The following is a 144,179-nucleotide window of genomic DNA, read 5'->3' on the forward strand; positions in this document are numbered from 1 at the left end:
TCTCCTCAACGATACCTTGGTCAAGGAAGAAATAAAGAAATGAAAGACTTTTTAGAGTTTAATGAAAATGAAGAAAAAAATAAAAATAAATAAATAAAAATAAAAAAAGCCGGGCGGTGGTGGCACATGTCTTTAATCCCAGCACTTGGGAGGTAGAGGCAGAGGCAGGTAGATTTCTGAGTTCAAGACCAGCCTGGTCTACAAAGTGAGTTCCAGGAAAGCCAAGGCTATACAGAGAAACCCTGTCTCAAAGAAAAAAAAGAAAGAAAGAGAGAGAGAGAGAGAGAGAGAGAGAGAGAGAGAGAGAGAGAGAGAGGAAGGAAGGAAGGGAAGAAGGAAGGAAGGAAGGAAGGAAGGAAGGAAGGAAGGAAGGAAGGAAGGAAGGAAGGAAGGAAGGAAGGAAGGAAGAAAGGAAGAAAGGAAGAAAGGAAGAAAGATGAATCCACAATATACCCAAATTTATGGGACACAATGAAAGCATTCCTGAGAGGAAAACTCATAGCTCTGAGTGCCTCCAAAAAGAAACTAGAGAGAGCATACACTAGCAGCTTGACAGCACACCTAAAAGCTCTAGAACAAAAGGAAGCAAATTCACCCAAGAGGAGTAGACAGCAGGAAATATTCAAACTCAGGGGCAAAATCAACCAATTGGAAATGAGAAGAACTATTCAAAGAATCAACCAAACCAGCTGGTTCTTTGAGAAAATCAACAAGATAGATAAACCCTTAGCCAGACTCACTAGAGGGCACAGGGACAGCATTCTAATTAACAAAATCAGAAATGAAAAGGGAGACATAACAACAGATCCTGAGGAAATCCAAAACACCATCAGATCCTTCTACAAAAGGCTATACTCAACAAAACTGGAGAACCTGGATGAAATGGACAAATTTCTAGATAGATATCAGGTACCAAAGTTAAATCAGGATCAGATTAATGACCTACACAGTCCTATATCCCCTAAAGAAATAGAAGCATTCATTGATAGTCTCCCAACCAAAAATGCCCAGGACCAGATGGGTTTAGTGCAGAGTTCTATCAGACCTTCAAAGAAAACCTAACTCCAGTTCTTCTCAAACTATTCCACAAAATAGAAACAAAAGGTACTCTACCCAATTCATTCTACGAAGCCACAATTACTCTCATACCTAAACCACATAAAGACCCAACAAAGATAGAGACCTTCAGACCAATTTCCCTTATGAATATCGATGCAAAAATACTCAATAGAATCCTTGAAAACCAAATCCAAGAACACATCAAAACGATCATCCATCCTGACCAAGTAGGCTTCATCCCAGGGATGCAGGGATGGTTTAATATATGGAAATCCATCAACGTAATCCACTACATAAACAAACTCAAAGACAAAAAAAAACCACATGATCATCTCGTTAGAAACTGAGAAAGCATTTGGCAAAATCCAACACCCATTCATGATAAAAGTCTTGGAAAGATCAGGAATTAAAGGCCCATACCTAAACATAATAAAAGCAATCAACAGCAAACGAGTAGCCAACATCAAAGTAAATGAAGAGAAGCTGGAAGCAATCCCACTAAAATCAGGGACTAGACAAGGCTGCCCACTTTCTCCCTACCTATTCAATATAGTACTTGAAGTCCTAGCCAGAGCAATTCTACAACAAAAGGAGGTCAAGGGGGTACAAATTGGAAAGGAAGAAGTCAAAATATCACTTTTTGCAGATGATATGATAGTATATATATGTGACCCTAAAAATTCCACCAGAGAACTCCTAAACCTGATAAACAGCTTTAGTGCAGTAGCTGGATATAAAATTCAACAAGTCAATGGCCTTTCTCTACAAAAAGGATAAACAGGCTGAGAAAGAAATTAGGGAAACAACACCCTTCACAATAGTCACAAATAATATAAAATACCTTGGTGTGACTCTAACTAAGAAAGTGAAAGATCTGTATGCCAAGAACTTCAAGTCTCTGTAGAAAGAAATTGAAAAAGATCTCAGAAGATGGAAAGATCTCCCATGCTCATGGATTGGCAGGATTAATATAGTCAAAATGGCAATCCTGCCAAAAGCAATCGACAGATTCAATGCAATCCCCATCAAAATTCCAACTCAATTGTTCACTGAGTTAGAAAGGGTAATTTGTAAATTCATCTGGAGTAGCAAAAAAACCTAGGATAGCAAAAGCTTTTCTCAATGATAAAAGAATCTTTGGTGGAATCACCATGCCTGACCTAAAGCTGTACTACAGAGCAATTGTGATAAAAAACTGCATGGTACTGGTATAGCGACAGACACGTAGACCAGACCAGTGGAATAGTATTGAAGACCCAGAAATGAACCCATGTACCTATGGTCACTTGATCTTTGACAAGGGAGCTAAAACTATGCAGTGGAAAAAAGACAGCATTTCCAACAAATGGTGCTGGCACAACTGGTGGTTATCATGTAGAAGAATGAGAATTGATCCATTCTTATCTCCTTGTACTAAGGTCAAGTCTAAGTGGATCAAGAAATTCCACATAAAACCAGAGACACTGAAACTTATAGAGGAGAGAGTGGGGAAAAGCCTCGAAGAGATGGGCACAGGGGAAAAATTCCTGAATAGAACAGCAATGGCTTGTGCTGTAAGATCCAGAATTGACAAATGGGACCTCATAGAATTGCAAAGCTTCTGTAAGGCAAAAGACACTGTCAATAAGACAAAAAGGCCACCAACAAATTGGGAAAGGATCTTTACCAATCCTAAATCAGATAGGGGACGAATATCCAATATATATAAAGAACTCAAGAAGATGGACTCCAGAAAACCAAATAATCCCATTAAAAATGGGGCACAAAGCTAAACAAAGAATTCTCAACTGAGGAATATCCAATGGCTGAGAAGCACCTGAAAAAATGTTCAACCTCCTTAATCATCAGAGAAATGCAAATCAAAACAACCCTGAGATTCCACCTCACAAAGTCAGAATGCTAAGATCAAAAATTCATGTGACAGCAGATGCTGGCGAGGATGTGGAGAACTCGGAACACTTCTCCATTGTTGGTGGGATTGCAAGCTTGTACAACCACTCTGGAAATCAGTCTGGCAGTTCCTCAGAAAATTGGACATAGTACTACCGGAGGATCCTGCAATACCTCTCCTGAGCATATATCCAGAAGATGTTCCAAATGGTAAGAAAGACACATGCACCACTATGTTCATAGCAGCATTATTTATAATAACCAGAAGCTGGAAAGAACCCAGATGCCCCTCAACAGAGGAATGGATACAGAAAATGTGGTACATTTACACAACGGAGTACTACTCAGCTATTAAAAAGAATGAATTTATGAAATTCCTATGCAAATGGATGGATCTGGAGGGTATCATCCTGAGTGAGGTAACCCAATCACAAAAGAACTCACTTGATATGCACTCACCGATAAGTGGACATTAGCCCAGAAACTTAGAATACCCAAGATACAATTTGCAAAACACATGAAACTCAAGAAGAACGAAGACCAAAGTGTGGACACTTCGCCCCTTCTTAGAACTGGGAACAAAACACCCATGGAAGGAGTTACAAAGACAAAGTTTGGAGCTGAGATAAAAGGATAGACCATCCCGAGACTGCCCCACCTGGGGGTCCATCCCATAATCAGCCACGAAACACAGACACTATTGCATAAGCCAGCAAGGTTTTGCTGAAAGGACCCTGATATAGCTGTCTCTTGTGAGGCTATGCCAGTGCCTGGCAAACACAGAAGTGGATGCTCACAGTCATCTATTGGATGGAACATAGGGCGCCCAATGGAGGAGCTAGAGAAAGTGCCCAAGAGACTGAAGGGGTCTGCAACCCTATAGATGGAACAACAATATTAACTAACCAGTACCCCCAGAGTTCGTGTCTTTAGCTGCATAGTAGCAAAAGATGGCCTAGTTGGCCATCTTTGGGAAGAGAGGCCCCTTGGTCTTGCAAACTTTATATGCCCCAGTACAGGGGAAACATGGGGCCAAGAAGTGGGAGTGGGTGGGTAGGGGAGCAGGGGAGGGTAGGGCATAGGGGACTTTTGGGATAGAAAATGAAATGTAAATGAATGTAAAAGTAAATACCTAATAAAAATTGGAAAAAAAGGAAAAGTGTCCATTTCATCCAGATTTTCCAATTTTGTTGAGTATAGGCTTTTGAAATAGGATCTGATGATTTTTTAAAAAAATTTCCTTGGTTTCCATTGGTATGTCTCACTTTTTGTTTCTGATTTTGTTAATTTGAATATCGTCTCTGTGCCCTCTGGTTAGTCTGAATATGGGTTTATCTATGTTTTTTATTTTCTCAAAGAACCAGCTCCTGGTTTTGTTGATTCTTTGTATAGTTCTTTTTGTTTGTACTTGGTTGATTTTAGCCCTGAGTTTGATTATTTTCTGCCACCTACTCCTCTTGGGTGTATTTGCTTCTTTTTGTTCTAGAGCTTTTAGGTGTCCTGTCAAAGTGCTAGTGTATGCTCTCTCTAGTGTCTTTTTGGAGGCACTCAGAGCTATGAGTTTTCCCTTAGCACTGCTTTCATTGTGTCCCATAAGTTTTGCTATGTTGTGCTTTCATTTTCATTAAATTCTAAAATACAATAAAAAACAAAGCCTTCACAAAGTTCTTCCTCCACAAAACTGTAATGCTTTGATATTGTTTATAATGTTTTATTTATACTATCAATTGGATATATGTTTTCATGCTTACATTGGAAAACCCTTTTTTTAACTTCAGAGTTTTTTATGATTATTTACAGGTACTTCTAAATACCTTGTTACTTTGCAGAAACATTTTCTTCACATCATAATTAAAATTTTCCTGAATTTTAAAGATCTCAAATCTTAAGTTAAAAGCCTTAAATTTAAATGTTAATGCCCATAGTTTATTGAATGGATTTTTGTGTGCTGTTTATTTTTATACGTGCCCTTAGCCTGACAAATGATGGGCCTCTAGCAAGGGAACTTGTCATAGAAGGCTCACAAGAGCTCTGTAGGCCTAGATTTTTCAAAAACTTACTTTAAATAAGGGTTCTTAAATGCTTTAACCTCCCTTCTAGCCACTAGAGGCAGTGGAAAGGAAAAGTTAATAGAGCAAAGAACGGTGTGGACCTGGTTAGAAAGAGTTCTTTGGAGTAAATCCAATCTGTGTTGTCAGAATATCTGCAGTTCAGCTCACACAAATCAGCAGCGGCAGCTCAATCCACTTGCAAACACCATTCACGAACCAGCAATGGCAGGACTCCTAAACACCGTTCAGGAATCAGTAACAGCAGGTCAATCCAGAAGAAACCACAAGGCTCTGCCAGTCCCACCAAGTCCAGGGAAGTGGCAAGGAGCCTTGGGATCACCACCAGAAGTTTTTTGGTGTGTTTCTTTCTATGAAGTCACAATAAATGATGACAAGCAAAGAGTGGCAAGGCAGTACCATCCAGCATCATCCGCTGTCCATTGGGATATATTTATATCCTTTCCAAATATCACAGGTTCTCTCAAGCATCCACTCTAGCAAAGCATCATATATCCTTTTTTCCTCCAGAAAAATACCATGTGTCTGTTCTTAGCAAAACATCCTCTCATAAAACAGTTTCCAGAAAAGCATCTGAGACAAAATTGAGTCTCCAAAGAAACCAGAAATTTCCACAAGAGAGCCCATCGTCTATTATAGACAAACTTTACACAATATAAAGGCATTATTTCATTCAGGATAATGAAATTATTTTATATGGCATTCCAAGCTTCTAATACAAAATTAGTAATGAGTAGACATCAGCTTGGCATCTGAAACTACAGTTGTCTATGTCTTGGACATTCTCTGCTCTCAGGTATGTAAAGATTGGTGCTAAAATTTACTACAGGTGTGCACACCAATTCTCCCTATCTAGTTGGCCACCTAGGTAATTCACAACCCCTCTACTTCTAACTCCTCCAATAAATGGCTCTACCATTTTTATTTAATGAGAAGTTTTAAATTAAGGAACAAGCTTTGTGCAACGATTGCTGGTAAACTTGAGCATTCACTCAAAAGGCAACTTGACCTTCACATACAGAATTTAGCATTACAATACATAGCAACAGACCAAACCTCAACAGTCTTTTTGTAATTAAATGCATTAAAATAGTTTTATGTGTGTGGGTATTTTGCCCACAGGCATGTCTGTGAGCTAGCAGCAAGCCTTGTACCTACAGAGGCCAGACTAGGGTTTGTATCTTATGGACTGGAGTTAGAACTGGTTGTGAGCAGTGCCCTGAGCATCACACTGACCTGAGACAGGCAGTGATCCTGTGTAAACCACTGAGCCGTGCTCTGAGCATCACACTGGCCTGAGACAGGCAGTGATCCTGTGTAAACCACTGAGCCATGCCCTGAGCATCACACTGGCCTGAGACAGGCAGTGATCCTGTGTAAACCACTGAGCCGTGCTCTGAGCAGCACACTGGCCTGAGGACAGGCAGTGATCCTGTGTAAACCACTGGGCCTGTTTCAGCCACTGCCCTGTTTCAGTCTCTTTGTCTCAGGGCTTTTAGACTCTCTGGAACACAGTGTCCATGGCCAGATGCATATGTATTTAGTATCTGAAAATGGATCAGTGTCAAATCTCAGAGTCCCACCCTCAGACTCAAGATGCCATTGCAAAAGAGGCTGAGCTGTGGGGATGCCCACAAGTGCACATGCCTTTAAGGTAAGGAGGCCTGTGTTTATTCTAGGGGCTGTGACATGATTTGAATCAGAATGGGCAGTAGTGTGACATTCCCTGACCTTACCCAGAGCATAGACTCCAAGGAAGCTTCACAAAAGACCTTGTCACTTTCACTCCTGGCACACATAGAACTTTTACAGATAAATGAATGGCCAGGCTTATTAAAATGTGATTGAGCCTTGGGGTTCACGGACATCTGAGATGTGTCTCCATGCTTTCTGCAACATCATTCAGGTAAGGGCCAGCAGAAGCAGAGGACCTTAATAATTGTTTAAGATATTCTGGGGCTAGGTATGTGACTCATCCTGTAAAGAGTCTTGTTGTTATGCCTAACAACCTTAGTTTGATGCCCAGACACACACGGTGAAAGAAAAGACAGGACTCCCACAATGTGTCTTCCAATAGACAAATGCTGTACAACCCCCACTTACCCAGAAAAACTAAACCTTATGTAACATTAAAAAGATATTCTGATAACCAGCCCTACAATTATTCCTAATTTGTTTGGACTCAGTCTTGGTTTCATGAAGTAAGAATATCTCAGAACATATCAAAGTATTCAGAGGCAACTAATGAAGGGGAGGAATCAAGGAGATACAGCAGGGGAGTTGCTAAGAAGAGACTCTGCCGTGGTTGAAGAACTGCCTGAATCATCAGAGCCAAGCCTTTCTGGGGCTTCCCCAGAGCGTTCTGAGATGACCTGTGGTCAGGGCACTGCAGATGCTTAGCTCAGAGTGTTTACCCGTTTCCTTCTCAGACAATTTCTCTGTCTGTCTGTCTGTCTGTCTGTCTGTCTGTCTGTCTGTCTGTCTGTGTATCTGTATCCCTCTTTCCATCCTTCCTTCTCCCCCTCCCACCTTTCTCCCCTTTTTCCTTTCTTTCTTCCTTTCTGGTAAGACTCTGAGAATGCAGGCAGTTTTCTGATGTATTCTGTAGCCAAGGATGCCTTTGAACCGATCCTATTGGATCGCCCTCCCAAGCACTGGGATTGCACATGAGATCCACCACAAGTCTGCCTGCCACTGAACTCACACTTGTTCCAGGAGGCTGGACCTCGGGTCTCCCAGACTCTTGACTGAGGAAGGAGGAGCCCTGGGTGACAGGTTTTGCTCCCCTCACTTTGTGTGTCTGTGGAGCGGTGATCACTGTGTTCATTCTGCCCTCAGTGACAAGGGCTGCAAGAAAAGCCTCCTGACAACTTTCCCCAGCATTCCAATTGTCCAAACTGACCGAGTTTGCAGAGCCTGTCCCAGGATGCTGTCAGGAGTGACTGGAAGAAAAGTTGTCCTGTCCTCCCTACAGGGTCAGGACCCAGAACACTGACAGTTAAACTGTGAGGGGCCCCACACAAAGCCCCTGACTCTGTCTTTGTTCCAGCGACAGCAACAACAAAGCCCTGGTGGCTCTAAAGTCTAGGAGGAAAGGCTGGATGCCTGCAATTCAGAGTCCTTTGCTTTGAGGATTGAAGCTAGGTGTGGTGACTTTTGCCTGTAATTCCAGAATATGAGAGGCTGAGGCAGGAGAGTTGCCAGATGTTTAAATATCCTTAAGGCAAGCCTGGGCTACAGATAATGAGTTCCAGGCTAGCCTGGGAAACAAAAGCAAAGTTAAAACATAAGAAATCCTGAAGGCTCAGGGATCTACAGAGAAGAAGAGGCAGAAAGACAGTAAGAGCCTGAGCAGATGGGTGCCTCCAAGGAAACCATGTCTTCCAGACGCAACAGGACTGATGCACACATGAACTCTCAGAGTCCATGCAGCACACAGAGCCTGCACAGGTTTACACCAGACAGATTCTCAACACTGATGGGGTCGGAGTGGGGGAGTAGACATGGGCTCTGACCCCTGACAAGTGAAATCTCTGTTGTTAATATGCATTGGCAATGGAAAAATTGGATTTCTCCAATATTGTCTTGCTGGGTATATCAACCACACCTCAGGGCAGACTCCATGCCAGGAGTAGCTAGCCAACACAAATGATCTCAATTGTATTCTTGTGACATTTTCATTTTAGTTTGCATTGTTTGGAATAGTTTCTTATTGATCTTTTGCTTTTGCACATCTGTAAGCACACTGACTCCCACTCATCCATGCAAAAGTGCACACCACACACACATGAACAATGAAAAGAGAAGAGGGTGAGCATCACTCATTCAGTAAATGTTGTAGTCCCAGGCTATCCACGACTGCTTGGGGTTTAAAGATCGTTTAGCATTGATGGGGAGGGAAGGCAGCGACCCAGGCTCACTAATTACAATAGGCATACTTCATATTCAGTAGATTCAGGTCTGACATATTTAAAATATAAATAAATATTCAGCCAACTATGGTGGCACACACATGTAATCCCAGCACTCAGGAGGCAGAGGCAACAGATCTCTGAGTTTGAGGCCAGCCTGGTCTGCAGAGGAACACAAAGGACGGCCAAGGCCACACAGAGAAATCTTCTGTAGAAAAGACTATAACCAAAACCAAACAAAAACAAAATGAACAGCGACAACCAAAACTCCCCACAAGAACATGAAGGAAGTATGGAAATCAATGTTCATTGTGGAGAGGGTTGACTCACTCACCGGATAGATATGGAAGAGGGTGGGGGAAGGAAGGGGGGAGGGAATGCAGGGGTTTCTCAACACGTGCCTACAGTCACCTTCAGAAGCAGGAGAGAAGAATACTTGAAAAGAAACACAGATGCATCTTTGTGTGAGGAGGAGGAGGAGGGGGAAGCTAGGCACACACAGAGCAGGAGACAAAGGCAGAAAGAGCTGAGAGCTGAGACTGGGGATGTGGCCTGCAGAACCCCAGGAGGAATTCAAGTGACTGCAGCTAAGGAAACGCTTATGGTGGACATTAATCTCTAGTTACGTATTCAGCGCCCCACGGCTCCTGTGGAGAAAATGGAGGGCGATTAACTGATTTTATTTCCATGAGGGATAAGGGGTAGCACTAAGTAAAGAACTGTGAACACAAGAAAGATGGAGGAGACCAACCAGAATCACATTGTGGAGAGAAAGGAGGATGGAACACATTGGCATGACAGAAGGCTAAGTATGTTTATAAATGATCCAAAAGCCAGTGAAATAACAAAACAGGAAGCTTTGCAGAAGCAGTCACCTGGGTTTAGCTGGGGACTCCTTGTCTAGTATTAGCCTATGGGCTATCTTAAAAATAGGTGCAGTCTTTAAGTTTCAAAGGTGCAGCAGAAACAAGTGCTGTCACCTGAGTTTTTTGTCTTAGCCATGCTGATTGGTGTAAGGTAGAATCTCGGGTCATTTTGATTTGCATTTCCCTGATCACTAAGGGCTTTGAACATTTCTTTAAGTGCTTCTCCGTCATTTGGGATTCCTCTGTTGTGAATTCTCTGTTTAGCTCTATACCTTATTTTGTGGTTGGGTTGTTTGGTTTTTCGGAGCTTAGCTTCTTGAGTTCTTTATATATTTTGGATATTAACCCTCTATAGGATGTGGGGTTAGTGAAGTTTTGTCCCACTCTATAGGTTGCTGATTTGTCCTGTTGACTCCGTCCTTTGCCTTACAGAAGCTTTCAGTTTTATGAGGTCCCATGTATCAATTCTTGATCTTGGAGCCTGAGCCTTTGGACATTGTTGGTGGGATTGCAAACTGATACAACTACTCTGGAAATCAACCTTGAGGATCCTCAGAAATTTGGAAATAGATCAACCTGAAGACCCAGCTATACCACTCTTGGCATATACCCAAAAGATGCCCCACCATACAACAAATCCACTGTGTTCATCGAGGCCTTATCTGTGAAAGCCAGAAGCTGGAAACAACCCAGATGTCCCCCAATGGAAGAATGGATACAGAAAATGTGGGTCATTTACATAATGGGATAGTATTTAGCTATTAAGAATGAGGACATCATGAGTTTTGCAGGCAAATGGATGCAACTAGAAAATATCCTGAGTGAGGTAACTCAGACACAAAAAGAGTAAAAGGCATGTGCCACTATAATCTGAGTGTATTTTAGTTCTTAGACAGGGTTTCACTGGGTAGTCCTCGGTGGTCTCTTCTCACAGACATGCAGCTGGCTGTGCCTCCCTATTGCTGGGATAAAAGCCATTGCTACCACGCCCAGCCATGTTTACTGTCACTTGATGACTTGGCCTCTTTATTAATCTACCTCCATTTTATAATCGACCCGAGTTTTCTTTTGGTTATGTGAAGATGGTCACTTTGAATCTGCTAGAGTTATCTTTAACATATTTTCTGAAGTTAACAGATAGCTGGGTCGGACTTCTTTTCAAATCTAATGTGACAAACCTATACTTTAGCGTTTAGACCAATTACAGTACTTTCAATGCGACTAGTTTTATTACGAGGATCGTCTAGCCTGTCTAACAGACACAGTACCGTTGTTAAATAGCATGTGGTCTTCAGTCACATTTTCTATCTAGAGCATCCCTGCCTTTTTAAGGGCGAGAAAATCAGTTCCCCGCAGAACCGCAGAACCGGAAGTGCCTCTTGCTCAAAGGAGGGCGCCTCCCCTTTAAGCGCGCACCCCCGTGGGAACTCCCACAAGCCACTGGGCGCCGCTCGCAGATCTGGCATCCTCCCCCCCTCCCCCCAAGAGCCGGGCTTCACGGGGGCTTTGCTGGTGATAACTGCATTTTTTAGGGCCACCGCGCCGAAACTAGCGCGTAGGCTTTTGGTGTTCTGGTGCCGCTAATGCGGAAGGTCCGATCTTTCTGGTCGGCGGAAGAAATTTCAGGTTGGCTTCGGTCTCCATAGAGTAAGGCCTGAGCCAGCGGGCTGGGAGTGGGCGTGTGCGGACGGTCGTATAGGGTGACCTTTGGTGATGTGATAAAGGGTGTGTGTGTGTGTGTGTGTGTGTGTGTGTGTGTGTGTGTGTTTATGTCCACACCTTGAGCTCTCTGCATTATCTGGGTCTCTGTGCATGTCGCTTTATGCTCCTACTTTCCCTCGTGACCACAGGAACCAAAGCAGAGGACCAAGTTTCAGTAAGGAGAGGTCAGGTGTGGAGTCTGAAGTGATGCTTTCCCTGAGGTACAGACGTGAGCTTGGAAGGAGCATTTGAGGCTGAAAGTGCCACTGAGGGTGACCGAGGAGGGTAGTTACTTGTTGAATTCCATGACTTTCTCAGAGCCCTAGCTATGTGAGTGTTGAGGGAACTGAAGGAAAGTGCTCACTGAGGATGCTGCCAGAGCATGATCTGGGATCTCATACTTGCTCAGGCTCCCCGCGAAGGCCATCAGTCAAAAGGAGGGCTTGAGAAGGATGGGAACTTTATTGCTGCCCATCTAAGAGTCAAGAATGAGTTTACTCTTCTTTTCTGTTTGAGAAATGAGTTTTCAATTTTATAATAGGGAATTGTCAGTAAATGAAGGTGAACGTGCACATTCATACCTCCACCGCTGTGGCCCTTACGCTGTCCCTGCCCTTTCCTGGTGTTCACATGACCATTTCAATTACCCTTGACATTTTCTCCCTAAACCACTTCCTTTCCCCACATTATAGACAGTGGTCATCTTGGGTTCATTGTGTGCAGTGTATGGCAGGACAAGGGAGTGTTAGAAATAATGCAAATACTGGTTGTATATTTAAGAAAATGACTCATAAGATCTAGGCTGTACAGTGTACATTTTAATCTCAGCACTTGGGAGGCAGAAGCAGGAGGATCACTGTAAATTAAGGATCAGTTTGATCCACAGAGCAAGTTCCAGGAGGGCTGTGCTACAAAATGAGAACCTGTTTCAAAACAAGGAGGAAACGAATGACGGTAATAATGTAGAGCAGAATTTTAAAAATGTTTTATTGTGTCCTGTGTGATAATTTTTCAGAGCACAGGGTGGCCCTCACAGAGCCCAAGGCAGAACAGTTGTGTCAGCCATGCGGAGGTTGAGAAACTCAATTCTAGGATCAAAAGACCTAGGACACCCAGAACAAACTTAGCATTATTTTGTTCAAAATATCCCATAATATGGAAAGAGGGAAACATATACTCACCTCCTGTGACAGGATGTTTTACAGCTAATTATCTTCATAAAGGATCATGGCTTAATTGAGACGACATAAGTGTTATCATAGATGAGGGAAGGTTCTCAGGAGAGTGGTCCATGGTGCACAGTCCCATTAACTAACAGTGGGCACAGAATGCTGAACCCTGCCTGAGCATTGCAGCTGCAGCCCCTCCAGCCTCGCTGTGTTTCAGCCCTGAGTTTACACAGGAGGGGCCACCTGGATGCTGTGAGCCCCTGTGAGCCTTGATAGGTGGGGTTCCAGTAGGAAGATCTGCTCACAGTAGGAGGAGGGGACCAGGTGCAGGGTGAGCTGGACCTCAGGGTGGAAGATGGGATCCCTTCTGCTGGCCTCTTCTGGAGGAAGTTCAAGGCAGACATGTTTGTGCCCTGCACTCCCACACTGCCCCCTTGGCAGTGGGTTAGGAGGGGATCGGCTTTGTGTAGACTCCTGTGTGCTTCCAATTTGTGTGTGGGAGGCTGTGAGCGGTGGGAGGGGAGAGAGTGAGTGGGGAGGCTTGAGAAATAAGTGTAGTCGATGACATCACAGTGACAGAAGTCAGCCTGGGAACATCAAGTCACAATGCAGTGAATGGCTTTCTTTTTGTCCCCCAGGACAGGAAGCCTGAAGAAGAATGGCCAGCTCTAATTCTCAAGACATGGTCTGTGTAAGTTGTTTTTCTCTCTTTGACATAGGGTGACTTCAGGTTAGGTGACTCCTGCCCTCTTTCCCTCTTGAAGCTTCCCAAGGATCTGGAATCCCCCAGCCCAGTCTGCCCCTTTCCAGTGAGGGCTGGCAGGTCTGAGCACTTCCTGTCTGTGCCTCTTCCCAGCTGGCACTGGGGTTGTCTTTGAATGCATTCCTCCACACGTGCTCTCTGCTTGGTCTGTGCTCAGGGAGGACTGTCCCTGCAGTGGAGGTGTCAGTCCCACAGGGAAACAGGGGCCTTGGGGGCTTCAGAGCTTTGAGGGGATGGTCTCATTGAGTGCCCTGGGAAACCTGACTGACATCTGTGGTGTTGTCAGCCTGGTGACGAATTGTTGGAGAGTGTCCCCTATGCATGGGTGTGAGGAGATGACTTCCCTGAGAAAGCCTTAGGGGAGAGTCCAGGTGTCAGAGGGAAAGGTCATCCAGGCTGTGCTAGGGAGGTGACTGCAGTCTCCAGAGTCAGGGAAGACATGAGACACATTGTTTCTTGGAAGGTTTTGTTTTCATTCATGGAAAGAAAGAAAGAAAGAAAGAAAGAAAGAAAGAAAGAAAGAAAGAAAGAAAGAAAGGAAGAGGTTAAACCTAACATGTACATAATATATACTTATACTTAGTAAGTTTATGGCCTCTCGCATAGTGTATAAGATCATTCTCATGACAACAAATTTTATGACATCATGTGATAGTATGATAAACTCAAGGACTCACCACATTCCTTATGTAATTTACCCTGACCCCAGGTGACATTTCCCTTCTGTGGGTATAGCCTGAGGGATGTGGGTGGAGTGGAGAGGCACAGGTATTGGTTGTGTAGATGGGCACAGTCGTCGTTTGGGGGCAGGGGGGCTCATGCAGTCAGGTGCCTTGAACATTTCCTTATGGCTCCCTTTCCACGCTTGAGTCCTTTCCCTTCTGGTTTCCATCTTGAAAGCTTCCCCAGTTTCACTCTCCTTGTGTTTGCTCTTTCAGGGGTCAGTGACATTTAGGGATGTGGCTGTTGACTTCTCTCAGGAGGAGTGGGCCTGCCTGGATGCTACTCAGAAGGTCTTATACAGGGACATGATGTTGGAGACCTACAGCAACCTGGTCGCAGTGGGTAAGCCTGTGGCCCATGGATGGAGGATGTGTCCTCTACACTGTGGGCTTTCCTCACTCTGAATTAAAGGACAGTGCCATCTTTCCAGTGGTAGCTGAAGCTGGGATGGAGGCTGATTCTTGTCATTGCTTCTCTGAGAAGGCTGAGACAGGAAGATTGCTGTGAGTGCAACGTCACCCTCAGATATGTCCTGAGTTCCAGGCTAGCCTAGTCTGCAGGGTGAGGCCTTGTTTCAAACAAAACAAGGCACACAAATAAATAAAATAAATAAAAAGATAAATTCATAAATAGAATCTTGGGCTAGAGAGGTAGCTTGGTCGTTAAGAGAACCAGCTGTACTTGGGGAGGATCCAGGCTCAGTTCCCAGCACCACAAGGTGGCTCACAACCCTGTGTACTTCCATTTCCAGGGGATAGGATGTCCTCTTCTGGCTTTCACTATTTGTGGTGTTCAGTTATACATGCAGAAATATCCTCACATACACATAAAATACATTTTTATCAATAAAAATTTAAAAGAGGGAGCTGAGTTCCTTCGTTTTAACCATAGAAAGAATGTGAGATTTATTGGATTGAAAATAGGACCTCATGAAGCGCCTGGTTGCCCACCCCTTGTTGGTCCTCTCAGTGAGCTCTGGGTTCAGTGAGAGACCCTGCCTCAGATACAGAAGTGGAGAGAAATGAACGAAAAGACACCCAACACACTTTTCTCTACTATATATGTGCATGCATGCATACCTACACACACCCTCATGGACACATACACACCTGGACATGCACAAGTAAATACGAGAGCTGTTATGGTTTACTTAGTAATGAATCAGTCAAGTTGACTCAGAGCAGAAGTGGACACATTCTGTTTCCTTCAGTACCACCTCCTTTACCTGCTTTGTAGTGGATTTTTAGGTTGTGAAGTTTGTCTCTCTCAGTGAGCAAATCTGTAAGGATGAGGCGTAAATGTGAAGGAAGGCAGCATAAGTAATAATGATAGCAATTTCCATGGCTGAGGAAGTAACTCAGTCATGTTAACCCTTTCCCAGCATGCTTAAAACCCTGGTTCCATCCCTAGCATTACTAAATAAGTAAATAAATGCAAGTTCAAAAATAACAATTTTGTTTTAGTATGAGTCAATCTTTAAAGCATTTGAATATAGTATTTGATCTTAGCAAAGCCCTATCCAGTTAATAGCATTACCTCAATCTATGTTATTCTCCAGTATTATTATTATTACTAAATCTTTTTTCAAGGCACATCTTCTATAGTGCATGCTAGCTATGGACTAGCTATGCAACTAAATCCAGCCTTGAACCTCACATCTCCTTGTCTACATCCCTCAAGAGTGTGACTATGTGTGTGTGTGCCACCATGCCCAGTCATTATTGGGAAATTAAGCATAGAACATTAAATAAGTACCATCATTAGCTGTTAGGGAGGTGCAGAGAAGAGTTCTACACTAGACAGTATAGCTGGGATGGCTTGAATATGCTTGGGCCATAGTGAGTTATACTGTGAGGAGGTGTGACCTAACTGGGGGAAGTATGTCACTGTGGGGGGGGGGTGACCCTCTTCCTAGCCACATGTGAGCCAGTCTTTTCCTGTCTGCCTTTGGATCAAGATATAGAACTCCAGTCAGCTATTGGATGTATCACAGGGCTCCCAATGGAGAAGCTAGAGAAAGTAACCAAGGAGCTAAAGGGATCTGCAACCCTATTGTTGGAACAACATGATGTACTAACCAGAACCCCGGAGCTCTTGTCTCTAGCGGCATATGTATCGAAAGATGGCCTAGTCGGCCATCAATGGAAAGAGAGGCCCATTGGACTTGCAAACTTTATATGCCCCAATATAGGGGAATGCCAGGGCCAAAAGAATGGGAATGGGTGGGTAGGGAAGTGGGGGGCGCTATGGGGGACTTTTGGGATAGCATTGGAAATGTAATTGAGGAAAATATGTAATAAAAATATTAAAAATTTAAAAAAAAAGATATAGAACTCTCAGCTCCTTCAGAGCCATGCCTACCTGGATCCTGCCATGCTTCCTGCCATGATGATAATGGGCTGGACCTTTGAACCTGTAAACCAGCCCCAATTAAATATTGTTAGAAGAGTTGCCTTGGTCATGGCGTCTCTTCACAGCAATGGAAACCTTAACTAAGAAGACAGATGTTGGTACCAGGGACTGGGTTATTGCTGTGATAGACCTGGTCATGTTTTTGTTTGGAGAAATGTGAGTTTGAGGACTTTGGATGAGGGAAGCAGCAGAATGCTTCAAGTGGGGCTTAGTGGACCATCCTAGTAGGAGTGTGGAAGACACTGGGCTGTGGGCGATTTGAACTGTGCAGACCTGGTCAGAGAGGTTTCGGTGGAGAAGAATGTTAGCATGCAGCCTAGAGACTGCTTTTGTGATGTTTTCGTAAAGAAGGTGGCTGCTTTTTGCGATTCGTCGGAAGAATTGGCCTGAGGCTAAGTTGAAAAGATTTAGATTAACTGCTTTGACAAAGGAAGTCTCAAAACAGTCTGTTTTGTTCAAATAAATTCTGTTGTGTTTACTAAAGTTCTCTCTTATGAAGAGCTTTTTAATGAAAAGGATCAAGCTGAGAAAGGAAAAATACAAAATATATGTTCATGGAGTAAAGGAGCACCAGCAAGTGGAGGGGAGCTTAATCCCATGGGCAAGAATGTTTCATGGAAAGAAGCTAATACCTCTCTATCATTTGCTTTAAAAGAAGAAGAAGAAGAAGAAGAAGAAGAAGAAGAAGAAGAAGAAGAAGAAGAAGAAGAAGAAGAAGAAGAAGAAGAAGAAGAAGAAGAAGAAGAAGAAGAAGAAGAAGAAGAAGAAGAAGAAGAAGAAGAAGAAGAAGAAGAAGAAGAAGAAGAAGAAGAAGAAGAAGAAGAAGAAGAAGAAGAAGAAGAAGAAGAAGAAAAGAAAAGAATAATAATAATAATAATAATAATATTGCCAGGCAGTGGTGGCACAAGTCTTTAATCCCAGCACTCGGGAGTCAGAGGAAGGTGGATTTCTGAGTTTGAGGCCAGCCTGGTCTACAGAGCGAGTTCCAGAGGAGAGGAGAGGAGAGGGAAGGAGAGGAGAGGGGAGGGGAGAGGAGAGGAGGGGAGGGGAGAGGAGAGGAGAGGAGAGTTTGCAGTTGAACAGAAAATAGTTATACCATGTTAGGTGTTCTTAGATGGTTATTGTTTTTATTTGGACTTTTTATCTAAAATGAATTATACCATTAAATGGAGGGGAGGGGAGGGGAGAGGGGAGGAGAGAGGGGAGGAGGGGGGAGGGGGAGGGGAGAGGAGAGGAGAGGGGAGGGGAGAGGAGAGGAGGGGAGGGGAACGGAGGGGATGGGAGGGGAGGGGAGAGGAGAGGAGAGGAGAGGAGAGGAGAGGAGAGGAGAGGAGAGGAGAGGAGAGGAGAGGAGAGGGTATTAAATGGAATTAAGGGAGTGCTGACCTCAGGGTAAGCAAGATCCCACCCAGCTAAGCTTATTGTTTATATGTTTGCAGTTGAACAGAAAATAGTTATACCATGTTAGGTGTTCTTAGCTGGTTATTGGTTTCTTTTTTGGACTTTTTATCTAAAATGAATTATACCATTAAATGGAGGGCATACCTGTGATCCAGACCTTGAAGCTGGAAGACAGAAGATCTTCAGGCATAGTGGCCATGAGAAACTTTGGCCCAGGCATGGTGATATACACCTTTAATCCCAGGAGACAGAAGCAAGCAGATCTCTGAGCAGAAGGCCAGCTTAGGACAGAGCGAGTTCTAGGTGAAGAAAAGCCTGAGTTGAGTCGTGTTAGTACATGCCTGAGATCCCAGCATTCAGGAGACAGAGTCGTGGTCTCTTGAGTTCAAGGTCAATCTACAGAGCAAGTTCCAGGACAGCCAAGCTTAGGAAGTGAAGGAGTTGGAAAACAGAAAGCTGGTGATAATGTAATAGAAGAAGAGGGCCATGATCCAGTTCTAGTAAGCAGCTTCAGCCATGTGACTCGGGTTTAAGAGTCAAAAATGGAAGGGACTACTGGGATAATTGATGCTGGCTAGTTGTAGCTAAGAAATTAGTGGTGATTAAGAAGAGACCAGCATCAATGAGGTGAAGTCTTCTGGGAAATGTTTTCTGAGCTCACAAAGAAGCTGTGTTTCAGAGATAGCCAAGGTTGTATCTTGTGCTGCAGCTGGACTTGGTAATGTATAAGAGTCACCTAGGTGGTACTGGTTTTGAAGGCATAAAGGGATCGTGGAGAGCAGCTGAGGCTTCGAGCTGTAAGAGACTCCAGTCTGGAGCCTATGAGAGGCTATTGGGGAAGCCTAGTTGCAGCAGAAGACCCTAGTATATTGAAGATGCCAGTACCTTGGGATGACCACCAGGAACAGCAGCAGCAGTGGAGTTGAGTCAACCAGTCCCTGGAGTGATACAGAGGACAGAGTTGGAGAAGTAACACAAGCCCTTTGGAGGAACCCAGACGATAATGTGTGGATCCCATACATGTGTGCCTCGGAGACCCCAAGATGTTCAAGATGCCAGAGCTGTGGGATATCTGCTGAGAAAAGCTGCTAACAGGGAGTGGAACCAGCCCTAGGAGAAAAAAGTTTGTTGCAGTCAACAAAGAGGAGAAGAAGTTGGAGATCTGCAGAGTGCTTTGACATCCGCTAGGGAGATGCAGTCTGGAGTTAGCCCAGCTGGTTTTTCATCTTGTTTGGTCCAGTATTTCCTCACTATGATCACCAGTCCTAATTCGATGTTGTCTGTTATAAGAGTTGCCTTGGTCCTGGTGTCTCTTCACAGCAAGGGAAACCCTAACTAAGTCAATAGTTTAGGGGTCATGTTCTCACTCATTCAATTATACTGTCCTCTTGGATGACAAGCCCCTTTCTGCTATTAAAGGAGATTAAAATCCCTTTCAGAAGCAGCTGGTTTCTTGCCTAGGTTGCTTTTTTCTTCTCTAAAGTCTTTCCTCAGCGTTATATTGGCTTTTAGGATATTTATCTGTTTTTATGAGACAAGGGCTTTGCCTTGCCGCCCTTTGCCTGACTCATTCCCCCAGCTGATGGCCTAGTAGGTACGAACCACTGTGCCAAGCTTTGAAGGAAGTTTGCCAGATCCAGTGGCAAAGGAATATATATCTTTATAGTAAATAAATCTGTATTTTTAAGATCTGCACAGGCAGGGCATAGTGGCACACACCTTTAATCCCAGCATTTGGGAGACAGAGACAGGCGGGTCAAGTAAAAGTTCAAGTACCACACTCCAGGCCACTCCTGGATTATTAGAGAAGCCAAGTTCCCCCAAATTAAATAAATAAATAAATAAATAAATGTATGTCAATATTATGATTCATTTCTTCCTCTCTTTCTTTTAAGTGGGAAGTTGTATTTCTAAGCCAGATCTGATCGTCTTACTAGAGCAGGAGAAAGAGCCCTGGATGACTGTGAAGGAAGAAACAGACAGGCCGAGCCCAGGTGAGTAAGAGTGAAGTGTTTCATTATTGGTTGTGTGTGCACACACGTGTGCAGGTATCCTAAGAGGCCCTAGAGAGGGTCAGCTCCCTGGGGCTGGAGTTATAGTGGCTGCTGGGTCTCTAACCCAGGGCCTCGGGCAGAGCTCTCAGAGTTCTTGACCACTGAACCAAAGCCAAGACAGTTTCAGCACCAGTGAAAGCTGTAACGCAGAGAGGGGCACCAAATGTTTGAATTCTGTGTCTTCATGGTCACTGTAGTCATGGTGTGATGGTGGCTCCTCCCAGCAGCACTGGGGAGGTGGCAAAGGCAGATCCCTTGGGCTTGCTGGCAAGTCAGCTCCAGGCAGATGAGAGACCCTAACTCACAAAGCACAGATGGACAAGCCAGGGGAACATCTGAGTGCACACAGCACAGCCTGTGATGGCTCCTCTTAGTTGTCAACTTGACCACATCTGGAATTAGCTACAACCCAATGGTTGGGCACACCTGAGAGAGATTTTTGTTAATTAAATAATTTGAGGCGCTGCTTCTGGTTCCCACTGGAAGTGAGGCCATGAGACTCTCTGGTCTTAGGGCAAGCCATTGTCAGGCACTGGACTTCTAGTTTGTCAAAGGCAGAGAAGAAGTGACCCCAAGAAAACCACCCTTGAATAGAACTGCTGGGCCCAGACAGTCTGAACCAGTGTCACAGGGATCCTGAGTAATTAAAATGTCCTCAGACCCCGTTTCGAGAGAAGGAAAGGCTAAGGGTCCTAACCCCAGAGGAAGAGCTCGGCCGAGGGAGGTCCTCGAGTAGTAATCACCCTGCATGCTTCCTGGCTTTTGTTTTATATTTTCTGTAACTCTGACAGGAAATGCAAAGGAACCTAAGAGCTTACCTCTAGGCAGCGTGGACAGACTGTAATAAATCTGTTTCTCTTTGACAGTCCCTGTTCCTATTTTCTTCTGAAATACTTAAGTGCCCCATTCTTGGCTGTTAGGATAAGCCAGCATGGACCTGGGACACTATAAGGAATGAATGGCGGGAGGAGTGCCCCGGCATTCTCTCTAGGAAACAGTTTTATTGTTTTCCTCTCTACTCGTTATTTCTCTGTTGCTGGGAAAGAAGGGAATTGGTAAATATATTTTTTTGATTGTTGTTTTGGTTTGGTTTTTGGTTTTTGGTTTGCTTTTGAAGACAGGGTTTCTCTGTGTGTCCCTGGCTGTCCTGGAACTCACTTTGTAGACCATGCTGGCCTTGAACTCGGAGATATGCCTGCCTCTGCCCCCTGACTAAAGGCATGCAGCACCACTGGCCCACAAGAAGGGGCATATACCGTCTTACGCTTTACACATCTTTCAAATCTCCATGTATTCTGATGCCATCTCTGGTTCCATCAGATGGCCTGTAGGCAAGACTGTGGGGTTATTTGCTCAATTAATGATTGATGTGGGATGGCCCAGCCCACTGTAGGTGGTGCCATACCTACTTAATTGGTCCTGGGTGCTGTAAGAGCACAGGGAGCAAGCCAATAAGCAGCATTCCTCCATGGCTTCTGCTTCAGTTCTTTTTAAAATGCTTGCCTTGGACTGCAATCTCTAAAGCAAATAAATCCTCCCCCCATAAATAAATAAAAAATAATTTAAAGTAGGAAGACCCTCCTTTAACCCACATCTTTTCTTCCCACGTTAAATCTGGGCCACACCTTCTGGTGCAGCCTGGGAAAAGGATGTGGGAGAAGCAAGCTCTTTGTCTGCTTGCTTCAGTCTCTCTGCTGGCAAGGCCAGTCCCTCATGGCATGAGAGCCTGCTCCTTCAAGACTTCAGCATGTACTGAAGAGCAGTTGAGAGATCCAGCCTCAGGGACTGATCCAGCCTCAGGAACTGATCCAGCTGCAGGGACTGAGCAGCTACTGGATTTTTGGACTGTTCCATCCTTTTACCTGTGAATTTCATCATTTCGTTGTTTTTTTTTTTTTTAACAGCCAAGTAATACTCTGTAGTATAACATTCCCCTGTTGAAGGACATCTAGGTTTTTTCCATTTCTTGCTATTATGAATACAACAGCAGTAAACGTGGTTGAGCAAGTGTCTCTGTGAAAGTATGAAGCATCCTTTGGGCATGTGCCCAAGAGTGGTCTATCTGCATCTTGATGTAAATCGATTCTCACCTCACTGTGGAACCAGCACACATATTTCCATGGGAGTGCATGCTTTCGTCCCGATTCATTACGATTAATGGATACGCATCCCCTTGTTCCACTTGGTCACCAGCCTGAGTGCTCACTTGTTCATCTTAGCCATTCTGACAGGTGCAAGATGGAAGCTCAAAATAGTTTGATTTACATTTCTGTGACAGCTAAAGATGTTGAACATTTCTTTAAGTGTGTCACAGCCATTTGAGCTTTCTCTTTTGTGAATTCTCTATTTAGATCTGTACCCCATTTTCTAATTGGGTTATTTGTTTTCTTGATATGTAGTTTTTAAGTTCTTTATATATTTTGGGTATTAGCCCTCTATTAGATGTGTAGTTGGTAAATTTTTTTTCCATTTTCTAAGTTGCCTCTGTCCAAATAACAGTGTCCTTTGCTGTGCAAAAAAGGTCTTCCGTTCCAGAGGTCTTTATGTATTATTTGTTATTCTCCATGCCTGTGCCTATGGTATTCTGTTCAGAAAGTCTTTTCCTGTGCTGATAAATCCAAGTCTATTTCACACGTTTTCTTCTAGTAGGTTCAGTGTATCTGGCTTCATGTTGAGATCTTTGATCCATTTGGAGTAGAGTTTTATGCAAGGTGATAAGCATGGATAAGCATTCTTGTACATGCAGCTGTACTTGTGCCAGTAAACATTCATGAACCCCCAAAAGACCACCAAGAAACCAATTCCAATGCAGTCACATTAAAGTCTCTTTATTCAAGCTTGAGGTTGGGCTCCCTATCAACCCTGACACAGCAGGAAGGTGGAGCCCTGAGCCTGGTTTCAGGCAAACATTTATAGAGGCAAGAAGGGAGTATCTAGCCTGGTGCACATCTGATTGGGGGGCAGTTATGGCCTTTAACATAACTGGCTGGTGCTGGGAGCCAAACCATAAACTTCTGTGCTTCTCCTGATGGTGGTGGTTAGGAAGTGAAGTGGCAGTGGCAGGCTTGTAACCTGGTGGTGCTGATTTGTTGGGGAATAACCTGGAAACTGGTGCTAGGTAACCTGTTAGTTAACTTGAGTTCAGCCTTAGGTCGGGGTTCTCTAAAGCTCTGTAGCACAAATGAAGATTCAGAATAGTGATACTTTCTGCAGTTTTGTTATTATTTAGGGTTTTTGTTTATCTGTTTGGCTTGGTTTGTTTTTTTCTGCTCTCCTAGATTTTTCTGTTTGCATGTAAAGATGAAAGTTTGTCTTTCAGGATATGTGAAGAGTTGTACTCTAGTTTTGATGGCGATTGCATTGACTCTGTAGATGCTCTTGGTAGGGTGGCCAAGTTGACTATAGTAATTATTATGCTTCATGAGCATGGAAGATCTTTCAGCTTCCAGTATCTTCTTCAGTGTCTTACTGTATGATATTGTATATTAGTTGAGGCTATTATGAAAGGTGTTGTTTCCCTGATTTCTTTCTATTTCTCAGTGCATTTGTCATTTGTACATAGGAGGGTTACTGATGGTTGTGAGTTCATTTGTATCCCGCTTCTTTGCTGAATGTGTTTATCAGCTGTAGGAATTCCTCATTGGAATCTTCAGGGTCACATGTATGCTGTCATAGCATCTGCAGACCAAGATACTTTGACCTTTCCAATTTGCATTTCTTTCATCTTCTTCCGTTTTCTGATTGTTCTAGGTAAAACTTCAAGTACTTTGAAGATATGAAGTAGGTATGGAGAGAGTTTGGACAGCCTTGTCTTTTTCTGGATTTTAGTGTAATTGCTTTGAGTTCTCTCCATTTAAGGTGATGCTGTCTTTGGGCTTGCTGTATACTGCCTTTATTATGTTGCAGTGTGTCTGTCCCTTGTATCCCTAATCTCTCCAGGACTCTTATTCTGAAGGAGTGTTGAATGTGGTCAAAGGTCTTTTCTGGATCTAATGAGATGATCCTGTTGCTTTTGTCTTTCATTTTGTTCACATGGTGGTTTACATTTATTGATTTATGTGTGTGAATCCATCTCTGGAACTCTGAGATGGAGCTTACTTGATCATGATGGATCAGATTTTTAAGTGTTCTTGAATTCAGTTTTCAAGTATTTTACTGAGAATTTTTGTATCTACATTCATTGAGGAAATTGGTCTGTAGTTCTCTTTGTTGGATCTTTATGTGGTTTGGGTATCAAGGTGCCTGTGGCCTGCCTCATAAAAAGAATTGAAAAGTGTTCCTTGTGTTTCTATTTGAGCATTGATTTGAGCATGAGCTGTTCTTTGAAAGTTTGGTCGAATTTTGAGCTAAAGCATCTGCCTTTTTGTTTTAGTTGTTGTTGTTTGGGAGACTTTTAATTACTGATTCTATTTCACTATAGACTGCTTAAATTTTTTTTTTTTATGTAGTCTTCCATTAACTTTGTTAAGTGGTATGTATTGGAAACATCACTCATTTCTTTTGGATTTTCCAATTTGGTGGAGTTTAGATTTTTAATTGCATGTCCTAAATGAACCTCTGGTTTTCCTATGTATCTGTTGTTATGTATAGTGAAAACTTTTGAGAATTTTGAACTTTGTTTTCCTTAAAAAATAAAGAAATATTATAAGGCTGTGCTTTCATTTTAATCCCAGTTGTAGGGAAGTGGAGCTGCTTCTGACTGTCCACAGCAGCTGACCATGATTTACCTCATACTGTAGTTTTGCCAGCTGCATTTAATTTCTTTGACTGTGTGATGGTTGGAATATTGGGACCTTTCAGAGGGCACATAAATGCAATGCACTCCGAGATGCAGGATTGTTGGTCTTTTAGGGAGGTCGTTTTCAATTTGCATTTAGCAGTTGCCAAAGAAGAAACAAAAGAAAAGAAATTCGATTCAGGGATTTTTCTAACTCCTCTCTCCCCTCTATGCTTGTTTTTCCTCAATCTAGTGTTAGTGGAGAAAACTGGCAGGGCTGTGGTGGTGGTGGTGGTGGTGTGAAAAGAACAAAGTAGCAAGGACCAGCTACAATTATGTTCTCTTTTTATCTCTTCATTTTGTTAATTTGGCTTTTTTTCTGCCTTTTATTTAATTTGGCTAAGAATTAAGAAATTTATTTAATTTGTCAAGAATTTTCTCAATGAGTCAACTCTTTGTTTCATTGATTCTTTTTTCCTCTGTTTCTATTATATTGATTTCAGCCTTGAGTTTAATTACCCCTTAATGGGCTATTCCTTTTGAGTGGAATTTCATCTTTTTTGCTCTAGAGCTTTTTGTTCTGGTTAAGTTGTCAGAATGAGAGCTGAAAGTCCCAGAAAACATCTTCAACAAAATCATAATTAAAATTTCCCTAACTTAAAAAAAATGCCTCTAAATGTATAAGAAGCTTACAAAAAACATAAAGAAAAATTGGACTAGAAATAAAAATCCTCCTGCCACATAATAATGAAAACACTAAATATGCAGAACAAAGAAAGAATATTAAGAGCTGTAAGGGGAAAAGGACAAGTAATATATAAAGGCAGACCTATCAGTACTATACCTGATTTCTCCACTGAGACTAAAAGCTAGAAGGGCCTGGACAGATGTCTTGCAGACCCTAAAGTGACCACAAATGTCAACTCAGACTACTATACCCAGCAAAACTTTCAATCACTATAGATTGATAAACCAAGATATTCCATGAGAAAACCAAATTTAAACAACATCATTACACTAACCCAGCCCTACAGAGGATACTAGAAGAAAAACTCCAACCCAGTGAGGCTAACTACACTCAAGAAAACACAAATACTTTCACCCCATTACAGCCAATAGAAGAGAAATACACACACAGACACACACACAACCACTACCAACATCAAAATTACAGGAAGTAGCAATCATTGATCAATATCTCTCAATATCAATGGACTCAATTCCCCAATAAAAAGGCACAGGCTAACAGAATGGATGCTTAAACAGAATCCATCATTCTGCTGTATAACAGAAACATATCTCAGAAACAAAGATAGACATTATCTTAGAGTAAAGTATTGCGGGAAAGTATTGCAAGCAAATGAACCTAAGAAACAAACTGGAGTAACCATTCTAATATCTAATAAAATAGACTTTCAACCAAAAGTAATCAAAAGATATTGGGAAGGACACTTCATACTCATCAAAGGAAAAATACACCAAGATGATATTTGAATTCTGAACATCTGTGCCCCAAATGCAAGGGGCACCAACATTTGTAAAAGAAACATTACTAAAAGTTTAAATCATGCATTGAAGCTCCCATAGTGGGAGACTTCACCCCACTTTCATCAATGGAGAGATCCTCGAGACAGAAACTAAACATTAGAAAAATAATGAAACTAACAGAGGTTATGATTCAAATGGACCTAACAGATATCTATAGAACGTTTCACTCAAACACAGAAAAATATACCTTCTCAGCACCTCGGGGAACCTCCTATAAAATTGAACTATATAACTGAACACAAAGCAAGCCTTAACAGATACAAAATTGAAATAACCCCTTGCATCTTATCAGATCACCATGGATTAAAGCTGGAATTCAACAACAGAAACAACAGAAAGCCTATAAGCTCATGGAAATTGAACAACTCTCTACTAAATGATTGCTGGCTAAGGGAAGAAATAAAGAGAGAAATTGAAAACTTTCTAGAATTTAATGAAAATGAGGGCACAACATACTCAAACTTAAGGGACACTATAAAAAAGCAAACACACCCAAGAGGAGTAGACAGCAAGAAATAATCAAACTCGGGTATAGCTTAGAGTTTTCAAAACCTACTTTTAATAAGGGTTCTCAAACGCGTTGACCCCCCCCCCCCCTTCTAGCCCACCTTCTAAAGGTATGGGAGAAAAGATGGTAAATAGGACAAGGGGATGTGGACCTGTTTAGAAGTAGTTCTTTCCGATGGTTTGTCAGGATACCAGCAGTCCAGTTCAGTATGGTCAGGAAACCAAACATGAATTGGCAGTAGTGACATGATCCAACAGAAACAGCCAGGCCTCCGCTGAATTGCTGTAAATCAGTGGGAGTGACCAGAACTAGCTGGGACACCAGGAAAAGTTCACTGTTATGCTTCTCTCAATGAAGTGAAGATGCAATACCAACAGAGCATTGCAAGGCTAGCTATTCAAGGGTGACTACATTGTCCGTTGAGTCCTATTTATACTCTCTCCAAACATCACCTGTCCTCCCACAGGTCTCGCCTCAGCAAAACACAATGTGAGTCTGCCACAGTAAGACACCACCTGCGTCCGTATCACATGACCCAGCCAGAAACTTGCACTTCACTCAGGGCTGAAATCAATTAGAAGCAGAGAACAATATAAAGAACAAACAAAACCAAGAGCTTGTGTTATTAGAGTGAGATCTCTCAATTTTTCGTAAATGTAGGTGCATACCATTATGAATTTGCCTCTTAGAATCACCTTCATAGTTTCTCTAAGTTTAGCTATTTTGTGCCTTCATTTTCATTCTAGGAAGGCTTTAATTTCTCTCTTAATCTCTGTCTTGACCCAATTTTCATTGAGTAGTATGCTTCAATTTCCAAGAGTTTGTAAGCTTTCATTTTTTCTGTTGTTACTAATATCCATGGTGGTTAGATAGCATTCAAGGTGTTATTTGAATTTTCTTGTATTTGTTGAGAATTGTTTTGTGCCCATGTATGTGCTCAATTTTGGAGAAAGTTTGATGACGTGCTAAGAAGAAGGTACAGTTTTTTGTGTAAATACCTATATGGTCAATTTGGTTTATAATATCAGTTAGTGCCAGCATTTCCCTGTTTAATTTTTGTCTGGATGACCTGTCTATTGGTGGGATCTGGGTATTGCAGTCTCTTGCTGCAATATGTGATTTAAGTATGTAATTTAAACTGTAATTTTTTTTGTTTGTTTTTGTTTTTACTAAATTGGATGTTGGATGTTTGGTGCATAGATGTTGCTGGATTGTTCCTTTGATAAGATCCTTTCCTATCTCTTGGGTAGTGTTAGTTTGAACTCTATTTTGTTAGATATTGAAATGGCTATACCAGCTTGGTCCTTAGATCCATTTGTTTGGATTGGACATGTCTTCCCATTTCCAACCTGCTCTACTGTAAAGTGTATTGTCTTACATAAACTTTCCTTACTGCTGCTCTCTTTACTCTTGTTCAGCTTCTCAGATATTACTTTAGAGTCTAGCCATGTATTTAATGGATTTTATGTTACAAGAAAATGTGTGTGTGTGTGTGTGTTTTACTGGAAAATAAAGTATTCTTGGTTTTCCCTTTTCTTTCAGATTTGGAGACAGATTATGATGCTGGAAGTATATCTCCAGAAAATTCTATTAGTAATGGAAAATTTCCCAAACAGAGCATAAAGCAATTACGTAGAATTCTTGATCTCAAGGGCTCTACTTTTAGTAATGGCCACAACCATAGTACATTCAGTGGACTACAGGGTTATAAAGGAGGAGATGCTGATCAAAAGGTTACTAACAAGGAAGAAATGCCTACCTATACCTGCCAGACTCTTGCTCACAATACAGAAAAGGCATATGAGTGTAAAGAGTGTGGGAAGTGCTTTGGTTGTAGGTCAACTCTAACTCAGCATCAAAGTATTCATACTGGAGAGAAGCCCTATGAATGTAAGGAGTGTGGGAAGGCCTTCAGACTCCCCCAACAGCTCACAAGACATCAGAAGTCTCATAGTAGTGAGAAACCTTTTGAGTGTAATGAATGTGGAAAGGCTTTTCATCTTCCTGACCTGCTTAAGTACCATAAAACCATTCATACAGGTGAAAAACCATTTGAATGCAGGGAATGTGGGAAGTCCTTCAACCGAGTCTCCAACCTTGTTGCACATAGGATTATCCATGCTGATGTGAAACCATACAAATGTAGTGAGTGTGGGAAAGCCTTTAAACGGCGCTCAAACCTCGTGCAACATCAGAAAACTCATTCTGATGAAAGACCCTTTCAGTGTAAGGACTGTGGGAAGGGCTTCATTGTTCTGGCTCAGCTCACAAGGCACCAGAACATTCACACTGGAGAGAAGTCATTTGAATGTCATGAATGTGGGAAAGCCTTCAGACTCCCCCAACAGCTCACAAGACATCAGAAGTCTCACAGTGGTGAGAAACCTTTCAAATGCAATGAATGTGGAAAGGCTTTTCATCTTCCTGACCTGCTCAAGTACCATAAAACCATTCATGCAAGTACAAAACCATTTGAATGCAGGGAATGTGGGAAGTCCTTCCATCGAATCTCTAACCTTGTTGAACATAGGCTTATTCATGCTGATGTGAAACCACACAAATGTAATGAGTGTGGGAAAGCCTTTAAACGACACAAAAGCCTCATGCAACATCAGAAAATCCATTCTGGTGAGAGACCCTTTCAGTGCCAGGAGTGTGGGAAGGCCTTCATTGTTCTGGCTCATCTCACTCGGCACCAGACCATTCATACTGGAGAGAAGTCATTCGAGTGCAAGGAATGTGGCAAGAAATTCAGAACTGCCACACACCTTGTTATGCACCAGAGTATTCATACTGGTGAGAAACCCTTTGAATGTAATGTATGTGGGAAGGCTTTTCGGCTTCAGATATACCTTTCTGAGCACCAGAAAACTCACATGGAAGCAAAACACTTTGAATGCAATGTATGTGGGAAGGTCTTTAAGCTTCAGGTATACCTTTCTGAGCATCAGAAAACTCACACCGAAGAGAAACCTTTCAAGTGTAAGCTCTGTGGGTCAGCCTTCAGAAGTAAGTACCAACTTAGTAAACATCACACAATTCATACTGATGAAAAACCCTATCAATGCAAGGAATGTGGGAAATGCTTTCGTCAAAGGTCAAATTTTACTGATCACCAGAGTATTCACACTGGACAAAAACCCTTCCAATGTAAAGAGTGTGGGAAATTTTACAGACTTAATACACTTCTCATTCGTCATCAGAAGTCTCACAGTAGTGAGAGACCTTATGAGTGTAAAGAATGTGGAAAGGCTTTCCATCTTCCCAGTGAACTTAATAACCATCAAATTGTTCATACAAGTAAGAGACCCTTTGAATGCAAGGTATGTGGGAAGTCCTTCAAGCGTGAATCCACTCTCATTCAACATATGGCCATTCATGCTGGTGTGAAATCATATGAATGTAAAGAATGTGGGAAAGCTTTTATTCATCGCTCAAGCCTATTGCACCATCGGAAAATTCATTCCGACGAGAAACCTTTTAAGTGTCAGGAGTGTGGAAAGGCCTTCGTTGTTCTGGCGTACCTCACTCGGCACCAGAGCATCCACACTGGAGAGAAATCATTTGAATGTCAGCAGTGTGGGTCAGCCTTCAGATATAAGTCCCAACTCAGTAAACATCAGAGAATTCATACTGATGTGAAACTCTTTCAGTGCATGGAAGGTAGAAATGATTTTGTTCATGGCCTAGACCTTAGAATTCATCAGGGAATCCATACCAGCGAGACTCCCTTTCAATGTAATGAATATGGGGAACCCTTTCATAATCATAACCAATTTTCTTGGACATATTAGAATTCATACTGATAGGAAACCCTATCACTGTAAGGAATGTGGAAAGAACTTCAATTTGAGCTCAGACCTTTAACATAAAAGAACCCGGGCTGGTGAGATGGCTCAGTGGGTAAGAGCACCCGACTGCTCTTCCGAAGGTCCAGAGTTCAAATCCTAGCAACCACAAGGTGGCTCACAACCATCCGTAATGAGATCTGGCGCCCTCTTCTGGAGTGTCTGAAGACAGCTACAGTGAACTTGCATATAATAAATAAATAAATCTTTAAAAAAAAGAACCCATGCTGGTGTCAAACACTATGAATGCAAGGAATGTGGAACCATTTATAGAATTAGCTCAAGCTCTTCAGAGAGTCCATTGAGGTTTGAAACTGTGTGAATGAGAAGAATCAGGAAAAGTCTTTATTGTAAATGGTGAGTTTAGACATCATCAGAAAATCTGTAATAGCCAGGAGTCCTATTCGTGTAAGGGAGGTGACCAAGCCATCGTATGAAAATGTTACTGAACATCAGGGTCCTCATATTGGGAATACTGTGACTTAAAATAATGTGGGAACTTTAATCTGCCCTGGATATGGTGACCATTGGTGTGTCATATACTGTCAATGCCAGAAGCTCTTTGGAATGAGAATGTGGGAAGTGGTTGTTAAGAGTAAATACTTTGTTGAGATTTTCATGGCAGAAATCCAGGGTAGCAATCATGTTCTTGATTTACTCTCCTCTTGTTAGTTGTATAAATTTTATTCACCAATCCATAGTCATCCAGGATAATCAATTTAGGGATAACAGTTATTGGAACTGAGTATTTTGTTAGTTCCCATGGTCTGTAAAAGAGTTTTTAAAGTTTTCTCCTTTTCTCAGCATTAGTACAGCTGACATGAAAGGTTGATTGCACTATAGACAGTTTAGGAACGTCTCATGTTTTTACTCACTATTGCACTTTAACTGTACTCTGTATACATCTCATGGATGAACATGAAAGGATTTGAATTGTTCCCCATTCCTTAAATATTTGTGTGGACATTTAAAAAAAACAGTCATTTATGAATAAGTACTTTCTAAAGGGGTGAAACCCATAAAAATTTCTGGATGTAAAACCCTATAATTCAATGCCTTCCACCCACATTTTTGATAGGACAAGAAAGTCCACAAGCTTTTCCATCTCTTTTTCTTGCTAAGACCATTTCAGGTTTGACTAAAATTTGACTAGAATTTCCTTGATGGAGAATATTGTGGAAAATTGTCCAACTCTACTTAGAGACTGGAGTTTAAATTGCCTCTGCTAATTTAGCCTATCTTCTCTTGAGTGCCCTGTGTGTTTAAACCTCTCCCTCCAGCTATCTGCTTATTTTTGGCTAATTTTAAACTACCTGCTTGTCCAAAAGCTCATCCTGTAGCTCCTGAACAAGATAGTAATAAGATGTGGGGTTTCCTCTAAATGCCAGGGCTATTCTTGGGTCCCAAATACATGAATGTACTGAGAGCTGGGCTGGAATAAAGACTTTGATTTTGAAGTAAACTGCATGTGAATGGTCTTCTCTTGTGGGCTCCCTATAGTGCATTAACAAAAATAGCCAAATTGAAACCACTTATAAAAATGTTGGAAAATTTTTGTCCATATGAAAAACTTGGAATAGTCAACAACACACATCTGTATCCTCACCTAGATTGAAAATTGTCAACAGTTTACAAGGTTGATCCTGTTTTTCTGTATATATAGATATTTGAGGCTGTACCATTAAGAATACGTTTTAGAGTTTGGAGTGGAAATGCATGATCAAATCCTAAGGAAGTGTAAAGCTAAGACAGGAGGATCAAGAGTTGGATGCAAGTCTAGCTCTATGCTGACTTTAAGTCCAAGTGTGGTAGTATTGAGACTCCTTATCAAATCAATAAGTAAAAGTTGTAGACGTGACATTTTATCCCTTGCTACATCACCCAAGATGGAATGTCATCTATACTACAGAACCATTAATATTAATTCTGAAATTATTCAGAATTTATGACATTTAGAAGTTTGCCATTGGCCTCCAAACTCCTCTCTTTTTTTTTTTCAAATGTATATATCCTGAGGAGAATCTTGTATAGAGATTTGGCCTTGCTCTATTTTATATTAAGTTTTCAGTGTTGATTTAACCCAGGGTGTTGTGCACAGTGTTATTGTATCTTCTATACAAGGACAATTAGATTCAGATGAAAAATTTTGGATGAATATACACTGTAGGTTGTATGTCCTGTCCAATCTGTCTAGAAATATTTATGTGTCAGCTATAATATTACTGATGAAATTATGGTTGGTAATTTGGGTAAAGTGGTGGGTGCCAGAGCTCTATTAAAAGGTCTAGTTTGTTGTGTATAAGTAGTCTATGTAGTTCCAAACAGATATTTACAGTGTAATCTTGGTTAAATATAAGTAAAGATTGAAATCAACTTTAAATTGATAGTATAATAATGTTGTATGGTGTAACTTGAATACCGTGATCTAAGTTTACGGTGTAACTAATGCTGTACTCAGTTCTTGAGTTGTAGACTTAACATTTTATCTTTTCTTGATTTATGTCATCGTTTCATCAAGTGACCTGTGTAATTGGAAAACTCAAAACTCATCATTCTGTGAAAAGAGTAGAGAAATGGCCTCCAGGCTGAGCTGGTTGGGGGTTCTGTTGTGGGGAACACTGATGGAATGCAGCCAGGATAGAATGGATTTTTCCCTTTTGTCCAGTATTGACCAAGGAGGGAATTTTCTCCAAGACTTCTTTAGATGAATTAAAGACAGCTACTTAAAAGGTTGCCTTTTCACCCAGTTTACACTATTAGGAAAAAAAAGTTATAAAACTTAGATGGATTTAAAGGCAGAAATAGGCCCAGTTCCTGGATGTGGTCTAAAAGGAAACAACAAACTGAAAGACAAGATCCTTTGGATAAACTGAAAGCCATCATCCTCTTCTCTATTGATGAGACTCGGTTAGGGTACAGATACCCAGCAAAATGTTGGTGTCTTGCCCTCCTTCAGAAAGGCAAGATATCTCTTAGCTGAAAGTTGTGCTCCCAATCAAAAGATACATCTTTTAGATTGCCAACCAAAAATCCTGAAGGTGAGGGCAAAATTACCCCCCACCCCAGGATTGGTTCAACACCAACGTCAGCTAAACAGTTAAGTCACTCCTGACCAGAATGAACAATACCAAGTAGCCCTGGAAAGATGATTGGGAAATTGCAGTCTGTCTTGCCTGGCTTATCAAGACAGACACACAACACAATTCTCCTGTCTGTGATGAAACCTGGGACCTCTGGTCATCGACTCCAGAATCTGAAAAAAAAAAAAAAAAATAGAGTCATGACTCTACCCTGTGGTCTCAACCCCATACATTCTCATGAGTCTGATTCACCCAGAGAAGTAGGCATATATTGTCTTGAACCTGAAAGATGTGTTCTCCAGCCTCTCATTGTTAGAGCTAACTCAATTCATCTTTGGTTTGGAGTGGACGGACCAAGAAGGAGGTTATAGAGGGTAACTTAGGTGGACCAAGTTGCCTCGGGGATTTGACAATTTTTCCAACCCTCTTTGATGAGAATGTTGGAAACTTGTGTTTCCAAACTTAGATCAACTAAGTATTAACCCCTTGCTCTTCCATCAGGGGTTTGCAGGGACCATACTCTTATAATACATAAAGACCTCCTAGCCTCTAAAACTAACATAAATTAAAAGGGCCACAGAGGGACTCCTGCAACAGTTATAGAACTTGGGGTACACCATGTCAGCTCAAAAAGCCCTACTTTGTACACCTCATGCTACTTGAAGAGGGGAGGCAAAAGGATGCTGTCTCAAAATAGGATTGCTGCCAGTTCTTCAGATCCCAACACCAAAGACCAAGAGACATATTTGAGAGTTCTCAGATTCATCTATGTATTTCTGACCCAGGATACCAGAGTTTGTGGAAATAGCAACACTTTTATATACTGGAGAAAATCAGGCCCTGAGTGCCTAATCTGGATAGACTAAACAAAAGGCATTTGAGGCTTTAAATGACTTAGGCTCCAGCCTTTGAAATTCCAGATACCTCAAAACCTTTTCATCTGATTATGGAATAAAATACAAAAGAGTTTTATCCCAAGCTTTGGGGCCATTGAAAAGCCTTGTGTGACATAGCTGTTCAAACATTTGGATCCTTTAGCCATAGGATGACCCACTTGTCTAAGAGCAATGCTAGGAAGAGAGAGAGAGAGAGAGAGAGAGAGAGAGAGAGAGAGAGAGAGAGAGAGAGGGAGGGAGGGAGGGACGGAGGGAGGGAGGGAGGGAGGGAGGGAGGGAGGGGAGGGGGGAGAGGGAGAGGGAGAGGAGAGGAGAGGAGAGGAGAGGAGAGGAGAGGAGAGGAGAGGAGAGGAGAGGAGAGGAGAGGAGAGGAGAGGAGAGGAGAGGAGAGGAGAGGAGAGGAGAGGAGAGGAGAAAAGAGAAGAAAAGAGGGGAGAGGAGGGGAGAGGGAAGAGGGGAGAGGGGAGGAGAGGAGAGGAGAGGAGAGGAGAGGAGAGGAGAGGAGAGGAGAGGAGAGGAGAGGAGAGGAGAGGAGAGGAGAGGAGAAAAGAGAAAAGAGAAGAAAAGAGGGGAGAGGGGAGAGGAGGGGAGAGGGGAGAGGGGAGGAGAGGAGAGGAGAGGAGAAAAGAGAAAAGAGAAGAAAAGAGGGGAGAGGGGAGAGGAGGGGAGAGAGATCAGTATCTTATACTCACAGCACCACAACTGGTTGTGACCTTCCTCTGAGGAACCCCAGGATGCTGGCTGCCTGATGCCTGTGTACCAGGCTCTACTCATGAACCACCCTCATGTGCAATTTGAGAAACCCATGCCTATCAATCCTGCTCCCCTCTTTTCTATATGAGTATGTACAGGTGCTCATCTGTGGCTTACTCGAGATGACATCCCCCTGAAAGAGTTTGATGCAGTGCTCTACTCAGGTAGGAACAGCTTCATTAATGATGAAACCAGTTTGTGGGGTGTAACCTTCAGCCTAGGCAGGCTGGTTCAGACCGTAGCCACTGAGGCTGGGCCACCTGCAGTGCTGCTTCTCCAACTCAACTAATTTCCTTTGATGTGACACTGCCTGCCACTTGCCATGAGGCCTAACCATTCTCCAAGATTTCCCGGAGTTAACTACAACCTGTGAATCTGGTGAATTACTGCTAAAAGGCTGTGCTGAAAACATCAAGAAACTTGGCGTGATAGGGGATGGGTTTCCCTCTTTATGAGCGCAGACTTTTTTATTAAACATTTGAACCTTGAGCAGACTAGCTTGTCTTGGTTCCATTATTTCTCAACCCGCCTAGATTCCCTCTAGAATGAGAGCCACAGGCTGGCCCCAACAGTGGGGCCTTCAACAGTAACATTAACCAAAATGATTAGGGCCCAGAGAGCAGAAGTAATTGATTTGACTTAGGCTCTCAGATGTGGAAAAGGAAAGTCCACCACCCCATAAATAGACAGTCTCTATGCCCTTACTACCATGCATAGCTACAATATGTATAAGGAAGGTTTCTCAATGCTAGGGGAAAAGGACATTAAAAGAGAATATCTTCCCCCTCCTAGAAGCTATTTTACCTCTTTTTGGAATGCTCTGTTCTATTATCAAGGACAAAAAAAAAATGGCCATGGAAAACAGGAAACCTATGTACTCAGACTCTATGCTATGAGAAGGGACTTTTGGGAGAGATTTACTATGTAGAATAAATCACTTCCTCTTCATGGTCCCTAGACCTGTGGATCCTAACAAAGTTCTACCCTTACCAAAACCTGGACCAATGCACTCTTCTGAGGAAACTTCAGCTAACACACCTGGAGCCACAGTCCTGTCTCCCACTGTCCAGGAAACTGAGGGCTCCTCACCCCTATATTTCATTCTTGGAAAGGTCCACCATTTAATTAATCATTCCCAGCCAGTAATCAGACAGGATTGCTGGTTATTCTTAGGCCCTTGATTCTCATACTACATAAGGTTATTAACTAAGCAGACATTCAACACATTGACTAACAAAACTCACTGTGACTGGACAGTCCAAAATAACATTAGAACCATTAATTGTAATTAACATTACAAAGGGATGGATCTTATGTAATATCCAAATCCTTTAGGCATTACCCCTTATTATGATGCCTGCTATCCTGCCTTGTAGATTAATTCACTGGACAATAGCAATGTTATGGAGTCCCCGAGACTACTTTGTGGGCATGTACTAAATGTGAATCTTCTGATGCTTTCCAAACTGAGAAATACCTTTTATGCATCATAGTAGACATTCTGCTCCATGTATACGTACATAATGGGAAAGAAGGAATATATATATATCCATAGGAACCTGAATCATAAAAGAAAAAGAATGTGCTAGACCTCATGTCACTCCTTAAGATTGACACCCATAGGCACATCAACTTTTATCAGAGTGTTGCAGGATATTTGATCACACAGGGAATTCAATGATTGTGTTATTTACTGGAAAATCATGTTTCTAGTTGTGTGGCTCAGCCTCAGCACACGCTTTTAATATCCTTCTGGCTGCAATATACCTCTAAGTGTACTAAGAATGTGTCTCTTAAGTACTAAGACACACTCTTAGTACACACCTTTAATCCCAATGAAGGTAGAGTGAGTTTGTAGAAGGAAGCACCCATATTTGAAAGTGATATCTAATTGAGTGGCAGATGAAGTGACCAATCAGTGAAAGATTTGATAGGATAGGATATGCCCAACTCTCACAAGACATTCGGGGAAAGTGAAGCTACTTGAGGGGCACTGGGGAGAGAGATAGAGTCAAAGAGACAGAAGTTTTTACTAGAACATTTGTACAGAGACAGGGTTCAGAAATGGAACAAGCTAGAAACAGGTGAACCAGAGAATAAGAAGGAACCAGAAGTTTAGAACAAATTGCCAGAGTTAGTTTGAGGCCAAGGAGAACAGTTAAGGAGAAGCCAGATTGAATCAGTTAAAGAGGAGTTTTGATCTACAAAATTTGAGTTGACCAGTCAGAAAGAGTCCACAATGAATTAGAAAGGGTGAACTTATTCAGCAGCAAGTCCCAGAGGCTGAAAACATTTTAGGCCTAGATTAGATTTTTATGGAGGCTAGAAGTTTCCAGGACTAGGCAGAGGAAGCTACTAGCCTCTGTAAAATCTAATCTAGGCAAAGGCAGGAAGCATTGGAGATGACAATTATTGCAGAAGAATAAAAGTTACTCTTATATCAAGGCAGATAATAACTTTAAACAGATAGATTGTTCAGGGTATAAAAGTATTAACATTTCCATTTCTGAATTAAAATAGCAGTTAGTGTCTCTGGCATATTTTGTCCTACAAAATCAAAGAGGCTTATAGTTACTTCCCATAAATAAGAGAGACTATATATGGTTCTAAGAAAAACCTTTTGCATATTTACTAATCGATCCAAAGTAATTAAAAGAAATCTTGTCATGTGTCTTCCTTAGGATTACAAAGAAACACCATGGCCAAAAAGCAAGCTGGAAAGGAAATTGTTCGTTTGGCTTACACTTCCATAGTGTTGTTCATCATCAAAGGAAATCAGGACAGGAACTCAAACAGGACAGGAACCTGAAGGCAGGAACTGATGCAGAGTCCTTAAAGGGAGCTGCTTACTGGCTTGCTCTGCATGACTTGAATCAGGGTCCAGAATTGCTTCACAAACCATATGGATGCTGATCTCAGACAGGGATATTTTGTTGAGCATGTACCCCAAGACTGATAGATCAGGACCATAGTGGAGACTCAGGAGCTGAACTGTGACATGAGTTAAGATCCTACAGTGCTTTTTAGCCTAACATCTACAAACATCTGTGCTAAGTTATTCCACCAATTACGATTTAGGGATAGGGGATTTCCTTAGGAATATGTCTTGGTTGTGTAATTATTCTGTTCCCATTGGTTGGGGTATTCATCTGCGGCAGGGGACTTGCCTTATCTAATACTCACATATTACCTTGTAAATCAGGATGGGTCTTTTCTTGTCTAAAAGTCACGTCTTGCCAACCAGGATGTCAATTACCCATGTACATGGCTCTTTCTGTCAAGTAGGATGTCAGATCCCAGAGATGTCTTGGGAACTTAAAATTTATTTGACCCCTATTCAAAATGAAAGTCTTATTTTAAGTAGGAGCAGATGTCTCTTTTATATTGGGGTCCACCCCAGAGGCAGCTTATAGATGCAAATTCCATAAAAGCTTATACACAGGTGCAGGAAGTGCTGCTGAGTGGTTGGTTCAGGTCCAAGCTTATTGTGGGCAACTATCTAAAGCAGTTCTAACTGATTGGTTTCCAGGAGCACAGAATATAATTTGATTCTGCACAGTCACCTTGAGCATGAGGAAGGTTCTTAGTAACAGCAGGAACAACATATGAGAAAGTTTCCTTATAAAGTTACTAACTGCATATAATGGAAGGCTAGCCAGGTAATAGTTACCTAGGCCTAAACATTTTATGTAGGCTTTAACATTTGGCCTAGACCTTAATGTTTTACATAGGCCTTAACTAATTGTACACTGCTTTATGATAGGACCCGGGATCATTCACCTAGGGGTGGGACCAACCACAATGAGCTGTGCTCTACCCATTAGTAATTAATTAAGAAAATGCCTTGCAGCTGGATCCTATGGAGACGACTTCTTCTTCTTCTTCTTCTTCTTCTTCTTCTTCTTCTTCTTCTTCTTCTTCTTCTTCTTCTTCTTCTTCTTCTTCTCCTTCTCCTTCTCCTTCTCCTTCTCCTTCTCCTTCTCCTTCTCCTTCTCCTTCTCCTCCTCCTCCTCCTTCCTCCTTCCTCCCTCCTTCTCCTTCTCCTTCTCCTCCTCCTCCTCCTCCTCCTCCTCCTCTTCCTCCTCCTTCTTCTTCTCCTCCTTCTTCTATTTTTTACACTCCAGATTTTATTTTCCCCCATCTACCCCCAACTGTTCCATGTCACATACCTTGTCTCCACCCCTGTTTCCACAAGGATGTCCCCACCCCCCACCCCAACTGACCTCTAAACTCCCTGGGGCCTCCAGTCTCTTGAGGGTTAGGTGCATCATCTCTGATTGAACACAGACCTGGCAGTCCTCTGATGTATATGTGTTGGGGGCCTCATATCAGCTGGTGTATGCTGCCTGGTTAGTGGTCCAGTGTTTGATAGATCTCAGGGGTCCAGATTAATTGAGACTGCTGGTCCTCCTACAGGGTCCTCCTCCTACAGGGTTGCCCTCCTCCTCAGCTTCTTTCCACCTTTCCCTAATTCAACCACAGGGTGAGCAGCTTCTGTCCATTGGTTGGGTACAAATATCTGCATCTGACTCTTTCAACTGCTTGTTGGACCTTCCAGAGTGCGATCATGCTAGGTTCCTTTTTGTGAGCGCTCCATAGCCTTAGTAATAGAGTCAGGCCTTGGGACCTCCCCTTGAGCAGGATCCCACTTTGGGCCTGTTGCTGCACTTTCTTCTTCTTCTTCTTTTTTTTCTTTATTTTTCTTTATTTATTTATATTTTCTTCATTTACATTTCAAATGCTATCCCAAAAGTCCCCTATACCCTCCCCTGGCCCTGCTCCCCTACCTACTCACTCCCACTTCTTGGCCCTGGCATTCCCCTGTACTGGTGTCCCGAGCTACCATTCTCGCCAGCAAGAACACACTTGGACAACCGGATTCTTCTGCAGCAGAAAGCTTTATTGCTTCTTAAGGAGGGAAGACCCCGACCCCGGAAAATAGTGCTGCTTATATAGCCCTCAGTGTGGCGTTTCAGCACCTGATGTGGCATGTCAGCTCCTGATTTGTTGCTCGCCCATCACCTCATTACTACGCCCCGAGATGGGCAGTGACTAGGTGTGAGTTCACTCTCGCACTTGCGCACAGGCTTGTTTACTAGTTAGGCACAGTGGAAGCCAGCGCCATCTTATAATGGCGATTGCTCGTGGCACAGCTCTCCACATACTGGGGCATATAAAGTTTGCTAGACCAAGGGTCCTTTCTCTGAATGATAGCCAACTAGGCCATCTTCTGCTACATATGCAGCTAGAGACACGAGCTCTGTGGGTACTGATTAGTTCATATTGTTGTTCCACCTATTGGGTTGCAGACCCCTTCAGCTCCTTGGGTGCTTTCTCTAGCTTCTCCATTGGGGGCCCTGTGTTCCATCCAATAGATGACAGTGAGCATCCACTTCTGTATTTGCCAGGCACAAATTTGTGGCATAGACTCACAAGAGACAACTATATCAGGGTCCTTTCAGCAAAATCTTGCTGGCGTTTGCAATAGTGTCTGCGTTTGGTAGCTGATTATGGGATGGACCCCCGGGTGGGACAGTCTCTGGATGGTCCATTCTTTCCTCTTAGCTCAAAACTTTGTCTCTGCAACTCCTTCCATGGATATTTTATTCCCTATTCTAGGGAGGAATAAAGTATCCACGGGTTTGGCTTCCTTCTTGATTTTCTTGTGTTTTGGAAGTTGTTACTTGGGTATTCTAGGTCTCTGGGCTAATATCCACTTATCAGTGAGTGCATATCAAGTGACTTCTTTTGTGATTGGGTTACCTCACTCAGGATGATATCCTCCAGATACATCCATTTGCCCAAGAATTTCATAAATTCATTGTTTTTAATAGCTGAGTAGTACTCCATTGTGTAAATGTACCACATTTTCTGTATCCATTCCTCTGTTGAGGGACATCTGGGTTCTTTCCAGCTTCTGGCTATTATAAATAGGGCTGCTATGAACATAGTGGATCATGTGTCCTTATTACCAGTTGGAACATCTTCTGGGTATATGCCCAGGAGAGGTATTGTTGGATCAAAGGATAAACAGGATGAGAAAGAAATTATGGAAACAACACCCTTCACAATAGTCACAAATAATATAAAATACCTTGGTGTGACTCTAACTAAGGAAGTGAAAGATCTATATGACAAGAACTTCAAGTCTCTGAAGAAAGAAATTGACGAAGATCTCAGAAGATGCAAAGATCTCCCATGCTCATGGATTGGCAGGATTAATATAGTCAAAATGGCTATCCTGCCAAAAGCAATCTACAGATTCAATGCAATCCCCATCAAAATTCCAACTCAATTCTTCACTGAGTTAGAAAGGACAATTTGCAAATTCATCTGGAATAATAAAAAACCTAGGATAGCAAAAACTATTCTCAACAATAAAAGAACCTCTGGTGGAATCACCATGCCTGACATTAAGCTGTACTACAGAGCAATTGTGATAAAAAAAAACTGCATGGTACTGGTACAATGACAGACAGGTAGATCAATGGAATAGAATTGAAGACAAGGAAGCTAAAACTATGCAGTGGAAAAAAACACAGCATGTTCAACAAATGGTGCTGGCCCAACTGGTGGTTATCATGTAGAAGAATGCAAATTGATCCAGTCTCATCTCCTTTTACAGAGCTCAAGTGTAAGTGGATCAAAGACCTCCACATAAAACCAGAGACACTGAAATTAATAGAGGAGAAAGTGGGGAAAAGCCTCAAAGATATGGGCACAGGGGAAATATTCCTAAACAAAACAGCAATGGCTGGTGCTGTAAGATCAAGAATTAACAAATGGGACCTCATAAAATTGCAAAGCTTCTATAAAGCAAAAGACACTGTCAATAAGACAAAAAGGCCACCAACAGATTGGGAAAGGATTTTTACCAATCCTAAATCTGATAGGGGACTAATAGCCAATATATACAAAGAGCCCAAGAAGCTGAACTCCAGAAATTCAAATAACCCCCTTAAAAATGGGGTACAGAGCTAAACAAAGAATTCTCAACTGAGGAATACTGAAATGCCGAGAAGCACTTGAAAAATGTTGAACACCCTTAATCATCAGGGAAATGCAAATCAAAACAACCCTGAGATTCCATGTCACACAGTCAGAATGGCTAGGATCAAAAATTCAGGTGACAGCAGATGCTGGCGAGGATGTGGAGAAAGAGGAACACTCCTCCATTGCTGGTGGGATTGCAAGCTGGTACAACCACTCTGGAAATCAGTCTGTCGGTTCATCAGAAAACTGGACATAGTACTACCAGTAGATCCTGCATCTTCTTTTTCCTCAGTCTCCTCTCCATTTCTATCCCTGTAGTTCTTTCAGACAGGAACAATTATGGGTCAGAGTTTTGACTGTGGGATGACAATCCTCGCTCTCATTTGATGCACTGCCATCCTGCTGGAGGTGGACTGTATAAGTTCCCTCTCTCTACTGTTGGGCATTTCATCTAAGGTCCCTCCCTTTGATTCCTGAGAGTCTCTCACCTCTCAGGTCTCTGGTACCTTCTGGAGGGTCCCCTCCCCCCAACCTCTACCTCCCGAGGTTGCCTGTTTCAATTCTATGTTGACGGCCTTGCAGCTCTGGAATAAAGCTAGTTTTGGTGAAAAGTGGAAATATTGCAGACAGAAAATTCCCCCTTATTACCAATGATGGACAGAAATACAGTCACATGATTGGGAAAGACTCAACATTTTGTCCAAGATAAACTCTTACCTGTAAAAGAAAGATGAGGTCCTATATTTAGAAGACAGCTGTATTGGTTTTTTTTCTGTTACTACAATGAAACACTGGAGGCTGTATTCTGTTGCTTTATGAAAGGGTCTCGCTCCGTGAATGAGGCTTCCAAGTAGCTGGAAATAAAAGCACATGCCATCAAGCTGAAGACACTTTATAAAGAAATGAGGTTGGACTCACAGTTCTAGAGGGTGAAGGTCCAAGAACCACATTTCACAATTACCTTTTTCTTGTCAGAATCCCAGGACAGGTCTGAGAATCACAAGACAACTAACAAGAGTGTGTCCACATATGACATATCCTCTGGTCTTTTCTTCTTATACACCCACCAGTATTCAAATATAAAGTCTCACCATAATAATCTTATCTAGCCCCAATTATATCTCCAAGGCACTACCTCTGAATACCATAGTCAGATTTTTACCTTTTCTTTCCTTGGCTATCCCTTTTCCCCCTCAAGTCATGGGGTCCTACTGTTGCCAAGGTTGGCTTCAAATTCCCAGTGATCCTTACTCCTGGGCTTCTTGAGTAGCTAGGACAATGGGCACATGACACTGTATTCTACTCCACAAAAAACCAAAGTACCTCACAAAGGGATTAAGTTTCAACAGTTGAGGCTGTATGTAGCTGTCTTTTGCTACTTTGTTAGTTCTCATTTCTTCCACCCTTTCAACCCCCTAACACTAGATAAGAGAGAAAAAAGGATAGAGGAAAAAAGGAAAGAAACTCCTGTATAAAGGAAAAGGAATCACGATCAGAGTGAGGGCACCATTATTGTTAGACTGCTTCCTGCTGATTAGGGGCATCAAGTTCCTCAGGGCAAGTTTGATCTTTACCATGAGAATATTTCCTCTTCCTCTTCCTCTTCCCCTCCTCCTCTTCCTCTCCTCCTCCTCCTCTTTTCTTCTTCTTCTTCTTCTTCTTCTTCTTCTTCTTCTTCTTCTTCTTCTTCTTCTTCTTCTTCTTCTTCTTCTTCTTCTTCTTCTTCTTCTTCTTCTCCTCCTCCTCCTCCTCCTCCTCCTCCTCCTCCTCCTCCTCCTCCCTCTTCTTCCTCCTCCTCTTTTTCTTCTTGTTTCTTCTTTATCCACAACTACTTAATAAACTGAGACCAACAACCAACAACCCACCCCACCTCTTAGGGCCCTAGCATTTATATAACATCTGAAAAGTCCCCAGAATTCTAAGTGTTACACAATCACAGAAACTCTTCAGCTGGCTAAAATCACGCCCCTGCTAGAGCATGGGGCAAATCATAATCAGCTGCTGTGGACAGTCTGATGCAGCCCCATATCCCACACCTGGGATTAAAACAAAAACATCGTTATAATATTTCTGTATTTTTTTCAAAGAAGCCAAAACCCCAAAATTGTCACTACACTGTAATTTGATAGAACTAGATAGTATTACTACCTGGCTAGTAAATGCATCTATTTATTACAGGTATTGCTTATGACAATATCTTGTATAAAATAACTTAAATATTTATTATTCATGTAATAGCAATACATTCCTGTGTTCTAAGGTTGTGATGTGATGTTTAAAGAAACTTCATTTTATGCTAGGCATCCATCTTGGTACCCACCAGCCATTTGTCTCTGACTCCAGTTCCTGGAAGATAAGTTCCCAGTAACTCAGTGACCCCTACCCAAAAATGTGCAACTGTGACTACTGTCTACTTGTTATAATATGACTATAATTTTTAGACTTCTGTAAGTTGCTTACACAAACACCCAAAGATAGTTTTAAGTTACCTTCAGCACTTAACTTGGCAGAACAAACCAGGTTTTGCTTGCTTTCACAGATATTGAAGACCTACTTGTGGCTTTCCCCTTTAAAAGTCCTTCCCTATACCCCTACTTCATGACATGACTGAGATTAGGCTTTAAGGCTGTTGTCCTGCTAACAGCTAATCAAATAAATCTTTTAATCATAATTAGATTGAATTTATGGCCTTTTTCCAGGGTCACAAACTCCATAACAGTGATTATTTTTAAGTACTTTTATAGAAAAGAAAAAAGTTTCTGTAGGAATTAAATTCCTTTTTAGGATGAAAGAATGATGAAAACAGCACATATTTGAGACATAAATTATAGGTGTGTGATACACACAGTATATAGAGTTATGATGCTTCATTGGACTGAGGGAGTTAGGTTGTTTCTTCATTCTCAAGCATTAGATTATTACATTAACTCCATTATATTATTATATTATTTCATGTCATATATCATTTTGTTTATATCAGTAGTATTTCTTAAATTCATATAAGCAGTCAGCAGTAAGAGAGGTACTTACTGACAAATCTGAGACCTTGAGTTCAAACTTTGAAATCCACATGGTAGAACAAAGAAACCTGAGTTCTGAAAGCTGTCCTTTGACCTCCACAGGTGCACCACAGTATGTGAATGTGCATGAATGCACACATGCACACACACACACACACACACACACACACACACCTTATAATAATAAGTGTTATAAAGTCAGATATGTGCATATGCCCTAGCCTTTAGGAATACAAAAATCCTTTAGGAAAACAAAAACTAATGATTTTGTTTTTCTATACATTTTAGGCTGGTCTCTGCCTTTGCTGCTTGCTATGTTACTTACTTCTTGCAAAGGAATTTTCACCATGAAAGTGTATTGAAATTTTATTTTCAGAACACAGATATTCCATTTCAGGTGCCCTGACATTCAGGGACATAGCTGTAGACCTCTCAGGAAGAGTGGAAGTAGCGAGACACTCTACAGAAGGACTTGTACAGAAATGTGATTTTGGAGACCCAGAACAATCTTGTCTCATGGGGTAAGATCCATACCCTAGTAATTCGGTATGTTCCTGACATAGAAGCTTTCATCACTCTCAATTTTCAGATGGTTGTTTTTAAAATCCACTTGAATTACTGTCTGTGTTTCAAAAGCAAGTGTTTGAGCATTGCTGGGGTAGGAATGGTACCTATGTTATCTACCTCCATCTTCCCCCAGCCTTTAGTAACATTCATTCTCTCAGACCCTTCCAGGTATTGCTTATCTTTTAAAAAATGTATGTGAACGTATAATTGTGTACCACATATACACAGTGCTTATGGAGGCCAGAAGCAGGCATTCTGGGAATCAAACCCAAGTCCCAGAAGGGCAGCCAAGGCTTTTTAACCCTGAGCCATCTTGCCAGCCACTTGCTTGTTTTTCTAAATAATCTCTAGCTTAGTCGTAGAGCAACTGCCTAGACTGTCCCTAGATTTGAATTGTGTGACATTTTCAGAGGAACTAGATTTCATCTAACTAGTGCACTCCAAATTCCTTCAAGATTGGTTTAAATTGGACAATTTGCTGTTCTAGCTTTCGTTCTGTTGCTATGGTAAAAACCATGACTAAAAGAAACTTGAGGAAAGAGGGATTTGTTTGGCTTACAGGCTACAGCCTGTCATCAAGGAAAGCCAGGACAGGAGCTGATCAGAGGCACGGAGGAGTGATGCTTACTGGCTTGCTCTTCATGGTTTGTTCCCTCTGCTTTCTTATACATCCTTGGACCATATGCCCAGGGTGTCCTGGAGTTTGGCTGTTTTGTGGGTTCTCCTTTCTTCCATGCCTATCCACCCCCTTTCTATTCTCTCAACTCCCTAACACTAGATAGAAGAGAAAAAAAAGGTTAGAAGGGGAAATGGGTGATGTTATCACTAGACTACTTCCTGCTGATTAAGGGCATCAAGTTCCTTAGATCAAGTTTAATCTTTGAAGTCAGGATATCTAATTTCTTCTTGCTTGGTTTTTATCTTTGTGTGTGACTACTTAAGAAACCGGGACAAACAGCAACCAACCACCAACCCACTCCATCTCTTAGGGCCCTAGCATTTACATACCCACTGAAAAGTCTCCAGAATTCCAAATGTCACTCAATCATAGAAACTATCTGCCACTGACAAAATCACACCCCTGCTAGAGCATGAGGCAAATCATAGTCAGCTGCTGTGAACAATCAGAAGTAGCCCCATATCCCATACCTGTTTTTAAAATGAAAACATATTCCCATAATAGTCCTGTGTTTTTCAAGAAAACCAATATTCTCACTACAGACAGCCCCTTCCATAGACAGTGCTAGTAAAATGGTTATAAACATGTGGAAGAGTGGAACCAGGTTCCCAGCTTTTAATTTCCTGTGGATATATTAACAAATCCACCTCCCAAATGCAAAACATTCATTGACTTTCATTCTGATGTTGACACAGCCTTATAATACATAGGCCAATTTAATCACACAGAATTTTCTGTGTCTTTCAGCTGCTGTTGGTTCTTTCTTGTTAGTGTTCATAAATGTTCTCCACTTCTGAAATAAATCTCATCTCCACGAATTTATCATTATTTTAGCCACATAAGGCTTATTTATTATAGCAGTAAGATTAATATTCCTTCAGTATTAGAGACTCTCTAAAATAAGGTCATGAAATGGAAGATGGTTCTGTGGAAGGTATTGAAAGATGTCATCTGGAACCTCCACAACTGTGCTGTTTGTTCAAAACCAGGACACAATAGGGAAATAGTGATTGAGTTTACAAATTTATGGGTGGGGGGAGTCACTGCTGAAATTATATTGATGGCTTTACCCTTAAAATGGTTGACTAACAAGCATGTGTGGGTAGATCAGTGGCCCTTAACAACAACAACAAAAAATTACAGGCACTTGAGACCTGGTACAAGAGTAGCTGTAGGATCTACCAGCCCATGCAATTCCTCTGTGTTTGTTATAAAAACAAAATGGTGGGAATGTAGTATGATTTATTTTGTGTGCCTGGGCCTTTAAAGAATTTCCAATGGTTAGTCAACTGACTGTGGGAATGCTTAGCTGTTAGAACTGTTTGACCTTTATTTCCATTGCCTTTCAGACTTCCAGGAATAGCAGAGGTTATAAAAAGCCAAACAGAAGCTGAAAGAGACTGAGTAGGATTAGAGAGAGAGAGAAGAGTAGAGAGTAGGGCTAGAGAAGAGATTGAGCCGAGTGAAAATATGAGACCATTGATCCAGGAGAAGCAGAGCTGAGCCAGAGAAGGCATTGTTAAGAGATTGGTAAGAGAAGAATCCACACAAAGTAGTGAAAAGAAAAAGAAACAAAAGCTACAACACTGTAGGCCAACACTCCTGAGTGCTGCAGTCAGTGTGGGGTAGGGATAGTCCTGTACACCCTTGAACATCAACATAGTCCAAGGCAGCAGGCCAGACCAGGAATGTCTGCATGGCCTTTGGTGTTCATATGAGCCATGCCCATTGACATAACTCCTGCTGCTTCGTGGCTATAAACCCAGAAATGGGATTCCACCATGACCTCAGGTGGCAGGGCAGGCTACTCACATCAAGCTACTCCTCTCTACCCTCACATCTCCAGTTCCACCTCTCTTCATATTGCTCAAACCTTTCTAATTCTCTTTCTCTCCCATCTCTCCATCACATACTTGCACATCATAGTGGCTCCCACTGCACACAGGCCACATGGCAGGTAGGCCTCTGGATGTCTTCTGTAAAGGGGCCTAACTGTTGTTTTAATTCAGAAACTGAAACTTTTAACACCCCTAGGGCCTGATTAACCTGTCAGCTTAGTTTGGAAAGCATCAGAAGAGGCATAGTCAAATCATTAGCCAATGCCCACCAAGTAGTTTCAGGGGCCCAGTAATACTGCTGTTGTACAAATGAATTAACCCACAAGGCAAAATAAGAGGCGTCAATATAAGGCAAGGTGCTTAGATTAAAGGTTTTGGATATTACACATGTTTCGGTTCCTTACAAGTCCTCTAACTTTAATTTGGCTTCTCATACTTCCCTAGTGAGTTTTGTCAGTTAATAGGCTGACAGTCTGGTTACTTCCTGATCCTGTGTAGTATGGGACCAGAGGTCTACGCCAGAAATCCTGCCTGATTCCTTGTGGCGAAACCATGCAAATTAAGGTTGGAGTCTTCTATGACTGGGTAGTTCCTCTGAGCTCAGTACAAAATGGAGGACTCCTTTTACCAGCAGGGATTCTCCTTCTCTGACCTTGTGTGGGGATCCCAACTCCCCTTACCCTCTATCTGGAGAAGGTTGTGTAGTCCTTGGTAGACCTACATGTTCAACTCCCTCTCTCCTGATGAGACCTCATCCAGTAAATACCTGGGATTCCTGTAATGCCTTTCTGTAGACTTAAATTTCTCTCAACCCTACTTTTAATAATGGTTCTTCAACGCTTTAACCTCCCTTCTAGCCCACCCACCACCAGCCGTGGGAAAGAAGGGTTATTAGGATATGGGGGAAGTGGACCTGTTTAGAAAATTTTCTTTGGAGCAACTCCCATCTGCTCTGTGAGGAAATCAGCAGTTCAGTTCACAGGTCAGCAGCGGCAGCTCGATCCCCTTGCAAACACTCCACAGATACACCATCAGTCCACTTGGGTAGTGTTGAGATAGCAAACACGAAACAACAGCAGTGGCATAACCTGGCAGAGACAGCCAGGCCTCATCCAAATTGGCAGGAGTCAAAAGGAGAGACCAGGATCACCAGGGACGCCAGGAGAGATTCTTTGCCATGCCTCTTTCAACAAAGTGAAAATCAGCAATGATGTGTGACCAAGAAGTGTTGCCAAGCTAGCTATGCAAGCAAGCCCCTGTCACTGTCCCTTGGGTCCTATTTATACTCCCTCCAAAGATCGAGTGTCCTCCTTGGGTCTTGCCTCAGCACGTGGGTCTGTCTTAGCAAAACTCCATGTGAGTCTGTATCAGCTGACATCACTCTGCCAATCGACCTAAGCAAGGAAGCAACAAGAAGCTGCAAAAACTTCTCAAGTAGTTGTTTTTTGTTTTTTTGTTTTTTTTGTGGATTTCTCTCTATGGAGTCGTGACGCATGAAGCTCAGCAATGAATGTAAGGCAGACCCATACACGCATGTTGTTAGCGGAGAATCCTTTATCACTTGTCAGTTCATGCGCTGGCTTTAGCAAAACATCCTTTCACCTGTGTCTGCTTCAGCAAAACAGTCTTTCACCTGTGTCTGCTTCAGCAAAACACTCCTTCACATGTTAGCCCCAGCAAAACACAATCTGACACAACTGACTTTCTAAAGGAGCCTTAAGTTTCCGCTTCATATCTCCTTTCTGTTTAAGAATTTTCCTTTCCTCTAACATTAATAGTTTATACACAATAGAAATAATTATAAGAACCATCACATTTTCAACAAATGGTTTATGCACAATATAGCCAAACAATAGTCTAACAAAACAACCTTAAATTTCTATCAATATAATTACACAAAAAACCCTTAAATATTAATATACAATACTTTAAAATCCTTAAATATATATCAATATAGAATATTTAAACAAAAACCTTACATTTCTATCAATATAGAATAATTAAACAAAAGCCCTTATTTGTATTTAGTTGTAGTGAGAGTTCTAGAAAGGAAACATATAAGTTGCCATTATTTGACAAAGTTCCAGATATGACAGAATGGTATTTCCTTGGAATCACCAGGCCCCTTCTAACACCTGCGTTGTAGATGACTAGTTAGGAGAAGTGGAGTGCATGCCTGTCGTTAATTTTAGCACAGATCTTTACGTACCCGAGAGCAGACAATATGCAAGACACGGGCAGCCGTAGTTTCAGATGCCAAGCTGATGTCCATTCATTACTAATTATGTATTAGAAGCTTGGAATATTTTACAAAATTTCTTTACAGTGTATGAAACAATGCCTTTATATTGTGTTAAGTCTGATTATAATAGGATGGGCTCTGGGAGCATCTCTTTATGAGTTCCCTCGCCAGAGTTCCGTAACTTGTCAGACCAAGGGCAAGTGTAAAAATAACAGCACACCAAATGCATCAACAAAGAATAGTCCTTAACTTTTACAGATTTAAGTTTGGGACTTTTAACTTAAGATTTGGAACCTTTGAAATTCAGGAAAATTTTAATTGATCTTAAGAAGACTTGCTCATTATGTTACAGGATATTTAGAAGAACCTGGGAAATAATGGTAGAAACCTTATGCTTATTCAATGACTTCTGACCTTGTGGAAACACACACATGTCCATCTAAGTCCACACTGCACACTCATGACCCTGTAATACACACATACCAATCTATGCTTCTGTGTAACACACAAGCGTGATCATACGGTATCTTGTACGGTGATACTTACTAGATCTTCTCTCCAGTTTATTCTTTCTTTTGGTGAAAACACCTATCGATGAATTTTCTACTATACAAATACCTTCACCGTGGCAAACTAGGAACATAGCAGACTCTCCCAAAGATGTCATTCACATGAAAGTACCAAATAGTAAATATATTCCAGATAGGCACTATCAAATAGGATCTACATTTTCCAGATGGCACCGTAACAATAGACTTTAAAAGCCAGCAAAATATCAAATTCAAATGATTGTAAAAAGATACATGGAGAAAAATCCATGTAAACTTATGATCTTGAAAAAGTTTTCTCTTTTCACATTAAAGTTATTATCATCGGGACTGGAGAGACTCCTCAGCAGTTAAGAGCACTTGTGTCTTGCAGAGGGTTTACACTGAGGCTCTATCATCCAGAGTGGCTTACAAACTATCTTAACTCTGGTTCCAGGAGGATCTGGCTCCCTCTTCTGGCTCCCTCAGACACCACGCACACAAAGTGCACTTACATTTAAAAAAAGCCTTAAAACATGAAACTAAAAAAAAAAAAAAAAAAAAAAAAAAAAGCTGGGTGTAGTGACACAGGCCTTTAGTCCCAGCACTCATGAGGCAGAGGCAGGTGAATTTCTGAGTTCAAGGCCAGCCTGGTCTACAGAGTGAGTTCCAGAACAGCCAGGGCTACACAGAGAAACCCTGTCTCAAAAACAAAACAAAACAAAACACAAACAAACAAACAAAAAAAGAAACTATTTCCTTTTCATCTTATTTACTTCTTATGGCATCTTTATATTGGTTCAGGATTTGCTCTGGATCCTGTGAAGATTCTCTCACTCAGCGCTCAAGCGCCAACAGAAACAGGGTTCCAGTCAAAACAGTCTTGGCTTCCTGCTTACACTGAATGGTACCAATTGTGTACTGAGTACAGCATCAGTTACATCACACATCTTGAATTATGTTAACATTATTTTAATATTCATTCATAAATTGATTTGAATTATTTATATTTGACCCAGGATTAAAGTATCTCTGCTCGTAGGTTACTTATCCACAACAAACTTGACCTTTTAGTGGAGCGCTGGCACCTACCACCTTACCCAAATGACAAATTTCAACAACAATGTGGCAGCTGACCCATAAATGCTTCTGGACACAGAACAACTTGGCATACAATATACATATGTTTTTACCCAAAATGTCTTGCCTGAACCTAACTTCCTTTGGATAGAATATACAATGGCTAAAGTCTGGAATTGTAGCACACTGCTATGATGTAGCAGGCCCTGGGTTCAATCAATACTGAAAATTTAATACAGAACAGAGCAAGGTCTATATAGGGCTCTCCTAATTTGTAAAGAGGACAGTTTGGAGGACAATGACAAATGTGTGAACACTGTAAAATCCTGGGTTATTTCCTTAAGAATAATTATGGTTCTGTGGTATAGACGGCAGTCCATCTTGACTGATACATGTAAGGTATAAAATGTTATGTCTACAAAAGGGTCTCTACAGTCAAAAGTGAACTTGAAGACACTAAATAGTTAGGTTTGCCTTCAGCTCTTCATCCTCCAGCCTCATCTTCCCAAATTTCTGTGATTTAGGCATGTACTACCATATCCAACACTAAGATGTATTCTTAATGGTACAGCCCTAAATCCCATATAGATAAAAATAGGGTCAACATAAACTGTTAATAGTTTGGAGCCTAGATGAGGATACAGAAGTGTGTTCTTGACTATTCCAACATTTGTCTATGCATAAAAATTTCACACATTTATTTTTATAAGTGATTCCAATTTAGTTATTTTTGATGTGTTTCAGGAAGTCCAGCAGAGACTACCACTCAGACAGTTTCTAATCAACATAAAATCCTTATTCCAGTTGGCTGGGACTACCCTCAGGTATTCAGGACTTAAGGGGAGCACAAATGTTTTAAGCAAGAGGCTATTAAAATAAAAAAAAATTACATTCTTTTATCTTGCTCACTAGCTACAGAGGGAATGTTTGCCCAAAGCAATTTAACTGAATTCAAGATAAGCAGTTGGGGGGTGGGGGGACGTTTGCACACAAAGGCAGTTTAACAGGAATCTTAAGTTATCACAGGCATCACCTGGTTTCACAGTACTAGAATAGAGGTTAGGTAGGATTCCAGGAGATTCTAAGAAAGTCAAATTCTAGTCAAACCTAAAATGACCTCAGCACAAACAGAAGATGGAGAAATCTCTGCCTTGTCACAAAGGTATAGTTTATCTTAACGTCTGGACACAGTATAAATTACAGGGCTTTACCTTTCGAAATTTTTATGGCTTTAACCCTTTTAGAAAGCACTTATTCGTCTATGGCTGCACTTTTAATATTTCTACCCACAAACTTAAAAATGGATTGTCAATGAAAATCCACTCATGTTTATCTCATTCATTGATTGTATACAGAATGAAGTTATGTAAAATTTAATAGTGGGTGAATGCATGAAGCTTTTCAAAACTATCTGCAATCTGCAATATGCTTTGCCACTCAGATGAGTTACAGTAATGCTAAGAAACATGAAATCAATGTAAAAGATTCTTTAAAGAACACAGGCATCAACCAAATACTCCCTGAAGTGTTTTATTATCTAATATAACCCTATTCCACACCTTTGGTTGGTATTGTACTGGCTATCAGCAAATTATTCAAAAAGAAAGGAAACAAACGGGAGCTATGGGTTGTTAATTGGGAGACAAGGAAGGCACTTTAGGTAAACCTAATTCTAATAATTGCTCTAAGTTGACTGTCATGGCTAAGTAGTGTTTGGCGAATTATGTTTATAGAACATATATCAAGAACGTGATGGCCACCTTGCTCTTTCTCTCATTTGAAGGTTTTCTCAGCAGGGTGCCTCCTCTGAACAAGCTTCCCACATTCTCAGTCTCTTCCGGTTTCTTAACGTCAAGTGATTATGAATACTCTTGTTGACCAAATCCTAGGACAGATTAAGGTTCTTCTCATTTTCATTTCAATCAAAGTCTTGCCAATGAGTTCTCTAATATTTACTAATATTTCCAGACAAACGCGTACCTACCTTCGTTACATGTATAGGACTCCTGATGATCATGGACTTTCGGGTGTTCTCTAACCTCACCATTTACAATAAAGGCTTTCCCACAGTATCCACATTCATAGGGTTCGGATCTTTGTAGACTCTCTGAAAAGATGTAAGAGCTTGGCTAATTCTAAAAGTGTTTGCACATTCATTGCATGCTACACCCACTCCAGTAGTGACACATGTGACAGGCCTAAAAACCTGGACGCAGTCCAGAGGCAAAGAGTTTCACGGAAACTTAGTCTCCTGGAACTTTGGCATTCCCATAGCACATTCCTGTTCCCATGTTAGTCTGGTGTATGGATCTGTCTGTTCTTTTTCAGTATTGTTTTATTATAAGTGCCTTTAAGGATTGATTTTGAAATATAGCTAAATTAGATTAGTCTCCACCAGTGTTCTAATGTCCTGGGCAGTCCTTGAGCTGACCCTGGGCTTGGAATTGCGTAGGAATATCATTCATCCAGACGAAATGCCTCAGTGTTGACAGTTATCAGGCATCTCAGTTTGCAGGATAGAAATCTCAGGGCAAGCTTAGCAAAGTATACTTAGAATCTTCATTACAGTCAGGTATGGCAGACTACATTGCATATTAGAAGAAAAGTTGGTGAGTTCTTCTGACAAATGGAGATTCCCTACAGATACTTAAAAGAGCAGCCTAGTTACTACCATATGCAAGAATTTACCATGGCCTAGGAAAAAGGAGGGTTGTGGCTTAAGGAGGAACTACAGTGTTGCATTATTCATGAGAAAGCCTGCTAGAGCAGAACCCCATGGTGCTAGCTTTCACAAGGCTCAAAGGAATAGCATAAATTGTGACTAGGGTGTGAAATCCTTACCTGGTCCCTATCATTAGCTGACCCTAGGCAGGGCTGTTTTATCTTTACTGTAAACATTGCCTGGTTCCTGCCAGTCCTTTGAAGGCATCCCTCTGTTTTGTGTCAGATAACTTCCATGTACCTTTCCTGCTGTGACACCCTACTTCTTTGTTTTATTCTGTATTAAAAGTCTGGTGCTTGTTTGGAAACAATACATTCAGATACACACTCTCTCTGTGTCCGTGTCTGTTTGTCATCCTCACCAACTCCTTGCTCCCCTGTAACCAGAACCCTGAGTTTTCCTGACTGAGGTCCATTTGCAGCAATTGCATTCATAGTGTTTCACACCAGCATTAATTCCTTTAGGTTGAAGAAGGCCTGAGCTCCAACCAAAGGTCTTTCTACATTCTTTACACTGATAGGGCTTCATATCAATATGAATTCTGTAAGCTTAGAATATTTTTCTTTCTTTTTTTTAAGATTCTTTTTAATGTATGTGAGTACACTATAGTTGTACTGATGGTTGTGAGCCTTCATGTGGTTCTTGGGGTTGAATTTTTAGGACCTCTACTCGCTTCGGTCAACCCCTCTTGCTCCAGTCAACTCCATTCACTCAGTCCCTGCTGGCTCCAGCCCAAAGACTTATTTGTTATTATACATAAATACACTGTGGCTGTCTTCTGACACACCAGACAAGGGCGTTAGATCTCATTACGGGTGGTTGTTGAGCCACCATGTGGTTGCTGGGATTTGAACTCAGGACCTTCGGAAGAGCAGTCAGTGCTCTTACCCGCTGAGCCATCTCACCAGCCCCACCTTAGAATTTTCAAAACCTATTTTAATAAGGGTTTTTACACACTTTAACCTCCCTTCTAGTTCACCAGCCACCAGAGGTAGTAAAAAGGAAAAGGTTAATAGGACAAAGCCAGATATGGACCTGTTTAGAAATAGTTCTTTGAGCGATTACAATTTTCACTGTCAGGATATCAGCAGTTCAGTTCATATGAATCAGCAGCAGTAGCTCAATCCACTTGGATGGCAGGTCCATCCCGAAGAAACCAAAAGGCTCTGCTAATTGGCCCGAGTCCTCAGAAGCAGCAAGAAGCCATTAGAATACAAGTTCTTTGGTGCGTTTCTTTCTACAAAGTCACAATAAGCAATGATCATCAAAGAAGGCAAGGTGAACCAATGTCACAGCATCATCAGTGAAGTCCAGTGTCAGCAACGCCCAACAAAGACCAGCAAAGAGTGGCAAGGCAAACCAATGCCAGAGTGTCATTCGCTCTCTGTTGAGTTATACTTTTCCAAACATCACATTTCCTCTCCAGCAAAACATTACATGCCCTTTTACCAGGAAGCTTCCAGAAAAACACCGCGTGTCTGTTCTCAGCATAACATCCTCTCATAAGACAGTTTTCAAAACGATATCACATGACACAACTTAGTCCCCCCAAAACCCAGAAACTTCCACTTCAGAACTCTCCAATGTGCACTGAAGGCTGAAGTAAATCTAAACATTTTCTTACATTTCTCACATTCACAGTTTCTCACCAGTATGAATTCCCCAATATGCAGCTAGCTTAGCAATATCATTAAAGGCCTTTCCACATCTTACATCATAAGGCTTCTTACTAATATGAATTTTAGTATGTCAAACCAAGCTTGACTAGTAGCCTTCACAAATCTCAACATTTGTAAGGTTTCTCACCAGCATGAATTCTTTGATGTACTTTAAGGCATCCGCCACAATTCTTCACATTCAGAAGGCGTCTTGCCAGTGTGAGTTCTAAAATGTCCAAGAAACTGGTAGTGATATTGAAAGGCTTCCCCACATTTGTTACATTGAAATGGTTTCTCACCAGTGTGGATTCTCTGATGAATCCTAAGGGCTGTACCACGAACAAAGCCCTTTCCACATTCCTTGCACTGATAGGGTTTCACATCAGTATGAATTCTCTGATGTTGATTGAGTTGGGACTTAAGTCGGAAACTGGACCCACACTGCCCACATTCAAATGATTTTTCTCCAGTATGAATGCTCTGGTGCCGAGTAAGCTGAGCCAGAACAGTGAAGCCCTTTCCACAGACCTTACACTCAAAGGGTCTCTCTCCAGAATGAATTTTCTGATGTTGCTTGAGGTTTGAGCGATGATTGAAAGCTTTCCCACACTCACTACATTCATATGGTTTCAAACCGGCATGGATAACCCTATGTTCAATAAGGCTGGAGACATGCTTGAAGGACTTCCCACATTCTTCACAAGCAAATGGTTTTTGATTTGTATGAACAGTTTTGTGGTAAGTAAGCTGACTGGGAAGATGAAAAGCCTTTCCACATTCTTTGCACTCAAAAGGTCTCTCACCACTGTGAGACTTCTGATGTCTCATGAGATGTATATTAAGTCTAAAGACCTTGCCACAGTCCTTACAGTTGAAGGGCTTCTTTTCACTGTGAATACTCTGATGCTCAGTAAAACTTGATTTTCTGCGAAATAAGTTCCCACATTCCTTGCACTGATAGGGTTTTACATTGGTATGGATTTTCTGATGTTCATTAAGCTGGTCCTTACGTCTAAAGGCTGACCCACACAGCTTACACTCAAAAGGTCTCTCATCAGTGTGAGTTTTCCGATGCTCGGAAAGGTATACCTGAAGCCTAAAAGCCTTGCCGCATACATTACATTCAAAGGGTTTCTCATTGGTATGAATACTCTGGTGCCGCAAGAGGAATGAGCCACAGCTGAATATCTTCCCACAATGCTTACATTCAAATGATTTGTCTTCAGTGTGAATGTTCTGGTGCCGTGTGAGCTGAGCCAGAACAATGAAGGTCTTCCCACAGTCCTTACACTGAAAGGGTCTCTCACCAGAATGAATTTTCTGATGTTGCATTAGGTATGAACGACGTTTAAAGGCTTTCCCACACTCACTACACTCATATGGCTTCACACCAGCATGAATAGTCCTGTGTCCAACAAGGTGGGAGACACGCTTGAAAGACTTCCCACATACTTCACATTCAAAAGGTTTTTCACCTGTATGAATGACTTTATGATATTTAAGCAGGTCTGGAAGATGAAAAGCCTTTCCACATTCATTACATTCAAAAGGTCTCTCACCACTGTGAGACTTCTGATGCCTTGTGAGCTGTTGAGGGAGTCTGAAGGCCTTCCCACACTCCTTACATTCATAGGGCTTCTCTCCAGTGTGAACACTCTGATGCTGAGTAAAAGTTGACCTACAACCAAAGCACTTCCCACACTCTTTACACTCATATGCCTTTTCTGTATTGTGAGCAAGAGTCTGGAAGGTATAAGTGGGCATTTCTTCCTTGTTAGTAATCTTTTGATTATCATCGCCTTCTTGAGAACTCTGTAGTCCCTTGGATGTATTATAGTTGGGGCCACTAGTAAAACTGCAAATCTTGAGATCAAAAGTTTTACTGAATTGCTTTATTCTCTGTTTGAATAAATTTATATCATAGGTTTGATTTTCTGGAGACATATTTTCAGCTTCATAACATAACTCCAAATCTGAAAGGAAAAGAGAAAGCAAGAGTACTTTATCTTCCTGTTACATGCACCTGCACATACACAATTTTCTCATACCATAAAGTCCATTAAATAAATGGCCAGGCTGTAAGGTATTTTCTGAGAAACTAAACAGGAGCAAGGAGAGCAACAATAGCAAAAATTTATGTAAAGAAACACTCTTTATGGTCTGGATTTGGAATTCTGAAAACAAAAAACAAAAACGGGGTAAAACTGTGGTGGTGGAAGTACACAATTGTAATCCCAGCAACAAGGAGCCCGAGGTACAGGGTCCTGAGTTCTAGGGTAGCTTGGACTAGATATGAGACTCTGTCTGAGAAAAACAAAAACAAGCTAAAAAGAAAACAGAAAGAAAGAGGAGGAATAAATCATTAGAATTTTTAAGCAGAATAAATATATCCATCCAGAGATCTTTACAGATCTTTACCTACCCCTCCTCTCCTCCAAATCCAATCCCCTAGTCTCGTCCCAAGCTCTGTAGCAAATCACCCTATGTTCAGTAGATCACACAGATCCACACCTCCAAGCCTGCTTCTCCCCATTCACTGCTTCATCCCAGCCTCCAAGTCCAACAGGCATTCTTTGGCAACCCAAAGACCACTCTGGGAGGTGAAACAGGTGCACTAACTGCGCCTCTCCCTCCATTCCTCCAAGTCCAATCCCTAGTCACATCCCAGCTCTGCAGCAGACCATCTAGGGTCCCCCATTCCCAGGGGACTAAGCAGATCCTAGTCAAGCACTTGCTTTCCTCCCTACTATGGTCCCTGTCTGTACTCCACCCCTAGCCCATCCTCACTGCTAAGTGTCAGCTGTCAATATCCAGAAACACACTTTACCTGCAACTCCCAGTAGCCACACCTATCAGGATCCCACAAGAATTTCCTATCAGGCAGCACCTAATAAACCATACTCTCCTAACAGAGAGTGCAACAGAAACCAAGGAACAAAATACACACCCAACAAAGATAAGAACAAATACCAGCACCTAGGATTACAGTCTTCCCAACGCCCGATGCCTAGAAGTCAGCATAAAAACATAAACCCAGCAGGTTTAACTAGAGCATGGCAACCCTACCACAGCAGGCCTTGAATACTGCAACATAGCTGAAGCACAATAAGAGGACATTGCAATAGCCTTTATGAACATGACAGAGATCATTAAAGAAGGAATGAAGACGTCCCATAGATAAATCAATGAAAACCATAGAGAGTGAAAACACAAACAAACAATGGAAAGAACACATAAACAGTTCAAGACCTGAAAGTAGGAATAGAATCAATACAGAAAACCAAAACGGAGGGGAATCTAGAAATGTTTAGAAACTCGAACAGGAACCTCAGAGGCAAGCCAAACAAAAAGAATACACAAGATAAAAAACAGAATCCCAGGCGTTTAACACCCAATAGAAGAAACAGATATCTCTGTGAAGACAATGGTAAAACTAACAAAATTCCTGCACAAAGGGCTGGAGAGATGGCTGGAGAGTGGTTAACAGCACTGACTGCTTTTCCAGAGGTCCTGAGTTCAATTCCCAGCAACCACATGGTGGGTCACAACCATTTGCAATGGTATCTGATGCCCTTTTCTGGTGTGTCTGAAGACAGCTACAAAGTACTCATATACATAAAATAAATACATAAGTAATTCTTTTTTTAAAAATGCAAGAAATCTGGGACACCATGAAAAGAGCAAACGTAGCAATAAGAATAGAAGAGAGAAAAAAAATCCCAGGTCAAAGGCACAGGATATATTGTCAACAAAATCATAGAAGAAAATTTCCCTAATCTAAAGAATGACATGCCTACCAAGGTTCAGGTCACATCTAGAAGGAGAGACTATACCAGAAAAGAAAATCTACTCAGCACAAAATGATCAAAACACTAAATGTACAGGACAAAGAAAGAATATTAAAGGCTGCAAGGAAAACAGACTGAGTAACATATAAATGAAGACTTCTCGATGAAAACTTTAAAAGCCAGACGTGACTAGAGAGATGTTCTACAGACTCTAAGAACCACAGAGACATACCTAGACTATTATACTCAGCAAAAATTTCAGTCACCATAGATGGAGAAAATAAGACATTCCACAATAAAACAAAATTTAAGAAATATCTATCTAAAAATCCAGGCCTACAAAAGGTACTAGAAGGGGCTGGTGAGATGGTTCAGTGGGTAAGAGCACCGACTGCTCTTCCAAAGGTACTGAGTTCAAATCCCAGCAACCACATGGTGGCTCACAACCACCCATAATGAGATCTGATACCCTCTTCTGGTGCGTTTGAAGACAGCAACAGTGAACTTATACTAATAAATAAATCTTTAAAAAAAAAAAAAAGGTACTAGAAGAAAAACTTTAACCTAAAGGGATTAACTATACCTAAGAAAACACAAGGAATAAATAAATCAAGAGCAGCAAATCAAAAGACGAGAAACATACACACCACCACAACAAAAGAAAAAGAATCAAAACACTGCTCATTAATATCTCTCAATATTAACAGTCCCAATTCTCCAATAAAAAGACCCAGACAGGATCCAATCGTCTGCTGCATCGAAGAAACACACCTTTGCAACAAAGATAGACATAATCTCAGAGTAATAGGTTGGAAAAGGGTTTTTCCAGCAAACAGACCCAAGAAACAAGCTGGAGTAGCCATTTTAATATCTGACAAAATAGACTTCATACCAAACAGACAAGTTAGGGAGTGATTATACACGCTTATCAAAGAAAAAAAATCCACCAACTTCTATGCATAAAACACAGGGCACCCAAATTCATAAAAGAAACAGTACTATAGTTTAAATCACATATTGAAACTCACACACTAATAATGGGAGACTGCAATATCCTGCTCTCACCAATAGACAGATCATCCAGACCAAAACTAAATAGAGAAATGCTAGAGCTAACTTGATGTTGTTATAAACAAAATGGATACAACAGATACCTACAAAACATTTCATCCAAACATCAAAGATTTTACCTTCTTCTACGTATCTCATTGAACTTTCTCCAGAATTGACCATAAAGCAAGTATCAAAAGATATAAGAAAATCCAAATAACACCTGGTAACTTATGCAGCCACCGTGGGTTAAAGCTGGATATAAATAACAACAGAAACTTCAGAAAGCTTACAAACCCATGGAAACTGAACAACACTGGTCAAGTTGAATGAAAACTGGGCCAAGACAGAATTATAAAAGAAATCAAGGACTTCCTAGAATCGAATGAAAGTGAAAACACAGTACAACCAAACTTAGGGGATATGATGAAGGCATTCTAAGAGACAAGTTCATAGTACTATGAACCTACATTAAAAAAATTAGAGAGGTCTCACTCTAGCAACTTAACACCACACCTAAAAGCTCTAGAATAGAAAGATGAAATTACACCCAAAAGGAGTAGAAGGCAAGAAATAATTAAAGTCAGGGCTAACTTCTGTAAAATAGAAACAACAATACAACAACAACAAAATACAAAGAATCAATGAAAGAAAGAGTTGGTTCTTTGAGAAAATCAGTAAGACTGACAAACCCTTAGTCAAATTACCTAAAAAGTGGAGAGAGAAGATCCAAGTGAGGAAAATTAAAGATGAAAGGAGGCTATAAAGACAAATACTAAGGGAATTCAAAGAACCATAAGAACATACTTTAAAAGCTTGCGCTCCACCAAATTGGGAAGTCTAAAAATAACTGGTGGGTTTGTTTGTTTGTTTGTTTGTTTGTTTGTTTTTGATACATACTACTTACCAAAGTAAATAAAGATCAGCTAAGCAATTTAAACAGACCTAAAACTCCATTTCACTAAGAAATGGAGTCAGTAACTAAGCCTCCAAACCAAAGAAACGCCAGGGCTAGGTGGTTTGGTGTAGAATTCTACCAAACTTGTAAAGAAGAGTTCCTGCCGAAACACATGCGAAAATTGAGAGACCTTGGACACTCAGCCCTAGAAGGTGTTTTATCAAACCCTCCCCTAAATGTTCACAAAATCCTATGGAAGAGGAGATAAACAGAAACAATGTAAAATGCTGGACGCTGGTAGACCAATCCTTTAATCCCAGCGTTTAGGAGGCAGAGCCAGGCAGATCTTTGGGCTTCAGGACAGCCTGGTCTACAGGGTGAGTTTCAGGACAGCCAGGGTTACACAGAGAAACCCTGTCTTGAAAAACAAACAAACAATAAGAACAACAACAAAAAATGAAAGAAAGAAAAAAAAGAAAATGTGTAAAAGCCAGAGGGGTGGAAGACATCAAGAAAACAAGACTCTGTAAATGAACACAATAAAACCTCATGTGACTTGACAGAGACTGCGGCAGTTTGCATAGGGCCTGCACTACCCAATCTTCACCAAGTCCTTTGTGCATGAACTATGGCTTCCAGGTTAGTGTTTTTATGGAATTCATGAGTGTGTAAACAAGTGGGTCTCTCTTTCTTGTGCCTTCACTTGGGTTTTTTCTGTGTTTGGTTGTGGATTTTTTTTTGTCCCATTCCAATGTGTCAGATTATATTATATTATATTATATTATATTATATTATATATATTATATTATATATTATCATTATCCCTTATAAGCCTGTTTATTTTCTAAGGAGAGAGAAAAACAGAGTAGATCCAGATGGGAGAGGTAGGAATAAAGTGGGAGGAACAGGGGGAGGGGAAGCCACAATCAGCATTTATTATGTGAGAAATTTTTTTTTAGAAAAGGGGAGAAGAAAAAGAAGACTAAGGAAGCCAAATGATAAATACATTCAAGAAATGTGACACTGAAGTTTCCACAAAATTAAGTTAAACCAAATTAAATCAAAATAGGAAAATACATAAATAAGACTGTATGGGTAGCACTACTAAAATGATCATTTTCTTAGTATGATAGTAAAAGATTGTTTATATTAACTAGGATTGATGGAAAATTGTTTGTGTATAATAGCCCAAAAAAGGATACATGAAACACTTAGTATCAACTGTCATATCAGTGGCCAACCATCTAAGAGTTCAACAAAAAGCGTTTAAACATGCAGTGGTAGACATAAACACAGCATATAAGACAAAATGATATCAATTAGTAACATTTTTTTTGTATGTGCTTTTTTATTTTGAAAGGTTTTGCTGTTGCAGTTGTTATTTGTTTGTTTGTTTAATTTTTGGTTTATTTTTTTATTTTTGGCCACGTTAGGAGTCAGCCTGAGATGGCCACTAGTAGGACACCAAGCAGGCATGGGGAAGCAAGTAAGTGATGGAGAAATGGAAAAGAAACAGAAGGGTGTGGGCACAATAGGTAGAGGCAGTTCTGGAAAGTTGAGGGTATTTAGGAAGAGCCAGATTTGACAGGCTGGTGATGCTACCTGGGACCATGGTAGGGTCCTGGCCTGTGCTGCCATAAGGGGCCAAATCTGAGTCTTTGGCCCTGTAGCATCAGGGGTCTGTTACCACCAAAGGTCAGGCAAACATTCTTGGTCTGGGCTGCCACCAGGGACATGTTGATGTTTGAGGGCTTTGCAGAACTGGCCCCACCCACTTGGGCATCATAGATGAGTTAGCCCTGGAGGCATGGAAACAAGAGAGCTGACTCTGCCCCTAGGCAGCCACAGTACTCAGGAAAGTGGGCATTGCATATTGCAGGTGTAGTGGGTGAGATGACCCTAACACTTGTTTCCCATTTGGTGGCATTAAAAAGGGATAGCTACCCTCCTCTACCCCTCACCACCTGTGGCAGGTGGGAGACCTGGCCCTGAAGTCATGAGAGCAGGGGAGTTGTCCCTGCCCCTCACTAACTGCAGCACTTGAGAAAACAGGCCCTGCACTTCACCTGGTCAGCACAGTAGAGCTGACCCTGGAGGCAAGGCAGGGGTGTGGTGTGGGAGAGCTAATCCCACCACTTTTCTGCCATGTAGTGACAAGGGGGGAGGGAAAGATGCCACCACCCATCCCTTGCCACCTATAGCAGACAGGAGAGCTGTCCTTGTCCTGAGATCATCAGAGTGGGAGAGCTGGTCCTGCCCCTCACCTGCTGCAGCACTTGGAAGAGCGGGCCTTGAACCTCACCTGGACAGCACAGTCAAGCTGACCCTGGTGGTGGGGGTGCAGGTAAGCTGGCCCTGAGGGCATGAGCATGGGTAAGCTAGACCAGCAACTTGTCAGTGGACAGCAGTGTGTGTGTGTGACAGACAGACAGACAGACAGACAGACAGACAGACAGAGAGACACAGACAGATGCCCCCCCCCCCCCATTGCTCCATATCTATGGCGGCTGAGAGAGCTGGCTCCAGAGTCACGAGAGTAGGAGAGCTGGCCCTATCCCTCACCAGCTCTAATAGTCAAGATACAGCCGTGCACCTCACCTGGACAGCAGGGTAGAGCTGTACCTGCTTGTAGGGGTTGCTGGTGAGCTGGCCCCGAGGGTGTGACAGCAGGAGAGCCCATACATCTAATGCCCAGATCCAGGACCAGCCCAACTCTATCCCATTGATGAACTGCTGGAGTGCACGAAGGGGCCAGTCCTACAGATCCAAAACTACAGGATCTCCATGACACAGGGCAACAACAGAATATCTGAGAGGAGTCTCATTGAGATCTCAGTATTGATAGAGTAGCAGAAGCCAGAAGCCTCATTCCAGACCAACAAGTCATTGCAATGAACATTTGCAAGCAAAGAAGTGTGGACAAAAGTGTGTACAATAGGACATTCTGTGACACACCATAGCTTTCACAATGAAATTTTTTCCCCTTTGTTGTTGGGAGGAGTTGCAAGGGAGGAGAGAAGGTATAAGAGGAGGGGGAGACGAGTTGGACTGGGGTATATGATGTGATAGTCACCAAAAAAAAAACCCAATTATTGTTTAAAAGTTTAAATCACACATCACATCCCACACATCAATAATGGGAAACTTCAACACCCCTTTCTCACCAATGGACAGGTCATCTAGACAGAAACTAAACAGAGGAATAATTGAGCTAACAGGCATTATGAGTCAAATTGACCTAACAGATGTACAGAACACTTCACTCAAACAAAAAAGAGTATACCTTCTTCTCAGCACCTCACCAAGCTTCCAAAGTTGATCATGTACCTGGTCACAAAACAGGTCCCAACAGATACAAAAAAAAAAAAAAAATGAAATAACCTCCTGTATCTTACCACTGTGGATTAAAGCTGGAGTTTAATAATAATGGAAACAATAGAAGTCTACAAACTCATGGAAGCTAAACAACTCTACTGAACAATCACTGGGTGAAGGAGGAATTAAAGAAAGAAATTAAAGACTTTCTAGAATTCAATGAAAATGAAGGAACAACATACCCAAACTTATGGAACACAATGAAAACAGTGCTAAAGAAATTGGAGAGATCTTTTACTACTGACTTAACAGTTCACCTGAAAGCTCTAGAAGAAAAAGAAACAAACACACCCAAGAGGAGTAGATGGCCAGAATTAATCAAAACCAGGGCTGAAATAAACAAAATAGAAACAAAGAGAATAATACAAAAATTGGTTCTTTGAGAAAAATCAACAAGATTGACAAATTTGTATTTAAACTAAATAAAAGACAGAGAGACTATCCAAATTAACAAAATTTGAAATGAACAGGGAGACATAACAGACACCAAGGAAAGTCAAAAAAATTGTTAGGTCTTACTTCAAAAGTTTGTATCCATAAAACTGGAAAATCTCAAAGAAATGGACAATTTTCTCCATTAAAAGCCACTTACCAAAGTTAAAACAAGATCAGATAATCAATCTATGTAAACCAAGATCCCCTAAGGACATAAAAACAGTCATTAAAAGTCTCCAACCAGGAAAAAAAAAAAAAAAAAGAAGAAGAACCAGGTGGTTTTAGTCTAGAAATCTACCAAACTTTCAAAGAAGAGCTAATACCAATACTCCTCAAGTTATTCTCCAAACAGAAACAGAAGGAACACTGCCAAATTAATTTTATGAGGCCACAATTACCCTGATACCCAGACCACACAAAGAGTCAACAAAGAAAGAGAATTCCAGACCAATTTCTCTAATGAACACTGATGTAAAAATACGCAATAAAATTAAAAAAAACGTAATCCAAAAAACATATCAAAAAGGTCATCCACCATGATCAAGTAGGCTTTATCCCAGGGATGCAGGAATGGCTCAACATACGAAAATCCATTAATGTAATTCACCATATAAACAAACAAAGAAAAACATACATGATCATCTCATTAGATGCTGAGAAGGCCCTTGACAAAATCTAATACCCCTTCATGTTAAAATTCTTGGAGAAATCAGGGATACAAGGCACATGCCTAAACACAATAAAGGTAACATACAGCAAGACAATAGCCAACATCAAGTTAAATGTAGAGAAACTTAAAGCAATTCCACTAAAATCAGGGACACGATTAGGTTGTCCATTTTCTCCATATCCATTCAGTGTAGTGCTTGAAGTTTTAGCTAGAATAAGGCAACCAAAGGAGATAAAGGGGGTTAAAATTGGAAAGGAAGAAGTCAAAAAATTGCTATTTGCAGAAGATATGATCGAACACATAAGCAAACCCAAATATTCTACTTGGGAACTCCTCCAGCTGATAAATACCTTCAGCAAAGTGGCTGGACATAAAATTAACTAAAGTAAATCAGTAGCCCTCCTATATACAGATGACAAATGGGCTAAGGAAGAAATCAAAGAAATAACACCCTTTACAATAGCCACAAATAATATAGCTTGGTTGACTCTAACCAAGCAAGCGAAAGACCTGTATGACAAGAACTTAAAGTCTTTGAAGAAAGAAATTAAAGAAGATATCAAAAGATTGAAGATCTTCCATGCTCACGGTTTGGTAGGATTAACATACCAAAAATGGCCTTCCTACCAAAAGCAACCTATAAGATTCAATACAATTTCCACCAAATTCCAACACCATTTTTTACAGACTTTGAAAGAACAATACTAAAATTCATACAGGAAAACAAAAAGCCCAGGATAGATAAAACAATCCTGTACAATAAAAGAATTTGTGATGGTGTCACCATCCCTGATCTCAAACTGTACTACAGAGCAATAAAAACCATGAGGCATTGGCATCAAATCTAGACAGGTTGATCAATGGAAGTGAGTCAAAGATCTAGAATTAAATCCACACATATATGGACACCAGATTTTTGATACAGAAGCCAGAAATATAAATTGGAAAAAATGGAAGCATCTTTAACAAACGGTGCTGACTTAACTGGATGTTGGCATGTAGAAGAACACAAATAGATCCATGGCTATCACCTTGCACAAAGCTCAAGTCCAAGTGGATCAAAGACCTCAACATAAAATGGAAAAGACTAAGTCTAAAGACTTAGAATAGAAAATGGAGAACTACCTTGAACACACTGGCATAGGAGACAGCTTCCTGAACTGAACACCAACCATGTAGGCACTAAGATCAACAATCAACCTCATAAAACTGAAGGGCTTCTATAGGGCAAAGGACACTGTCAAAAGGCCAAAGTGGCAGCATACAAAGGGAAAAGATTTTCACCAGCCCCATATCCAACAGAGGGGTGATATCCAAAAACATATAAAGAACTCAAGAAACTAGACATCAACAAACCAAATAATCCAATTAAAACATGGGGTTCAGACCTAAACAGAGAATTTTAAACAGAGGAATCTGTAATGCCTGAAAAGTACTTAAATGTCCAACATCCTTAGCCATCAGGGAAATGCACATCAAAATGACTCTGAGATTCCATCTTGCACCTGTCAGAATAGATAAAATTAAAGACACAAATGACAGCTCATGCAGGCAAGGATGTGGAACAAGGAGCACTCCTCCATTGCTGGTAGGAGCACAAACATGTAAGCCACTTTGGAAATTAAAATGGTGATATCTCAGAAAATTTGGAATCAACCTATTTCAACACCCAGCTACACAACTCCTGAGTATATACCCAAAAGATGCTCCACCAACCCACAAGGACTCTTACTCAACTATGTTCATAGCAGATTTATTCATAATAGCCAGAAAGTGGAAACAACCTAGATGTGCCTCAACTGAAGAAGGGATTTTTTTTTTAAATGTGGTATATTTACACAATGGAATACTACTCAGTTATTTAAAAAAATGATGTCTTGAAATTTCCTGCCAAATGGATGGAACAAGAAAAGATTATACTGAGAGAGGTAATCCAGACCCAGATGACAAACAGGTTATGTACTCACTTATAAGTGGATGTTAGCCATAAAGTAATAGATAACTATGCTACAACCCACAGACCCAAAGAAGCTAAGTAAGCAGTAGGGCTCAAGGGAGGGACACATGAATCTCACTGAGAAGGGAAAACAGAATAGATATCATGGGTGGATGGGCAGGAGGGATGACATGGGGGAGCAATGAGGTGTAGGGATGGGAATGGGGATGGGAACAGGAAAGATCAGGTGTGAGGAGGGTGGGAGAGAGTACTGATGAGACAACTGAAGCTAGAAACCCAGGACAATGGAAACTCCCAGGGATCAGTGAGTGTAACCCTAGCTAAGACTCCTAGCAATAGGGGATAAAAAAAAAAATCCTAGCAAAGCCAGAAACGGCCGAGTTTTGTAACCAGGCAAGACTTCCAGTGGAGGGATTTGGACACCAACCCAGCCACAAAACCTTCGACTACAATATATCCTGCCTACAAGACGTGCTGGGGTAAAGGTGGCACAGAAATTGTGGGAATGCCCAACCAATGACTGGTCCAGTTTGAGACCTATGCCATGAGAGAGAGCCCACCCCTGAGACTTCTCCAAAGTCCAGGAGCCAGAGGCTGGATAGTCCAAACAGGACTCAAGATAGAACCAAACAGGAATGGCGGCAACAACAAGAAGAAAGAAAGAGAAAGAAAAAAAAGGTGAATGAAATGATTCCTAATGATATTCTGCTACATCAAAGAGGCATCATACAGCAACTGATAGGAACAGACGCAGAGACCTACAGCCAAACACTGGGCGGAGCTTGGGGAATCCTGAGGAAGAGGAGGGGGAAGGATTGTGAGGACTGTGGGAGCCAGAGGGGTCAACGACAGCACAAGAAAACATACAGAATCAACCAACTTGAGCTCACAGGGGCTCATGGAGACTAAACCACCAACCAGGAAGCCTGCATAGGCCCAACCTAGGCCCTCTGCACATATGTTACAGTTGTATGGTTTAATCTCTGGTTGGACTCCTAACAGTGGGGCAGGGGCTGTCTCTGACTCGTTACCTGCCTTTGGGACTCATTCCCCTTACTGGGTTGCCTTGTCTGGCCTAGGAGAGGAGGTGGCCATGCTTACTGAAACGCCATTTGCCATGGCTAGTTGTCAATTGAGGCCAGTTCTTTTCTGAAGGGAAATGGAGGAGGAGTGGATGAGAAGTGAGGAGGCAGGAAGAAGGCCTGGATGGAGAGGAGGGAGGGGGAGCTACAGTCAGGAAGTAAAACAAAGACACAAAAAGTGGGTCCTCCAACATTGAATGATTTAACTGAGCCTCTCCCAGGCATACCCAGCTGCTTGGGTTGTAGTTAATTCCCAAAGTGGTCAAGTTGACAAAAAGAGGAGCCATCACAGGCTGTGCTGTGTGCACTCAGATGTTCCCCTGGCTTGTCCATCTGTTCTTTTTGAGTCAGGGTCTCTCATCTGCCTGGAGCTGACTTGCCAGCAAGCCCAAGGGATCTGCCTTTGCCACCTCCCCAGTGCTGCTGGGAGGAGCCACCATCACACCGTGACTACAGTGACAATGAAGACACAGAATTCAAACGTTTGGTGCCCCTCCCTGCGTTACAGCTTTCACTGGTGCTGAAACTGTCTTGGCTTTGGTTCAGTGGTCAAGAACTCTGAGAGCTCTGCCCGAGGCCCTGGGTTAGAGACTCAGCAGCCACTATAACTCCAGCCCCAGGGAGCTGACCCTCTCTAGGGCCTCTTAGGATACCTGCACACGTGTGTGCACACACAACCAATAATGAAACACTTCACTCTTACTCACCTGGGCTCGGCCTGTCTGTTTCTTCCTTCACAGTCATCCAGGGCTCTTTCTCCTGCTCTAGTAAGACGATCAGATCTGGCTTAGAAATGCAACTTCCCACTTAAAAGAAAGATAGAGATGGCTCAGTGTGTATACATTTATTTGCTTGTTTGTTAGTTTATTGAGACTCAATCTAATAATCCCAGGATGTCCTAGAACATAGTAAGTAGACCTGGCTGTCCTTGAATTTACTTGATCTGCCTGCCTCTGCCTCCCAAATGCTGGGGCTGAAGGTATATGCCACCATGTCCTGCCTGTGTAGATTTTCAAAAAACAGACTTTTTTTATTATAAGGTCTAAACAGCTTGGCATGGTGGATCACGCCTGTGAGACCAGCAGGTGTGGGACTAAGCCAGGCTATGCTGTCTGGGCTGCAGAGCAAAGACCCTTGTCTCTGACAAACAGATAAAAAAGTTCTAAAAGCCAAAAATAGTGCTGAAGAAAGACATTAGAGAAAGAGGAAAAAGCAACCTAGGTAAGAAACCAGCTGCTTCAGATTAGGGTTTTAATCTCCTTTAAATGCAGACAGGGCTTGTCACGTAAGAGGAAAACAGAACTGAGTAGTGAGAACATGAACCCATATTGTCTAGTGTAGACCCCATCTCTGCAGTTCACTAATAATGACATTCATTTAGGCGACTCCCATCAGATTTCTCTGCTCAACTTTTCCATCTAAAGATTTGGCACGGTGGCACACACTTGAAGTCACTTCTCTTAAGAAGAAGTTTAAGAAGGCAAATGAGAAGTTCAAAGTCAGCTTTAGTTACATAGCAAGTCCAAAGCTAGTTGGGGCTCCATGAGACCTGACCCTCCCAAACAAACAAAGAAAAAACACCACCACTACAAATAAAAACAAAACCAACAACAACAACAAAAAACAAAGAAACAAAAAGAACCTCAAAACAACAAAATCAACCACCACAAAAAAAAATTCAAATAATAATAAAAATTTTAAATAATAACAATAACTTAATTATTTAGATTGTGTTGCTAACTATGAGATAGGGTTCATATTAAGATGAAATGCTATACTCAGATATTTTGAATACTGGTTAACCTACAGAAACAAAGCCATGCGTTCATGTATTCATGCGAGGAGGGCACGCAGGCCCAGAGCACGCTGGAAGTGCTCCGCCACTGCACTGCAGCTTGCTGCTGAGAATCCTCATCATAAGCGTTCTCTGAGCTGCCTTCCTTCACATTTACAGCTCACCCTTACATTCTGCCCATTGAAAAAGACAGCTCGTCATGAAACTTCTACTACAATGCTTAAATCGATTCAAGTTATTAAATAAAATTAAATCAAGTTATTAAGTAAATCATTCGGCTCATCTATTTAGTTGCATATGTGTGCGTGTATGGTGTAATTTTGTGTTCGGGAGGGAGTGTGCACCAGGGTGTGTGGGTATGCCTGTCCGCATGTGTGTAAGGACACAGACTAACCTGTGTACAGGTTAGGGGTCTTCTTTGAGTGTTCTCCATTTAATTTCATGAGACAGGATCTCTCACTGAACCTAGAGCTCAGTGAGAGAATCTCCAAGGGATGAGAAAAGCAGCCACTTTATGAAGATCCTAGCTTCAACCCTACAGATCTCACACTCTTCCTTTAGGCAGGAGGACAAGGTCAGCTATCTCTTTTTAAAATTCCATTGCTTAAAATTTATTTTATGTTCTTTGTATGTGATGACCTGTCTGCATGTATGTCTGAGCACCACATGTGAGTACGGTGGCCATGGAGACCAGAAGAAGGCATCAGACCCCCTGGAACTGGAGTTACACCTGGTTGTGAGCCCCTGATGCTGCTGAGAACTGAACCCCATCCATGGGGCACAGGCTTACCCACTGCGACCAGGTTGCTGTAGGTCTCCAACATCATGTCCCTGTATAAGACCTTCTGAGTAGCATCCAGGCAGGCCCACTCCTCCTGAGAGAAGTCAACAGCCACATCCCTAAATGTCACTGACCCCTGAAAGAGCAAACACAAGGAGAGTGAAACTGGGGAAGCTTTCAAGATGGAAACCAGAAGGGAAAGGACTCAAGCGTGGGAAGGGAGCCATAAGGAAATGCTCAAGGCACCTGACTGCATGAGCCTCCCGCCCCATAAACGACAACTGTGCCCATCTACACAGCCAATACCTGTGCCTCTCCACTCCACCCACATCCCTCAGGCTATACCCACAGAAGGGAAATGTCACCTGGGGTCAGGGTAAAACACACAAGGACTGCTGTGAGTCCGTGAGTTTATTATACTATCACATGATGCCATTAAGATTTGTTGTCATGAGAATGACTTCTATAAACTATATACCATTCCATATTATAATTTTTGGTCAAAACAAAACAAACAAACAAAAAAACCTTTCAGGTGGTCAGCATGTCTCTTCAGTCTTCCATAACCCTTCCATAACAGGGTCATTAGCCTAACAACACCACAGATGTCAGTCAGGTTTCCCAGGGCACTCAATGAGACCATCCCCTCAAAGCTCTGAAGCCCCCAAGGCCCCTGTTTCCCTGTGGGACTGACACCTCCACTGCAGGGACAGTCCTCCCTGAGCACAGACCAAGCAGAGAGCACGTGTGGAGGAATGCATTCAAAGACAACCCCAGTGCCAGCTGGAAGAGGCACAGACAGGAAGTGCTCAGACCTGCCAGCCCTCACTGGAAAGGGGCAGACTGGGCTGGGGGATTCCGGATCCTTGGGAAGCTTCAAGAGGGAAAGACAAGAAGGAGTCACCTAACCTGAAGTCACCCTATGTCAAAGAGAAAAATGTCAACTTACACAGACCATGTCTTGAGAACTGGAGCTGGCCATTCTTCTTCAGACTTCCTCCCCTGGGGGACAAAAAGAAAGCCATCACTGCATTGTGACTTGATGTTCCCAGGCTGACTTCTGTCACTGTGATGTCATCAACTACACTTATTTCTCAAGCCTCCCCACTCACTCTCTCCCCCACACACCGCTCACAGCCTCCCACACACAAATTGGAAGCACACAGGAGTCTACACAAAGCCGATCCCCTCCTAACCCAGACAACCCACTGCCAAGGGAGCAGTGTGGGAGTGCAGGGCACAAATATGTCTGCCTTGAACTTCCTCCAGAAGAGGCCAGCAGAAGGGATCCCATCTTCCACCCTGAGATCCAGCTCGCCCTGCACCTGGGCCGCTCCTCCTACTGTGAGCAGATCTCAGATCTTCCTATTGGAACCCCAACTATCAAGGCTCACAGGGGCTCACAGCATCCAGGTGGCCCCTCCTGTGTAAACTCAGGGCTGAAGCACAGCGAGGCTGGAGGGGCTGCAGCTGCAGTGCTCAGGCAGCGTCCAGCATTCTGTGCCCACTGTTAGTGAATGGCACTGTGCACCATGGACCACTGTCCTGAGAACCTTCCCTCATCTATGATAGCACTTATGTCGTCTCAATTAAGCCATGATCCTTTATGGAGATAATTAGCTATAAAACATCCTGTCACAGGAGGTGAGTTTGATATGTTTCCCTCTCCATATTATGGGATATTTTGAACAAAATCTTACTAAATTTGGTCTAGGTGCCATAGAACTGAGTTTCTCAACCTCCGCATGGCTGACACAATTGTTCTGTCTTGAGCTGTGTGAGGGCCATCTTGAGCTCTGCACTGCATTCATCTCTACTCACAAGCTCTGAGCAGCACACAGAACCCTCAGACCTCCCTAAGATGCTGCACCACGGAGCAGCCATCACCAAATGGGGACTCGGTGCTCCAGCCAACAGGTCTAACTAAGCCTTGGTTCAATACACTTTGTGACTGTTTATTTGTTTTTGAGATGGCCTCTTTTATATGTCAGGCTGGTTCTGAACTCCTAAAGCTCCTTCCTCCCTCTCCCATGCTGAGATTACAGCCATGGATCTCCATGCCCAACTCTCAAGTACACATCTGATAATCTTATGAAATCATACTTTTCTCTCTCCACAAGATTCATAAACAATTTTTCCTTCTTTCCTTATCCCCCCTTCCCTCTGTGTACACCAAGCTAGCCAGTCTGCCAGGGATTCTCTTGTCTCCACCCCACGTCTTGCCATAGGAGGGCTGGCACTGCAGACATGCACTGCTGCATCCTGCACTGCATAGTTCCATGCTTGCATGCACTGCACCCACTGAGCCATTGCCACAGCCCCTATCTTTATATTTCTGTGATAGTTTTAGTGTAACCTCATGACATTTATAACTGTTTATGCTTCATAAAGTTGGTGACTGACAAAGCTGGCCAGAGATAAAAGCACAGGAGGATCTGCTGGATGTGGCAGCACGGGTCTATAATTCCAGCCCTGGGAGGTTGATGTAGGAGGCTTGCTCAGAGTCTTGGGCCAGCCTGGCCTATGTGGTGCTGCAATCAGCGGTGCTGGTCAGACTCAGTTTTAACATTCAGTACAATGACATTGGACCTTCAGAGGCACCACAGGCATAGTCCACTCAAAACAGATTACAATTTACAAACTGAGGCTGACACTACTAGAAAAAATATGGAGGAACTCTTCCATGGAGCTGGAAGATTTGGGTTATTACTCTAAAAACACAGTAACCACAGCAAAACGGAAAAGTGGGATTCACATCCAACTAAAAACCCTTCCACTTGCAAGGAAACAGTCAACAGTGCAGAGAGGTAATCTAGAGAGAAGAATTGCAAACTATAAACTTGACAAGGACTTAACATCTAAATTCCTGCAAGTCACTTTAGAAGAAATGTAGACAATTCACCGGGCAGGAAACCTATTAATTAAAACATGGGCAACCATAGACATTAAAGTCACAATGGGAGGCCTCCTCACCTCTGTTAAGAGTGTCCATTCTCAGATGGCTGCGGAGATGGCACAGGGCTTATAGTACTTCTTGCTCTTGCAGGGTGGGTTTAAATTCCCAGCTTCCACATGGTGGCTCACAACCATCACTAAGTCCACTTCCAGGGGATTTGACATCCTCTTTTTGCTTCCTCAAGCACCAGACATGCAGAAAAAAAACACTCTTAAATGTTGTTTTTCAGACAGGGTCTTACTGTGTGGGCCCGGCTGCCTGGACCTTGCTATGTGGACCAAGCCAACCTTGAACTCACAATGATCCTCCTGCTTCTCCCTCTCAAGTGCTGAGATTAAATGTACCCCACAAAGCCTAGCTTTTCTTTTAGAGTCACTTTCTTTTTTTTTTTTTTTTTTTTGGTTTTTCGAGACAGGGTTTCTCTGTGTAGCCCTGGCTGTCCTGGAACTCACTTTGTAGACCAGGCTGGCCTCGAACTCAGAAATCCGCCTGCCTCTGCCACCCAAGTGCTGGGATTAAAGGCGTGCACCACCACACCCGGCTCTTGAGTCACTTTCTTAAATATCCAACAGTAATCGCATTATTTCTAATGCTTTTTTTTTTTTTTTTTTTTTTTTTTTTTGTAGAGACAGGGTTTCTCTGTGTAGCCCTGGCTGTCCTGGAACTCATTCTGTAAACCAGGCTGGCCTCGAACTCAGAAATTCGCCTGCCTCTACCTCCCAAGTGCTAGGATCAAAGGTGTGTGCCACCACTGCCCAGCAATCACGTTGTTTCTCACACTCCCTTGTCCTGCAGAACCCTGAGGGGAATGAACCCAAGATGGCCTCACAGAGAACAACTAAAGCACACCAGGCCCTTAGGATATGGCGGCACTGCACTAACAGGCTTCACCACAGGCATCCTAACATCCTTCACGACAGGCCTGGAGAGCCTGAGGGGACAGAACCAAGACTCCAACCCGATACCACAGATCCACACTCCACGATCAATCACAGCATTGCTCATCTAGATCTGGCCAACATTACCCATTCCACACACACACACACACTCACACAGTCAGAAAATCACTAGCTTTCAAAGATGCCAAATTCAGTGCTATCACTTTCCCAGCTGAAATGGTGAACAGACGTAGTCTACCACCCGCAGTTTTCTGCTGCTTTGAGAGGCAGGCCTGTAAAGATAGGATGAGTGATGCCATTGAAATAGGAGTCAATTTAACAGATAGGGATGTGAAAGCCCTAACGCTAACCTCTGGAGACTCCTATCTATAATATGTTCAGAAAAAGAAGTGATTGTAGAGAGAAGATGTCAAGGGATGTCACTGAAACGATAATGTGAATACTAAGTGGAAAGGGAAGGGACAATGTAAGGGACACAATGGTGGAGGTGTCAATTTGCCTGTCCCTCCTTCAGTTACTGACAATTCCATATTCTAAAACTAAAACCTCATTTTTAAACAGAAAGAAAGCACAAGCTCATTCTTTAATCTTAGTTGTGCAGCAATAAAGTTCTCATTCTACTTCAGCCCTCCTTTGTAATGGCTGAGGCACGGAGCCTGAGTAAGATCCCAGACTACATCTGAGATGAGATGCTGGGATTAAAGGCGTACGCCACCACGCCCGGCTGCTGCCTGCTCTCTTAAGCAACCCTAGAGACTCTTCCGTCCTGAAATGCTCAACTCAGGGCCTCAGGGAAAGCTTCCCTTCAGACTCCGCACTCTTCTCTCTGAAGCTTGGTCCTCTGCTTCAGCCCCTGTGGCCAGGGGAGAAAGTAGGAGCAGAGAGCAACAAGCCGGGTGACACTGGGTGACAGAGATAATGCAGAGAATTCAAAGTGTGCACACTCGGACAGACACACACACACACCACCACCACCTGCAGCAGCACTGTCCCCACACACATAAACACACAAGCACCCCACACCGCGGTCCACATCCACACCCAGCCGGCTGGTTCCCGCCTTACGTGGAGACCGGAGCCAACTAGAGATTTCTTCCTCCGACCAGAAAGATCGGACTTTCCGCTTTAACGGCACCAGGACACCCAGAGCCTATCCACTACTTCTGCCATGGTGGCCCTGAAAACTACAGCCCTAGCTACCGGAGATCCGAGAAGCCCGGGGCTGCAGAGAGCTCCCAGCATGCAACTTGGCCCAGCCCATTTGAGAGCTGCGTCCTGTGGCTTGTGAGAGTTCCCACGGGGAGGGGGGTACTACCCAACTTTAAAGGGGAGGCTCCCCACTGTGATCAAAATAGTTCCGGGTTCTACTAGTAACTGATTTTCTCTCCTGTGGAGCTGACAGACAAACTGAAGTTTTAAAGTTCAAAAGAAGTAAGATCAAATCAGCCTGTAATTGGCTGTATCTTTGCTTGAGACTGAGTGGGATTCCACCTCGCTGTGCTCTGCTAGGGACTATGGTAAATTTGAAAAGACTGAGCTAAAGAATTGGTTGGTTTGAACGCAGGTAGTTTAGCGATTTCAGAGAGAAACAGTTCTGGACACTCCCAGGGTTCATTGTCGCTGTGTTGGAGTTCAGGAAGTCGCCACTCAAACCTTAGATACACCAAGCTCAGTTAAGCAAGACTAGTTTATTAAACACGTACCATAGTACTGGAGTTCAGGACTGCAAAAAGGACTCGGGAGCCTAATTGTAGTAGTAGTCTGCTCTCAGGGTAGGCTTTTTATATGAGAAACCAGGTTCAAAAGTTTAAAGGGCAAGGAGGGGAGCTGCTGGCTTCCTAGGCAAAGTATATTATTAGCAAACCTAAAGCTGATAGGGCCTGAGTAAAGTAAGGGGGGGGGTGGATGGTGGGGAACTGGGGAATTTCAGAACAGTGAGATAACAGAGCATGAGTATTAAAACTTTTTGGCTTATTAGCAGCATTCTTCAATGTCAGCCACAAAAAACAAACAAACAAACAAACAAAAAACACTGAGCTCATATGCAAGTACAGGAAGAGCTGCCCAGTGGTCAGCTCTTACTCAAGATATTTTAGACATAACAGTTGACATTTACCTTTGATTCAATGGGTCCTACATACAGCTTTGTGGAATAAGATTAGCAGACCTCGTACAGATCATCGAGAGCACACAGAACAAAACAGGGTATGTGGTCAGCGTGTCCCTGAGCTCAGTCACTTCTCTATGTCAGTGACTGGCAGGCATGTTACAGCAACGCTATGAAATAGCTGGCAGGCATAGAACAGAATGGCTGCAGCTATGCTGAGGAGGAGGGGAGTCAGACCATAACATCCGTTATCTAGACGGGAAAATGTGAGTGAGAACCACAGCGGTATGCATCAACAGGGCTGTGTCCATTAGGCAGTCACTTACATCATGCTGGACAATGAGCGGATGAAGGACTAGCATGTACAGGTAGCCTAAACAAAAACATACACGTGTTTCTAGAAAACCCTATTTATTGTAACATGACACTATTGAACTCTCAAAACTACTTTCGTTGTCTCCTGTATTTACAGGAATTTTCCAGAATGTGAGAGTAAACAAATGTTGAAGAGACTAGACCACGCTAGTAGTAAAAGTAATCGCATTAAAATGTAAATTATCTAAATGCTAAAGTATAGGTTTGTCACATTAGATTGAAAAATAAGTCAGACCCAGCCATGTGTTTACTACAGAAAAAATGTTAAAGATAAATACTCCAGCAGATTCAAAGTGACCATCCTCACATAGTCAAAAGAAGACTAAATTTGACTTTAAAGTCGAGGCAGATTTTGGGCCAAAGGACATTGCCAGTGATAATAAAGAGGGCAAGTCAGTCATCAAGTGACAGTAAACATGGCTGGGCGTGGTAGCAATGCCTTCTATCCCAGCAGTGGGGAGGCACAGCCAGCTGCATGTCTGTGAGAAGAGGCCACCGAGGACTACCCAGTGAAACCCTGTCTAAGAACTAAAATACACTCAGATTATGGTGGCACATGCCTTTAATCCAAGGCCTAGGGAGGCAGAGCCAGGAGAATGTCTGTGAGTTCAAGGCCAGCCTGGTCTACAGAGTGAGTTGCAAGACAACCAGTACTACACAGGAAAACTTTGTCTCGAAAAACCAAAAACCAAAACCAAAACAAGCAAACTAAAATAAACTCAGAGTATATTCCTAATACCACACCTTTATAACATGAAGAAGGGGAAAACATACTAGGACAGTAAGAAGTAACAACCAAATCCAGTATCGCATACATATGTTTTCAGTCTCAATAACGGACAGAAGAAATCCAGAAAAGCAACAGAGCAGAGTTGATTTAGACAGCATCATCACCTATGAATGCAAGTGAATAAAAATGGAGACAGCTAAACTTAAATGGAATCAGGGTGACTGTGTGTTCCTGTCCACACACCTGTGGCAGAAATGCTCATCACCTGAAGATATTTCTGTTTAAAGCTTCCTTTTTTCATGCTACTTTCTGAAAAATATAAATACCAGCACTTATAAAAATTAAAGACTCCATCTATTTTAAGATATTCGACAGGCTGATTAGTAATGTAGACACTGTAGGCAAGGAGTCCCCAGCCTGACCCAAGTGACTCCTTCTGCAAAGCTTTGGTTTTGTTTCACTGGCTTTTGGATCATTTATAAAGATGCTTAGCCTTTGGTCATGCCAATGTGTTCCAGTCCTCCTTTCTCTCCAGTGTGATTCTGGTCGGTCTGCTCCATCTTTCCTGTGTCACAGTTCTTTTCTTAGTGCTACCCCTTATCCCTCATGGGGAAAAAAATTAGGTAATTGGGCTCCCTTTTCTGTATAGCTGCTGTGTGGAATTTGGGGTAGCTGGATACATAACTAGAGAGATGAATGTACACCATCAATGTTCATAAGCTACAAATTCCTGCTCGAATTCCTGCTGTAGTTCTGTCCATCCTCAGTTCTCAGCTCTTTCCGCCTTTGTCTCCTGCGATACATAACTTCATCCTCCTCACACAAAGATGCATCTCTCTTTTCAAATACTCTTCTGTCCTGCTTCTGAAGGTGACAGCGGCCATGTGTCGAGAAATCCCTGCATTCTCTTCCCCCTTCCTGATCCTCACTTCACACCCATCCTCTTCTAGATCTGAGTTACTGCCCCTCTCCACAATGAACATTGGTTTTCATACTTCTGTCATGTTCTTGCATGGGGTTTTATTGTTATTGCTTGGTTTTGTTTGGTTGGTTTTCTTGAAACAAGGATTTCTCTGTGTGGCCTTGGATGTTCTAGAACTTTCTTTGTAGACCAGGCTAACCTTCTGAGTGCTAGATTTCAGGTGTGCATCACCACCTGGTTGGATCTTATGTTTTAAATAATGTCACACCTTGTGGTGCTTTGAATAAAAATCAGACTCATAGGGAGTGGCATTATTGTGAATGTGGCCTGAGCAGAGTATGAGGGGCTCTGTGGGAGGAAAGGTGTTACAGGGGGTGAGCTTGTACTTTTTAGAAGCTCAAACAAGGCTTAGTGTCTCTGTCTCCCTGCTGCCTTGGGTCCAGATGTATAATTCTTAGTTACCTCTCCAGAACCACGTGTGCCAGACAGAGTGCTGCTATGCTTCCCAACACAATGATAATGGGCTAAACCTCCCAACTGTACGCAAGCCCCACTTAAGAGTTGCTGTGGTCATTGTCTCTTCACAGCAATATAAAACCTCAAGTAAGACATACCTCAGTCTAAGGAATCTTAAGTGTGCCTGTAGTAACTAAACAGCCTGGGTTGCTGCCTTCCATCTGCATCAATCCTGAGCTCCCTTTAAACCCCACGAAGTTCTGGATGACCTGTGACAATGCCACTTATTGATTCCATGCTGTTCATTCCCTTGGCTTTTTTCTCCATTTTTCATGTGTGTGGTGTCACTGTTTGTATGTGTGAGGGGAGTGGTGTGCATGCAGAAATGCACAATAAGACAAAATCAAAAATGACCAAGCAATGCAAAGTAAACAAAAAGGTCACAAAAATACCACCAGGTTTATTTTGTGTGGGCCCTGAGGTGTTGATACACCCAGTGAGACAGCATTGGAGACACCTGATTTTTATTTGCTAGCAGGTGTCAATTCCAGATAGTTCACTGGTTAGGGGTGGGAGCCCATGGTTCCCCCCACCCCCCATTGTTAAGACTGTCTTCCTTGAACCTGCACACACTGCATGGACTCTTGAGAGTTCATAATGTGCATCTGTTGTGTCTGGAAGTCAGTATTTCCTTGAAGACATCCCTTGGCTCTTACAATCTTCCTGCCTTCTCTTGTCTGTAGATCCCTGAGCCTTTAGGCTTGTGTATTTATTTATTTTTTCTTTTCCAAGATACCCTGGATTTCATACATGAAACCCGGGCTTGCCTTAAATGCCTGATAATTCTCCTACCTCAGCCTCTCATATTCTGGAATTACAGGCAAAAGTCACCACACCTAGCTTCAATCCTTAAAGCAAAGGACTCTGAATTGCAGGCATCCAGCCTTTTCTCCTAGACTTTAGAGCCACCAGGGCTTTGTTGTTGCTGCCAATGGAGCAATGGCAGAGTCGGGTTCTTCATGCAGGCCCCTCACAGTTTAACTGTCAGTGTTCTGTGTCCTGACCCTGTAGGGAGGATAGAACAACTTTTTTTCCAGTCACGTTTGGCAGCATCCTGGGACACGCTCTACAAACGCAGTCAATCTAGACTGTTAGAATGCTGGGAAAACGTTGTCAGGAGACTTCCTAGATTTCTGAGGATAAGAGACATTTTCAACAGAGTATCTGAACCGACTTCCCAAATTCTCATTCCAAAGGATTTCTTGGCATCAACAGTATATGAATACCCTGATGTTCACCAAATCCCAGGGCAGATTAAAGTTCTCATTTTATGCGACATCATGGTCTTCCCAATATGAGTTCTCTGACGTTCAGGAAGATTTTCATACAGTGGCTTGTCCTCCTTCACATGCACATGACTCCTGTGATTATGGATTTTGTGATGTTGCGTAAGCTCACCATTTACAATAAAAGCTTTCTCACCGAGTCTTCACAGTCACGGCATCTCGGGACTCGTATGGACTCTCTAATGAGCTGTAAGAGCGGAGCTGATTCTGTAAATACTCCCACATTCCTTGCATCCATAGTGTTTGACACAAGCAAACATTTTTTTATGTTGAAGAAGGCCCCAGCTCCACTTGGAGGTCTGTGCACATTCTTTATACTGATAAGGTGTCCTACCTGTATGAATTTGCCACTATGCATGAAGGCTGAACGAAGTCTAAACATTTTCCCACCTTACTTTTATTCATAGGCTTTCTCACCAGTAGAACTTCTCTGATATACAGGGAACTTAGAATTACTGTAGGCCTTTCCATATTCCTTACATCATAAGACTTCTTATTAATATTATATTTAGAATGTCAAAACAAGTTTCATATTCAACTAAAGGTCTTCCTACATTCTTAACAGTGGTAATGTTTCTTCCAGTGTGAATTCTTTGATGTCCTTTAAGGTCTCCACCACACATAAAGTACATCCCACATTCTTTATATTCATGATGATTCTTGCCAGTATGAATTCTAACATGTCTAAGAATTTTGTAAAGATATTAAAAAGCTTCCCCATATTCATGACATTGAATGAGCTTCTCACTGGTATGGACTCTAAGCTCTGTTCCATGAACAATGTCTGTTCAATCTTCCACACACTGAAAGAGTTTCACATCAGTATGAATTCTCAGATGTTTATTGAGTTGTGATTTACATCTGAAGGCTGACCCACACAGCTCACATTCAAATGGTTTCTCTCCAGAATGAATGCTCTGATGCTGAATGAGGTACGCCAGAACAACGAAGGCCTTTCCACACTCCTGACACTTAAAAGGTTTCTCATCAGAATGAATTTTCCGATGGTGGAATAGGCTTGAGCGGTGAATAAAACCTTTCCCACACTCACTGCATTCATATGATTTCACACCAGCATGAACAGCGCCATGTTGAATGAGATTGGATTCACGCTTGAAAGACTTCCCACATACCTTGCATTCAAAGGGTCTTTTACTTGTATGAACAATTTTATGGCTATTAAGCTGGCTGGGAAGAAGGAAAGCCTTTCCACATTCTTTACATTCAAAAGGTTTCTCACCTCTGTGAGACTTCTGATGATGAATGAGAAGTGTATTAAGTCTAAAGAACTTCCCACATTCTTCACACTGGAAGGGTTTCTTCCCAGTGTGAATACTCTCATGTTCAGTTAGTTTTGACCTTTGACGAAAGCATTTCCCACACTCCTTGCACTGATAGGGTTTCCCATCAGTGTGAACTGTGAGATGCTTATTAAGTTGGTACTTATTTGGGAAGGCTGACCCACAGAGCTTACACTTGAAAGGATTCTCTTCGGTGTGAGTTTTCAGATGCTCAGAAAGATATACCTGAAGCCGAAAAGCCTTCCCACATACATTGCATTCCAAGTATTTCTCTTCCATGTGAGTTTTCTGATGCTCAGAAAGGTATAGTTGAAGCCGGAAAGCACTCCCACATACATTGCATTCAAAGGGTTTCTCGCCGCTATGAATGCGCTGGTGCTTAACAAGGTGTCTGGCAGTTCTGAATTTCTTGCCACATTCCTCACATTCAAATGGCTTCTCTTCACTATGACTGCTCTGGTGCCGAGTGAGGTGAGCAAGAACAATGAAGCCCTTCCCACAATCCTTACACTGAAAAGGTCTCTCACCAGAATGGATTTTCTGATGGCGCACAAAACTTCTGTGTCGTTTAAAGGCTTTCCCACACTCATTACATTCATATGGTTTCACATCAGCATGGATAAGCCCATGTTCAACAAGGCTGGAGACACGGTTGAAGGACTTCCCACATTCCCTGCATGCAAATGCTTTTGCACCTGTATGAATGGCTTTAGGGTACTTGAGTAGGTTGGGATGTTGAAAAGCCTGTCTGCCTTCATTATGACTGAAAGGTTTCTCCCCACTGTGAGACTTCTGATGTCTTGTGAGCTGTTGGGGGAGTCTGAAGGCCTTCCCACACTCCTCACATTCATAGGGCTTCTCTCCAGTGTGAACACTCTGATGCTGAGTTAGAGTTGACCTACAACCAAAGCACTTCCCACACTCTTTACATTCATACGGTTTTTCTGTATTGTGAGCAAGAGTCTGGCAGGTATAAGGAGGCATTTCTGCCTTGTTAGTAATCTGTTGACCAGCGTCACTCTGACAATCCTGTAGTCCTTGGAATGTACTATAGTTGGGGCCATTACTAAACCAGGAGCCCTTGAGGTCAAAAGTTCTACTTAATTGCTTTATGCTCTGTTTGGAAATTTTTCTATTATTAATACGATTTTGGGGGGATATATTTTCAGCATCATAATCTGCTTCCAAATCTGAAAGAAAAGGAGAAAAGCAAGAATACTTTTATTTTCTGGTAACACACATACACACATTTTCCTGTAACATAAGAGCCATTAAATGAATGAACACACTCTAAAGTAATCTCTGAGAAGCTGTGTGGGAGCACGGAGAGCAGCAGTAAGGAAAGTTTATGTAAGAAGATACTCTTTACAGTAGAACAGGTTGGAAATGGGACGACATGTCTGTGGTGAGAACTCTGGTTTCCTTAAAAACACAGAAATTTTATGAAACTATGTTTTTGTTTGTCTCCTTTGTAACAGCCCTGGTTGTCAGGGAGTTGTTTTGTAGATCAGACCAGCCTCAAACTCACAACAGATCCACCTGGCTCTGTCTCCTATCTGCTGGTATATAATTTAAGGTATATGTCACGACTCCCAGCATATGTTTCCAATCCCGGGTATAGGATATGGGACTACTTCAGATTGCTCAGAGCAACAGACTATGATTTGCCTAGTGCTATGGCAGGGGCTTGATTATGCCAGCTATAGATAATTTTTGAGAGTCTATGATGCTTAAAATTCTGGGGAATCTTGAGAGGGGCTATGAATGCTAGAGTACCCAGAGGTGCTGAGGGAGGCTCTGCTCCTGCTGCCGGTCGCTGATCTTGTGGTCTGTCAAGTGGTTGCACACAGAGAGAGAAGAAGAAACTGGATATCCCGGCAGCCAAGATCAAAGTTGCTCCAAGAAACTTGAAGCCCTAATCAGCAGGCTATCTGATATCTAAGGATATCAACACTCCTTTTCCCCTCTAGCCTTCTTTCTCTCCTAATGTTGGCAGTTGGAAGGATGGAATAATGGTGGAAAAGGGATGTAGAAAAAGAAACCCACACAGTAGCCAAAAGTCTCTTTATAGGTCAACTTTACCACATTATAACTGTACTGAAATAATCTTACGTGTTTATTTGTATACTACTTGAAATACACAGCAATTAGACATTCCTACCAGCCTGCCCTTGGGGGCCTAGTAGCAGTAACGTATGTCATCACACACAGGTACCAGGTGTTCCAGGTGTGGCCCATAAAAGGCCCCAGCCACCCCAGCTCACTCTCCCATTCTGTCTTTCTCTCAATCTGTCTTGTTCATTTTCTCTGTCACTTTGTTTTTCCCCCCAACCCCGTGTCCCCACTGGAGATAGCCTTTCAATTTCAGCCATGTAGCTGGTCATTGCTACTTTGTGGGTTCTTCTTTTTCCCACCTTTCATCCCCATCGTTTCACCCACTAACACTAGATAAGAAAGAAATAGGATAGAGGGGAGACACTGAGAAGGATTCCTCAATCTAACTTCTTTCCCACCCATTTCTCCAAATTTCCAGCCCAATCCCTTTAAAAGTTTCTCCCAACTATTCCTCCCCCAGTTCCCCAACAGTGTACTTAAACAGCCGCTCTTCCAGTTTTCCTAATGCTAGCAACAACTGTTCTAGCCTATCTACTCAGCCCAGCTTCTCCTGACTCAACTGTCTCCTAACAATATCTTCTGCCCAGTTGCCTTTGTCTCTCACTCTGCTCCATCTCCATTCTCAGCCTCTGCTTTATATCCTACACTGAAGGTCACAGGGCCAAGCAGTTCTAATAATCAAGAATTCTTAAAAGGCCAGTTCATTAGCAACTGGGGATCCTTTAAAGGGCCAGAAGCACATGATAACTACACCATGACCCCAACCCCCAGTGAAGCTCTTACACTCTCTCAATTGTGTGGTATAAGTTCTTAGCCACATACCTTGGCATAAGCCTGCCAAAGTTACCCACAACTTGCCACTTTATCCTAACCTTTATTAAAGGTTTTTGAACTAAATCCTGAGGGGTGGAGGAAAAAACAATACCCAACAAAGACAAGACCAGACATCGGCACTTAGAATTATACTCTTCCCAATGGCACATGCATAAATATCAGCATGAAAACACAATAAAAGTTAGGGCAGTACGTGCACACTAGAGCCAAGCAACCCTACCTCCAAAGACCTTGAATATTGCAACATAGCTGAAGCACTAGAAAAACATTAACATCGCTTTCATACAGAGAAGAGAAGATTAAAGAGGAAGAAATGGAATCTATGAAAACACAAACCGTGGAAGGAAATGAATGAAGTAGCTCAAGACCTGAAAGCAGAATTAGAATCAATAGAGAAAACCAAAACTGAGATACATCTTTAATTGAAAAACTTAGAAACTCAAACAGGAACCTCAGAAGCAAACCTCCCCAACACAGTACAAGAGACAGTAGAGAGAATCTGGGGCACTGTAGACACAATAGGAGAAATGAATACCTCATGGAAATCCAAAAACAACAACAAACAAACAAAAAGCCCAAACCCTGCTCAAACTATCCAGGAAATCATGTATACAATGGGAAGACAAAATCTAGGAATAAGTATAGAGGAAGGAGAAGAAACTCAGGTCAAAAATCAAGGAAACATTTTCAACAAAATCACAGAAAACTCCCCTAAACTAAAGAATAACATGCCTATTAAGGAACAAGAACCATGCCGACAACCGTAGACTGAAGAAACGAAGGTCCTGTCCCGTCAGCACATAATAACCGAAACACTAAACATACAAGACATGCAAGAATATGAAAAGCTGCAAAGGACACAGATCAAGAATAAAGGCAGCTTACTGGGATAATGCATGGCTGCTTCCTGGAGGCTTGAAAAGTCATAAGGGAATGGGCAGATACTTTACAGAGTCTGGAAGACCACAGATGCTATTCCCAGCAAAATTTTCCATTACCAATAATCATAAAAACTTCATGGTATTGGTATAGAAACAGACAGGTTGATCAATGGAAACGAATTGAAGACCCAGAAATAAACACACACACCTACAGACACTTGATTTTTGACAAAGAAGATAAAACCATACAATGGAAAAGGGAGAGCATATTCAACAAATGCTGTTGGTCTAACTGTATGTCTGCAATATAGAAGAATGAAAATAGATCCATATTTATCACCTGCATAAAATTCAAGTTCAAATGGATCAAAGACCTCAATGTAAAATCAGATACACTAAATCTAATAGAACAGAAAGTGGGGAACAACCTTCAAAATGTTGCTAAAGGAGACAATTTCCTAAACCAATGACTCAGGCCCAAAGATCACAAATTAAGAAATGGGACCTCATGAAACTGCAAAGCTTCTGTAAGTCAAAGGACACCATCAATAGGAAAAAAAAAAAAAAAAAAAAAAAGGACATACTACAGATTAGGAAAAGATCTTCACCAATACTACATCTGACAGAGGGCTAATATCCAAAATATACAAAGAAATCAAGAAGTTAGGTACCAACAAACCAAATAACCCAATTTAAAAAATGGGATCCAGAACTAAACAGACAGTTCTCAAGAGGACTCTTGAATGGCCGAGAAGCACGGAAAGAAATGTTCAACATTCTTAGTCATCAGCGAAATGCAAGTCAAAACGACTCGGAGAGTCCACCTTACATCCATCAGAATGGCTAAGATCAAAAACTCAAGGGACAGCACATGCTGGCAAACTTTTGGAGCGAGGGAAACACTCCTCCACTGCTGGTGGGAATGTAAACTTGTACAACCATTCTGGAAATCAATTTGGCAATTTCTTAGAAAATTCGGAATAGCTGTGCCTCAAAACCCAGCTATACTGCTCCTGGACATATAACCTGACAGATGCTCCACAATTAGCACAAGGACACTTGCTCAACTATGCTCATAGCAGCTGTAGTCATAATAGCCAGAAACTGGAAACAACCTAGATGTCCGTCAACTGAAGAATGGATAAAGGAAATGTGGTTCATTTACACGGTGGAAATATTACTCAGCTATTAAAAACAAGGGCAACATACATTTTGCAGGGAAATAGATGGAACTAGAAAATATCATCCTGGGTGGGAAAATCCAGACCCAAAAGAACATGTGTGATAGGAACTTACTTATAAGTGAATATTAGCCATAAAGTACAAGATAACCATGCCATAATCAACAGACCCAAAGAAGCCAAATTACAAAAAGGGCCTAAGGGAGGATGGCTGAATCTTTCTTAGAAGGAAAAATAAAATAGATATTGGAGGAGGATGGGTGGAGGGAACTGGATGGGCGAGAGGATGGGGATGGGAGGAGGTCAGATGTAGGGAGAGCAGGGGAGAAAGAATGGAAATTGGTGGTGGTGGAGGGACTTGCCAGAGATGTGGGATGGGGGAAGGTCCCAGGAGTCTATGGGAGCAGCTCTAGCTAAGACTCCTAGCAATGAAGAATATGGGTCCGAAGTGGCCACTTCCTATAGCCAGGCAGGATTCTCAGTGAAGAGAGAACAACATGTCTTAGTAGGGTTTCTATTCATGCACAGACATCATGACAACATCATGAACATAGTTGAACAAGTTGGGGAGGAAAGGGTTTATTCAGCTTACACTTCCGCATTGCTGTTCATCACTAAAGGAAGTCAGGACTGGAACTCAAGCAGGTCAAGTAGCAGGAGCTGATGCAGAGGCCATGGAGGGATGTTTCTTACTGTCTTGTTTCCCCTGGCTTGCTCAGCTTGCTTTCTTATAGAACCCAGGACTACCAGCCCAGGGATGGCACCACCTACAATGGGCCCTCTCCCTTTGATCACCAACTGAGAAAATACTCCACGGCTGGATCTCATGGAGGCATTTCCCCAACTGAAGCTCCTTTTTCTGCAATAACTCCAGCCTGTGTCAAGTTGACACACAAAACCAGCCAGTACAGGACAGAAACCCATGCACAAAACCTTTGACCCAACATGTGTCCTACCTACAAGATATACAAGGACAATTATAGAACAGGGATGGAGGGTATGGCCAAACAAAGACTGCCCCAAATTGAGACCCATCCCATGGGCAAGAATCAACCCCTGACACTATTAATTATATTCTGTTGTGCTTGCAGACAGGAGCCTAGCATAGCTGTTCTCTGAGAGGCTCTACCCAGCAGCCAATGGAAAGAGATGCAGAGACGCACAACCAATCATTAGATGGAGCTCTAGGAGTCTTGTGTAAGAGTAGGGGTGGGGGCCTGAGGGACCAAGGGGACAAGGACTCCACTGGAAGACCAACAGAGTCAACTAACCTAGGCCCTTGAGGACTCCCAGAGACTGAACCAACAACAACCAAGGAGTGAGCGTGGGCTGAATCAAGGCCTCCTGCACATATGAAGTAGATGTGCAGCTTGGTCTTCATGAGGGTCTCCAAGAACAGGAGTGGAGGATATCCCTGAATCTGTTGCCAGCCTTTGGATCCCATTCCCCTAACTGAGCCACCTTGTCTGGCCTCAGTGGGAGACTCTGGGGTAACACCTAGAGGGGGCTCCCCCTTGTCAAAGAGAAGGGGAGGGAGGGATGGGGAGAGGGACCTGGGTGAGGGGTACTGGGAGGGGAGGGGCTGATATTGGGATGTAAAGTGGAAAAAAATAAGTAAATGTAATAAAAAATTTTTTAAAAGACAACAAAAAAAGAAAATTGGGTGAAGACAGAGATTAAAAGAGAAACTAAAGACTTTCTAGAATTGAATGAAAATGAAGACACAACACATCCAAGCTTACGGGACATGATGAAGGTGATTCTAAGAAGCAAGCTCATCACTTAAAACAAATGGAGAAATCTCACTCTAACAACACCAGAACAAAAAGCTCTAGAACAAAAAGATGAAATTACACCCAAAAGGAATAGAGTGTAAGAAGTAATTAAACTCAGGACTGAAATCAATAAAAGAGAAACAAAGGAAAAAACCAAATGAAGTATCAATGAAACACAGAGCTGGCTCTGAGAAACTCAGAAAGACTGACAGCCCTTAGCCCAATTATCTAAAAGTAGAAAAAGGAAATTCAAAGTAACAAAATTAAAGATGAAAGAATGACATAATTGTGGCTGGCCTTTGCTACTTTGTGAGCTCTTCTTTTTCCCACAGGATAGTACCGGCACAGAAACAGATACATTGAGCAAGAGAAATGAATTGAAGACATAAACCTACATACTGATAGACACCTGAAAGTTGCTTAAAAAAAAGTTAGAAATACACACTGGAAAAGACAGCATCTTCAACAAATAGGGCCAGTCAAAAAGTACAGCTGTGTGTACAAAGGTACAAATAGATCCACAATTATTACTCTGTACAAAACTTTACTCCAAATGGATCAAATATCTCAACATGAAACCAGACACACTCAACCTGAGAGAAGAGAAAGTAGGGAATAGGCTTGAACTCATTGCCACAGGAAAACAAGCTCTGAACAAGGCATCATAGACACAGGCACGGAAAACAAGAATTAATAAATGGGGCCGAGCCGGGCGTGGTGGCGCACGCCTTTAATCCCAGCACTCGGGAGGCAGAGGCAGGCGGATTTCTGAGTTCGAGGCCAGCCTGGTCTACAGAGTGAGTTCCAGGACAGCCAAGGCTACACAGAGAAACCCTGTCTCGAAAAACCAAAAAAAACCAAAAAACAAATAAATGGGGCCTTGTGAAACTGAAGAGCTTTTGCATAGCACAGGACACTGTCATTTGGACAAAGCAGCAGCCTACAGAAAGAAAAAAAATTAACAACTACACATACAACACAAGCCTAGTATCTAAAACATAGACAGAACTAAAACATTTACATACCAACAAAACAAATAACTCGATTAGAAAATAGGATACAGATCTCAACAGAGACTCCTCAACAACAAACTCAATTGGCTGAGACACCTATAACTCCAGCCTAAGGGAGCTGACCCTTTCTTACGGCCTCTTTGGATACCTGCACATGTGTGTGCACACACAACCAATAATGAAGTACTTTTAAATGTTACAGAGAGAGTGCACCTGCTACAGTAGGAGGGAAGAAATTAAGAACAACTTAAAGTGATTCTTGAAACAGAGACCCTTTGACAGGCTCTGCTGTGACCCTGACTTCCTTCCCAGGCCTCGGGCTTGTTTCCCACAGGCCCTGGGGCTTTGAAGGAAGTTTGCCACATCCAGTGCCAGCTCTGTGGAGCCTCTCTGACCACATCTGTACCTGGCAGGGCTGCAGGCTCACCTCACTCTTACTCACCTGGGCTCGGCCTGTCTGTTTCTTCCTTCACAGTCATCCAGGGCTCTTTCTCCTGCTCTAGTAAGACGATCAGATCTGGCTTAGAAATGCAATGTCCCACTTAAAAGAAAGAAAGAGATGGCTCAGTGTGTATACACTTATTTGTTTGTTTGTTTGTTAGTTTATTGAGACTCAATCTAATAATCCCAGGATGTCCTAGAACACAGTAAGTAGACCTGGCTGTCCTTGAATTTACTTGATCTGCCCACTCTTGCCTCCCAAATGCTGGGATTGAAGCTATATGCCACCATGCCCTGCCTGTGTAGATTTTCAAAATACAGACTTATCTATTATAAAGGTCTATACAACTTGGCACAGTGGGTGGATCACGCCTGTGAGCCCAGAAAATGGGGGAATGAGTGAGGCCCTCTGGGCTACAGAGCAAGACCCTTGTCTCCGAAAAACAGATAAAAAATTCTAAAAGCCAAAATAATGCTTTGGAAAGACTTCAGAGAAAAAGGAAAGAAACAACCTGGTCAAGAAACCAGCTGTTTCAAATTAGGATTTTAATCTCCTTTAAATGCAGATAAAGGCTTGTCATTTAAGAGGAAACATAATTGAGTGGTGAGAACATGAGCCCATAGGTTATACTGTCCAGTGTAGACCCCATCTCTGCAGCTCACTACTAATGACATTCATTTCCGAGAGTTCTATAGGATTCTATGCTCAAATTTCACATCTAATAACTAGGAATGGAGGCACACACATATAATCACAATTCTTGAAGAGTAAAAACAGGCAGATAAGAAGTACAAGGCCAGCACTCGGGAGGCAGAGAGAGGCGGATTTCTGAGTTCGAGGCCAGCCTGGTCTACAGAGTGAGTTCCAGAACAGCCAGGGCTACACAGAGAAACCCTGTCTTGAAAAAAAAAAAAAAAAAAAAAAAAAAAGAAAGAAAAGAAAAGAAAAGAAAGAAGTACAAGGTTCGATTTAGTTTCATACCAAGTCCAAAGCCAGCCTGCAGTATGTGAGAGATGGAGCCAAAGAAATGCTTTAGTAATAACAGCAGATAAAAATTTAGATTGAGTTCATGCTATCTATGTGATGGGGTTGATACTAAGATTAAGTATTATATTCAAATACTTTGATGATTCTCTGGTTTACGCTAATATAAAATCATTATTTTTTTTAACTTTCCATGTATTTATTTAGTAATGCCGGGGATGGAACTAGGGCCTTGAGCATCCTAGGGACGTGTGTTCTTCAAGTTGCTTCTGTGAACATTTACAGCTCATTCTTACAGATCTGACCAAAAAACAAACTCCACCATACAACGTCCACTACAAAGCAGGTAAAGGAGGTGGTACTGAAGGAAACAGAATGTGTCCACTTCTGCTCTGAGTCAACTCGACTGATTCATTACTAAGTAAACCATAACGGCTCTCGTATTTAGTTGTGCATGTCCAGGTGTGTATGTGTTCATAACAGTGTAGGTATGCAGGCATGTGTCTATAGGCCAGAACAGTGTAGGAATGCATACAGGTATGCAGGCATGTGTCTATAGGCTGGAACAGTGTAGGTATGCAGGCATGCATGTGTCTATAGGCCAGAGACCAGTGCTATATGTCTTTGTTGGTTGCTCTAGACTTTAGTTTCTTAGACAGGGTCTCTCACTGGGCCTAGAAATTGAGAGGACCAATAAGGGGTGGGCAAGCACACACTTCAGGAAGTTCCACTTTTGAATCCACAAACTTTACATTCTGACCAGCTCCCTCTTTTAAACTTCTATTGATTAAATTTTATTTTATGTGTATGTGAGGATCTGTCTGCATGTATGACTGAGCACCACAAAGATGCATGTTATCCATGGAGTCAAGAAGAGGGCACCGTATCCCCTCAAACTAGAGTTACACCTGGTTGTGAGCCACCTGCGGTGCTGGGAATTGAACCTGGATCCTCTACAAGAGCAGCTGGTTCCCTTAACCACCAAGCTATCTCTCTGGCACCTGATCCTATTTGTGGATCCATCCGCTTATTTCATTTATATGTTAATTATGTTTTGTTTTATTTTGTTTAAAACAAGTCCTCACCCTGTAGACTAGGCTAGCCTGGAACTCAGGACATATCTGAGGGTGACATTGCACTCACAGCAATCTTCCTGCCTCAGCCTTCTCAGAGAAGCAATGACAAGAATCGGCCTCCATCCCAACTTCAGCTACCACTGGAAAGATGTCACTGTCCTTTAATTCAGAGTGAGGAAAGCCCACAGTGTAGAGGACACATCCCCCATTCATGGGGCACAGGCTTACCCACTGCGACCAGGTTGCTGTAGGTCTCCAACATCATGTCCCTGTATAAGACCTTCTGAGTAGCATCCAGGTAGGCCCACTCCTCCTGAGAGAAGTCAACAGCCACATCCCTAAATGTCACTGACCCCTGAAAGAGCAAACACAAGGAGAGTGAAACTGGGGAAGCTTTCAAAATGGAAACCAGAGGGAAAGGACTCAAGCGTGGGAAGGGAGCCATAAGGGAATGCTCAAGGCACCTGACTGCACGAGCCCCCCATAAACGACGACTGTGCCCACCTACACAGCCAATAACCGTGCTTCTCCACTCCACCCACATCCCTCAGGTTATACCCACAGAAGGGAAATGTCACCTGGGGTCAGGGTAAATTACAGGAGAAATGCTGTGCACCCTTGAGTTTATTATACTTTAAGGGTACATGATTTGCAAAGAATGATACCCCAGACTCAAATAGTATGCAACAGCAAAGAGTTTATTCTGCAGAGAACCTGCGTGCAGGGGTCTACCATTCTTCGGGATGGAAGACAGAGGTATGGAATTTGCAGGGTCGATTTAAAGCCTCTTAGGGTAGGACTTTTACCTTTGTCTCTCTTGATTGGTTGGCCCTATCTCCAGGGGTATAGTTGCCTTGGTGATTGGTGGGTTTGGGGGACTTTTGCTGATTAATTATACTTGGCTAAAGCCAGGTGGTGGGGCAGCTTCTTGGTTGGCTGCCCAGGAGGGGTGGCTATCCCTGAAATTGGCTCGTTTTGAACTTTTCTGTTCTGGAACAGAAACGTAGGCCCATGTACCAAATTACTGGTTTGCAGCCTGACAAGAGGTCGGCCTGGATCTGGCTAACCCTGTCCTCTCACGGTATCACTAAGATTTTTTATTTTTGTCATGAGAAAAAATTTTACATACTATGTGTATAAAATATGTATGAGTACATATTATGTGCGTATTAGGTTTAACCCTTTTTTTCTTTACCATGAAGAAAAACCAAAACTTTCCAGGTGACAATACATATACCTCAGGTCTTTCCTGACTCTGGAGACTGCAATCACCTCCCTATCTCAGCCTGGATGACCTTTCCCTCTGATCACTGAACTCTCCCCTAAAGCCTCCTCGAGCAGGTCACCTTATCGCACACACACACAGGGGACACTCACTCTCACACCCCGAGCCATCAGCCTGACAACACCTCAGATGTCAATCAGATTTCCCAGGGCAGTCACATGGGACCATCACCTCAAAGCTCTGAAGCCCCCAAAGCCGGTTTCCCTGTGGGACTGACACCTCCACTGCAGGGACAGTCCTCCCCGACCACAGACCAAGCAGAGAGCATATGTGTAGGAACGCATTCAAAGACAACCCCAGTACTGCTGGAAAGAGGCACAGGAGGCTCAGACCTGCCAACTCTCAACCCTGGGCCAGGGGATTCCGGATCCTTGGGAAGCTTCAAGAGGTAAAGACAAGAAGGAGTCACCTAACCTGAAAGTTACCCTGTGTCAAGAAGGAATGCAACTTACACAGACCACGTCCTGACTATTAGAGCTGGCCATTCTTCTTCACGCTTCCTCCCCTGGGGACAAAAAGAAAGCCATTCACTGCGTTGTGACTTGATGTTCCCAGACTGACTTCTGTCACTGTGATGTCATCGACTACACTTATTTCTCAAGTCTCCCCACTCACTCTCTCCCCTCCCACCGCTCACAGCCTCCCACACACAAATTGGAAGCACACAGGAGTCTACACAAAGCTGATCCCCTCCTAACCCAGACAACCCACTGCCAAGGGGGCAGTGTGGGAGTGCAGGGCACAAACATGTCTGCCTTGAACTTCCTCCAGAAGAGGCCAGCAGAAGGGATCCCATCTTCCACCCTGAGATCCAGCTCGCCCTGCACCTGGTCCCCTCCTCCTACTGTGAGCAGATCTTCCTACTGGAACCCCACCTATCAAGGCTCACAGGGGCTCACAGCATCCAGGTAAACTCAGGGCTGAAGCACAGCGAGGCTGGAGGGGCTGCAGCTGCAGTGCTCAGGCAGCGTCCAGCATTCTGTGCCCACTGTTAGTGAATGGCACTATGCACCATGGACCACTGTCCTGAGAACTTTCCCTCATCTATGATAGCACTTATGTCATCTCAATTAAGCCATGATCCTTTATGGAGATAATTAGCTGTAAAACATTCTGTCACAGGAGGTGAGTTTGATATGTTTCCCTCTCCATATTATGGGAGATTTTGAACAAAATATTACTAAATTCGTTCAGGTGTCCTAGGTCTTTTGATCTTAGAACTGAGTTTCTCAACCTCAGCAAGGCTGACACAACTGTTCTGTCTCGGGCTGTGTGAGGACCATCTTGTGCTCTGCACTACACTCAGCAGCACTGACCCTCTACTCACAAGCTCCGAGGAGCACACACAACCCTCAGACCTCCCTAAGATGCTGCACCAGGGAGCAGCCATCACCAAATGGGAATCCAGTGCTCCAGCCAGTGCTGGATCTAATCCAGTGCAGGTCTAAGCCTTGGTGCAATCTACTGTGGGGTTGTTTATGTTTTAGAGACGGCCTCTTCTATATCTCAGGCTGACCCTGAACTCCTAAAGCTCCTTCCTCCATCCATGCTGAGATTACAGCCATGCACCAGCTATTACTTTCCCACTCCCCAAATCCTCCCTGGTGACCAGACCATCTACCGCCTACATTCTTCCCTTGTTTCGAATGAAGGCCAGTAGAGATCAAAGGCCATCTGAGGTGTGGCACCATCAAAATACGAATTGATTTAGTTGAGAGCCCTAATGCTACCCCTAGAGATTCCTAGTTACAACATCTCGGGAAAAGGTAGAGATTGTGGGGAGAAGACCCCACGGATCATTCAAACTAAGTGGAAAGGGCAGGGACAATATAAGGGACACAATGGTGGAGGTATCAACTTGCCTGTTCCTCATTCACTCACTTCAATTCCATATTCTAAAACCAAAAACCTCATTTTTCAAACAGAAACAGAAAACTCATTCTTGAATCCACATCCTTCTCCAGCCCTCCTTTGGAATGGCCGCCTAGGGAAGCCTGAGTAAGCATGAGATCGCAGACTATATCTGAGAGCATCCTCAAGCCGCGCTCAATGGCTGCAGCTCTGAGAAAGTCAGGGGACTCAACAAGTACCCTCCCTCCTAGGCGACACCCCTATCCTTAAATTATAGCCCTAAGCTCAAGTCTGAACCTCAGGAAAAGCTTCCCTTCAGACCCTGCACCTGACCTCCCCTTACTGAAGCTTGGTCCTCTGCTTTAGTCCCTGTGTCCCTGAGAGAAAGCAGGAGCAGACAGCGACAAGCACAGAGACACAGATAATGCAGAGAGCTCAAGGTGTGTATACAGTTAGACACTGACAGACACAGACACACACACACACAGACACACACACACACACACCATACAGCCACCCCACCGCCTGTACACACCCCTCCCAGCCCGCTGTCTCCGGTCTTACTCTGGGGAGACGTAAACCAAAAGCCTATGCGCTACTTCCGGCGCGGTGGTCCCGGAAAACACAGTTGTCACAAGCAAAGCCCTGGAGAAGCCCGGCGCGTCCGGGAGATCCCGGCATGCAACTCGGGCCAGCCCCTCAGAAAACCGAGTCCAGTGGCTTGTGGGAGTTCCCACGGGGGTGCGCGCTTAAAGGGGAGGCGCCCTCCTTTGAGCAAAAGGTACTTCCGGTTCTCCGCGTAACTGACTTTCTCCTGCAGAGAAGACGGAGGAGTCTAAACTCCCTGCTTTAGATAGAAAATGTGACTGAGGACCGTATCGCCATGTACCAACAGAACTGTGTCCGTTAGGCAGGCTAGACGAGCCTCTTAATAAAACTAATCGCATTAAAAGTACTGTAAATCGTCTAAACGCTAAAATTTGGCACATTTAGACTTGAAAAGTCAGACCCAGCTATGTGTTAACTACAGAAAATATATTAAAGATAAATACTCTAGCAGATTCAAAGTAACCATCTTCGCATGATCAAAAGAAAACTCAAGTCGATTATAAAATGGAGGCAGATTTGGAGGCAAAGAACATTGCCAGTGATAATAAAGAGGCCAAGTCATCAAGTGACAGTAAACATGGCTGGGCGTGGTAGCAATGGCTTTTATCCCAGCGATGGGGAGGCACAGCCAGCTGCATGTCTGTGAGAAGAGACCACCGAGGACTACCCAGTGAAATCCTGTCTAAGAACTAAAATACACTCAGATTATGGTGGCACATGCCTTTAATCACCGCCCTAGGGAGGCAGAGGAAGCGTCTGAAAAAAAAATTAATAAAAATAAACAGAATACACTCCTACTGTCTTGAAAGGGCTAAATAAACTAAAATTCGGAGGATACCCCTAATGTCTCAAACAAATAAATAAGTACATGAATACATAAACAAAATAAACTCAGAGTATACTCAAATAGCACACCTTTAAACATGAAGAGGGGGAAGTCCCGCTAGAGCAATAGGGACTGATAGCAAAATCCATCAACACATTCAAATGTTGTCAATTTCAAAAACTGAGAGAACACCACCCTCCAAAAGCAACAGAGCATAACTGATTTGGACAGCATATCAACTCTGAGCAAAGTCAATAAAAATGGAGACACTTAAGCTCTAATGCCACGAGGGGGTCTGGAAAGGGAACTGTCGGTGTACGCACACCTGGGGAGGAAACGCTCATTACCTGACGATGTTGCTGTGGAAAGCTTCCTTTTTTGTCCTTTTCTCTTGGCGGGACATCTATTACTTCATATATTTTATACTGCACTTTTAAATATTAAAGACCCCATCTATTTTAAGTTATCCCACGAGCCGATTACTGAGGTAGGCAAGGAGTCCCCAGACAGACCCAGGTGACTGCTTCTGCAAAGCTTCCTGTTTTGTTATTTCACTGGCTTTTGGATCATTTATAAACATACTTAGCCTTCTGTCATGCCAATGTGTTCTGTCCTCCTTTCTCTCCATATGTGATTCTGGTTGGTCTGCTCCATCTTTCCTGTGTCACAGTTCTTTACTTAGTGCTACCCCTTATCCCTCATGGAAATAAAATCAGTTAATCGCCCTCCATTTTCTCCACAGGAGCCGTGTGGCGCTGAATACGTAACTAGAGATTAATGTCCACCATAAGTGTTTCCTTAGCTACAGTCACTTGAATTCCTCCTGGGGTTCTGCAGGCCACATCCCCAGTCTCAGCTCTCAGCTCTTTCTGCCTTTGTCTCCTGCTCTGTGTGTGCATAGCTTCCCCCTCCTCCTCCTCACACAAAGATGCATCTGTGTTTCTTTTCAAGTATTCTTCTCTCCTGCTTCTGAAGGTGACTGTAGGCACGTGTTGAGAAACCCCTGCATTCCCTTCCCACTTCCTGATGGACCCTCTCTTCACATCCATCCTCTTCCACATCTATCCTGTGAGTGATCTGCCCCTCTCCACAATGAGCACTGATTTCCATCTCTATCATGTTCTTATGTGGGGTTTTGGTTGCTGCTACTTAGGTTTTGCTTTTGGTTGGTTGGGCTTAGTTTTTGTTTTGTTTTGCTTTTTGTTTGCTTGATTTTTTTTCTTTTTCTTTTTTTTTTTTTTTTTGGACACAAGGTTTACTCTGTGTGGCCTTGGCTGTCCTAAAACTTTCTCTGTAGATCAAGCTAGCCTTGAACTCAGATCTGCCTGCCTCTGCCTCCCAAGTGCTAGAATTAAGGTGTGCACCACCATCTGGCTGAATGTTAGGTTTGGAATAATGTCACGCCCCCATAGACTCAGGTCAAGTGGCATTATTGGGGGTATGTCCTGAGCAGAGTATTTGTGGCTTTGAGGGAGGAAGTGTGTCACAGGGGGTGAACTTGGAAGTTTCAGGAGCTCAAGCAAGACCCCGTGTTTCTCTAGCTTCCTGATGTCTTAGGTCCAGATATACAACTTTCAACTCCCTCTGCAGTGCCTTGACTGTCTGCACACTGCCACGATTGCCCCCATAATGATGATGGACTAAACCTCCTACCTGTAAGTCAGCCTCAGTTAAATATTTTTCATTATAAGACTTGCTGTGGTCATGGTGTCTCTTCACAGCATTATAAAACCCTAAGTAAGAGAGATCTCAGACTAATTAAGTACACCTATAGTAGTCAATGAGCACACCTATAGTAATCAATGAACACACCTATAGTAGTCAATGAGCACACCTATAGTAATCAATGAGTACAGATGCACACAAGTGAATAAGGCTTTATGACAGAAATTGAAGCAAAAGGTCCACACAAATACGACTGAGTTTATTTTATGTTAGCCAATTATTTCTGGGCCTGTGGTCTGTCCTGAGGTATGGTTGATATACCCAGTGAGGCTGCATTGAAGAAAACTGTATTCTCTGCAAGTTCTTCCTTATACGCAATGAAAGAACAACCTATTTAGCTGGATATGGAAGAACCTGTGATCCCAGCATCCCAGAGCTGGAAAGAGTGAGTCAAGAGACCCAGGAGTTTGAGATCAGCCTGAGCTACAGGATGAGACCTGTCTTACAAAGCAAGCAAGCAAGCAAGCAAGCAAGCAATATAGAAAGTTAGAAAGAGGAAGAAAGAAAAGTGGGGTTGGAGAGTGGATCAGCATTTGAGAGTGAGCACTGCTCTTACAGAGGACCCCAGTTTGGTTCCTAGCACTCATACTGAAAGGCTCTCAACTGCCTGTCACTTCACCTCCTGGAGATCCGGTGTCATCTTCATCTGTAAGCACTCACACTCACCAAGGCTCCTTTCTCTGTGAGGACTCTAGCTTGTGTTACATTGGCACACAAAACCTACTGGTACAGGCTGTGAGAAGAACAAGTGACTTTAAGAACATCTCTGGCTGGCTGGAGAGATGGCTCAGTGGCTAAGTGCACTGACTGCTCTTCTAGAATTCCTGAGTTCAATTCCCAGCAACCATAGGTGGCTCACAACCATCTGTAATGGAATGACACCAGAAGACACTCTTCTAGTGTGTCTGAAGAGAGTGACAGTGTACTCATATACATAAAATAAAAATATCTGTGTCTGAGAACTCCCAAAATGATTCAAGTTAACATGATGCAGGAAATAGGAGAGACGAGAGAGTCTGACTCCTCCCTTTACGTGGGAATTGCCAGCACAGGTGATGTACATGGGGCAGAGGTCTCCTATTGGAGTCACTAGAGCAGAACAATCTCTGGTCCACCCTAATTGATCCAACAATGTTTCTCTGCAACTGACCAAGCTGTTATGTCCCTGATTAGGGTCATTTCTCTTCATGTCTACTTTAAAGCTAAGTAAGTAAATGTGGCATGAATATATGCCTAGACTCCATAGTTATGAAGGCACAAAGAGCAGGCAGTGTTTCCCATTGCAGTACTGCAATACTGGGAGTCTTAGTGTAGTCAGAACTACAGTCCCCACTTCTATTTCCTATCAGGATCATCTATTTGATTTGCTTCATGCAGTTGCTTACCCAACCTCCTAAACACACACACATACACACCACCAACCACCACCACCACAACCATCATGCTAATATTAAATTATGAAGGTATAAACTCAAGTCTATGGCTGTCAAGTGATTAACAATAAAAACAACCATCTTGCACATCCAGGATAGCCAGAGCTATACAGAGAAACCCTGTCTCGAAAAAACCAAGAAAACAAAAACAAACAAACAAACAAACAAACAAAAAATCCAGCCATCTTGGGCTGGTGAGATGGCTCAATGGCTAAAAGCACTAGCTGCTTTTCCAGAGGCCATGAGTTCAATTCCCAGCAATCACATGGTGGCTCACAACCATCTATAGGGGGGATCTGATGCCCTCTTCAGGCAGGCAGATATATATGCAGCAAAGAACAGTAAATAAATAAAATTTAAAAAAAAAAAACAGTCATCTTTAGGATCTTCTATGTGATGGGTTCTTTATCATAGACCATGCACTCATCGATGTAAAAGGAGAGTTAAGGAGATCTTTACCCACCCAAATTCAGTTAATGAGAGGCAGAGCTAGCTTCTGAATAAAAAGCAATTATGCCCCAAAGCCCAGGATTTCTTCTAGGGAGGCACTAGCATAAGTGGTTCATTAACTATAACAATCGTGAGAGTATATGTATGTATGTATGTATGTGTAAATGTGTGTATATATGTATGTATGTCTGTGTGTATGTATTATGTATGTATGCATCTATATATATATGTATGTATGTATGTATGTATGTATGTGTGTGTGTATATATGTGTGAGTGTGTGTGTGTGTGTGTGTGTGTGTAGGCTTAGGTTTTTATTATGAGTTCTCAAATGCTTTGACCTGCCTTCTAGCCCACTGTCCAAAGGTAGGGGAGAAAAGATGGTAAATAGGACAAGGGGATGTGGACCTGTTTAGAAGTAGTTCTTTGGGGCAATTCCCATCTCCATTGTCACAATACCAGCAGTCCAGTTCAGCAGTGTCAGGACACCAAACATGAATCAGCAGTGGTGGCATGATGTTGCAGCAACCACCAGGCTTCCACCGAATGGGCATGAGTCAGCAAGACTGACCAGGATCAACCCCGACACCAGGAGAAGTTGTCTGTCATGCCTCTCTTAATGAAGTGAAGTTCAGTGAAGATCATCGAAGACACAAGCCCAAGGAAGCAGTAATGCTAGATATGCAAGTGTGCAGTCACTGTCTATTGAGTACCATTTATACTCTCTCCAAACATCACGTGTCCTCCATAAGTTTTGCCTCATCCCGTGTCTTGCCTCAGCACATGGTCAGTCCTAGCAAAACTCCATGTGGGTCTGTATCAGCTGAGTCCTGAGAAGCAGCAAGAAGCCACTAGAGCACCAGCAGAAGTTTTCTGGTGGGTTTCTCTCTGTGGAGTCCTGACAAGCAAAGCTCAGCTATGCAATGTAAAGTGAACCAACGCATGTGTGCCATTAGCCAAGAATCCTTTGTCTCGTGTCCTTTCACAAGCTTACTGTAGCAAAACATCCTTTCATTTGTGTTCGCTTCAGGAAAACACTCTTCCATGTGGTTGCTCCAGCAAAACACCATCTGACTTAACTGACTTTCCAAAGAACCCGTAAGTTTCTACTTTAATGAACCTGGACAATTTGGTTAGACTTGGGACTCTATGCTATGAACTTCACGGTTTTTACTGTACATACAAATTTGTCTGATATCATAGAAAAATGATTTAATAACAGAAAACAAAAGCATCCCACTGCTTTCCAAACTTGCCAAATCTACCTTGCTCAAAACAAAAGCATGGTCAGGCCTTTCACAACAGTACCCTGCCCCTGGTACCAACTTCTGTCTTAGTTAGGGTTTTATAGCTGTGAAGGGACAACATGACCAAGGCAACTCTTTTGAAGGAAAACATTTAACTGGGACTGGCTTACAATTTCAGAGATTCAGTCCATTACCATCATGGTGAGAAGAATGGCAGTGTGCAGGAGATGCTGAGAGTTCTATTTGTTTGTTTGTTTGGGTTTGGGGAATTTTTTTTGTTTTGTTTTGAGTTGTTGTTTTTGTTTTTTGATTGTTTGTTGAGACAGGGTTTCTCTGTGTAGCCCTGGCTGTCCTGGAACTCACTCTGTAGACCAGGCTGGCCTTGAACTCAGAAGTCCACCTGCCTCTGCCTCCCACGTTCTGGGATTAAAGGCGTGTGCCACCACTGCCCAGCTTGATGCTGAGAGTTGTATATCTTGATTGAAAGACCAGGCTTTCAGGTCTCCTATGCCTAGAAGTAGAATGGCAATCTCTTCTTGACCGTCTTTCAATCAAGATGCTGAGAGTTCTATATATTGAGCCTGCTACCACCGTAACACACTTCCTGCAACAAAAGCTATGCTTCCTAATAGTGCTATTCCCTAAGGACCAAGCAGTCAAACATATGAGTCTATGGGGCCATACTTATTCAAACCACATACCAATCCCTGGCTTTCATGGGCTTGCAGCCATATCATATTGCAAAAATGTATTCACTCCAACTTCAAAAGTTCCCATAGGTTATTAGTCTCAATACTGTTTAAAGTCCAAATTTCAAAGTCTCTAATGAGACTTACAACAACCTATTAACTCGAAACCCCTCTAAATCAAGATTTAAAAAAGCAGACCACATACTTCCAACATACAATGGCACAGGATATACGTTCCCATTCCAAAAAGGAGGAGCAGGAGCATAGTAAGGACATACTGACCAAAACAAAACCCAAACACTGTATCCCCATGGTGCACTTTTCAGATCTCCAACTCCTTTCAGATTTGTTGACTGAAACATACATCTCTCTCTTGGCCTGGTTTTGTTGAGGTGTACCTACCAGTAAAGACCACTTGGACATGGGTTTAAGCCAATAGAAAGTCTTTATTAGGTATAGTAACTATACCAGTCTTTAGTATACTGTGTATTCCTAGTGTAGCCATGGGAATTTTTGTTGTATAGTCCAGCAGAATCGTTTGATTAAGGTCAGAACTTTCAGCAAGGGGATATCCTTCTGACAGAGGGCAAGACACCAAAACCGCTGGATATCTTTAATCTGTGTCTCATCAGAATGTGAGTCCAGCTACCTTATCCTTATGCAAAAGGTCTTGTCTCTCAGTAGGTTCTTTATTATTAAACATCTTCTGAGCTACCTCCTGCAACTGGGACTATTTATATCTTTAAATTTTTTTTAACTTTTATAACTTTTCTAATATCTGGAACCAATTGAATGACAAAAGAATCTTTTTTAGCAGCTGTCTCTAATCCTTTTTTAAAATACCTAGCAAAACTTGTTAAAAATCTTCTTGGTCAGTGTTGGGCAGAAGGGAAAAATCCATTCTATCCAGGCTGTGCTGTCCAGCATTGCTCCTCCTGACCTAACAAAGGGACAGGTTTTCTACTTTTTTTTATGGAAAAGTGGGTTTTGAGTTTCCAGTTCTATGGATCATTAGTTTAAAAGAAGACATAAATTATGAAAGAGAAAGGAGTGGGAAATGATCTGTGTCCCCAACAAGAGGGAGCACAGGTCTTTTTGTTTTCACCCTTACAAATCCTTCCCCTCAGCAGGACTAGGCACGGCCTCTCCCACTGAGGCAGGAATGGGATCCAATGGCAGAGAGCAGAGAAGGGAGCCTACATGAAGACAAAGATTCACATTTTCTACAAATGTCTAGGGGACCTAAGTCCAGCTACCTTATCCTCCCTGGCTGATGGTCTAGGCTCTGTGAACCCTCATGGTCCCAGGTTAGTTGACTCTGTAGGTCTTCTTGTGGGGTCCTTGATACCTCCAGCTTGCCCACAAGCTCTGCCTGATGTTTGGCTGTGGGTCTCTGCATCAGCCTCCATCTGCTGCTGTATGAAGCTTCTGCTGAGAAAGTTATGCTAGGTTCCTGTCTCCAAGCACAGTAGAGTATCATTAATACTTTCAGGGCTTGTCTCCCTCTAAAGGGATGCGTGTCAAGTTGGGGCAGTTATTGGATGATTGTTCACTCAGTCTCTGGTCCACCCTTATCCCTGCACATCTTGTAGCCAAGACAAATTTTGAGTTGAAGGTTTTGTGGGTGGATTGATGTCACACTCCCTCCTCTAGAAGTCCTGCCTGGCTACAGGACTTCAGTCTCTATATCCCACTCTGGTAGGAATCTCAGCTAAGATCACCCCCATAAACACTCCATATCTTCTCCCTTCCCAGGCCTCCAGCTAGTTCTAGAGACTCCTGCACCTATTCCCATTCTCATTCCCAGTCTTTTCCCAGCCCCTTTCCTGACACCTGATTACTATCCCTCTTCCCCTCTTTGCGCTCTCTTCTACCCGGTTCCCTCTGCCCATCTACCTCCAATGACTGTTTAGTTTCCCTTTCTGAGTGAGATTCTCACATCCTACCTTGAGACCTCCTTATGACCCAGTTTCTTTGGGTCTGTGGATTGTAGCATGGTTGTCCTGCACTTTATGGCTAATGTCCACTTATACTGGGTACATATCATGCATGTCTGTCTGGATCTCCTTTACCTCACTCGGGATGATATTCTCAAGATCCATCCATTTGCCTGTGAAATTCATAATGTCTTTGTTTTTAATAGCTGAATATTATTCCATTGTACAAATATACCTAATATTTCTTTATCCATTCTTCAGTTGAAGAACATTTAAGTTGTTTCTAGTTTTGGGCTATTATAAATAGAGCTGCTATACACATAGTTGAGCAAGTGTCCTTGTGGTATGGAGGAGTATCTTTTGGGTATATGCCCAGGAGTGGTATAAATGTTTCTTTTCTTTTATAAAAGATTTATTTATTTATTTATTTATTTATTTATTTTATGAATGTGAGTACACAGTAACTGTCATTAGACACACCAAAAGAAGGTATCAGATCCCATTACAGATAGATTGTGAGTCACCATGTGGTTGCTGGGAATTGAACTCAGAACCTCAGTGCTCTTATCCACTAAGCCATCTCTCCAGGTCCCATATAGTTGGGTCTTGAAGTAGAACTATTCCCAGTTTTCAGAGAAACTGCCAAATTGTTCCCAAAGTGGTTGCACAAGTTTCATTCCCAACAGTAATGGAGCAGTGTTCCCCTTGCTCCACATCTTCACCAGCATCTGCTGTCACTTGAGGGTTTTTTTTTTTTTATCTTAGCCATTTTGATTGGTATAAGATGGAATCTCAGGGTTGTTTTGATTTGCATTTCCCTGATGACTAAGTAAGTTGAACATTTCACTAAATGGCCATTTGAGATTCTTCCACTGAGAATTCTCAGTTTAGCTATGTGCCCATTTTTAAATTTGGTTATTTGGTTTGTTGGTGTCTAACTTCTCAAGTTCTTTATGTGTTTTGGATATTAGCACTCTGTTGCATGTAGGGTCCGTTAAAATCCTTTCCTGATCTGTCAGCTACCGTTTTGTCCTCTTGATGGTGCCCTTTGCCTTACAGAAGCTTTTCAGTTTCATGAGGTCCCGTTTATCAATTATGAGCCATTGATGGTACAGGAAGTTGTCTCCTATACTAATGCATTCAAGGCTATTCCCCACTTTTTCTTCCATTACATTTAGTCTATCCAGTTTCATGATGAGGCCTTTGATCCACTTGGGCTTGATTTGTGCAGGGTGATAGATATGGATACATTTGCATTCTTCTACTGCTGACATCCAGTTACTCCAGCATCATTTGTTAAAGATGCTTGCTTGCTTTCTTTTTTCTTTCTTTTTTTTTTTCATTGCATGGTTTTGCCTCCTTTGTCAAAAATCAAGTGTATAAAGGTGTGTGGGTTTATTTCAGGGTCTTTAATTCCATTTCATTGATCAACTTGTCTGTTTCTATTCCAATACCTTGCAGGTTTTATTATTATTGCTTGGTAGTACAGCTTGAGATCAGAGATGCTGATCCCTCCAGAAGTTCTTTTATTGTTCAGGATTGTTTTGGCTATCCTAGTGTCTTAGTCAGGGTTTCTTTTTATTTTTTGGTTTTTCGAGACAGGGTTTCTCTGTATAGCCCTGGCTGTCCTGGAACTCACTTTGTAGACCAGGCTGGCCTCGAACTCAGAAATCCCCCTACCTCTGTCTCCTGAGTGCTGGGATTAAAGTCGTGCACCATCATGCCCGGCTTAGTCAGGGTTTCTATTCCTGCACAAACATCATGACCAAGAAGCCAGTTGGAGAGGAAAGGGTTTATTCAGCTTACACTTCCACATTGCTGTGCATCCCCAAGGAAGTCAGGACTAGAATTCAAGCAGGTCAGGAAGCAGGAGCTGATGCAGAGGCCATGGAGGGATGTTCATTACTGGTTTGCTTCTCCTGGCTTGCTCAGCCTGCTCTCTTATAGAACCTAAGACTACCAGCCCAAAGATGGTCCAACCCACAAGGGGCCTTTCCCCCTTGATCACTAATTGAGAAAATGCCTTACAGCTGGATCTCATGGAGGCATCTCCCCAACTGAAGCTCCTTTCTCTGTGATAACTCCAGCCTATGTCAAGTTGACACCCAAAACCAGGCAGTACACCTGGGTATTTTGTTTTTCCATAAGAAGTTGAGAATTGCACTTTCAGATCTGTAAAAAAAAAAATGTGCTGGAATTTTTATAGAAATTACATTGAATCCATAGATTGCTTTTTGGTAAGCTGGCCATTTCACTATGTTAATTCTACCAATCCATGAGCATGGGGAATCTTTCCATCTTCTGATATTTTCTTAAATTTCTGTCAATTGCTTGAAGTTTTTGTCATATAAGTCTTTCCCCTTATTTGGCTATTTGCAAAGGATGTTGTTTCTTTAAGCTCTTTCTCAGCCCATTTATCATTTGTATAAATGAGGGCTGCTGATTTTTTTTGTTGTTGTTGTTAATTTTGTATCCAGCCACTTTCTTAAAGGTACTTATCAATTGTCCAAGTTCTCTGGTCAAATTTTTGGCATTGCTTATGTATACTAACATATCACCTGTGAATAACAATACTTTGACTTCTTCCTTTCCAATATGTATCCCCTTGATTTCCTTTAGTTACCTTATTGCTTTAGTGAGAACTTCAAGTACTATATTGAATATATAGGGAAAGAGTGGGCAGCATTGACTTGTCCCTGATTTTAGTGGAATTGTTTAGAATTCCTCTCCATTTAATTTGATGTTGGTTATTGGCTTGTTGTATATTGCTTTTATTATACTTAGGTGTTTGCCCTGTATCCCTGATCTCTCCAAGACTTTCAACATAAAGGATGTTGGATTTTGTCAAAATCTTTTTCAGCATCTAATGAGATGATCATATAATTTTCTTTTCTTTCAGTTTGTTTATATAGTAGATTGCTTTGATAGATTTTCATATATTGAACTATCCCTGCATCCCTGGGATGAAGCCTACTTGACCATTGTGGATGATACTTTTGGTGTGTTCTTGGATTAGGTTTGTGAGTATTTTAATTGAGTATTCTTACATCAGTGTTCATAAGAAAATTGTTCTGAGGTTCTCTTATTTTGTTGAGTCTTTGCATGACTGAGATATCACGATAACTATGGACTCATAGAATGAGTTTGGCGATATTACTTCTGTTTCTATTTTGTGGAGTAGTTTGAGGAGTATTGGTAATAGCTCTTATTTGAATGCCTGACAGAGTTCTGCACAAAAACCATCTGGCTTTGAACTTTTCCTTGGTTGGGAGACTTTTAATGACTGGTTCTATTTCCTTAGAGGTTATAGGACTGTGTAGTTTACCTGATCTTGATTTAACTTTGGTAAGTGGTATCTGTCTAGAAAATTATCCATCTCATTTAGATTTTCCAATTTTGGGGAGTGCAAGCTTATGAAGACCTAATGATTCTTTGAATTTCTTCATTGTCTGTTGTTATTTCTCCCTTTTCATTTCTGATTTCATTTATTTGGATACTATCTCTCTTTTAGTTAGTTAGTTAGGCTAAGGGTTTGTCTATCTTGATTTTCTCAAAGAACCAGATCTTGGTTTCGGTGATTCTTTATACCATTTTTTGTATATAATTGATTTTAACTGTGAGTTTGATTATTGTGAGAAGCGGGTGCAGCCGCCGCCCCAAGATGGCGCCCAGGACGGCTGCCAGGTCTTATGACCTGCGCCTGACTTCCTCATTATCTTAGACTTAGCCACATCCAAGCCACCTGCACTGTGCAGATGCCATGCCTTGTCAGCTTGCCTGAGGTGTCATCACTTGCTGTGAACCTATGGACTGCCTTTACGTGACTGGGGTGATTGGGAGGAGTCAGTAGGGAAGCACACCCTGGGGTTGGGTGAGAGATTCCTGTTCCTACATTGCAATGCTAAGTGTTCCTGAATAAACCTGCTTGAAGAAGGACAACGTGGTGTTGCATCTTTCCTGCTGGTCGAGGTGGATGCGACAGATTATTTCTATTCTTCTTGTGTGTATTTGCTTTTTTTTTTTCCCTAGAGTACTCAGATGTACCTTTAAACTACTGGTATGAGAATTTTCTCTTTTAAAAAAAAATTATTTATTTATTATATGTAAGTACACTGTACTTCAGACACACCAGAAGAGGGCATCAGATCTCATTACAGATGTTTGTGAGCCACCATGTGGTTGCTGGGATTTGAACTCAGGACCTCTGGAAGAGCAATCAGTGCTCTTAACTGCTGAGCCATCTCTCCAGACCAGAGAATTTTCTAATTTCTTTATGAAGGTGCTTGGTGCTATGAACTTTCCTCTTTCATTGCTTTAATTATGTCCCATAAATTTGGGTATGTTGTGTTTTCATTTCATTTCTTTCTGTATTTCTTCCCTTACTCAGTGATCATTTGAAGAAGTAAAACATAAAAACAAAATTCTAGGCCTTTGGGCCCAGGCTTGGGAGGGTGGCCTTTGTGGCTCAGTGCTCCGAGGTGTGCTGGTCATAAAACAGATAGCGACATTCCTCCACCCACCCGCTTCCTGGGTTCAAAGAGTGTTCATTCAAAGAAAGTCACCCTGACCCACCCTGACCATTGCTAGAACCAGCTATGTAAATGTGCTATCACTAGGGGCTCTTAGATTGTTAGGGGCTCTTAGAAACTGTCTTGAGAAATAACCCTCACAATTACCAGGTATTCCTCGTGACTTTGCACTTCCTTGTGACTCTTAACTGGTATTTTTGGTATTTTCCAACAACACCCTCCCCACCTCCTTGAGTTGTGGTTTCTTCCTTTAAATACCCCCTTATTCAGCTACTTGGGGCGCCACGGTCCTCTCCCCCTGCATGGTGTATGACTGTGGGCCTGAGAGCGCTCTTGAATAAAAATCCTCTTGCAGTTTGCAGCAAGACCGTTTCTTGTGGGTGATTTTGGGGTGTCACCTCTCCTGAGTCAGAACGTGAGGGAGTCCTCACGTTGTGGGTCTTTCACATTGAGTAGAGTTGTTCATATTCCAAGAGTTTATAGGCTTTCTGTTGTTTCTGCTGTTGTTAAAGTACAGCTTTAATCCATAGTGGTCTGATAAGATACAAAGAGTTATTTTAATTTTCTACTATCTGTTGAAGCTTTCTATGTGACTGAAAATATGGTCAATTTTGGAGAAGGTTCTGTTAGCTGCTGAGAAGATATATTCTTTTGTGTTTGGGTGAAATAGTCTATAGATGTCTGTTAGGTCTGTCTGCTTGATTCATAACATCAGTTAGTTTCATTATTTCTCTGTTTAATTTTTTGTCTGGATGACTGGTCAATTAATGAGAGTGGGTGCTGAAGTCTCCCACTATTAATGTAAGGGGTTCAATGTGTGATTTAAGCTTTAGCAATGTTTCTTTTATAAATATGCATGCCCTTGCATTTGGGTATAGATGTTCAGAACTGAGACATCATCTTGGTGGATTTTTCCTTTGATGAGTATGAAGTGTCCTTCCCCATCTCTTTTGATTAATTTTGGTTGAAAGACTATTTTACTAGATATTAGAATGGCTACTCCATGTCACTTCTTGGATCCATTTGCTTGGAAAACTTTTTTCCAACCTTTTATTCTGAGGTAACATCTATCTTTGTTGCTGAGGTGTGTTTCTTGTATGCAGCAAAATAATGGATCTTGTTTTTTAATCCATTCCATTAGCCTGTGTCTTTTTATTGGGGAATTGTATCCATAGATGTTGAGAGATATTAATGACCAATAATTGCTTATTCCTGTTATTATGGTGTTGGTGGTGGTGGTGGTGGTGTGTGTGTGTGTGCGCGCACGCACACACACGCACTTTCCTTGTTTTGGCCATATGGAATGGAATTACTTATCTCCTCAGTTTTCTTGGGCGTAATTAACCTCCCTTGGTTGGAGTTTTTTTCCAGTATTTACTGTGGGGCTGAATTTGTGGATACATATTGTTTAAGTTTGGTTTTGTCTTGAAATACCTTGTTTTTTCCATCTATTGTGATTGAGACTTTTGCTAAGTATTGTAGTCTAGGTTGTCCTTTGTGGTTTAGACTTTCAAGTGAGTCTTTGTTGTGAAGTCAGGTGTAATTTTGATGGATCTGTCTTTGTACAGTTTGTAGTTTCCTTATTGGTTCTACTTCCATTTTCAGGTATTAAACAATTTTTTTCCTTCACAGGTTTAATTGTATTTTTCTGTATTTCTTTAAGGGGTTGTTTCCTCTTTAAAAGCCTCTACCTGTTTGATTGTATTTTCCTTTACTTAAGGGATTTATTCATTTCTTCTTTAAATGCCTTTATCATCGTTATAAGATTGGATTTAAGATCATTTTCATGTGTTTTGGTTGTGTTAGGTTATCCAGGGATTTCTGTAGTAGGATATGAAGGTATCATACTGCCTTGGTTTTTGTTGATTATATTCTTATGCTGGACTTTAGTCATCTTGATGTTTCTGATATAGCAGGTGTTGGGGAAGTTGCCTAACCTTGATGTTCTTGGTGCAGTAGACCTCTGGTGGATAGCCTTGGCTGGACAAGGGAAGTCAGAGGGCATTGCAAGTCTCCTAGCAGCTGGATGTGCTTCTGGAGACATGGCAGGTAAGGGTTTGAGGTAGGGAAAGTAAAGCAGAGAGGGGGACAGGACAATGGAGCTCCTTGGGAAGGGAGAACAGCATGCTGGTCTTAGCAGGTGGGCATGTCCCAGAGGACTGGGCAGCCAGGGGAATGGGTGCAGGTAAGGCATCTAACCTGTGTGCTTCCAGATCTGCAGTTCTGATGAAGGTGGGTAGAGAGGTAGCAGATGAGGAGAGTATCTTGGTGTGTTACTGGCTGTGGGAACTCAAATTAAGGATGTCAGGACTATTCATGTGGGTGGGCTAGAGGGTGGTATAAAACCCAAGTAGAGTGAAAGAAAAAGAACTTATGAGTTAGGGGTGGCAGCAAAGGATGAGTTTGAGTTTTAGATTTTGTTTGATTTGGTTTAGTTGATGTTAGGACGACTCTTGATCCAGGTGTGTTAAGTGAAGTAGTTTCCTTAGAGGAGATAGTTGGTCGGTGCTTTGGTATGGGTAGAATAACTTCTTAAGGATCCAAAGGTTTGGGGACCAAGAAAAGGGGCCAGTTTATTCTGGATAGTAAATCTATCTCAAAGGTTCCTTCCTATGGCATAGAAACTGAATGCCCATGTTTTCTGTTTTCCATAGGTGGAATTTTTCTTTTCTTTTTTTATGTTCTTGGAAGTGAAGCATAGCACTTTGAAGAACAAGCCAAACAGCTTCTAAGAGGGCCAAGCTTTTGTTTTTAATGTCCTTTTCCTCTAGCATTGAAAAGCCTCTTTCTCTATACATATTGTATCCGGATATGCATGGTAAGGAAGGGTATGGCCACTATCTGTCTTAAGGGGTGGCAGACTTCCTTTTCCCCACATGAGAAACTGGGTCAGATCAGTTAGCTCTGCTCTTTGGGCTGAGGTTAACGGTCCTAAGGCTTGAACCCTCATCATTTCAGTTAAAGTAACTATTGTAGGCCCCACATGCTTGGTCTCATCTTTAACGAAGCTGCCACCACCCATGTAGAGCACTGCATCAAGACAGGAATGTCACCTTGAGATAGTCATGGATGAGCACTCATTAGACAAGAGGGTAGCAGGATTGATGCAAGTAGGTTTTTCAAATCAGACACCAGGCTCCAAGCATAGGGCTTGGTATTGGGTCACAGAAGCATTAGACAGACAGCATTCTGGTGTTCCTCAGAGGAAGGCCTCAACCAGTTGGAGTGCTGTGATGATAAGATACTGACCAAGTTAACTTTTTTTCTTGTTTATCTTAGACTAGTCATTCCCACCAGAGCTTAGACAGGTGGACCATTGGTGGCTACAGGTCTAGTTGTTTGAACAGATATAACATAGGCCCAAAATTTGGGGATAAAAGCCTCTTTGTATTTTGTTCCACAGGTAGATGAAAAGGTTTTGAGATGTCTGGAAGTGCTAGGGCTGGAGCTCAAGTCAGCTGTTTCTAAAGCCTCCGATGCCTTTTGCTTAGCCTCAGTACAGATTAGGCAGTTTCCTATTTGTTCTGGTGTATAAAACTATTACTATTTCCACAAACTCCGGTATCCTGAGTCAGAAATACATACAGGAACCTGGAAAACCTCAAACCTGTCTCTTGGTGTATGGTGTTGGTATCTGAAGGGTGGTGGCAACCCCACTATAGGACAGGCTCCTTTTGCCACCCCTTACCAGGTAGCTCCTAACGTACAATGTACATCTTCCTGAGCCGACATTATGTAGCTCCAGTTTTATAAGTATTGAAGTAATGCAGGAGTCCCTTAGTGACTGTTTATAATCTATGATTGTTTTAGCAGCCAGGAGGAGTGTGTGTGTCACACACATCATCTCAGGCAACCTCTGATGGAAAGGGAAGAGGTCAGCACTTAAGTGTCCCATCAAACAGAGTTGGAAATCTTTTAAATCTTTGGGGCAACTTGGTCCAGGGTTACCCATCACCTACATTTGAGTCAGTACATTCAAAGGCAAAGCTAAGTTTACTCACCTCTGCCTATGGGAGGCTGAAGAATGCACCTTTCAATTCCAAGGCAGTGTGCACCTGTTTCTCTGGAGGAATCAGACTCTTGAGACTACATGTGTTTGGGGCCATAGTGTGACTAGTTATCATCCTCATGACTATTATTTTTCTCAGATTCTGGACAAGTCAAAGGTCCCAGGTTTCTTCACAGACAGGAAAAGTGTTTCAAGTCTGCCAGGCAATATAAACTAAAATTTCCCTTTTGGTTTCCAATGTCACTGGGCATTGTTCAATCTGATGATTCTGTTCTGTTTAGATGTTCTGTTCTGTTTAGATGACCTTGGTGTTGGACCAGTCTTTGGGGGTTGATTTCTGCCCTCAACTCTGGAAATCTTTGTTGTTAATCTGTAAAATGTATCTTTTTATTGGGGGCATGACTTTCAGTTAAGAGATATTCTTCTGGGGCTAGAGAAATGGCTCAGTGGTTAAGATCACTGACTGTTCTTCCAGAGGTCCTGAGTTCAATTCCCAGCAATCACATGGTGGCTCACAACCATCTGATGCCCTCTTCTGGTGTGTCTTGAGACAGATACAGTATACTCATATAAATAAATAAATCTTTGAGAGAGAGAGAGAGAGAGAGAGAGAGAGAGAGAGAGAGAGAGAGATTGATTCTTCTGACAGAGGTCAAGACACCAAATTTTGCTCTGTATCCATAGTCTAACTGTAACTCGTCAATAAAGAAGTGGAGGGTGGCTTTCAGTTTATCATGAAGTTCTTGTCTCTCAGAACAAACTAGACCTTTAATAGAGCTCTGGCACTTACCATTTCACTCAAATGACCAACCTTAATTTCTCCAATTCTGTGACAGCTGATACAACCTGAACATAAGGCAACAACACATCCAATCTGCAATACTGTCTTATCCAAATCTGAACCAAATTCTCTTGGATAGAAAATGCAATGACTAAGTGCTGGGAATGTAGCTGAATGAGCACATTCCGACTGTGCACAATGCCTTGAGTTAGAGCAACACCGAACATTTAATAAAGGACAGAGCAAAGCCAAAACTCTATCTATATTGGAGTGTCCTCAGGATATATACATGGAAAAAAAAAAAAAGGAGGCCAAGGGCAAATTTCTAACAGTCATAAAATTCTGGGTCATTTCCTTAAGGACAATTATGGTACAGATGACATTCCATCTTGGCTAATGTAGTAAGGGATAAAATGTCATATCTACATTTTTCTCTTAAAATCTCTATAAAGCAAAAGTTGAACTTGAAGTCACTGTATAGCTAGGCTTGACCCCAACCCTTGATCCTTTTGTCTCCCCTTTACTAGAACTCAGGGATGCACTACCATACCCAGTTCTAAAACATATTCTTAATGATACAGCCCCAAATGACTAAATATATATACAGAAAAGTAGGAGCAACACTGTACATTGTTAACAATTTTGAATCTAGGTGAGGATCTAGAAGTATGCTGTTGACTATTCCAAGTTTTCCATATGGATGAAAAATTTCACACATGCCTTTTTATAGGTGACTTAAAATTGGATATTTTTGTTAATGTGTTAGAGGGAGCCCACGAGAGAAGACAACTTAAACACAGTATATAACCAATTGCTGGTCTTTATTCCAGCCAGCTCTGAGTACATTGAAGTATTTAGCACTTATTCAGCTGCTGCAGGGGGAGCTTTTATCTGAACAGGCAGTTTAACAGAAGCCAAGATAAGCAGATAACCAGAGGGGGAGGTTTAAATACACAGGTCATTTAACTAAAGCCAGGATGAATTATCATAGCCAAGTGGATCTCCAGTTTCTAGAATAGAGTGGTGCAATTTTCCACAAAATTCTCTATCAAGAAAATCAAATTCTAGTCAAACCTGAAATGGCCTCAACAAGAATAAAAGATGGAGGATCCTGTGGACTTTCTTCTCCTATTACAAATGGATAATTCATCTTCATATGTAGGCAGAGGACATAAATATAGAATTTTACCTTTTGAAATTTTAATAAATTTCAGTTAGAAAGTACTTTCTCATCAATAACCGTTTTTTTTTTTTTAAATCTCCACATAAATACTCAAGGAATGGACTCACAATTCAAATCCTTTCATGCTCCATTAGATGTATCCAGAATGGAGTTATTTAAAATTTAATAGTGGATGAATGCATGAGGCTTTCCTAAATTACATAAAGTCCAATTAGCCTTTCATGTCAGTTATACTAAAGCTAAAAAAAGTGAGAAAAATTTAAAAATCTATTTTATAGAACATCAGCGTTGAACAAATATCCTCAAGGATTTTGATATCTATTATAATCCTCTTGACACAACTTTGGTCCTGTGTTGCCCATTAACAAAATATGCAAAAACAAAGTAAACATTCAGTCTAATATCACAAGAGCCATGTGATGTTAATGGTGACAACAAAGACATCTCAGATAAATGTAGTTCCAATAACTGCTCTCCTTAAGTTAACTGTCCGGGGTGACTACTGATGAATTAAGTTTATACAACTAACAGGATAGTAAATCAAGAACATGATCACTCCCCTGTATCTCTGACATTAAGAGACATTATCAATAGAGTATCTTCTCTGAACAGCCAATTTCCTTCATTCTCACTCTATTTTATTGTATGTATGTGAGTACACTGTAGCTGTCTTCAGACACATCAGAAGAGGGCATCAGATCCCATTACAGATGCTTGTGAGCCACCATATGGTTACTGGGAATTGGACATTGGGACTTCTGGAAGAGCAGTCAGTGCTCTTAACCACTGAGCCGTCTCTCTAGCCCCTTACACTCTCACTCTAAAGAGTTTCCTGGCACCAAGAGGATCTGAATACTGTGATGCTGGCCAGATCCTGTGGCAGCTTAAAGTTTCCACATTCTTTTAAGTAACAGGATTTCCATGCAATGGCTTGCCCACCTTTTTTTACATGCAGAAGACTCCTGACAATTAAGAATTTTCTGATTTTGTATAAGCTCACCATTTTCAAGAAAGGCTTCTCCTGAGTCTTCCCAACCACTGGGTTTCAGACCTACAGGGACTCTGATGAGCTTTAACAGCTTATTCTAGAAATGTTCCCGCATTCCTTGCTTTCATAGTGTTTGACACCAGCATATATTCTTTTATGGTGAAGAAGGCCTGCGCTGCAACTGAAGGTCTTTCCACATTCTTTCCAGTGACAGGGTGTCCCACCAGTATGACTTTGCCACTGTGCATGAAAGCTGAACTAAATCTAAACATCTTGTCACCTTACTCGTTATAGTCATAGAACTTCTCACCAGTAGGATTCTCTGATAGACAGCTAGTTTGGAATTACTGAAGGCCTTTCCACATTCTTTACATCTTTTTTTTTTTCATTCCTTATATCTTAAGACTTGTTACTAATATTAAGTTCAGAATGTCAAACCAAGTTTTCTATTCAATTTAAGATCTTCCCACATCAGTTAAGATTCTTCAACAATGTGAATTCTCTGATATACTTTAAGGTCTCTATCTCATGTACTTCCCAATTCCTTACATTCATAAGGATTCTAAACTATCCAAGAAATTGGTAATGAGAATGAAAAGATTCCCCACATTCCTTACATCAAAAGGGCTTTTCGCCGGGAGGTGGTGGCACACGCCTTTAATCCCAGCACTTGGAAGGCAAAGAAGGCAGATTTCTGAGTTCGAGGCCAGCCTGGTCTACAAAGTGAGTTCCAGGACAGCCAGGGCTATACAGAGAAACCCTGTCTCGGAAAAAAAAAAAAAGGCGGGGGGGGGGGGGGGGGCTTTTCACCACTGTGGATTCTCTGATGAATTGTAAGGGCTGTTCCATGAACAATGTCCTTTTCACATTCCTTACACTGAAAGGATCTCTCACCAGAATAAGTTTTTGCAGTGCTGCAAAAAGTTTAAGCAATGAATAAAAGCTTTGCCATACTCGTTACATTCATATGGTCTCACACCAGCATGAATAGCCAGCTCTATGTTGAACAAGGCTGGAAGCAAGCTTGAAGGACTTCCCACACACCTTGCATTGAAAGGGCTGTGGAAAAACTCTGCTAATTAAAGTTGAAGTCCACCATGGCTGGCTGGACAGCCTCTGGCCTTGGCACACTGTGAGACACCCTTTCTTCGTAGGGATTCTCCTCTGACTTTGTCTGGGGAATTCAATACCTCCATGTACACCTCGACCTGAGGAATGTCACGTAGCCTCACTTATATTACAGGATCAATTTCTTTTCTCCTGATAAAACCTGTTCAGCCAAAATCTGAGATTCCCGAAATGCTTTCCAGGCTAATGAACATTCCAGGTACCCTAAGCCCTCAGCCAATAACCTTTGCCATCCTGAATAGCACTACCCTCAGGCCCCCAAAACCTTATAAGCCTGAGTCACCCGAGGTAAAACTGATCTGCTTCCTGACAGCTCGTCCCAGCGTGGTCACTCGCCAGATGTGCTCACAAAGCTTTCCACTCGCCAGCCCCCACTGCCTTCATGGACCATTTTGGCCTACCACAAGGAAGGGAGTCCCATGAGGGTCTTTTTTTTTTTTTTTTTAAGATTTATTTATTTATTATATGTAAGTTCACTGTAGCTGTCTTCAGACACTCCAGAAGAGGGAGTCAGATTTCGTTGTGGATGGTTGTGAGCCACCATGTGGTTGCTGGGATTTGAACTCTGGACCTTCGGAAGAGCAGTCGGGTGCTCTTACCCACTGAGCCATCTCACCAGCCCCCATGAGGGTCTTTTAATTGTAGTAACAATTTTATGGTTATTAAAGCTGGCTGGAAAGATGAAAGGCTTTTCCATATTCTTTATATTCACAGAGGAAGGCAGATTTCTGAGTTCGAGGCCAGCCTGGTCTACAGAGTGAATTTCAGGACAGCGAGGGCTACACAGAGAAACCCTGTCTCAAAACCCACCCCCCTACCAAAAAAAAAAAAAAAAAGGCCTCTCAGGATTGTGAGATTTCCGATGACACATGGGAAGCACACTAAGTCTAAGAACTTGGCACCTTCTTTCTACTTGAAGAGTTTCTTCCCAGTGTGAGTACTCTGACGCTCAGTAAGATCCGACCTTCCCTGCACTGCTACCCCACATTCCCCGCACTCCTAGGGTCTCACATCAATATGAGTGAGCCGATGTTCACTAAGCTGGTACTTATGTCTGAAGACTGACCCACACACCTTACACTTGAAAGGCTTCTCTTCCATGTGACTTTTCTGATGCTCAGAAAGGTATACCTGAAATCTAAAAGCCTTCCCACATACATTACATTCAAAGGGTTTCTCACCAGTATGAAAATGCTGGTGCTGAACAAGGTGTGAGCCAGTATGGAACTTCTTGCCACATTCCTTACATTCAAATGACCTCTCACCAGTATGAATGGTCTGGTGCTGAATGAGTTGTGCCAGCAGAATGTAGGCTTTTCCACACTCCTTACACTGAAAGGGTCTCACGTGAGGATGAGTCTGTCGATGTAAACTAAGCTGGTACCTACTTCTGAAGGCTGACCCACACAGCTTACACTTGAAAGGGTTCTCTTCAATGTGAGTTTTCTGATGCTCAGAAAGGCATGCCCGAAGCCTAAAAGCTTTCCCACATACATTACATTCAAAGGGTTTCTCACCAGTATGAACCCGCTGGTGCTGAGCAAGGTGTGGGCCAGTATAGAATTTCTTGCCACATTCCTTACATTCAAATGGCTTCTCTCCAGTATGAATCCTCTGGTGTCGAGTGAGCTGTGGCAGAACAGTGAAGGCCTTTCCACAGTCCTTACACTGAAAGGGTTTCTCCCCAGAATGAATTTTCTGATGTTGTATGAGGTTTGAGCGACGATTAAAGGCTTTCCCACACTCACTACACTCATATGGTTTCACATCAGCATGAATAATCCTATGTTGAGCCAGGTGGGAGACACACTTGAAAGACTTCCCACATTCCCTGCATTCAAATGGTTTTGCACTTGTATGAATCGTTTTGTGAAGCTTAAGCCGGTCAGGAAAAGGAAAAGCCTTCCCACATTCATTACATTTGAAAGGTCGATCTCCACTGTGAAATTTTTGGTGTCTTGTGAGCTGTTGGAGGAGTCTGAAGGCCTTTCCACATTCCTTACATGCAAATGACTTCTCTCCAGTATGAATCATCTGGTGTCCATTGAGGTGAGCCAGAAAAATGAAGGCCTTCCCACAGTCCTTACACTGAAAGGGTCTCTCGCCAGAATGAATTTTCTGATGTTGCATATAGTATGAGCGACGTTTAAAGGCTTTCCCACACTCATTACATTTATATGGTTTTACGTCAGCATGAATAATCCTGTGTGCAACAAGGTTGGAGACACGGTTGAAGATCTTCCCACACTCCTCACATTCAAATGCTTTTGTACTTGTATGAATGGTTTTATGGTTCTGAAGCAGGTGAGGAAGATGAAAAGCCTTTCCACATTCATTACACTCAAAAGGTTTCTCATCACTGTGAGACTTCTGATGTCTTGTGAGCTGTTGGGGGAGTCTGAAGACCTTCCCATATGCCTTACATTCATAGGGCTTCTCTCCAGTGTGCACACTCTGATGCTGAGTTAGCGTTGAACTACAACCAAAGCACTTCCCACACTCTTTACACTCATATGGTTTTTGTACGTTGTGAGCAAGAGTCTGGCAGGTATAAGGAGGCATTTCTTCCCCCTTAGTAATCTGTTGACCAGCATCTCCTTCTTGACAACCCTGTAGTCCTTGGAATGAACTACATTTAGGGCCATTACTAAACCTGGAGCCCCTAAAGTCAAAAGTTTTATCTGATTGTCTTATGTTCTGTTTGGGTGAATTTCTATTATAACTATGATTTTCCAGAAATAAATTTTCAGCATCATAACCTGCCTCCAAATCTGAAAGAAAAGGACAAAGCAAGAATACTTTATTTCCCTGTAACACATATACAAACATAAAATATTTTCCTATAACATAAAATCCATTAAAATCATGGCCAAACTCTAAAGTAATCTCTGAGAAGCTGTGTGGGAGCACGGAGAGCAGCAGTAAGGAAAGTTTATGTAAGAAGATACTCTTTACAGTAGAACAGGTTGGAAATGGGATGATATGTCGGTTTAACAAGATTATAACTAACTGTGTTGAAATACTCTTATATGCTTATTTGCATACTATTTGAAATACACACTGTTAACAATCAGGCATTTGCATCAGGCTGCCCTCAGAGACCTAGCTGCAGCAGCTTATAGCATCACCCAGAGCCACCTGGATGCCAGGTGTACCAAGCCGCAGCATATAAAAGGCACAACCAGCTCTCTCTCTGTCTCTCTCTCTCTGTGTCTCTCTCTCCCTCCCTCTCTCTCTCTCCTCCCTCCCTCCCTCTCCCCCTTTCTATCTTGTTCATATTCTCTTTCCTGCTCTCTCTCTCTCTGACTCCATGTCCCCAGTGTGAAACAGCCTTTCACTCTCCCCAACCCCCCAATGAATCTCTTACACTAGATCAGTTGTGTCGTGTCATTTTTTACCGACAAACCTTGGCACAGAGCTGCCAAATTTACCCAAATCTTGTCACTTTACCCTAATGCAAACTGTTTCATAACAGTTTTTGAACCAAACCATGATGAAAAAAAACCTATACCACACAAACACATAACATCTGTCATGCTATAAGAAAACTGGCCTGGACTTGGAATTCTTTATGGGAAAAAAATTTAAAAAGAGGTAAAAATCTGTCATGGTGGTGGTGATGGTACACAACTGTAATCCCAGCTAAAAGTGGCCTGTGGTAGAAGCATCATGAGTTCCAAGCCAGCTTGGACTAGATTAGGAGATTCACCATCAGAAAAACAAAACAAGCTAAAAAGGAACTAGAACCGAAACAGAATTCATTCGAATTTTAAGAAGACTTAAAACCCAGGTGGGCTGGCTGTAGATCTTTACCTATCTATCCCTTCTCTCCTCCAAACACAGTTCCCCGCCTCATCCCAGCTCTGCAGCAGGCACAGTCCCCAGCCTCATCCCAGCTCTGCAGCAGACACAGTCCCCAGCCTCATCCCAGCTCTGCAGCAGGCACAGTCCCCAGCCTCATCCCAGCTCTGCAGCAGACACAGTCCCCAGCCTCGTCCCAGCTCTGCAGCAGACACAGTCCCCAGCCTCATCCCAGCTCTGCAGCAGACCGCCGCTTACCCTCCCTTCACCCATTGGTGTAAGTCTAACCAAGCAAGGAAAAGACTTATAGGACAAGAACTTCAAGTCTCTGAAGAAAGAAATTGAAGAAGATCTCAGAAGATGGAAGGATCTCTCATCTCTTGAATCAGTAGGATTAACATAGTAAAATGGCCATCTTATCAAAAGCAATCTACAGATTCAATGCAATTCCCATCAGAATTCCAACACAATTCTTTACAGACCTTGAAAGAAAAATCCTCAACTTCATAGAGAAAAAACAAAAACAGAACAAAACAAAACAAAAAACAAAAACACCTCAGGATAGCTAAATCAATCCAGTACAATAAAAGAACTGCTGGAGGTATCATCATTCCTGAGTTCACGCTCGATTACAGAGCAATAATAATAAAAACTACATGATGCTGGCATAAAGACAGATGAGTTGATCAATGGAATAGGATTGAAGATCCAGAAATAAACCCACACAGCAAAGATGTCAAAACTATACAATGGAAAAAAGAAAGTATCTTCAACAAATGGTGCTGGTCTAACTGGATATCTGCATGTAGAAGAATGCCAATACAGTTAAATTCATCACCCTGCACAAAACTCAAGCCAAAGTGGATCAAAGACCTCAACATAAAATGAGACAGACTAAATCCAAAGAATAGAAAGCGGGGAACTACCTACCACTTCCTGAACAGAACACCAATGGTTCAAGCTCTAAGATTAACAATCAGCAAATGTGGCCTTGTGAAACTGAAAGGCCTCTGTAAGGCAAAGACAACTGTCATTAGGACAAAGCACAAGAAACAGGGTGGGAAGGGATCTTCACCAGTTCCACATCTGACAGAGGACTAATATCCAAAATATATAAAGAACTCAAGAAACTAGACACCAGCCGGGCGTGGTGGCGCACACCTTTAATCCCAGCACTCGGGAGGCAGAGGCAGGCAGATTTCTGAGTTCGAGGCCAGCCTGGTCTACAAAGTGAGTGCCAGGACAGCCAGGGCTACACAGAGAAACCCTGTCTCGAAAAACCAAAAAAAAAAAAAAAAAAAAAAAAAGAAACTAGACACCAACAAGCCAAATAACCCAACTGAAAAATGGGGCACAGAGCTAAACAGAGAAATCCTGACAGAAGAATTTCGAATGGTCAAGAAGCACTTAACGAAATATTCAACATCCTTAGTCATTAAGGAAAATGCAAATCAAAATGACTGTGAGATTCTATCTTATACCTGTCAGAATAGCTAAGATCAAAACCTCAAGGGACAGCACATGCAGGCAAGAATGTGGAGCAAGGGGAAATTCCTCTATTACTGGTAGGTGGGCACTCTGAAAATCAATCTGGCTATTTCCCCCAAAATTGGGAAGAGTTGAACCTCAAGACCCAACTATACCACTCCTGGGCACATACCCAAATGATGCCCCAACATACCACAAGGACACTTGCTCAGCTGTGCTCATAGCAGCTTTATTTGTAACAGCCAGAAACTGGATACATCTCCCTCAACTGAAGAATGGATAAAGAAAATGTGGTACATCTATTAAAACAAAGACATTTATGAAATGTCTTTAAAAACATTGAAAACAGCTATAAAAAACAAACAAATGCATCATGAAATTTACAGGCAAATGGATGGAACCAGAAAATCCTGAGTGAAATAACTCAGACCCAAGGGAAATACATGGTATGTACTCACTTATAAGTGGACATTAGCTATAAAGTACAGGATAACCATGCCACACAATCCACAGACTCAAAAAAGCTAAGTAACAAGGGGGAGGGAGGCCACAGGAAGATGCTTGAATCTCACTCAGAAAGGGAAATAAAAACAGAACTGACTAGAGCAAGAGGGAGCTGGGTGGGTGGTGAGTGAAGAGGTAAACAGGGATAGAGATCAGATGGGGGTGGGGGCAGTAGAAGCCTGGGAGAATGGAAATTAGTGGTGAGGCCTCCCTGGGACTAGCCTGGGACCTGGGACAGGGAAGGGTCCTGGGAGTCTATGGAGATGACCCTAGCTGAGACTCTAGCATCTGGGGATATGGAGACTGAAGTGACCACCTCCTGTAGCTAGGCAGGTCTTCCATTGGAGGTAGTGGGGCATCAACCCACCCACAAAACCTTCTACATAAAATTTGTCCTGCGTATATGGGATGCAGAGATAAAGATGGAGCAGAAAGTTACAGAATGACTAACCAATGACTAGTCCAACTTGAGACCCATCCCATGGGAGAGAGCCAACCCCTGATTATTAATGGTATTATTAATGATTCTTTGCTATGCTTGCAGACAGAAGACTAACATAACTGTCTTCTGAGAGGCTTCATCTAGCAGTGGATGGAGGCAGAAGCAGAAACCCACAGCCAAACATTAGGCAGAGTTCGGGGAGTCCTGTGGAAGAGTGGGAGGTAGGACTAGTGAGTGAGATGGAGGGTTCAAGGACACCACAAGAAGACCTACAGAGTCCAATAACCCGGGGCCACGGGGACTCACAGAGAATGAACCACCAACTAAAGAGAATGAAGGGGCTGGAACGAGGCCCCTACACATTTGTAGCAGATGTGCAGCTTTGTCTTCATGGGGTTCCCTAACAACTGGAACGGGGGCCTTCTCTGACTGTTGCCTGCTGGTAAATCCTCTTGCCTAGCTAAGCTGCTCTGTCTGGCCTCAGTGGAAGAGGATGCTATTAGCCCTACTGGGACTTGATGTACTAGGATAGATTGGTACCCATGGAAGATTTCCCCTTCTCTAAGGAGGGCATAATGGGAGAAAGGATGTGTGGGGGTGGAACTGGGAGGGGGAGGGGGTATGATTGGAATGTAAAGTGAATAAATTAAAAAAAAAACTGAGCCGGGCATGGTGGCACACGCCTTTAATCCCAGCACTCGGGAGGCAGAGGCAGGCAGATTTCTGAGTTCGAGGCCAGCCTGGTCTACAAAGTGAGTGCCAGGACAGCCAGGGCTACACAGAGAAACCCTGTCTCGAAAAAAACAAAAAAACAAAAAACAAAAAACTGAATACAGAAAAGCACAAAACTTAAAAATCACAGAAATTGAACAACATACGACTCAATGAAAAATGGGTTAAGACAGAGATTCCAAGATTGAGAGAAAGATTAAAGATTTCCTACAACTGAATGAAAATGAAGCCACAACACATTCAAACTAAGGGGACATGATGAAGGCCGGTCTTAGAGACAAGTTCATAACAAAGGGCACTTACATAAAAGGAAATTGGAGCAATCTCACTCTAAATTAACCAGAACAAAAAGCTCAAGAACAAAAAACTAAATAAATAAAAACAAAAACAAAGCAAGACAAAAACCAAAAGAAAGAGATTACACTCAAAAGAGAAAGACGTAAGAAGTACTTAAACTCAGGGTTTTATTAAATCAATAAAAAAGAGACAAAGGCAAACAAGGAATAAAGAGTAAAGGAAACAAAGACCTGGCTCTTGGAGGATTCAGTAAGACTGACAATCCCTTAGCCACACTAACTGAAAGGCAGAAAGAGAAGACCAAATCCACAATGTCAGACATGAATGGAGGACAGAGCCGTAGTGGCCTTTGCTACTTTGTGGGTTCTTCTTTTTTCCCCACCCTTTATCCACCCCTGATGAACACAGATGCAGAAATTCTCAATCAAATACTTAAACACTGAATTGTACAACACTCAAGAAGACCAAGTAGGTTCATCTCAGAGATCCAGAGATGGTTTGACATATATAAACAGTAAATATTATCCATCATATGAACAAAATAAAAGACAAAAGCTACAAGATCATCTCATTAAATGCAGAAAGCTCCTTTGACAACATACAACATTGCTTCAGGATAAATTGAGTCTTGGAGAGTGTTGAAGAGATGGCTCAGCAGTTAGGAGCACTGACTGCTTTTCCAGAGGTCCTGAGTTCAATTCCCAGCAACCACATGGTGGCTCACAACCATCTGTAATGGGATTCAATGCCCTCTTCTGGTGAGTCTGAGGACAGTGACAGTGTATTCACTACATAAATAAATAAAAAAAAAAGTCCTGGAGAGATTAGGGACACAAGGGACAGACACACTGCAACATAATAAAGGCAGTATACAGCAAGCCCAAAGACAGCATCACCTGAAATGGAGAGAACTCAAAGCAATTACACTAAAATCCAGAAAAAGACAAAGCTGTCCAAACTCTTCATACCTACTCAGGAATAATGCAGCTGGAGAAGATAAAAGGAATGCACTTTGGAAAGGCCAAAGTACCCTGACGTGCAAATGATGTGACAGCATATCTAAGTGACCCTGAAGATTCCAATGGAGAACTCCTATAGGTGACAAACACATTCAGGAAAGAGGCCAGATACAAATGAACTCACAACAATCAGCAGTTTTCCTGTGTACAAATGACAAACTGACTGAGAAAGAGAAAGAAATCACAGAATCAGCTTTCACAATAGTCCCAACTAATATACAGTATCATGGGGTAACTGTAACCAAGCTAGGGAACTATGTGTATGATATAAAGAAGTATGTGTATGAAATATGTGTATGATATAAAGAAGTAAGGCACTGAGGAAAGAAACTGCAGGAGATATCAGAATATAGAAAGATTTTCCATGTTCATGGATCATGAGGATAAATTTAGTCAACTTGACCATCCTATCAAGGGCAATATACAGATTTGATGCAATCTCCATCAAAATTCCAATACAATTCTTCACATATCACAGAAGGCCAAATTTCATCTTCATATGCAAACACAAAAATCCCAAGATAGCTAAAAATAATTCTGAATAATAAGAGAAGTGCAGGAGGTATCATCATCCCAGCGTCCGTTTGTCCTACAGAGCTACAGGAATAACAACACAGTAGGCACATCGATCGAGGGACGTGAGCTGAAGAATAAATCCACACACCTATGCACCCCTGGCATTTGATAAAGAAGCCAAAAATACAGACTGGAAAAAAAGACAGCATCTTCAGCAAATGGGGCCCATCAAAAAGTCCAGGTGCGGGTACAAGAATGCAAATAGATCCACCCTTCTCACCCTGCACAGAACTTGACTCCAAATGAATCAAAGTTCTAAATGTAAAACCACATACACTGAACCTGAAGGCAAAGACAGTGGGGAACTCAAGTTCATCAGCCCAAGCAAAGGCAGGCATGGAAAGTAAAAATTAGCACATGGGGTCTTACGAAGCTTAACAGCTTCTGCACAGCAAAGGACACTGTCACTTGGACAAAGCGGCAGCCTACAGAATGGAGAAAGATTTTGCCAATTACACATCCAACAGAGGGCTAACACCCAAAATATATAGAGAACTAAAAAAACTTACATAGCAAGAATTAGCTCAATTAGAAAACAGGGTCCAGATCTAAACAGAGGAAGATTCTCAAAAGATGAAAGTCAAATGGCTGAGAAACACTTGAAGAAAAGTTGATTCATCAGTGAGGTGAGAACCCATCTAAACAAGACCCACACAGACCGATCTTGGGCACACACCCAAAGGTCACGTGATCCTTTCAGAGACTTATTCAACCATGCTTACTGCTGCTCCATTCATAAGAGCAAAAAAAAAAAAAAAAAGGAAACCAGTGAGGGACTGGCCTTGCCTGCAGAGGGAGGGAAGCAGACAAAGCGCCGATTGCCTCTCCCACATCCTTTACCCAGGCTGCACCAGAAGGTGGCCCAGATGTAAGGTGGATCTTCCCACCTCCAAAGATGTGGGTTAAAGGTGGGTCTTCCCACTTCAAATGATTTAATGAATCCCTCATAGATGTAGCAAACTGTTTGAGTTGTAGTTAATTCCAGATTAGTCAAACTGACAAAAAGAGGAGCCATCATAGCTCCCTGCCAAGCTAGGTAGAAGGCTGTATGGTGTATGCACTCAGATGTTTCTCTACTTGTCATTCTGTGCTTTGTGAGTCAGGGTCTCTCATTTGCCTGGAGCTGACTTGCCAGCAAGCCCAAGGGATCTGCCTTTGCCACCTCCCCAGTGCTGCAGGGAGGAGCCACCATCACACCGTGACTACAGTGACCATGAAGACACAGAATTCAAACATTTGGTGCCCCTCCCTGCGTTACAGCTTTCACTGGTGCTGAAACTGTCTTGGCTTTGGTTCAGTGGTAAAGAACTCTGAGAGCTCTGCCCGAGGCCCTGGGTTAGAGACCCAGCAGCCACTATAACTCCAGTCCCAGGGAGCTGACCCTCTCTAGGGCCTCTTAGGATACCTGCACACGTGTGTGCACACACAACCAATAATGAAACACTTCACTCTTACTCACCTGGGCTCGGCCTGTCTGTTTCTTCCTTCACAGCCATCCAGGGCTCTTTCTCCTGCTCTAGTAAGACGATCAGATCTGGCTTGGAAATGCAACTTCCCACTTAAAAGAAAGGAAAAGATGGCTCATTGTGTAGACATTCCCCGCCACCCCCACTCCCCCAGACTCAGAGTCTATAATTATCCCAAAATACAAAGAAATGTGATATGTAGACCAGGCTGGCCTTAAATTTACTTGATCTTCCTGCCTCTGCCTCCCAAATGCTGGGATTGAAGATGTGTGCCACCATGCCCTGGCTATGCAGATTTAAAAAAAAAAAATACAGACTTATTATAAGGTCTATACAGCTTGGCAGGGTGGATCACGGCCGTGAACCCAGCATGGGGAGAATGAAAACAGATAAACGGGCTGGAGAGATGACTGACTGCTCTTCCAGAGGTCCTGAGTTCAATTCCCAGCAACCACATGGTGGCTCACAATCATCTGTAATGGGATCTGATGCCCTCTTCTGGGGTATCTGAAGACAGCTACAGTGTACTCATATACATATAATAAATAAGTCTTTAAAACAATTACAAAAAAAAAACCAGATTAACAATTTCTAAAAGCAAAAATAATGATGAGGAAAGACCAGAGAAGGCGGGAAAAGGAACCCGGGTAAGAAATCAGCTGCTTCAGATTAGGGTTTTAATCTCCTTTAAATGCAGACAGGGCTGTCACGTAAGAGGAAAGCAGAACTGAGTGGGGAGAACATGAACCCACAGGCTATGCTGTCTAGTGTAGACCCCATCCCTGCAGCTCACTACTAATGACATCCATTTAGGCGAGTCCCATAGGAGTCTATGCTCAGTTTTCCCAATTGGGGGCATGGTGGTGCACACACATAGTCACACTCCCGAGGTGTGAAAGCAGGGAGGTTGTAAGTTCAAGGCTGGATTTCATAGAAAGTTCAAAGCCAGCCTGCACTATGTGAGAGCCGGTCTCAAACAAACCAAATTAGGAATAATTAGAGTAATAGGTAATAATTTAGATTGCGTTAATGCTATCTATTTGTAAGGATTGATACTAAGATTTATAACTATATTCAAAGACTCTCATATTCTCTGACCTATACTAATACAAAATCATTACTTTAAAAATTTTCATTTACGTATTTAGTAATGGTGGGGAGGGACTAGGGCCTTGATCTCTACCACTGAGTTACATCCCTAGCCGTGAAAACTGTTCTCATCGTTGTCATGACACTGCCTTCCTTCACATCCACACCTCATCCTTACAGACTTGCTCACTGAGAGAGACAAACTTCACACCCCAAAACTTCCACTACGAAGTAGCTTCATTGGAGGAAACAGAATGTGTCCACTTCTGTTTTGAATTAACTCTACTGATTCATTATTAAGTAAATCATAACGGCTCTTGTATTTAGTTGTGCATGTGTGTGTGTAAGTGTGTGAGGGTATTTAGTCATGCATGTCCAGGTGTGTGTGTCTAAGTGTTTGCAGGTATTTAGTTGTGCATGTCCAGGTGTGTGTGTGTAACTGTGTGCAGGTATGCTTGTGTACATGTCTGGATAGGGCACAGACCACTGTTAGGTGACTTCGGTGATTTCTCTCCACTTCAGTACTTGAGACAGGGTCTCTCCCTGAACCTAGAGCTCACTGAGGGGACCAACAAATGGTGGACAAAAGCAGGGGCTTCATCTTATCTTCAACCCAAGAAATCTCACATTCTTGCCTGGGGAAGAAGAAGGAACTTGGCTCCCCCTTATAAAATTCTCCTAATTACAATTTATTTTATATGTTTGTGAGGATCTGCCTGCGAGTAAGACTGAACACCACATGCACGCACTGTGTCTGTGTAGCCCAGATGAGGGCATCAGATCGCCCAGAGAGAGTAACGCATGGTCGTGAGCCACCTGTGGGGCTGGGATCCGGGATCCTCTGTAACAGCAGCTGCTTCTCTTAACCACCAAGCTATTTCTCTCTCTTAGCCTGTGATTCTATTTATGGATGTATCTCCTAATTTATTTCATTTGTTTATTTTGTGTTGTTTGGCTTTGTTTGAAACAAGGCCTCACCCTGCAGACTAGGCTAGCCTCGAACTCAGGATGATTCTGAGGGCGATGCTGCACTCACAACATTCTTCCTGCCTCAGCCTTCTCAGAGAAGCAATGACAGGAATCGGCCTCCATCCCAGCTTCAGCTACCACTGGAAAGATGGCACTGTCCTTTAATTCAGAGAGAGGAAAGCCCACAGTGTAGAGGACACGTCCCCCATTCATGGGCCACAGCCTTACCCACTGCGACCAGGTTGCTGTAGGTCTCCAACATCATGTCCCTGTATAAGACCTTCTGAGTAGCATCCAGGCAGGCCCACTCCTCCTGAGAGAAGTCAACAGCCACATCCTTAAATGTCACTGACCCCTGAAAGAGCAAACACAAGGAGAGTAAAATTGGGGAAGCTTTCAAGATGGGAAACCAGAGGACTCAAGCGTGGGAAGGGAGCCATAAGGAAATGCTCAAGGCACCTGACTGCATGAGTGCATGAGCCCCCATAAACGACAACTGTGCCTACTTACACAGCCAATAACTGTGCCTCTCCACTCCACCCACATCCCTCAGGCTATACCCACAGAAGGGAAATGTGACCTGGGGTCAGGGTACATAAGAAATGCTGTGAGTCCTTGAGTTTATTATACTATCACATGATGTCATTAAGATTTTTTGTCCTGAGAATGATTTTATACACTATGTAAGAGTCCACATTATGTGCATATTATGTTTAACTTATTGTACCATTAAAAAAAAAAAATCAAAAACCTTTCCAGGTGACAATGTGTCTCAGGTCTTCCCTGACTCTGGAGACTGCAATCACCTCCCTATCACAGCCTAAATGACTTTTCCCTCTGATACCTGAAAGCCTCCTCGAGCAGGGCACCTTGTCACAGACATGCACAGGGGACACTCACTCTTACACTCTGGGTCATCAGCCTGATAACACCTCAGATGTCAATCAGGTTTCCCAGGGCAGTCACATGAGACCATCACCACAAAGCTCTGAAGCCCCCAAGGCCCCTGTTTCCCTGTGGGACTGACACCTTCACTGCAGGGACAGTCCTTCCTGAGCACAGACCAAGCAGAGAGCACGTGTGGAGGAATGCATTCAAAGACAACCCCAGTGCCAGCTGGGAAGAGGCACAGACAGGAAGTGCTCAGACCTGCCAGCCCTAACTGGAAAGGGGCAGACTGGGCTGGGGGATTCCGGATCCTTGGGAAGCTTCAAGAGGGAAAGACAAGAAGGAGTCACCTAACCTGAAGTCACCCTAGGTCAAAAAGAGAAAAACAACTTACACAGACCATGTCCTGACTATTAGAGCTGGCCATTCTTCTTCAGGCTTCCTCCCCTGGGGGACAAAAAGAAAGCCATCACTGCATTGTGACTTGATGTTCCCAGGCTGACTTCTGTCACTGTGATGTCATCGACTACACTTATTTCTCAAGCCTCCCCACTCACTCTCTCCCCTCCCACTGCTCACAGCCTCCCCCACACAAATTGGAAGCACACAGGAGTCTACACAAAGCTGATCCCCTCCTAACCCAGACAACCCATTGCCAAGGGGGCAGTGTGGGAGTGCAGGGCACAAACATGTCTGCCTTGAACTTCCTCCAGAAGAGGCCAGCAGAAGGGATCCCATCTTCCACCCTGAGATCCAGCTCGCCCTGCACCTGGGCTGCTCCTCCTATGTGAGCAGATCTCAGATCTTCCTACTGGAACCCCACCTATCAAGGCTCACAGGGGCTCACAGCATCCAGGTGGCCCCTCCTGTGTAAACTCAGGGCTGAAGCACAGCGAGGCTGGAGGGGCTGCAGCTGCAGTGCTCAGGCAGCGTCCAGCATTCTGTGCCCAGTGTTAGTGAATGGGACTGCACCATGGACCACTCTCCTGAGAACCTTCCCTCATCTATGTTGGGGAATGGTCCTGTACACTGTGTATTCTGATGGTGATTTCTGTGCCCAGAGATTGGTTACAATCTGGACATTAGCACTGCCATCATTAATTGGCCTGACCTTCATGTTGTGTAAAAACTGTTTTCCTTCAACTCTAATTAGTTAATAAAGAGCTAATCAGCCCAACAGATGGGCAGGAGAGGGGAAGCAGTCAGGATGTTCCAAGCAGAGGTACAGAGAGACAGAGAGGGCAAGGAAGGGATCTATGAGCAAGTCACCAGGGGAGTCACCATGAGAACACTGGTGGAGCAGAGACAGGACCAAGGTGGCAAGTAGCAGGGCACATGGCTGGGTGGTAGGCAGCCATATAGATGAGAATCTGCCCAGCTACAGTGCTTAAAGTCTGTTGGCAAACATAAGCTCTGAATTACACAACCTCACTCCTGTAGAATCTTGAAGCTGTTTTCTCCTAGGAACAGTAAGGTGCTGGTTACTGGGGTCTGAGTGGCGGAGGCTGGGTGTGCAGCATCGGGGTCGAGAGTGGGAGACGCAGATCCATAATGAAGAGAGCTGGGAAGAAGGTGGTCAAGGACAATAAAATGTCAGCCACACAGCAGACACTCAAGAGGTACGTTGTGAAACACGGTGACATGATTAATAGTTTGTAAAGACTAAGAGAGTAGGCAGTAAGTGTATTCACTACAAAACTGTTATGAATTTAGTCATTCCAGAGCACACAAAGAATCCAAAATATCATATTGTACTAATACCAAAACAAAACAAACACACATACACACAAACAACAACAACAACAAAAACCCTAACACTAACCTCTGAAGGTTCCTGTCTATAACATCTTGAGAAGAGGGCGTGACTGTAAACAAGTCAAGGGTCACTGAAACGATACTATGAATACTAAGTGGAAGGGGAAGAAACAATGAAGGGACCCAATGGTGGAGGTATGAATCTGCACATTCCTTCTTCAAGTAGTGACAATTATATATTCTAAAACTTCAACCTCATTTCTCAAACATTAAGAGCAAACTCGCTGTTGAATCTTAGGAAGCAATAATGTTCTCATGGGTCTCGAGCCCTCCTTTGGAATAACAGTCTACTCGGGGAGCCTGAGTAAGCACGAGATCTCAGACTATATCCGAGAGCATCCTCAGTGAGCACTTTCCTTCACTTCCCTCAACACTCACAATGGCTACAGCTCTGAGAAAATCGTGGAACTTAACAAGTAGCTGCCCTCCCAGGCGATCCTCGGAGGCACTTCCAGCCTCAAATGCTCGTCTCAAGCTCCTCTGAACCTCTGGCAGACTCCGCACCTGACCTCTCCTTACTGAAGCTATTCAAGAAAAAAAAAAAAAAAAAGCAAAAACAAAAACCGACGGGGCAGAAAGCGACAAGCACAGAGACACAAATAACGCAGGTATATATACACAGACACACAGACGTACACACACACTCACTCATATATCAGCACCCCACACCACCCTCCACACCCACACCCAGCCCGATGAGTCCGGCCTTACTCTGTGAAGACTTTGACCAAACTGGTTTCTTCAACGACCATAAATGTCAATTTCCGCGGTGCCCACGCACGACACCGGAATTGGATCCCTTACTTCCGGCGCGGTGGACCCTGGGAAATACAGTCCTGGCGACGGAACTGCAGGAAGCACGGTACTCAAGTTCAAGGAGCTCCGGTCCTGCTACTTGGACCAGTCCACCTGGGAGCTGTACAGGGTGGTTTGCAAAAGGGCGCAGGCTTTGAAGCTCCCTGTTCTGTGCTCAAAAGATACTTCCAGGTTCTGAGCGTAACTGATTTTCTCTTCTGTGGAGGACAGAAGAGCCCAAGTTTTAAATGCAGATTAGGAAGTAAAGTCAGATCGGGATGTAAACGACTTGATTCCGCTTTGCCTGAGCCCCACGGAGTTGGATTAACCCTCATTGTGCTCTGGTAGGGACTATGGTAAATTTGAAAACCGAACTAAAGAATTGGTTGGTTTAACACGTGGGAAGTCTGCATCAGCGATTTCAAGGAGACAGATGTTCTGGACCCTCCCTGGGTTCAGTATCCCTGTTAATTTAGATTTAAAACAAAAGCAAAAAAAAAACAAAAACAAAAACGTGGCTGTGTATCAACAGAACTGTGTCCGAGAGACAGTCATTTACCATCTTGAAGAATGAATGAGCAGCGCATAAAGGGATTCTAAATACACAAGTAGGCTTCGTTTTTTGTAAGAAACACCTAATTTTGTTGTACCATGACACTGTTAAACTTCCAAAATCACTTGTGTTTCTTCTTATATTTACGCACAACTTTTTCATTCCAGAGCATGATAGAAAACAAACTTCAAGATAATAGACGTTCCTACTAAGACCATTAATCATATTAAATGTATTTATTATAAATGGTGCAAACGTTAAATTATAGGTTGTCAGATGAGATTTGACAACAAATCAGACCCAACCATGTATTAACTAGTAAAATATGTTAAAGTTAAATACACTAGCAGATTAAAAGTGATCTTCCAGCCGGGCATGGTGGCACACGCCTTTAATCCTAGCACTCGGGAGGCAGAGGCAGGTGGATTTCTGAGTTTGAGGCCAGCCTAGTCTAAAAAGTGAGTTCCAGGAGAGCCAGGGCAATACAGAGAAACCCTGTCTCAAGAAAAACAAAACAAAACAAAAGAAGAAAAAGGAAAAAAAAGTAACCATCCTAACAACAGTCAAAAGAAGAGTCAAGTTGATTTGATAATCGAGGCACACTGGGGACGCACAACGTTACCAAAGGGTAATGTTAATTACCAGAGGGTAATTAATCTATTGAAAATAAATTTGGCTGGGTGTGGTACCACATGCCTTTTAATCCCAGCAGTGGGGAGGCACAGCCAGGTGGATGTCTATGAGAATGATGCCAGCTAAGACTACACAGTGAAACCCTGTCTAAGAATTAATACATATTCCGAGCATACTCCTATTAGCATATTTCAAACATGGAGGGAAAAGCCTGCTCAAACAATGAGGAATATCAGCCAAATCCACTGTCACAAACAAATGTTTTCAATCTCAATAACTGATGGAACAAACCCAGAACAGCAACAGTGCCTAGTCAAATTGCACAGCAAATCAACTGTGAAAGCTGTCAGAATCAAAATGGAGACAGTTAACCTTTAATGGAATCAGGCTGCCCACGCACGACACGGAATTGGATCCCTTGCTTCTGGCGCGGTGGACCCTGGGAAATACAGTCCTCACGATGGAACTCCAGGAAGCATTTAAATGAAGGGTATTCCTGTAGACACACACCTATAGCAGAAATGCCTATTATCTAGAGATGCTTTTAATTAAAGCTTCCTTTTCTTAAATGCTTTCTTTTTTGGTGAAACTAATACTTTATATATTTTCTACTGGACTTTTAAAAATTAAAGATGACATCTATTTTTAAGATACTTCACGGTCTGATTACTAAAGTAGAGACCATAGGCAAGGAGTCCCTCTCCACACCCAGATGACTGCTTAGGCAAAGCTTTCTGGTTTGTTTTATTCTCAATCTAATGACTCTTAAGTATGCCTATAGTAATCAATGGGCCTGGGTTGCTGCCTTTCATCCCAGTCTATGCTGAAATCTCTTTAAATCCCATGAGGTTCTGGGTGGCCTGTGACAATGCCACTTACTCTGAGAGAGCTGTTCATTCCCTTCTTCATCTTCCTTTCTTCCAGTTTTTATGTGAGTGTAGTGTGCCTGTTTACATGTGTGTGGGAAGTGGTGTACATGCAGATGCATACAAGTGAATAAGGCTTTATGACCAATAGGACAGAAACTAAAATGCCAAAACAACACAAAATGAAGCAAAAGGTCCACACAAATGCCACTGAGTTTATTTTGTGTTAGCCAATTATTTCTGGGCCTGTGGCCTGTCCTGGGGTATGGTGGATATACCCAGTGAGGCTGCATTGAAGAAAACTGTATTCTCTGCAAGTTCTTCCTTATACGCAATGAAAGAACAACCTATTTAGCTGGATATGGAAGAACCTGCGATCCCAGCATCCCAGAGCTGGAAAGAGTGAGGCAAGAGACCCAGGAGTTTGAGATCAGCCTGAGCTACAGGATGAGACCTGTCTTACAAAAGCAAGCAAGCAAGCAAGCAAGCAAGCAAGCAAGCAAGCAAGCAAGCAAGCAAGCAAGCAATATAGAAAGTTAGAAAGAGGAAGAAAGAAAAGTGGGGTTGGAGAGTGGATCAGCATTTGAGAGTGAGCACTGCTCTTATATAGGACCCCAGTTTGGTTCCTAGCACCATACTGAAAGGTTCTCAACTGCCTGTCACTTCATCTCCTGGAGATCCAGTGTCATCTTTTAGAATCTGTAAGCACCCACACTCATGTGCAGAGACCACACACACATAAACACACATACACATAATCTAAATGTCCCTCTTGGTGGGTTAGTTTGCCATCTACATTCAGATATTTCATTTGTCCAATTTTCATGCAAAGTATGGTATAGTACAAGAGACCAGAATCAAATAGATAGATGTTCCAGGATATTTGATCACATTATGAACCTCAAGATTGTGACCTGGAAAAACCTTGTGGTGTGGCTCAGCCCTAGCACACACCTCTAATCCAAAAGCTAAAAATAAAGTCAACCCTAGGTCAAGAGGCAGAACAACCAATAAGATGACAGGGAGTTAACCTAAGAAAGTAGAAAGGAGGGACATTGAGTAAAAGGGTATTTAAGACAGCATGGAGAAGAAGAAATGGCTTTTTCCTTCGGGGACATTGGTTGAGTAGAAAGGTTAGCTGGGTGCTCACACCAGCTCTCAGAGCTAGGAGACCTTCAACCCAGCATCTGGCTCCTGAGTCTCCATGGGTAAATGAACTTTTGGGGTTTTATTTTATTCTATTTTTTTTTTTTTTTTTTTTTTTTTGGTTTTTCGAGGCAGGGTTTCTCTGTGTAGCCCTGGCTGTCCTGGAACTCACTTTGTAGACCAGGCTGGCCTCGAACTCAGAAATCCGCCTGCCTATGCCTCCCGAGTTCTGGGATTAAAGGCGTGCGCCACCACGCCCGGCTTATTCTATTTTTTAAGATTTATTTGTATGAGTGCTCTATCTGCATGTGCACCTGCATGCCAGAAGAGGGCATCAGATCCCACTATAGATGGAAGTGAGCGATTATGTGGTTGCCAGGACCTCTGGAAGAGCAGTCAGTGCTCTTAACTGCTGAGCCATCTCTCCAAGCCAGGACTTTGTTTTTTAAAACAACAACCAAATGAAATTATCTGGGTGTGTTGTTGGGTGTGGGAATCCAAATTAAGCATGTCAGGACCATTCATATGGGTAGGTTAAAAGGGTGATGTAAAAACCCAAAAAAAAGTGAAGAATGAAAGCTAATGTGTTAGGTGGCAGCAAAGGATGGGTTTGTTTTGTTTTGTTTTGTTTTGTTTTGTTTGTTGTTACAGAATGCTAACAGAAGTGGTCCAGGAATTAAGATGTAAAGGCAATGGGAACCACGCTTCTCTGACCTAGAAAATATACACAGAAAGGGAAGAGTCGTGAACGAGGCTTGTGATGTCAGATGAAAGCTCAATGAGACAGCATGGATCATGGCTTTTCTATATGAGTAGATGAGAATGTATCAGTGGCTGGTCCAGAGGACAGCAAGCTCTTGTCTTCAGCTCACAGGGCTCTGGTTTCCAAGGCTGGCCTGGCATCTGCCTGGTGTTTTCCTGCTCAGTAGTAGGTGAAGTTCTAAACAACCCCATGGGGCCTTGTATATTACCTATTACCACATAAGTCTCTACACCTTGAGATTTCCAAAGAAAAAGGCCGGATGTCTGAGCAATACTGCAGGTAAATTTGTGAGGCAAGTCCAGGGGCCATGTCCTAGCCAGCTACAATATTGGCAGCTGGCCGGGGGGGGGGGGGGGCTGGCTGGGGCAGGGGGAGTAGAGTGGCTTGTGAGCAGGCCCTGTGGACCTGAAAGCAGGAGGGCCAGCAGGCAGACCAGCTCAGATACCTCTCAGGCCCAAATCCAGGGTTTTGACTTGGCTCACCCCGACATCTACCCCACTGATGAATTGCTGGAGCGCATGATTAGGCTGTTCCTACAGATCCAAAGCTACAGGTTCTCTGTGACACAGCGAGACAAAAGAGTATCTAAGAGGAGTCCCAGTGAAGTTCCAGTATTGATAGTGTAGCAGAAGCCAGGGGCCTCATACCAGACCGAGGAGTCATTACAATGAACATTTGCAAGCAAAGAAGTGTGGACAAGCCGGGCAGTGGTGGCACACACCTTTAATCCCAGCACTTGGGAGGCAGAGGCAGGCAGATTTCTGGGTTCAAGGCCAGCCTGATCTACAGAGTGAGTTCCAGGACAGCCAGGGTTACACAGAGAAACCCTGTCTCAGAAAAAAAAAAGTGTGGACAAAGGGATATACTGTGAGACAGACTTTGACAACACTACAGTTTCCATGAGATTTTTTTTTTTCTCCTTTTCGGGTTGTGGCAAGGGTGGAGGGTGAGTACAAGACAAGGAAGAGATGAATGGAATTTGAATGCCTGATGTGAAATACACACACACACACTAAATTAAAAAAAAAAAATTAAAAGTTGCGATAGAGAGCTGGGGAGAGGGGGTTATCAGACTTGGGCTCTCTGCTTATCTATTGAGATGCAACTCTCTACACCGCCCCAGCACCCGCCTGCTTGCTGTCATGCTAAACATTGTTCTTTCAGTTTATTTACTATGAAAATTAAACATTAATTTAAGCATTAATTAGACTTCCAAGAGAAGGAAGCATCCTTCATATAATGAATAACTAATATTAACTAATACCTCTAGGCTTTCATTTTATGTATTTATTTTAGATTGACTTCTTTTATATATGTGAGTACACTGTCGCTGTCTTCAGACACACCAGAAGAGGGCATCGGATCCCATCACAGATGGTTGTGAGCCACCATGTGGTTGCTGGGAGTTGAACTCAGGACCGCTGGAAGAGCTGGACTCTTAACCTCTGATCCATCTCTTCAGCCCCTACCTCTGGGATTTTAAACAGCATTTGCTTAGTGATTTATTGCAAGTGTTTTCTACTAGATATTGGGCTTCTTTTAAATTTCTTCCTTTATGATGGGACCATTGATATTCAATTATTCCTGCTATTAGGAAAAACCAAAAATCATCTCCCATGAAGGGACTTCTAATACTGATTTATTCTCATTATGAGGGAAATACAAAAAAATAAAACAAAAACAAAACAAACAAACAAAAAAAAAAACAAAACAAAAAAACCAGTCAAACACAAATGGAGCAAACAACAAGAAAATTCTAAGTTCAGGGCCAGCATAGCTCACTCTGCAGCAGCAAAGCCCTGCCCGTCCCTCAGTCTTGGAATTCAGGTGCTGCTTCTCCGCACTGATGAGTCCTGGGCAGAAAGAGCCGACAGGCATTGAGAGCCTTTCTTCTTCCTCTATTCCTACAACAAAGAGATTGTCTCTCCTTTTATTTTTTTGTTTCTAGAGTCTTTCTATTTCTAAGCCTTGAGTAAACATTTCCCTTCTACCAGAAAAACAAAACAAAACAAAAAAACCTTTCTCTTTTTTAATTCTTTGTCTCAGAACCCTTCCTATGTATATCTGCAATATTTGCTATAATTACACTGTTAATGTTGTGTTCTATAAAAGTAAAGAGAGAAGGAATGCGTTTGGTGGATGAGCAGTCAGGTGTGGGGGAGGGGTGCCTCTGCGGGCCCATGCTGAGGCATCCCTTCCCCCTGAGGGACCAGGGCATGGGGAGAGGGGTTGAGGGAGTAGAGAGAGAGAGAGGAGAGAGAGAGAGAGAGAGAGAGAGAGAGAGAGAGAGAGAGAGAGAGAGAGAGAGAGAGAGAGAGAGGAGAGGCAGGCCACGAAGGGGGGGGGGTATCGGGCCGGGTTGGAGGGAGAGAGGGAGGGGAATGGGGAATGAGGGGGGTCAGGAGCAAGAGAGCAAGAGATAGAGGAGGGGCCGAGCAGCCCTTTTTATAGTGAGTCGGCACGCCTGGCTATTGCCAGGCAACTGTAGGGTGAAGCCTAGACAAAATGCCAACAGTTAACACTTTTCCTTTCAATGAGTATTTTAGCAACTGTGCATACTCCTGAGCTGGGGAATCCCACAAGTCCCTGACAAATCCTGCAGTCTTGCCTACCCTCTGAGTGCACATTATTTCCAGTCCTGGAGTTTCCGGATCTCTCTTTTATCAGAGCCTCACAAAGCTGGGCACCAAGTGTAGACGATCTTGATTGAGTGAAAGAACAGGGACACTGCAGGATGAATAGGGCTTCTGAGGACAGGGTGCATTAGTCTCTAAAGGACTGCAAACCACTTTTTAGAGGCCTCTTTATTACACAGAAGGTATTTTTACCAAGTATCAAAACCTCTTTTCTGAGCTAGAGCTTGTCTTCAAGGGACAATTACCTATGCAATTGCAATTTGCAGCCACAGGAGGCTTCCTTGTTTACCAAGTTTGTCTGAGGACTAAATTGTGTAAAGGCTCTGAGAATCCTTCAGGAAGAACAACTCCATAAGTCTCAGATAACAACCGCTGACTCTTTACCAAACTGTACTTCAAAGCCTGGGTGCCATCACTTCAGAATTCGTGCCAGATATAATGGCTCTGCTAACATTCAGCTACAGGTAAGAGAGACCACTCAGACACAAGTGTATAACCAACTGCAGATCTTCATTCCAGCCAGCTCTGAGCACATTGAGGTATTTGGGACCCAAGAATAGTCCCAAGCACTCAGGCAAAACTTGAATCCTGTTACCCTGCTGAGCAGCTGCAGGGGCAGCTTTTACCCAAGCAGGGAGTCCAAGGAAGTGGCAAAAAGCAATTGAAATATCACACGAATTTCTTTGGTGCGTTTTTGCTCTATAAAGTCACAACAAATGATGATCAGCAAAGAAGGCAAGGTAAACCAATGTCACAATGATGTCAGCAAAGACCATGGAGGACCAGCAAAGAGTGGCAAGGCGAACCAATGCCACGCTGTTGCCTACTGTCCGTTGGGTATATATACCAATATCATGTGTTCTTTCCAGTATCCATTCTAGCAAAACATCACATGCCCTTTTCCCAGGCAAAATGCAGAAAACACCATATGTCTGCTACTAGAAGCACCTTGGCTAAGCTTGGGTTTGCTCATCCTCGGGTGTTTCTCTGTTATTGTACACCTATGTAGCTATAGCCACTAACTCAAGGAGATTTTTACCTTCAAATCCATTGAGGCACTTGAATTTCTTTTTGATGTCTGGTGCTGCCTGCTTGACAAAAGCCATGCTGACTGCCATCTGATTTTTAGGTGCTTTGTGGCAAGCGTCCATCAGGTACTCAAAAGAATGTGCCTGGCAACTCAGTCTATTCCTGCATCACCTGACTTACCTTAGACAAATTTGTGGGCTATCTACTGGCTGCTCAGAGGTCCCCCGTAAGAACCTGGTGATAGACATTTAGCTGCCCCCTCCCATCAGCAATATGGTAGTCCCATCCTTCCTCAAGTAGAAAGGTAGAGAAGGGCATATCAATAAGGGATTCATAATCCATAGAATGACCATCTCATCCAAGACCAGTTTCCAGTCTTTCTGGATACTGTCCCTCTCCTCAATAGTGAAAAGAACCTGGAGGCACTGTTGGCCTTCGTCCCAAGTGGGTTGGTAGATAAAGAGAACAGTGTCAATTAGAGCAATGCGAGTTTGGGGCTTCTCAGTGAAAGAGGGAGTTTGGAGCTTTCAGTTATATAGGTCACTGGTAGGGAAGGGCCATCTGTATCCAGCGGCCCAATGGCATGAAGAGGAAGAGTGATAGAAGCCACAGTTTGGAGCTTCCTAGAGTGTGAAGTTGGCTTGTGTCATAAAGAGGATGCTGAGGAGAGGAGGAAGAGGACTGGCTCTGTGGTGAAGCAGAGGCATTAGGGGGAGGGGGAGGAGTAGAAGATTCAGCTGAGTCAGTGGGGATTACAGGTCTCACTTGCCTGCAAGACTAGGGGTTGTGGGGAGGGAGAAGGCCCTCTAATTCAGGATCTGACAATGCTGGTAACATCACAGGGATGGCAGGTTGGCTAAATTTCCTTCCTGATTCCTTTGGCTGAATGGGAAGAATTGCGGTCCTGTTTCCTGGAGGGAAAATAAGATGCTTTAACCAAGAAGCAGGAAGGGGGTCAACCAGGAGATAGCTACAAGGCCACAAAGTAGACTTGGTTCAAGTGGTCAGGATGGCTGAAGACCATATCTTTAACCTTAAGAATGAGCCTGAGTTCAAAGGACCACCTCAGAAGGCCAGCCTACTTGGAAGACTAGTCATTCCAGGAACAAAAGGTTTTAAGCCACTCTGGCTTGACACCTATTGACCAAGACAAGTGCAGCATCCTTGAAGTTCTGAAAATGGGAACAAAGAACAATTTCCAGAGGGGTCTGAGGGGTTGAGGAGGCCAGAGTCATAATTAGAACCAGCTCAGTGGTTAAAATGACAAGAAAATCGACAGTAAATGAGACACCAAAAGGAAAATGAAGGCAGGCGCCAGGCAGAAAACTAGCTGACACAGAAGGGCGAGCACTGTTTGTTAGTCTGCCAGGAATTGGCAGACCTGCACAAATTCCAAAGGGCTTTAAATAAGCAACCCAACAGCCAAAGCGAAGGGTCAACAGGTCCCTTCAACACTTGTGTCTTTGAGATCAACAGCATGCCTGCCTGTTCTCCATTGAGCCCCAGTTTATCCAGATACCAGAAAGAAAAACCAGAGAAAAACTTACCAATCGGTCAGGACCAAAAGAATAAAGTTGCCAGAGACTTGAGGTCTCTCTTCCTCAAACTGTGAGCTTCCTGGGCCTCTCACACAGCAGGGAAGAACTCTACACTTTTCTGACCCATGCACCAAAATGTTGGGGTCACAAGGCACACAAATAATGAGAAAAGGATGACCAAAATCAGAATTAAACCAAAAGCAACTTTATTCATCATGGGAAAATGCTTCTGATTATGTACAATGGAGGTCAGGCTCGGAGCTGACAGCAACAACCCTAAGAAAGCAGGATCAAGTGTTCTTTTGAAGCACAAAACCATAAGCAGATAGATGTTCAGGGGACCATAAAGAAGGAATTCGTAAACTGAGAGTTAGTCCTAGGATGTAACTTTTGACAATATGATGTGATTTTTGTTGTTGTTATAATTTAGGCCCAAGGCTACTCTAATGCAATAGTTTTATATCAACTTTTATGAGATTAGCACAGGCCAGGTGGTTTTTTTATAGTAAATAAAAATAATGTAGAGCTTGTAGTACAATGGGGGCAG

The 144,179-nt window shown here is 42.5% G+C and overlaps 4 protein-coding genes across 4 annotated transcripts; 1 reads left to right on the plus strand and 3 right to left on the minus strand.

Annotated features, from left to right (window-relative positions):
- The first annotated feature begins 11,248 nt into the window (after positions 1–11,248).
- On the plus strand, positions 11,249–32,101 carry LOC110297819 (uncharacterized). Its single transcript, XM_085841988.1, has 5 exons — positions 11,249–11,421; positions 13,304–13,356; positions 14,367–14,493; positions 19,860–19,958; positions 28,334–32,101. Exons 2-5 carry the CDS (start codon positions 13,324–13,326, stop codon positions 30,583–30,585), a joined length of 2,511 nt encoding a protein of 836 aa, XP_085698114.1. The 5' UTR covers positions 11,249–11,421; positions 13,304–13,323; the 3' UTR covers positions 30,586–32,101.
- Positions 32,102–51,812: 19,711 nt separating this feature from the next.
- LOC110298309 (uncharacterized) lies at positions 51,813–78,240 on the minus strand. Its single transcript, XM_029479226.2, is given in 7 exon segments — positions 51,813–56,880; positions 56,882–58,667; positions 70,657–70,755; positions 72,535–72,661; positions 73,475–73,527; positions 75,499–75,659; positions 77,446–78,240. Coding segments are annotated over 5 exon segments (2,106 nt in total). The 5' UTR covers positions 73,508–73,527; positions 75,499–75,659; positions 77,446–78,240; the 3' UTR covers positions 51,813–56,819.
- Positions 78,241–81,398: 3,158 nt separating this feature from the next.
- LOC147003357 (uncharacterized) lies at positions 81,399–97,750 on the minus strand. The gene is made up of 5 exons (XM_085841990.1): positions 97,619–97,750; positions 95,656–95,708; positions 94,147–94,273; positions 91,859–91,957; positions 81,399–84,807 (listed from the first exon to the last, which is right to left on the minus strand). Exons 2-5 carry the CDS (start codon positions 95,686–95,688, stop codon positions 83,105–83,107), a joined length of 1,962 nt encoding a protein of 653 aa, XP_085698116.1. The 5' UTR covers positions 95,689–95,708; positions 97,619–97,750; the 3' UTR covers positions 81,399–83,104.
- A 20,506-nt stretch (positions 97,751–118,256) lies between these two features.
- LOC147003358 (uncharacterized) lies at positions 118,257–134,473 on the minus strand. Its single transcript, XM_085841989.1, has 6 exons — positions 134,385–134,473; positions 133,286–133,419; positions 132,253–132,305; positions 131,199–131,325; positions 128,906–129,004; positions 118,257–121,358 (listed from the first exon to the last, which is right to left on the minus strand). Exons 3-6 carry the CDS (start codon positions 132,283–132,285, stop codon positions 119,587–119,589), a joined length of 2,031 nt encoding a protein of 676 aa, XP_085698115.1. The 5' UTR covers positions 132,286–132,305; positions 133,286–133,419; positions 134,385–134,473; the 3' UTR covers positions 118,257–119,586.
- Positions 134,474–144,179: the final 9,706 nt, after the last annotated feature.

This window comes from Mus caroli, unplaced genomic scaffold (assembly GCF_978045245.1).
Source record: "Mus caroli unplaced genomic scaffold, Mus_caroli_1 scaffold_8, whole genome shotgun sequence".
NCBI lineage: Eukaryota > Metazoa > Chordata > Mammalia > Rodentia > Muridae > Mus > Mus caroli.

Bases quoted from the DNA above. Each gene is read 5' to 3' on its own strand.
- LOC110297819 (XM_085841988.1), top strand. From the start codon at position 13,324: ATGGCCAGCTCTAATTCTCAAGACATGGTCTGT. The intron at 13,357-14,366 runs GTAAGTTGTTTT...TTGCTCTTTCAG, and splicing joins ATTCTCAAGACATGGTCTGT to GGGTCAGTGACATTTAGGGA. The intron at 19,959-28,333 runs GTGAGTAAGAGT...CTTTTCTTTCAG, and splicing joins AACAGACAGGCCGAGCCCAG to ATTTGGAGACAGATTATGAT.
- LOC147003357 (XM_085841990.1), bottom strand. From the start codon at position 95,688: ATGGCCAGCTCTAATAGTCAGGACGTGGTCTGT. The intron at 94,274-95,655 runs GTAAGTTGCATT...TTGCTCTTTCAG, and splicing joins ATAGTCAGGACGTGGTCTGT to GGGTCAGTGACATTTAGGGA. The intron at 84,808-91,858 runs GTGAGTAAGAGT...CTTTTCTTTCAG, and splicing joins AACAGACAGGCCGAGCCCAG to ATTTGGAAGCAGATTATGAT.
- LOC147003358 (XM_085841989.1), bottom strand. From the start codon at position 132,285: ATGGCCAGCTCTAATAGTCAGGACATGGTCTGT. The intron at 129,005-131,198 runs GTAAGGCTGTGG...CTTTCTTTTAAG, and splicing joins CAGCAACCTGGTCGCAGTGG to TGGGAAGTTGCATTTCCAAG. The intron at 121,359-128,905 runs GTGAGTAAGAGT...CTTTTCTTTCAG, and splicing joins AACAGACAGGCCGAGCCCAG to ATTTGGAGGCAGGTTATGAT.